General features: G+C 35.6%; 2 protein-coding genes across 2 annotated transcripts; both read left to right on the top strand.

The window, feature by feature from the left end:
• Positions 1-49,004: 49,004 nt before the first annotated feature.
• Positions 49,005-117,144, top strand: LOC138327965 (protein PIF-like). Its single transcript, XM_069274494.1, has 12 exons — positions 49,005-49,804; positions 53,800-53,886; positions 102,101-102,631; positions 103,018-103,188; positions 106,032-106,226; positions 107,226-107,414; positions 111,461-111,640; positions 113,449-113,641; positions 113,863-114,280; positions 114,925-115,015; positions 115,457-115,536; positions 115,834-117,144. The coding sequence occupies exons 2-12, from the start codon at positions 53,820-53,822 to the stop codon at positions 117,142-117,144; spliced, it is 3,426 nt and encodes a 1,141-aa protein (XP_069130595.1). The 5' UTR covers positions 49,005-49,804; positions 53,800-53,819.
• A 10,482-nt stretch (positions 117,145-127,626) lies between these two features.
• LOC138325870 (uncharacterized) lies at positions 127,627-141,853 on the top strand. Its single transcript, XM_069271891.1, has 5 exons — positions 127,627-128,005; positions 128,417-128,494; positions 128,806-128,946; positions 129,363-129,601; positions 141,698-141,853. Exons 1-5 carry the CDS (start codon positions 127,627-127,629, stop codon positions 141,851-141,853), a joined length of 993 nt encoding a protein of 330 aa, XP_069127992.1.
• Positions 141,854-144,179: the final 2,326 nt, after the last annotated feature.

Here is a 144,179-nt window from a genome sequence, read left to right as displayed (position 1 = left end):
CTTTTCACCTTTTGTATACCATAACAATGGCTCTATTATTCTTAATTATTTTTATTTGCTGATTTTCACCGCTGTGTTTCCAACTGTTTGACTTTCCTTTACAATACAACGTAAGGTCTTGACCCTAATTTAAATTGTATGTAGATTGTTAAGACGAGTGGTGTCATTGTAGCACAGCACGCTTTTTATGTCGGAACACCTGGCTCTAGGACCATGAAACAATCTTAGACTTTAGAATTTGCTCAGCCAGTCAAGAAAATGTAACGTTTTATGACGTTATCTGCGATTGGCTAAATCATAACTTCAGTCTGTTTTAAATTTAAGACTATTTCATGATCTCGGTGCCTGGTTTCATTTTACTGAGTCTTCGATCATATCAAAATAATGACTATTTTGTGTTGCCATTGTAACAGCGATTTTCACCGACTATTTACAACATGTGGAACGCAAGGCAAATGTGACGCAAAGTATGAACACTTTGAAGATAAAATGCTGTGATTTACCAAATGTTAGACATACTGGAAATGCAATAGCAACACAACCTGGAGTGACCTTTATGGCCTTAACTTAATATAACATTTCAGCCGTCTTTGATTCCATTTCGTGGCAATTTGCCTTCCTGAAATTTTTGGTAATATATGTTTTGGTACATACACATCCATGTCGCTGATTGCAGCAAAGTAAGTTAGCACGGAATTACATACAACTTTGTAGTTATCGTTTGTAAATTCAACTAGACACCGGAGTGAGTATATTCTCGCCCGTAAAAGATTCTCTGTCAGACACTATCTACGGAGTCGTGCTGTTGATGACAACTTAGATATCTTACCATATTAACCTTCCTATTTACTTACTTTGCCATTTATACTGCTACAGTTAAGTAAGATGACTCGAGGGATGGTGGCTGGCGAAGAACACATGAGGAGAGTGGTATTATTGTAAACATTGTGATCCTGGCAAATGAGAAAATACTTGCGATGATTGTCGATACGTCAGTTACAACATTGTTTGCTATTTTTAGATGAAACTGGTCTGGAGTCGAACCTGAATTACATTTGTTTGAAAATAAGCCACTTTTACACCGTTTAAGTATTAGCTTCGAATCTTATTTATTTATTTCTTTTACTAATTTGCATTGAATCTTTGTCTATATACTAATGGTTAATATGTATTATTGCTTACACTTGGTTTATTTCGAGAAATCTATATTTTGTATGCAAGTCAGTCGTACTTTGTCAGGAAAATGAAGTTAAATGATTAAAATAAGTTATTTCCCCTATCGAAATATTTCTCTCATACTCACAGATATAGATATTTGTTTATTTAGTATGTGTACATGAATAACCCAAAGGGTCCATTTTCTATTGCAGACGCCTCCGGGTCATTTCTATTCAAGGATATTCCCCTAACATACGGAAGGTAATTGGATGGGTAGACATTGGCGATCGTATCCTTGGTATTTCTTGGACCACGAGGGGTTCTTTTTGTGGTGGATTTTTGTGTCGGAAATATTTATATATGCACTATGAATGTCCCTGGTGACAGCTTTATAGCATTATGACAGACGTCTGTCCGAACAATTACAGGTCAAAATTTATGTCCAGGTACATACATGTATATAAATACTAATGGTTTGGACTGGAATCTCTTAGTGAGTCAGCTTTTGAGATGACTATCACTACAATGTAGTTGATTCTAGTTGCTATTTTTATATTGGCGTATTAACGTTGTGATTTCCATTTCAAAACAGGTTGTCAGAATATAATTTTACTAAAGGAACCTTTCAACATTATTTACACAGTTGACTTTTATCGCGAATATCAAGAAACAGAAAATTTGTATCTTTCACGAGAAATGAAAAACTTAGTTAAGACACTCTAGGTTAGGAGTTTACATGCGATATGTATACATCTGTATATGGTTTCTGATTGATTTAACTAGCAGGCATTTGTATAATCATCGACGGGTATTTGACCATTGTCATCTTGCCCTCATCTTGTAAAAGCAAATAACTCTGTGGCTGTATGATAGTTTTGTAGATAGCTCTGAATTACAGATTAGTTGTTATAGGCTTCGGTGGGGTGGAAACGTTATATAACCCAAGGAAAAAACACTGAAGGTCCGTACTTATCAATTGTTCTCCATTTGGCCGAGAACTAGAAATTTATAAAAATCATCGAAAGTTTGAAAATTATAATAAAATTAGATACAATGTATTTTATTACTTCAGGTATTTCTTTGTTATTCTTTATCATGTTATTTTTTCTTTTACTATTATCATTTATAATAATATCTGTTGTCCAAACAGTTTGTACATTTAAATAATATGCAATAGAAATCATTAAAGGGAAATGACCTACGGCACGTGTCATTCAGGTATTTGATAAACTCGTCCATCTTTGTTATTTAATGTTGTAACTTACTCAGAACAAAATGTGGAAATTCTACAGTTGCCAAGACCAACATTTACATGTATTCCGTCATGTTCATCAAGGGAGGAAACACGTAATATTATTGAATGAACAGATGAATGTGAAACAACAGTCCCAAAGGACAACATTACGTGATAAAACAGTACAAATTCTAATGATACTCACAACGCCACTGTTTTGCCAAGTTTAAGCCAAGGTCACCGTGGATCCCAAGGGAACTATTCAAAATACGAACCAACATAGAAATGAAAGAAGATGCATCTAATTTACAATATCCGCTTCCAAAGATTTGACGTTAAATTATATAATAGATCATAATGTCCGATAAAAAATATGGAAATAATAGAAAACGAAATATTATTGCGTTCGAACGAAATATTCTTGCGTGGGAACAGAATATTATTGCGTTCGAACGAAATACTATTGCGTGGGAATGTAAAAAAAACCAAACAAAAAACCATAGGATATCCAGTCCACTCGGTCAGATCAAGATATAATTGCAATATCAAAATGCTAAGTTAGAATGCTTAGTTGACAGCTTGTCTATGTATTACACGTAACAATCACACATCCGATGGAAATTAACAATTAAAGTCGATTGTACGACTTCGACTATAAAACTCCCATTTACAAAAAAAAAAAAAAAAAAAAAAAAAAAACTGCACCACAGTTTAATAAAAACTCCTCTTTTCAAATTCATTGTGACGTTTTCAAAGACGATTCGCGAAAAAAAAGCCATGTGAATAAGTTCCGAACAGTAAGTCTCAAAATTGTACCCCTAAAACCAGTTCTGTTTGCGTGACATAAGTAAATTCATTGCTCTGCCAGATTGCCACTTCCTTTGGGTGCAATAACTAAATCACAAACAGTTTGACCAAGGCAAGTATGTCGCGGTATTGCCGATATTCAAATTGACCCCCTGAGACCGCTAAACGTCTAAATTGTAAGTGATGATAACGCTGAGTGTCATATATATACGAGTGCTTTGTGGTACTGTGTAGTCACTACAGGGTCACTCAATCGAGTAACCAAAACCAGAAAATGTCAACATTTTGACGTTGTTTATTACATTATTGAATTAGTATATGCCATCAAGTAAGGATTGTGATTTTTAGTGTTTTGGATACCATTCAATATTTAGATATCCAAAATGTTGAAATATGAAAAACAGTTCTTGGAACAACATAAAGCGTACACATCATAGTTCTGTTTATATCTTTTGGAATAATGCATGAACCGAGTGTTATGATGGATTTTACCATAAGGAGTTATTTTAAAGATGTTACATATGATCAAATGTCAATGACTATTATCTAATCAGCATGTTGCGCATTAACACTTAGTATCGTCAGTAACTGAAGTTTAGGACGAAGTCCACAGACATTGTATGATGTTTCATAGGTGGATCTATTTACAAGAAGACCCTCTTTACACTTTGTGTTGGTCCCAATATGACACATTATACATACTTACGTTATAATACCCATAATATGATATAAGTGTTGATCTGGTACCATTACAGAGCTATATAGATTGATAGACATGTCTTAAGCTTCAAGAATGGAATTAAACTTTGACTGTAATTAATAGAGTTATAAAGCTATGTAAGTATCTTGTACTTGAGACTGTTGGTAGGCCTAGTATAAAGGAGATAAAAACGTTCTCCTCCCAAGGATGAGATAAAGCGCGTTGTCAAGGGCAACATAAAATCAGCACGAACTGTCGGCCATCTTTTCGTACTCACGTGGGAATTAACCTGAATCCCGCAAATCTTAGGACGTGTGATTAATATTGATTAGGTCATTTTGGAGAAAAAAACCGCTGATTTGATAAAGTCTTTAAGTAGTCTATCAAAGTAGTCCAATGCTAAGGATGTCGGAAACAAGTTAAATAGAGGATCTGCATTCGGTGAATTGTTTAAAAGACTGGATTAATCATGTAAACACCTTTGGAAGATTTAAAAAAAATTATGTTGGTCTTACCCATATGCTTGGCAAATGTTTAAACATAAATAAAAACAGGAAAGACATTACAGGTAGATTATAAATTTACCTTTTTCCTTGTGTTATAAGATTAAAGCAAAAATCATTTGTTATTTGTTAAATGTCGCCAAACTTCTGGGATGACCAAACTTCTTCATACCACTTTCATAGGATTGTTTAATTTAAATACCACATCCCTTCAGACTTCAATAATTTAGCTATATGACTAACTGAGCAGGAGTTACTGCTTACTAACATAGGTTGGGAAAATCAACTATCTCTGATATTGATTACACGTAGAAGGCGAATGATACTTCATGGCTTTAATGTGTCCACGATTAGGTCTTAATCTCTTGCCTTTGCCCTGCGGTGACGTTAAAGCCCTTACTCCTCTGCCATCTAAATGTACAATCGTCCCCATCATCAACGTTAAACGGTAACCATGGTTACTTGGGATCACTATCAACTTCTGATGGACTGCTCGTAATGCCACTTTCACCGGCTAGGGGTTACAGCAATTGATGTTTCTACATTTAATACCTGATTACTCTGCAGGTCTCTTAAATAATATGTCTAGTTTTGGTGCTCGAAGTGTTCTCAAAAATGAGTGGAATAAATAATCTCAGAAATCGTTATCAAACATTTATTTGGTTAAATTATTTACTCCTGAAATCCCGTAATGAGATTTCCTAACTTAAAGGCTAAGCATTCTGGAAGAGGACCGACTTGTTTCAAACGCTATGATTGTTATGGGGCAAAATCCAGGATAGTCAGCATTGTCCTTTAGCATTCGCTGTTACAATACCAAGGAAGGATATATTAAACAAACTCTTAACTTTATGGCTTATATAATATCCAGAAAGATGTTGCTATTGAAAACTATACTAACATCATATATATGGACATCTAGTAGGAGTGTGATAAGGAGTGTGAATAGGTGAGTAAGTAGGAGTGTGAATAGGTGAGTAAGTAGGAGTGTGAATAAGACTGTGATTAGGAGTGTGTAGTGTGAGTGAGAATAAGAGTGTAAATAAGTGAGTAAGTAGAAGTGTGATTAGGAGTGTGAATAGTGTGTGATTAGGAGTGTGAATAAGAAGTGTGATTATAAGAGTGTGAATAAGAGTGTGATTAGGAGTGTGAATAGGAGTGTGAATAGGAGTGTGAGTAGGAGTTGATAGAGTGTGAGTAGAGTGTGAGTAGGAGTGTGATAGAGTGTGAATAAGTGTGAGTAGGAGTGTGATTAGAGTGTGAATAGGAGTGTGATTAGGAGTGTGATGAGTAGGAGTGTGATTAGGAGTGTGAGTAGGAGTGTGAGTAGGAGTGTGATTAGTGTGAGTAGAGTGTGAATAAGAGTGTGATTAGAGTGTGATTAGGAGTGTGATTTAGGAGTGTGAGTAGGAGTGTGAATAAGAGTGTGTGATTAGGAGTGTGAGTAGGAGTGTGAATAAGAGTGTGATTAGGAGTGTGAGTAGGAGTGTGAATAAGAGTGTGATTGGAGTGTGAGTAGGAGTGTGATTAGGAGTGTGAGTAGGAGTGTGAGTAGGAGTGTGAATAAGAGTGTGATGGAGTGTGAGTAGGAGTGTGATAGGAGTGTGAATAAGGAGTGTGATTAGGAGTGTGAGTAGGAGTGTGAATAAGAGTGTGATTAGGAGTGTGAGTAGGAGTGTGAATAGAGTGTGTGATTAGAGATGTGTGATTGTAGGAGTGTGAGTAGGAGTGTGATAGAGTGTGAATAAGAGTGTGAGTAGGAGTGTGAGTAGGAGTGTGAATAGAGTGTGAGTAAGAGTGTGATAGGAGTGTGAGTAGGAGTGTGATAGGAGTGTGATGTGAGTGTAGGAGTGTGAATAAGAGTGTGAGTAGATGTGAGTAGGAGTGTGAGTAGGAGTGTGAGTAAGAGTGTGAGTAGGAGTGTGAATAAGAGTGTGAGTAGGAGTGTGAATAAGAGTGTGAGTAGGAGTGTGAATAAGAGTGTGATTAGGAGTGTGAGTAGGAGTGTGATTAGGAGTGTGAGTAGGAGTGTGAATAAGAGTGTGAGTAGGAGTGTGAGTAGGAGTGTGAATAAGAGTGTGAAGTAGGAGTGTGAATAGATGTGATTAGGAGTGTGAGTAGAGTGTGAATAAGAGTGTGATTAGGAGTGTGAATAAGAGTGTGATTAGGAGTGTGAGTAGGAGTGTGAATAAGAGTGTGATTAGGAGTGTGAGTAGGAGTGTGAATAAGAGTGTGAGTAGGAGGAATAAGAGTGTGAGTAGGAGTGTGAATAAGAGTGTGATTAGGAGTGTGAGTAGGAGTGTGAGTAGGAGTGTGAGTAGGAGTGTGAGTAGGAGTGTGAATAAGGAGTGTGAATAGGAGTGTGAGTAGGAGTGTGAATAAGAGTGTGAGTAGGAGTGTGAGTAGAGTGTGAATAAGAGTGTGAGTAAGGAGTGTGAGTAGGAGTGTGAATAAGAGTGTGAGTAGGAGTGTGAGTAGGAGTGTGAATAGGAGTGTGAGTAGGAGTGTGATAGGAGTGTGAGTAGGAGTGTGAATAAGAGTGTGATTAGGAGTGTGAGTAGAGTGTGAGTAGGAGTGTGATAAGGAGTGTGAGTAGGAGTGTGAATAAGAGTGTGATTAGGAGTGTGAATAAGAGTGTGTGAGTGTGATTAGGAGTGTGAGTAGGAGTGTGAAGTAAGAGTGTGATTAGGAGTGTGAGTAGGAGTGTGAATAAGAGTCGTGAGTAAGGAGTGTGAGTAGGAGTGTGAAGTAAGGAGTGTGAGTAGGAGTGTGAGTAAGAGTGTGAGTAGGAGTGTGAATAAGAGTGTGAGTAGGAGTGTGAGGAGTGTGATAGTGAGTGTGAGTAGGTGTGAATAAGAGTGTGATTAGAAGTGTGAATGAGTGTGAATTTGAGTGTGAGAGTAGGAGTGTGTGAGGAGTAGGAGTGTGAGTAGGAGTGTGAATAAGAGTGTGAATAGGAGTGTGAATAAGAGTGTGATTAGGAGTGTGATTAGGAGTGTGAATAAGAGTGTGAGTTAGGAGTTGTGAGTAGGAGTGTGAATAAAAGTGTGAGTCAGGAGTGTGAGTAGGAGTGTGAATAAGAGTGTGAGTAAGAGTGTGAGAAGAGTGTGAGGAGTGTGAATAAGAGTGTGAAGTAAGAGTGTGAATAGGAGTGTGAGTAGGAGTGTGAATAAGAGTGTGATAAGCAGTGTGAGTAGGAGTGTGAGTAGGAGTGTGAGTAGGAGTGTGAATAAGAGTGTGAGTAGGAGTGTGAGTAGGAGTGTGAAGAAGAGTGTGAGTAGGAGTGTGAGTAGGAGTGTGAGTAGGAGTGTGAGTAGGAGTGTGAATAAGAGTGTGAGTAGGAGTGTGAGTAGGAGTGTGAATAAGAGTGTGAGTAGGAGTGTGAGTAGGAGTGTGAGTAGGAGTGTGAGTAGGAGTGTGAGGGAGTGTGAGTAGGAGTGTGAATAAGGAGTGTGATTAGGAGTGTGGAGTAGGAGTGTGAGAGTAGGAGTGTGAGTAAGAGTGTGAGTAAGGAGTGTGATTGAGTAGTTAATTTGTGAATAAGAGTGTGATAGGAGTTGAGTAGGAGTGTGAATAAGAGTGTGATATATGGTGAGTGTGAGAGTAGGAGTGTGAATAAGAGTGTGAGTAGGAGTGTGATTAGGAGTGTGAATATAGGAGTGTGATAGAGTGTGAGTAGGAGTGTGAGTAGGAGTGTGAAATAAGAGTGTGATTAGGAGTGTGAGTAGGAGAGTGAATAAGTAGAATGATGAGTAGTGAGTGAGTGAATGAGAGTGTGAGTAGGAGTGTGAGTAGGAGTGTGATGAAGGTAGGGAGTGTGAGTAGAGTGTGTGAATAAGAGTGTGAGTAGGAGTGTGAATAAAGAGTAGTGAGAGTAGGAGTGTTGAGTTAGGAGTGTGAATAAGAGTGTGAATAGGAGTGTGAGTAGGATGTGTGAGTAGTGAGAGTGTGAATTTGTGAGTAAGAAGTGTGAATAGGAGTGTGATGAGTAGGAGTGTGATTTAGAGTGAGAAATAAAGAGTGTGAGTAAGGAATGTGAATTAGGAGTGTGAGTAGGATGTGTGAGTAGGAGTGTGAGTAGGAGTGTGAATAATAAAGGAGTGTGAAGTAGGAGTGTGAGAATAAGAGTGTGATTAAGGAGTGTGAGTAGGAGTGTGAGTAGGAGTGTGATTAGGAGTGTGGAGGAGTTGAGTAAGGAGTGTGAATAGGAGTGGTGAGTAGGAGTGTGAGTAGGAGTGTGAATAAGAGTGTGAGTAGGAGTGTGAGAAGGAGTGTGATTAGGAGTGTGATTAGAAGTGTGAATAAGAGTGTGAAATAAGAGTGTGATTAGGAGTGTGAATAAGATTTAGTGTGAGTAGAGTGTGGATAAGGTGTGTGAATAAGAGTACGTGAGTAGGAGTGTGAATAAGAGGTGTAGAGTAGAGGAGTGTGAGTAGGAGTGTGAGTAAGTGAGTGTGAGTAGGATTGTGAATAAGAGTGTGAGAGGAGTGTTGGAGTTAGGTGTTGTGAATAAGAGTGTGAGATTAGGATGTGAATAGGAGTTCGTGAGTAGGAGTGTGAATAAGAGTGTGATTAGGAGTGTGTGAGTAGAGTGTGATTAGAGTGTGAGTAGGTGTTGTGATAGAGTTTGATTAGGAGTGGTGAGTTAGGAGTGTGAAAGTAAGAGTGTGATTAAGGAGTGTTAGTAGGAGTGTGGATGGTAGGAGTGTGAATAAGAGTGTGAGTAGGAGTGTGAGTAGGAGTGTGAGTAGGAGTGTGAATAAGAGTGTGATTAGGAGTGTGAGTAGGAGTGTGAATAAGAGTGTGATTAGGAGTGTGAGTAGAAGTGTGAATAAGAGTGTGAGTAGGAGTGTGAATAGGAGTGTGAGTAAGAGTGTGAGTAGGAGTGTGAGTAGGAGTGGTGACTGATAGTTTTGAGTGTGACAATAAAGAGTGTGAATAAGAGTGTGAGTAGGGATAGTGTAAGGAGTTTGAAGAGTGTGATTGAGGAGTGTGAGTAGGAGTGTGAGTAGGAGTGTGAATAAGAGTGTGATAGGAGTGTGGAGTAGACAGTGTGAGTAAGATGTGAAGAAGAGTGTTTAGGAAGTTGCTGAATACGAGTTTTGCGAGTAGGAGTGTGAGTAAGAGTGTGAGTAGAGTGTGTAAGTAGGAGTGTGATTAAGAGTTTGAGTAGGAGTGTAGTAGATGTGTTAAATAGGTAGTGTGAGTTAGGAGTGTAGAATAGATGCTGTGAATAAGGAGTGTGATTAGATTGTGAGGGAGTAGTGATTAGTGTGTAAAAAGAGCGTGAGTAGAAGTGCTAGTAGTAGAGTTAGTCGGAGTGTGAATTAAGAGTGTGAATAGGAGTGTGAGTGTGAATTAAGAGTGTGTGAATAAGGGTGTGTAGAGTAGGTGAGTAGGAGTGTGATTAAAAGTGTTAGTAGGAGTGTGTGTTAAAAATATGTGAGAGTAGGAGTGATAAGTATTAGTGTGAGTTAGGAGTGTTGAATAAGAGTTGTGAAGTAGTGAGTGTGAATAGAGAGGATTGTGAAGTAGGAGGAGTGATAGGAGTTTGAGTAGGAGTGCGACTAAGAATGTGAATGAGTGTGAGGAGTGTGAATAAGAGTGTGATTAGGAGTGTGAGTAGGAGTGAGTGAGGAAGAATGTGAATAATATGTGATTAGGAGTGTGAATAAGAGTGTGATTAGTGAGTGTGATAGGAGTGTGATTAGGAGTGTGAATAAGAGTGTGAGTAGGAGTGTGAGTAGGAGTGTGATTAAGAGTGTGAGTAGGAGTGTGAATAGGAGTGTGAATAGGAGTGTGATTAGGAGTGTGAATAAGAGTGTGATTAGGAGTGTGAGTAGGAGTGTGATTAGGAGTGTGAATAGGAGTGTGAATAGGAGTGTGATTAGGAGTGTGAGTAGGAGTGTGAATAAGAGTGTGAATAAGAGTGTGATTAGGAGTGTGATTAGGAGTGTGAATTAGGAGTGTGAATAAGAGTGTGAGTAGGAGTGTGAATAGAGTTGTGTGTGATTAGGATTGTGAGTAGGAGTGTGAAATAAGAGTGTGATTATTAGGAGTGTGTGGTGTAGAAGTGTAGATTATGAGTGTGATTAGGAGGTGAATAAGAGCGTGTGAGAGAGTAGGAGTCGTGAGTAGGAGTGTGAATATGAGTGTGATTAGGAGTGTGAGTAGGAGTGTGAGTAGGAGTGGAGAATAAGAGTGTGATTAGGTGTGTGAATAGAAGTGTGAGTAGGAGTCGTGAATAAGAGTGTGAGTAGGAGTAAGAGTTGTGAGTAGAGTGTGATTAGGAGTGTGAATATAGAGGAGTGTGATAAGCAGTGTGAGTAGGAGTAGTGAGTAGGAGTGTGAGTAGGAGTGTGAACTAAGAGTGTGAGTAGGGAGTGTGAGTGGAGTGTGAATACAGAGTGTGAGTAGGAGTGTGAGTAGGAGTGTGAGGTAGGAGTGTAATTAGGAGTGTGAATAAGAGTCTGTGAGTTAGGAGTGTGAATAAAGAGTGTGAATAAAGAGTGTGAGTAGGAGTGTGAGTAGGAGTGTGAATAGATGTGAGAAGGAGTGTGAGTAGGAGTGTGAATAGAGTGTGAATAAGGAGTGGTGAGTTAGGAGGTGATATAGGATTGTGAATAGAGTGTGATTAAAGGAGTTTGAGTAGAGTGTGAGTAGAATAAGAGTGTGATTAGTGAGTGTGAATAGGAGTGTGAGTAGGAGTGTGATAAGAGTGTGATTAGGAGTGTGAAGTAAGAGTGTGAATAGGAGTGTGAGTAGGAGTGTGAATAAGAGTGTGATTAGGAGTGTGAATAATGAGTGTGAGTAGGAGTGTGAGTAGGAGTGTGAATAAGAGTGTGAGTAGGAGTGTGAGTAGGAGTGTGAGTAGGAGTGTGAGTAGGAGTGTGAATAAGAGTGTGAGTGAATAAGAGTGTGAATTAGGAGTGTGATTAGAGTGTGAGTAAGAGTGTGAGTAGGAGTGTGAATTAGGAAGTGTGAATAGAAGGAGTGTGATTAGGAGTGTGGAAGTAGGAGTGTGAGTAGGAGTGTGAATAAGGAGTGTGAGTAGGATTGTGAGTAGGAGTGTGAATAAGAGTGTGAATAGGAGTGTGAGTAGTTGTGAATGGAGTGTGAGTAGGAGTGTGAGTAGGAGTGTGAGTGTAGAGTGTGAATAGGAGTGTGAGTAGGAGTGTGAATAAGAGTGTGATATAGGTAGTGTGAATAAGAGTGTGATTAGGAGTGTGAATAAGAGTGTTGAGATAGAACGTGTGAGTAGGAGTGTGAATAAGAGTGTGATTGTGAATGAGGTGGAGTGGAGTAGGAGTTTGAGTAGGAGTGTAAAAGTAGAGTGTGAATAAGGTGAGTGTGATTTAGTGAGTGTATGAATAAGAGTGTGATGTAATAGGGTTTGAAGTAGGAGTGTGATTAGGAGTGCGTAGTTGAGATTGAGTAGAAGTGTGAATAAGGAGTGTGATTATCGAGTGTGAGTTAGGAGTGTGAATAAGAGGCGTGAGTTAGGAGTGTGAAGAGTAGGAGTGTGAATAAGAGTGTGAATAAGAGTAGTGAGTTAGAGTGTGATAGGAGTGTGAATGCGAGAGTTTGATTAGGAGTGTGAGTAGGAGTGTGAGTAGGAGTGTGAAATAAGACGTGTGAGTAAAGAGTGTGAGTAAGGAGTGTGAATAGGAGTGTGAGTAAGTGTGAGTGTGATTAAGAGTTGTGAGTTAGGAGGTGGATTAGGAGTGTGAATAAGAGTGTGATTAGGGAGTCTTGAGTAGGAGTGGTGAATAGGAGTGTGAGTAGGAGTGTGAGTAGGAGTGTGAGGTAGGAGTGTGATTAGGAGTGTGTAGAAATTGTGAATATTGAGTGTGAGTAATTTGGAGAAGAGTGTGAGTAGGGAGTGTGAATAAGAGTGTGATAAGGAGTGTGAGTTAGGAGTGTGAATAAGAGTGTGAGTAGGAGTGTGATTAGGAGTGTGAGTGGAGTGCTGAATGATATAGGAGTGTGAGTAGGAGTGTGAGATAGGAGTGTGAAGTAAGTATGAGTGTGAATAAAGAGTGTGAGTAAAGAGTGTGAGTACGGGAGTGTGAGTAGGAGTGTGATTAGGAGTGTGGGAATAAGAGTGTGAGTAGGTAGTGTGTAGTAAGAGTGTGATTAGGAGTGTGAGTAGGAGTGTGAATAGAGAGTGTGAGTAAGGAGTGTGAGTAGGAATGTGAGAAAGTGTGAATAGGAGTGTGAGTAGGATTAGGCGTGAGAATAAGAGTGTGAAAATAAGGAGTGTGAGTAGGAGTGTGAATAAAAGTGTGAGTAGGAGTGATGAATAGGAGTGTGAATAAGAGTGTGAGTAGGAGTGTGAATAAGGAGTGTGAGTAGAGTGTGAGTAGGAGTGTGAGTAGGAGTGTGAATAGAGTGTGAGTAGGAGTGTGAGTTAGGAGTGTGAATAAGAGTGTGAGTAGGAGTGTGAGTCAGGGAGTGTGAGTAGGAGTGTGAATAAGAGTGTGAGTAGGAGTGTGAATAAGAGTGTGAATTAAGAGTGTGATTAGAGTGTGAGTAGAGTGTGAGTAGGAGAGTGTGAGTAGGATGTGAGTAGGAGTGTGAATAAGAGTGTGAGTAGGAGTGTGAGTAGGAGTGTTGAAGTGAGTGTGATTAGGAGTGTGAGTGAGGAGAGGAGTGTGAATAAGAGTGTGAGTAGGAGTGTGACGTAGAGCTTGTGAGGAGTGTGAGTAGGAGTGTGACATAGGTGAGTGTGAGTAGGAGTGTGAGTAGGAGTGTGAATAAGTGTGTAAGAGTTGTGAATTAGGAGTGTGAGTAGGAGTGTGAATAAGAGTGTGAGTAGGAGTGTGGAATAGAGTGTGATTAGGAGTGTGAATAAGAGTGTGAATAGAGTGTGAGTAGGAGTGTGAATAAGAGTGTGAGTAGGAGTGTGAGTAGGAGTGTGAGGGAGTGTGAATAAGGAGTGTGAGTAGGAGTGTGAATAAGAGTGTGTGATTAGGATGTGAATAAGAGTGTGGAGTAGGAGTGTGAGTAGGAGTGTGATTAGGGAGTGTAGTGGAATGTGAGTAGGAGTAGTGTGAGTAGGAGTGTGAATAAGAGTGTGAGTAGGAGTGTGTGAATAAGAGTGTGAGAGAGTGTGATTAGGCTGAGTGAGTGTGAATAGGAGTGTGAATAAGGAGTGTGAGTGTAGGAGTGTGAGTATGGAGCAGGAGTGTGATTAAGAGTGTGAGTAAGGAGTGTGAGTAGGAGTGTGAGTAGGAGTGTGAATAAGAGTTGTGAGTAGGAGTGTGAAGAGTAAGGAGTGTGAGTGAGGAAAGTTGAATAAGAGTGTGAGTAGAGTGTGAATAAGAGTGTGAGTAGGAGTGTGAGTAATGAGTGTGAGTAGGAGTGTGAATAAGAGGTGTGATTAGGAGTGTGGTGGAGTGAATAAGAGAGTGTGAGTAGGAGTGTGAAGGTGAGTGTGATTAGGAGTGTGAGTAGGGAGTGTGAGTAGGAGTGTGAATAAGAGTGGTGTGAATAGGAGTGTGAGTAGAGTGTGAAGAATAGGAGTGTGAATAAGAGTATGAGTAGGAGTGTGATTAGGTGTGAATAAGAGTGTGATAGGAGTGTGACCTTAGGAGTGTGAGTAGAAGTGTGAATAAGAGTGTGAGTAGGAGTGTGTGAGTAGGAGTGTGAATTTAGAGTGTGAGTAGGAGTGTGAGTAGGAGTGTGATTAGGAGTGTGAGTAGGAGTGTGAATAAGAGTGTGAGTAAGGAGTGTGAGTTAGGAGTGTGATTAGGAGTGTGAATAAGAGTGTGAGTAGGAGTGTGAGTAGGAGTGTGAATAAGAGTGTGAGTAGGAGTGTGAATAAGAGTGTGATTAGGAGTGTGATAGGAGTGTGAATAAGAGTGTGATTAGGAGTGTGAATAGGAGTGTGAGATAGGAGTGTGAGTAAGTAGTGTGATTAAGTGAGTGTGAAATAGGAGTGTGAATAGGAGTGTGAGTAGGAGTGTGAATGAGAGTGTGATTAGGAGTGTGAGTAGGAGTGTGAATGGAGTGTGAATAAGGAGTGTGATTTAGAGTAGTGAGTGGCGAGGAGTGTGAGTAGGAGTGTGATAGGAGTGTGAATAAGAGTGTGAGTAGGAGTGTGAGTTAGGAGTGTGAATAAAGAGTGTGAATAAGAGTGTGAGTAGGAGTGTGAGTAAGAGTGTGAGTAGGAGTGTGATTAGGAGTGTGAATAAGAGTGTGAATAAGAGTGTGAGTAGGAGTGTGAGTAGGAGTGTGAATAAGAGTGTGATTAGGAGTGTGAGTAGGAGTGTGAATAAGAGTGTGAATAAGAGTGTGATTAGGAGTGTGAATAAGAGTGTGAATAAGAGTGTGATTAGGAGTGTGAGTAGGAGTGTGAATAAGAGTGTGATTAGGAGTGTGAGTAGGAGTGTGAATAAGAGTGTGATTAGGAGTGTGAGTAGGAGTGTGAATAAGAGTGTGAGTAGGAGTGTGAGTAGGAGTGTGAGTAGGAGTGTGAGTAAGGAGTGTGAGTAGGAGTGTGAGTAGGAGTGTGAATAAGAGTGTGAGTAGGAGTGTGAAGTAGGAGTGTGAGTAGGAGTGTGAGTAGGAGTGTGAATAAGAGTGTGAGTAGGAGTGTGAGTAAGGAGTGTGAATAAGAGTGTGAGTAGGAGTGTGAGTAGGAGTGTGAATAAGAGTGTGAGTAGGAGTGTGAATAAGAAGTGTGAATAAGAGTGTGAGTAGGAGTGTGAATAAGAGTGTGATTAGGAGTGTGAGTAGGAGTGTGAATAAGAGTGTGAGTAGGAGTGTGAGTAGGAGTGTGAATAAGAGTGTGAGTAGGAGTGTGAATAGAGTGTGAGTAGGAGTGTGAATAAGAGTGTGAGTAGGAGTGTGAATAGGAGTGTGATAAGGAGTGTGAGTAGGAGTGTGAGTAGGAGTGTGAATAAGAGTGTGAATAAGAGTGTGAGAGTAGAGTGTGAGTAGGAGTGTGAATAAGAGTGTGAGTAGGAGTGTGAGTGAGAGTGTGAGTAGGAGTGTGAATAAGAGTGTGAGTAGGAGTGTGAATAAGAGTGTGAGTAGGAGTGTGAGTAGGAGTGTGAATAAGAGTGTGAGTAGGAGTGTGAGTAGGAGTGTGAATAAGAGTGTGAGTAGGAGTGTGAGTAGGAGTGTGAATAAGAGTGTGATTAGGAGTGTGAGTAGGAGTGTGAGTAGGAGTGTGAATAAGAGTGTGAATAGGAGTGTGAGTAGGAGTGTGAATAAGAGTGTGAGTAGGAGTGTGAGTAGAGTGTGAATAGGAGTGTGAATAAGAGTGTGAGTTAGGAGTGTGAATAAGAGTGTGAGTAGGAGTGTGAGTAGGAGTGTGAGTAGGAGTGTGAATAGAAGGAGTGTGAGTAGGAGTGTGAGTAGGAGTGTGAATAAGAGTGTGATTAGGAGTGTGAGTAGGAGTGTGAATAAGAGTGTGAGTAGGAGTGTGAATAAGAGTGTGATTAGGAGTGTGAATAGGAGTGTGATAGGAGTGTGAATAGGAGTGTGAGTAGGAGTGTGAATAAGAGTGTGATTAGGAGTGTGAGTAGGAGTGTGAATAAGAGTGTGAGTAGGAGTGTGAGTAGGAGTGTGAGTGAGTAAGGAGTGTGAATAAGAGTGTGAGTAGGAGTGAGTAGAGTGTGATAGGAGTGTGAATAAAAGTTTGATTAGGAGTGTGAGTAGGAGTGTGAGTAGGAGTGTGAATAAGAGTGTGATTAGGAGTGTGAGTAGGAGTGTGAGTAGGAGTGTGAGTAGGAGTGTGAGTAGGAGTGTGAGTAGGAGTGTGATTAGGAGTGTGAGTAGGAGTGTGAATAGGAGTGTGAGTAGGAGTGTGAATAGGAGTGTGAGTAGGAGTGTGAGTAGGAGTGTGAATAAGAGTGTGATTAGGAGTGTGAGTAGGAGTGTGAGTAGGAGTGTGAAAGAGTGTGAGTAAGGAGTGTGAGTAGGAGTGTGAGTAGGAGTGTGAATAAGAGTGTGAGTAGGAGTGTGAATAGGAGTGTGATTAGGAGTGTGAATAAGAAGTGTGATTAGGAGTGTGAGTAGGAGTGTGAATGGAGTGTGAGTAGGAGTGTGAGTAGGAGTGTGATTAGGAGTGTGTAGTAGTGTGAGTAGGAGTGTGAATAAGAGTGTGAGTAGGAGTGTGAGTAGGAGTGTGATTAGGAGTGTGAATAAGAGTGTGATTAGGAGTGTGAGTAGGAGTGTGAATAAGAGTGTGATTAGGAGTGTGAGTAGGAGTGTGAATAAGAGTGTGAGTAGGAGTGTGAGTAAGAGTGTGATTAGGAGTGTGAGTAGGAGTGTGAGTAGGAGTGTGAGTAGGAGTGTGAATAAGAGTGTGAGAAGGAGTGTGAGTAGGAGTGTGATTAAGAGTGTGATTAGGAGTGTGAAATAGAAGTGTGAGTAGGAGTGTGAATAGGAGTGTGATTAGGAGTGTGAGTAGGAGTGTGAATGAGAGTGTGATTAGGAGTGTGAGTAGGAGTGTGAATAAGAGTGTGAGTAGGAGTGTGAGTAGGAGTGTGATTAGGAGTGTGAATAGGAGTGTGAGTAGGAGTGTGAGTAGGAGTGTGAATAAGAGTGTGATTAGGAGTGTGAGTAGGAGTGTGAATAAGAGTGTGAGTAGGAGTGTGAGTAGGAGTGTGAATAAGAGTGTGATTAGGAGTGTGAGTAGGAGTGTGAGTAGGAGTGTGAATAGGAGTGTGAGTAGGAGTGTGAGTAGAGTGTGATAGAGTGTGAGTAGGAGTGTGAATAGAGTGTGATAGGAGTGTGAGTAGGAGTGTGAGTAGGAGTGTGATAGAGTGTGAGTGTGAAGGAGTGTGATTAGGAGTGTGAGTAGGAGTGTGAGTAGGAGTGTAGTAGAGTGTATGGAGTGTGAATAAGAGTGTGATAGGAGTGTGAGTAGGAGTATAGTGTGAGTAGGAGTGTGAGTAAGAGTGTGAATAGGAGTGTGAGTAGGAGTGTGATAAGAGTGTGAGTAGGAGTGTGAATAAGAGTGTGATTAGGAGTGTGAATAAGAGTGTGAGTAGGAGTGTGAGTAGGAGTGTGAGTAGGAGTGTGAATAAGAGTGTGAGTAGGAGTGTGAGTAGGAGTGTGAATAAGAGTGTGAGTAGGAGTGTGAGTAGGAGTGTGAATAAGAGTGTGAATAGGAGTGTGAGTAGGAGTGTGAATAGGAGTGTGAGTAGGAGTGTGAGTAGGAGTGTGAATAAGAGTGTGAGTAGGAGTGTGAATAGGAGTGTGAGTAGGAGTGTGAATAAGAGTGTGAGTAGGAGTGTGAGTAGGAGTGTGAATAAGAGTGTGATTAGGAGTGTGAGTAGGAGTGTGAGTAGGAGTGTGAGTAGGAGTGTGAGTAGGAGTGTGAGTAGGAGTGTGAATAAGAGTGTGAGTAGGAGTGTGAATAAGAGTGTGAGTAGGAGTGTGAATAAGAGTGTGAGTAGGAGTGTGAGTAGGAGTGTGAATAAGAGTGTGAATAGGAGTGTGAATAAGAGTGTGAGTAGGAGTGTGAGTAGGAGTGTGATTAAGTGTGAGTAGGAGTGTGAGTAGGAGTGTGTGAGTAGGAGTGTGAATAAGAGTGTGATTAGGAGTGTGAGTAGGAGAGTGTGAATAAGAGTGTGATTAGGAGTGTGAATAGGAGTGTAAGTAGGAGTGTGAATAAGAGTGTGATTAGGAGTGTGAGTAGAGTGTGATAGGAGTGTGAGTAGGAGTGTGAATAAGAGTGTGATTAGGAGTGTGAGAGGAGTGTGAGTAGGAGTGTGAATAAGAGTGTGAGTAGGAGTGTGAGTAGGAGTGTGAATAAGAGTGTGAGTAGGAGTGTGAATAAGAGTGTGAGTAGGAGTGTGAGTAGGAGTGTGAATAAGAGTGTGAGTAGGAGTGTGAATAGAGTGTGAGTAGGAGTGTGAATAAGAGTGTGAGGAGTGTGAGTAGGATGTGAATAAGAGAGTGTGAGTAGGAGTGTGAATAGGAGTGTGATTAGGAGTGTGAGTAGGAGTGTGAATAAGAGTGTGAGTAGGAGTGTGAATAAGAGTGATTAGGAGTGTGAGTTAGGAGTGTGAATAAGAGTGTGAGTAGGAGTGTGATTAGGAGTGTGAATAAGAGTGTGATTAGGAGTGTGAGTAGGAGTGTGAGTAGGAGTGTGAGTAGGAGTGTGAATAAGAGTGTGAGTAGGAGTGTGAGTAGGAGTGTGAATAAGAGTGTGATTAGGAGTGTGAGTAGGAGTGTGAGTAGGAGTGTGAGTAGGAGTGTGAATAAGAGTGTGATTAGGAGTGTGAGTAGGAGTGTGAATAAGAGTGTGATTAGGAGTGTGAGTAGGAGTGTGAATAAGAGTGTGATTAGGAGTGTGAGTAGGAGTGTGAATAAGAGTGTGAGTAGGAGTGTGAGTAGGAGTGTGAATAAGAGTGTGAGTAGGAGTGTGAGTAGGAGTGTGAGTAGGAGTGTGAGTAGGAGTGTGAGTAGGAGTGTGAGTAGGAGTGTGAGTAGGAGTGTATAAGGTGTGAGTGTAGGAGTGTGAGTAGGAGTGTGAGTAGAGTGTGAATAGAGTGTGAGTAGGAGTGTGAATAGAGTGTGAGTAGGAGTGTGAGTAGGAGTGTGAATAAGAGTGTGAGTAGGAGTGTGAGTAGGAGTGTGAATAAGAAGTGTGAGTAGGAGTGTGAGTAGGAGTGTGAATAAGAGTGTGAGTAGGAGTGTGAGTAGGAGTGTGAATAAGAGTGTGAGTAGGAGTGTGAGTAGGAGTGTGAATAAGAGTGTGAATAAGAGTGTGAGTAGGAGTGTGAATAAGAGTGTGAGTAGGAGTGTGAATAAGAGTGTGATTAGGAGTGTGAGTAGGAGTGTGAGTAGGAGTGTGAATAAGAGTGTGATTAGGAGTGTGAGTAGGAGTGTGAATAAGAGTGTGAGTAGGAGTGTGAGTAGGAGTGTGAGTAGGAGTGTGAGTAGGAGTGTGAGTAGGAGTGTGAATAGGAGTGTGAGTAGGAGTGTGAATAAGAGTGTGAGTAGGAGTGTGAATAAGAGTGTGATTAGGAGTGTGAGTAGGAGTGTGAATAAGAGTGTGAGTAAGAGTGTGAGTATGAGTGTGATTAGGAGTGCGAGTAGGAGAGTGAGTAGGAGTGTGAATAAGAGTGTGATTAGGATTGGGAGTAGGGGTGTGAGTAGGAGTGTGATTAGGAGTGTGAATAAGAGTGTGATTAGGAGTGTGAATAAGAGTGTGAGTAGGAGTGTGAATAAGAGTGTGAGTAGGAGTGTGAATAAGAGTGTGAGGAGTGTGATTAGGAGTGTGAATAAGAGTGTGATTAGGAGTGTGAATAAGAGTGTGAGTAGGAGTGTGAATAAGAGTGTGAGTAGGAGTGTGAATAAGAGTGTGAGTAGGAGTGTGAATAAGAGTGTGAATAATAGTGTGAGTAGGAGTGTGAATAAGATTGTGAGTAGGAGTGTGAGCAGGAGTGTAAGTAGGAGTGTTAGAAGGTGTAAAACAGGAGTTTGATGTTAGGTTAGTAGCTAATTTGGTAAACTGTTGAGCGCCACGTGACAGACGATGATGACACACGGTAAACCTAATCTAGCAAGCTTGGCGCTTCGGAAACACAGCGAGCAATGTCGAGTTCAGCAAGTACACCAATGATTAAACAACGTAAATTGTGACAAAAACAGGACACCAGCAGACACACGGATAGCCTTGGTACGATGTTATGTAAGTACAGTACGAGATCTATAGCTAACAAATATAAGGATCTTGCCGGAGAAACAATCGACATTTAACTGTGTATTTGGGGGTCAACTAACGGTGATAAAACACGACGCTAATTAATAGTTACATCCTACTGTTAATGCGCTGCTCTGGCTTTCAATCAATGTAAAACTTTTTATTACAGTGCGTTTTTGACCGAAAGTGGTAGTTTGGCAACACTAAGAAATGAATGCCTGCTACTGTACGCCTCATTATAGCGGGAACTAATACGTCAACTGAGAACATAAAGAAAAGCCTTTGGTAGCAGGTAATTGGAGAATGGTAATATACGGTGTGATCAACGTAGTTCCGAGTTGATTAAACTTATAATGTATCACGAAAAAAACGACGCACCACAATTACAAACGCAGCGCGTGCGAAAGGTGAACACTGTCGTTACCCAAACACGATAATTGGAAATATACATAAAACGTACCTGGTTGTAATTTGCTTCCTCGTGCTATATTACCCAAACATGTTCATCTTCGTTAAAGACCTGCTGTGCTGGAAATCAAAGTAGCGAAAATTCCGCATCAGTAAACACGAATCCATGTAAATTTCAATTAAGGCGGAGACGAAATGCAAAGATCATGCAAAACATCACTGCTGAAAATGGGGCTTTAGGGAATTTATAGCTTTAAAAGAAAATGGTTGGCCTTATTGTAAATCCACATACTGTAAATCAAGTTATGTTCGTGTGCGAATAAATTTCACGGGCGATAGTTTACAGTACATGCTTAGGTATAGAATACGTAAAAAATATTAGCCAGTACGGATATTAAGATATGGTAATATTTGTTGGATCCTTTCGGGTTGTGAATCTAGTTAAAGACAATACAATATTCATTTCTGAAGTTTCTTTTGAAGTTTAGCTAACACACATGGTTAATGTGTTTTTCTGTCTTTCCATTACACTTTGAACTTTACCTCACCATTATGTGGTGCCGTAATGTCTATTTCTAAAACCTAATGCCCCGAAGACGTTTCGGCAGTTACTAACATCATAATTAGAGTAGGCGTTTTAAAAATAGCAACGATGTAACGCTTGGAACTGACTAAATGTTTAAGCTTAATTGTCATAAATAATGGAATATAGATGTTTTTTTCCCCTGGTTTAATCAATTCAGTAGTTTTTGACCATCATGTGTGTTTATTGTTTCCAATTGTGAGATTTTAAAGCCATTTTAGGTTCTATTATTATTTTTACAGGCTTTTTTACATTGTAATTAACTAGGTGAACAAATATTACACTACACCATTTTTAAACTGAAAGTTTATTTATCTAAGAACAAAGTTATTCTTGTTCGTATCATTTTAATCAAAAGAGTCTTAAATCAAAATACATATTCAGGGGACATTCCGTTATTAACCATTCTGATGGACAAACATTTTTCTTCGTCTTAATCAAAATAAATGTTTCCGGATGTTTACAAAAGTTGGCAAGATGTTTGGAGCCAAAAGTCAACGAACATTGAAACATCGCGATACATCAATATACTTTAACTGTGAATGTCAAGTGGCATACGCATGTCAGCCAATCATATATATATATTAGGCCTGCTAACATCTCGTTGTTGTCAGTTGCCTTATTCAATTCTAGAGGCTATTTGCTTAGTGTCGTAATATGACTAGCAGAAAATCTAGGTCATAATCCATTACAACAAAACGCAATACAGACTAAGATGTCGACGTCAATTTTCATTTGAAACCTCTCTATTCCAGTCCCTTCGAGTAATAAGCCCCGCAGTAAATAATGGTAGAATAATCTACTACAGAATGTCTTTGTTGGAGTCAGCCTGTATTACCCAATACGACTTGACAAATAACTGCAAGTCGGTAAAGACGTCATTACCATTGACAACGACAGTTTGAAGCAATCCAAATGGAAATGAATCGGTCTCGCGAGATTTCTACTGCTGCGAGATCTGGACGCCTTTCCGGTTCTGCCAGTGTTGCTTTATGGATTAAACATTATGTTTGTATGGTCAATCTGAATAGAGCCAAGAAACCATAAACGTATTTTATTACTTATTGGTCCATATATTGATAACACAGTTTTGATTTGCAAACTATTAGACAAAATTGTTTTGTATCAAAGCACTAACTTTTATAATCCATGAAGTTCGATGCTAACAAGTAACATAGTACATTAACTGTATACAGTCTTCTTCAAGCCTATCGTAACTGTAAATATTATGACTGATCGCTAAAAGGTGCACTTATATTGTGATGGAACAACAAGCGAGTACAACAGTTGTAATGTTATATTAAGGTGACAAATATTGAAACTGTTCCATAGAAGGAAGATATTTAAAAATGAGAAACAATTAGTTACAATAATTGAAATCATGGTAATGGCCTTGCCGCTAGTTTCAATATTGGATTTTCCATTAATGTGAGCAGTGAGATGATTATTGCTAATAAAATGCAATTGTTATCAATTTAGCATGCAGTAGTGCATTAACTGTACAGAGCATTAAAAGTTGATGAAATACAAGTAGCTGTAATTGAATCCAATATCTGTTTCAATCTCCCAACAAGTCGGTGACATTGTAAAATTGCAACTTCAGAAAGGGGTTAAAGCTTGAATTACCATTAAGAGAAATACAAATGGCACAATCGCGTTTATAACCAGGGTTACTCGGAATTCCAGTGAAAGGAACATCCCGAGTCGGCACGCCAAGTGTATGGTGAGACATGATTTATGTGACACGCGTTCAACATGGCCTATACCCTAACAACTGATGGGTGAACCAATAGCTAGACAATATCTAGTTGTTAGTCAAAATTCCGAAACAATGGAGGGTATCATTTTGCTCTTATGAGTCGTTTTGATTGTAATGTCAGCAGATTGCGTGGTAAAATATGTCTTCAACTGCATCTTTTATTTTGCGAAGTTAAAACGAGGCTTAACAATAATGCTCTTGATGGCTGCGCCAACAGAACTCCGGTTGCTAAACCTCTTCAGGAAGAACACGTTGATTTCGCCATTATTGTGGACACCTCTGTCGGATAAACTTTTATCATTTTGAAAATTATCTTACCGTCGCATTTACAAACCGATGGTTTGATCAATATCTATTCACAAAGGCAGATAACTCTGTATCCCAAAAGAAAAACGTCTCTAATGTCGAGAATATCAGCTAGACTGGATATTCCTTGATGATAATGATGTGAAACTACAATTTGTACAATCTCGTCTGCTGTTCTGTTTTCCTGGGGGATACATAGCAAACAAGGAATAAGTTTCTTGTAGTGTAGATAGGTATGGCTTTTGGCAAGCGTTGACCTTTTATTTTTCTAAATAGACCAAATGTTTTGTACTATGTTTTCGCACATTTGAGTGGATATATTTTCACTTAGCGATGGTTCTGATTAGATCAATTGTAGTTTACGAACATCTACTTGGTTTTAAATAAATCGCTTTTATATGTTTTCCAATAGATACATACGATTACAACCACGACGGCGTCAGTAAGTGCCACAAAGACATACCAAAAAGATTAGTTAAACTTGTCATTCAGTCACATGCCAGTAGTTTGGTATTGTGTCATTTTCCTAAACATATATCTTTATCAATGTCTCAGAGTGTTGATGTCCGATACCTTAATATAATACTTTCACTTTGATTTTGAAGCTAGCATGAAAATAGATTTGTCCTTCAATGAAAAAGAAATTTGCAAACAGCAATTGTCTCTTAGTTTAATGCAAGTTTCATTGGGTATCATTATGTTTGTTTAGCTAGACGCACAGTTCGATATCATGATGTCTACCTCAATATCTCATTGACATTTATTAGGAATGACAATGTCGGTAAAACCAGTGTCAACTTTCTTAATGAAAAATGACAATTTTATTCACAGCGATGTACTTCATAACTTTGATGCTGAAATTTTATCGCAATTGAAATTTACTTCGTAAACAATATACAATTAATATTCTTTGTCTTAATGAAAACTTAAGTGTTTGGTATATACTTGTAGCAACTGAATATCGAATGTCAGTACGTTATGATATATTAACTTGTATGTTAGATACGAAGTGCTGTTTGTATTGTATAAGCTTCTCAACAGTGTGTAAATATCAGATGAGCTTTGTGCAAATATAATTACTGAGTGAGACAATTACTTTAATGTATTACTGTATGCATACACTTAAAACTTTCTTTATCTCTGATGAACATGGCATTGCGCCGGAGGTTATACTGAAGGTTGTTGTCCTTTCTGCCTGGGTCTGATAAAGATCACATATTTTATGGCCGACATTAACTGGTTTTGAGGTCATTAAGAATATCAATGTATTGCATGACTTGGGATTATAAAATTGCAGTGACATTAATTATTGTGAACAACGCCCAATGCCATAATCAAATAAACAATAAGTGACCATACACGGTATATGAGAAAACAAAGGGTAGCCATACGAGTCTTGTAGTTAAGGTAATCAAGGGAACGAAAACTTACTGACATTATATCAAGGTGCACTTTTCTTGGTGTAATTTATCGACCAATACCCCAAACATAGCTCGTAGCTTTAACATTGATATCAGCTTTAGAGAAGGGAAATGTACATTATACATATGGAAATTAAAAGCAATTGCATATCCTGCTACAGTTTAACATTGTATCATTATACCAATGTATGCAATACATTATCATTATTTCCCAATGCCAGGAAAAATGCCAACCCACTTTTATAGATTAAATACTATATAATTTCAACTTTAAGAGATTAAATGAGATTAAATATAATGATTAAACTTAAATATCTATTTTATGTTATGGAGATATAACAATAAATAAATAAAAATCTTGAGTTATAGTTCTATCACAAAAAAAAACTACTTAGTATTCAACTTGATACCAGTTAGTCAATTTACCTTACAAAATCCAATTTTTTACCCCATCTTATAAGCCAATTAGATGTGTCGTTAGTTTTCAAATATATTAAATGATAATATATTTAAGCAAACGAAAATACAAGCAAGATTCAATAATTTAATTTTTATATGTTACACTTATTCTATTAGTTAGATCTTTGAGGGTTTTTTTTCCATAGATCGCGATCGAAAGAATTGTACTTCAAGTATTATGACGCCACATATACAAAACGGTTTCGCGGGGAATTTTAAAAGCGGCACAGTCATTGGCCAAACTGAATTATTGGATAAGATATCACTGCGCCAAAACTCAATTTGTTTTCTTGTAAAAGTAAGTAAAATCGCGGATGCCGAATAAGTACCCGAGTAAGTTATATGAATTAGATTATAAGCATAATTCTAATATCTTTTGGGGTTATGAAGTCATAGACAAAACACGGACGGACATTTTTTTGTCCTTCCGTTTTTTGGCTATGACTTCATTACCCCAAAATATATTGAGAATAATGCTAAAATAGTCTAACGATAATGAAAAATATTTCTTCACTCCATATTTACTGTATTTTTGGTATTTTCTTTTACAGGTCAATGTCAACTAAACACTATATTGATAAGTACATGTAACTCATATGTTTTCAACATCAGTTTAAAACGATAATGCTAATTGATTGACGGTATAAAGTGTGTAATCGATAAACGTGTCTGTCGGAATTTATTTATATATAATGCATATGCATCCATTTTATGGATAGTATCTTGAAATACCAGAAAATGGACCTCACATCATTTTGAATGCTATCAGTAATCAATGGGCTAACTCCATGTGAATAGCAGAACTATTTACGAGCTTTTTACTAGTTATTTCCATATATCCACAACCACGTGAAATTTTCAGAGACTTTGAAATTTGCAAACATGTTTGCAACCTTTGCATATTATAGTACTGGTACAGATGCATGTGCGGTACCACCCCTCTCCATTATGGTTCTAACATTAACAGAACTGAATTACCAGTATGATGATTTTGTAATCTATATTTTATACACATATTTACCTCTTTCGAGAAATATTTTGGCCGGTAATAATGAACAGCAACATATGAAGTCATTATTGCCAAAATGACCAAGCCCGTCATATTTACACCAGAGGTTCTACAAATGTTGTTTTTATTATGTGTGGCAGTAGCCATATGAGTTCATATAAATATTTAAGTTGTATGGCGTTAGATAAGCCATTCTTAGGAATAATTCAAAATATTATCCAAATTTGATAGATATGCATTTACTAAAAATAAAACAAAACGTACCGACATCTGGTGTTTGTATTGGTGATTTGTTTAGCTTCCTGCCTGATTATCCATAACATTTATATGGGTATATTTCATTTGCACATTTACAAACAATTAATGAATATAGCCAATATAAATGTTTGATGCTAAAAGGAAACAAAATTGCATATATAATTTTTCAATTAAATATTTACTGTTTCTACATTCGCTTACATCAGATAAATGATATACATATATACCTTATGATTTTTAATGTTTTACAATCCATTTACCGCTATTGTTAGCATAAATAAATCACAAACATACGACACTGGTTAATAAAACGGCAAATCAATTTTAAAATTATTTTCTTTATTATCTTATTAATAGCATCTTGTTTTGATAACTACATATGTATGTTTGTATTGATATGTGTCACAACTTAGCTATTGTTAAGTTGCTTCCATTTGAAAAGCACAGAGAATGTAAAAAGCTACGTTGGAAAATAGTCTGAATATAGCTTTAGACATTTTGACCAAAACTGTGTTTTCAGGAACCCACAGGGAAATCATTAGAAACATTTCGACTCGGCTAAAGGTACACAGTTCCGGGAGTACTGCGTTCACTATTACGTCTCTTGGCTCCGCGGTGCCTTATTCCTGGACAGATTTATCGGTCAGTTATGCTGGCGGTTGAAAGGTCAATACGGTATAAATAGTTTTGATGTATTCATAACAGACGTGTTCGGTGATCTTTCTGACCAGAAAGTTCAGAGTTATCTAATAAAGAAGGGTTCTACGTAAAGCATTTCGCAGGACCTTTGAACTTTTTTGTTATACGTATGGCCGGCACAGGGATCGATCATATACCCCCTCTAAAATAGAGATTGTAAGTAATGATGTTTTGTAAAAGTACATAGACAATGGCCCCTATTAGCTGACAAACACACTTATTTTCCAGGAAAGGTCAGACTTGGGTTGGTCATTTCAATGATCCCAATGACCAACCATCAGGTGCATAACTGTCACATATACTACCTATCGGCAAACAAGAATACCTTTCATTTCAAGAGGAATTCAACAAGGCGATACACCCTGTAAATGTTCCTTCACATCTAGTCTGCCAGTTACTGGTATAAAAAAAGCTTTCATACTCGAATACACTAGTATAACATCACAATTTGATACTGATATCTACGTCTCAGATTTGTTTGTCAATGTCGTAAACGAAGACCAATTTGCTCGCGTATTCTTTTGAATCCTGGTTTCATTGTTTTTATCCAAGAAGGAATTTTATATTTTAATATTTACATTTTGCCACTGCAACTCCCATTACTTTAATGATAATCGTGATCTGCATTATGAGCCAATAAATGCAACCTAGACTTGGTGTAGTAATATCTACATAAATGAATGTGAGTCTTGTTTACTGGCACCAAGTTAGTCCGCGTGGGAAAATTGACATTATAGTTGAATGAATCATTTTGGTTATGAAACTTATGAAAACATATTTTTAAATGTGTGGATAATTGAAAGTAAACTGAAGAGCTATCTAAAACATTGAAATTTTGTTACCTTTTCAATTTTTTAAATGGACTATTTTTATCACATTGAACTTGGCTGTTGAGGTTAAATGGCTGAAGCGGGAAATTCAAATGTTCGCCGCATCTGAATTATGTTTTACTTTAAACTAGAAAGTAAAATGTAAATATAACAATTAAAGATTTGTTAGATTGCATTTATTGGAGATATAAATGCAATCTGGGTGGCAGATACAAATTCATAGCGCCCTAACGGGCAATATATAGCTATCTATATATATCTACAATAAATGCAATCTAACAATCCTTTAATTGTTAATTAAATTGTTTTCATATCGATAATATACATAGTGTTATGATTTAGTAATATTCATCGTATCGTTATTTTTCAAATATTTTAGTAACTGTTTACCATTCGTTATTCGACTCTTAATTCTTCAACTAGTATTAACATTACATCGACTAAACAAAATCAACTCTTTGTATTGTTTTGATTCCTTTCTTCTGACTTTTTGCTGTTGTCTTTTACTTCGCCAAAAAAGTTGTACAAATGGATAACCACTGTTCAAAATGTATATCACCTTCTTTATTGACAGTTCTTTCGTCGGAGTAACCTCATAATTTTGAGGAAGCAACGCTCTTTGTCCTTGTAATTAGGCCTTCTGGACTTCTTCCTACTACTTCTTGGTTGAAGGTCATGAAAAACGAACATACTCCAAGTCTGTAAATCATGACAGCATTTTCGTCTCAGATACTGCTAGAAACAATCAAGAACATCTATCAATGTGATGGAAAGGAAAATTCGAAGTGGCCTTTCAAGATAATGAAGAAACCTACTTAAACTACTCCAAAAAGGGAATAAATCTACACTTGTAATGTTGTGTTTGACAACAGCGGTGTTGTTCATGATAAGACTACTTGTGATGGTAAAATAACACAAAGTTCATTTATTGTAGTTCGTAATGATTCCATATATGTTACCAATATAAAGTTAATTTAAGTTGGCACTCGTTCTAATCATTAGTCTGTGACTTTTGAAAGCAATTTCTTATGTTACGATAAGAAATTTTGGAAGAGATGCTCATTTGTCTGCCCAACCCAAGTCAAATAACACCTCGTTTTCTATGAGAAATGTCTTCAAAACGGATGTTGCCTAATGTACAATGCCGGTTTCTGCTCTTACCGTTTTCCTTCCTTCCATTAGGTGAGTAATATTCTATTTCAAATGTAGATCACGAAAATGGGATTACATGCGATAATGTAGATTTATTTCCTTAACTAGAAACTGTTCTTTTTCCTGTCAAGAAATAGTGACTTCAACTAGATAATTGTCGTAAGTTGAGTTGGTATTGCCGTCGAAATTTGAGATGGTATTGCCGTCGTAATTTGAGATGGTATTGCCGTCGAAATCTTTTTCTTTGTAGTCATTCATTTGACCATCATCTTCGGTAATATCCTCTTTCTCTCCATAACTGTAACTGCATGATAACATGGGTGGTATCTGCGTTAAATCTTTTATTTCATGATAATGGATTTCGCACGTTTAGAACACAGACTGTAAATTACCAATTGTATTGATTTGGATATTCTGTTCTTGACACTTTCTTATTCAGTCACATTACCCTTCACGTAACCATGCTATTAATTTGGTTCTGGTTCTGACATTGGAAGTAACACGAGATTGTGTATGGAATAATACACAAAACATAATTACTGCAACAAACAAAACTAAGACGCTTTACTTTGCTCCAAATCACAACTTTAGTTTAAAAAATGCAATGCTTGTCCGATAATTCCGGAAGTTGTGCATAGCGCAACTGTGTTAATCAATCATTTATCCCTAAGTCTTCACCTTTTTGGGATGTATTTGAAGCAGCCACTAGTTATAAGATGAAGACTTTCCCCATGTTATTCAGACAACATCCAGCTCCAAAATCTTACATGACCCAAAAATCAAAAGCTGATTACGTAGTATAAAACTAAAAAAAACATTAACCAAAACATCCATGTATTGTTTGTCATAACATAAAACGCGAAACCTATGAAAAAAACATATTTAAAATTAAAAAAAAAACCCGAATAGTCATTTAATCATTGAATTACTTTCACTTAACAATTTGGTGTAAAGAAGATAAATAGGAAAAAGCATTTAAAAACTAGCTGATTTGACATGTCATCAGAACAAAACTACAATGACGACTACTACGATGTTAACAAATCACATGAAATATTATACAAATGTATGTGTCTATAATTAACAAATAACATGTTATGCTGTTCTGTTACTAATACTGTAGGTTTTAGTAACACTGGTTTTACCATTTTATCACTCACATACGTTTTTGAGAAACCAGAGAAACTTTTGTCATTAGTGTTGTATCAGAGAAACAGTTGAAAAATTAAACTGTGTCAAGGAAAGGAGTCTCTCGCGATCGTTGGTGACAAAATTTCCGCGTGAACACCTTCACATGCAATATTGCTTTTCAATTATCATATATTAATGGCAACTTTCGCGATATGAGAGTACATGTGGTGTATGGTTTCTTGTAGAATACGAATGACGACTTTATTGTATGTTTTTTGTGTTCTAATATTATGGAGTTGGTAAATGTCGAGGTCACCTTACTCAAAACCACGTGTCTTTGTGATTCGATTTATTGTGTGGACATAGTTGGAGCATACATCCTTGTCTGAAAACCAAATCAAATTATGAGTTTATTTTTTCTTCATCTGGATAGCCACACAAAGAAAGGAAATGTTTGTTATGTATAAGTGACCTGTGAAATATCTAACTGTAGTCGGATCACGGTCATACACATGTAACAATGGCCTTGGAGAGTATCAGTCTGACTTTAAGATGGAGTAGACTGGCTTTGTTGTACTGAAAATAATACGTTCAAGGAAATACTGGTTACTGAGTGATAACGTCTGAATACAACAAAACGTCGTATGCTAAATCAGGAAAGCGATTACACCGTGTAGCCGGTTTGGCTGGACAAACCATTCGCAATTTTAACTTACAATGGAGACATCTTATTTCCATGAATTGACTTTTAGTATTCTGGATATCATAATATGCAGTTGTTGCCTGGGGTTGAGGTCAGCAGATGATTTGTTGGACCCGAAGACAAACTGTTGTCCGAGGCCGAAGGCCGAGGGCAACAGTTTGTGTGAGGGTCCAACAAATTATCTGTTGCCGAAAACCCAGTCGATAAATGTTTTGTTATACCTCATTGTGACGTCACTCCGGTCCAACAGCACATTTAAGCAGTCGATGCAGCATAATTGCACAACGTAATCTTGAATATTCCAAAACAAAAATTGATAAGCTGCTTACATCATGCCAACATTGCAGATCGCTTCGAATCTACGACGAAGAAAAGAAACATGCAGTGCAGGTAATGAAGTTCGAGATAATCTATTTCCAGTGGTTACGTTGTTTGATAGCGATGAAGAATTTTTTACTCATTAAATAAAACCTGATAATTAAATATTGATAATAGCAGGAGTTATATTGGCGAAATCAGCTGAATGAAATGTTATGTAAGATATTTCTTTTCTTGTTTACAAATTTTTGTACGTTGCAATGTCAGTAAAATTGAAATGCTGGACACCTTTCAAATATCCCGCGAGTTATTTCTTATTTACGGATTTTGACCATATTACTCTTCTTTATTTGATGAAACCATAGTGATATCACAGCATTAACATTATTAGGATTCGGATTTATAATGCATGCCATGAAATGCTTTCCTTTACTGCTCTGGACACTGGACTACTGTGTTGTTGAAAATGAAACAAACAGTTTTTACCATGTTTATATGATTCTATATAGAAAATTTTACTTTAAATTAAAACATTTCCAATTTCCATTTGGAAGGAATGCAATAATATATAATGAATTAATTAAGTGAAGTGAGTGGCATACGATGTTTTGTTTCTATAAATTCATGTAAACGACGGTACGTTTAGACACTAAATATCTGATTATTCAAAAAGATCATTGACATTTTAGTAATCAGCACAATTAGCGTGCTTTGTGCGACAGCAGCCTGATATCAATATTATTATTTTACACAAGAGATAAGCTATTATCCGTGGCTGATTCAGCAATGTCTTTCATTACCCAAAGGAATCTCCTTATTTGGTAAATAAATGTTTCTGATACCAGCCAATCTATTGTTCGTCAGTATGGTTTTCTGATAAAAAATAAATAATTCAAATAAATTTATCCCATCTTCACTTATCAACATTTGTTTGACTTATAAGCTGCTGTGTAACATTTTGTCAATATGTGCCGAGCATGTTCTTGCATCAATCGACTCCCCCGGGAAATCGGATTTCAGTAAATTTGGTTTCAGCTGCTGCCTGGCACGTAAGCGAGTTAGTTATGTCATAGTACTGAAGTGGCGCGAACAATGTACCGCCAAAGCGGGCTACTACAGCAAATACGTTTACCAAGATGGAGCTGACGCGGTATTTCATTATTTTAGACGATGAATTTGACGTTTTGGTGTAAAAATTTCAGTTTTGGAAATCAAATTCAGTGCTAAAAAGCTTTCGCCGAGACCACGTAAAATAACACATATTTGTCTTTTCTTTAAATCAAATGAATATCCACACTGCTGAAACCTAATTTTCGATGTTTGAACATTTCTAGAAATTTTATTCAATTTAGAATCAGGTTTGAGATTTGTACCCAATTACATGAAGGGTATTAAGGTTCGTTCTTGAAATATGTAGACGAAGTTTGTATGCTACTGAAAGAGCAACCTATAATTAGAAGATCAGATAATTTCGGTGTGGAATAAATACGCACATTAGCTCTCGAACTCTGCCTTAATAATAAATCCTTTTTCTACAGCTACAGTAATTTATGTCTTGAACTATTTCCATCCCATTTACAAGTCGAACAGACAAGTCAGGCACTAATAAAATAGTAAAGCCTTAGAACGATTAGGGTGTTTTTTAAGATTAACAACTACCGAGGACACATTTAGACCGACGACATTTTACATGTTGTTATCATTCTGATCTTGGTGTAAAGGTGATTCTTTAACAGCACACAAATGTCATGTGTGCTTTTGTACAAATTTACGAGATTTCTGATGGTAAACACCGTTGTTAGATTTGGAAGTTTTGTGGTATTTGGCAACTCTAACAGGTACCACAGACGTATCAACGAGACCCTCAAAGTAAAAGTTGTAATAGAATAATCCAAAAATAATTTTAAAAAAGTAGTCATTTATCGTCTTTTGATAAAGATTGGTTTCTATAAAAAAGAAAGTGAATAAATAATGAATAAAATTTACTATGCCCTTGTTGGGATATGTGTAGAAAATATTCTGTATCAAAAGATAATGAACCCGACTGAGGGGTCTCCATAATCATATTTGGTTCAATTTTTATGTAAGCATGAGATATTACAGCAGTTCTTATGTCTTGATGTATTGTTATTACTATCGACGCCTACACATGATAAAACTACTGGATTTTTTTATTATCCTCTCAGTGTAAAATGTATTTTAGTGTACAGCTATTCACGGAAATAACGAAACGATGTAGGGGTAAAACAAGCCCACACGTCCTATTTACATACAAGGCATTCTCCTGTACTATTTTTCAATTACATTTTTTTCTGGATTCTATCTTTCTATCTTGGATTTCTTTCTATAAACACTAACCAGAAAACCCGTAGGAAAAATAAACAAGTCAGACACTAGATTAAGAACCATGAAGAATATCAAATTCACTTGGAATAATATTTTATGTGTATGTATGTGTCAACGCCCTTTGAAATGGTAGCTTTTGCAGGGTTTTTATAAGATTTGCGTGCGTTTGTCGTTATGAACCTTTCGTATCTATAGTTTTATTTGTGTTCTCTTCAGTGAACATTGGAAATTAATGATGGCTGATTTCGGATACTGTGTTTGTCGCACGGCGCATTGTCGTTTTGTCACTTTGTCGCTCTTCGCTTGGCGCCTTTTTTGCATTGTCTAATTGTGCATTGTCGCACTATCGCATGGCGGGGTCGCTAATGCGACAATGAGAAATGGCCGAAATCAACCGCATGGAGCCATTTCCTCACCTTAACCCACTTCCTCCTTCAGCCTCACTCCATTATTCTTCATTAAACCCCTCATCCACTACCTTATTCCCTCACTCACTACCTTCTCTTCCCCAACTTCCCCACTACCTCACCTATATTTGGGGTGTATTTTGAAATTATCTAAAGTATTCCTTCTATTATACACACCTATCACAGTAAGAGTATCCAGATGAAATTTTTAAAAGTAGATGTAAGTTTAATATTACTACAATGTATTATCTAAATGTATATCAATGTAAGAATATGGGAAGGTCAATCAGGGTTGATGGGAGCTTTGATTACACATTGGTACATTCCACATTTGTATTTGATGAAAGAGTGTACAACGTCCCATCAAATTTTATTGTATGATAATATGAAAGAAGATCTTATGATTTAAGATTTCGATAGTTCTCCTCATAATTCTGTTTCACTCTTGATTTGATTTTAACCATTCATAAATAATAAGATATTTGAGGTTTACGTAAAATAAGGACGTTTCAGTTTTTATGTATTTCTCTGGTAGCATATGGTTGGTAGATCTGTATACTTGTATATATAAGTATTCAGAGTAAGGAGAAGAATTACAGTTAATCCGCTTATCGTTAAGTGCTGCTTTATGTTACTATAATTTTAGCATATTCTTCATTTCTTAATGACACAAGTTTAGGAAAAACACTGGCTTACATAGGAATGTTTTTCTTTCTTAAGTTACATAATAACGTGATTGAATTAAATTACGACTTAAATAACAGAAAAACGATACACAGGTACGGAGGTAACCGGTGTTTTTGTTTCGGGAAATCGGATACCTAGTGTCTAAGTGTTTTGGGTTTCATATGTTTTCATCCTTTTAGTGATATCGTGATAGGAAGAGTAGAATGTAATTTATTGGCATTTTACTAAAATCCTCTAGAGACTGATGTACTCAATGTCTAGATCGTATATAGGAAATTTTATTTTTAGGTTGTTAGTTTGACATTTTCAGATAAATGTCGAAGACATTTTTTATTGATAAATACTTTTAAAGGTCCCAAGATGTACGTTTTAAGTTTTTTCATGACTTTTTGCTGTAAAGTACGCTGTTTGATTGAAAATGTTTCATATCTTTAAAAGTGCATCGCCGTATAGCTACCATCGTGGTATGGTAACATAATCAAAATGGAGGAAATGGAAAATAGGTCAGATTTGCAATTTAATTTTATTTACTTTATAATTAAAGATGATCTATTTGTTTGGTTCAAACAATCTTATTTCAACTTTTACTTGGTCATACTTTCATCAGCTTATTTGGATGTCATTATCACAATTGTCGTGTCTGCGATCACCAAAGGTGGCTGTTGAAATGACTGTCCTGTCCTTGAAGATAGTTAACGGTTTATTCATTTTAGATGCAAAAATCTTTCTAAGAAAATGTTTTTACCAAATACAAATATAAACATTGGATAGCATTAATTCAGTTGACAAATATTGGAGAATTCAACATGAATTGCTTTGACGCTTCATTAAAATTGTCGTTGTCCGATAGTCAATCAAATTCAAACATCATTCAACAGGATGCATTTTAATATTTTAATATAGCGTTTAAACAAGGTAGAGTAAGACAGCTATTCGTTATTCCAAATAGCGAATGACGAGTTACTTTTCAACTTCACCTTGTTTAGTGTCTATATATTATCAGCTGATCTCCGCCACGTTTTTGTCTATGTGTCGAATTACCCCAATGCATGTCTATCTAAATAAAATTGAATGGACATTAAAATACATTAGCCCTCCTTTGCTAGCCATGGGTTAGGATCGAGCCCTCCTTTGCTAGCCATGGGTTAGGATCGAGCCCTCCTTTGCTAGCCATGGGTTAGGATCGAGCCCTCCTTTGCTAGCCATGGGTTAGGATCGAGCCCTCCTTTGCTAGCCATGGGTTAGTATCGAGCCCTCCTTTGCTAGCCATGGGTTAGGATCGAGCCCTCCTTTGCTAGCCATGGGTTAGGATCGAGCCCTCCTTTGCTAGCCATGGGTTAGTATCGAGCCCTCCTTTGCTAGCCATGGGTTAGGATCCGTCTGCTCCTCTTTTGCATCCCTTGTTTTGTGAATATCATTTATCCATATCTACGTGTATAAACCATTCGAGACTGTTATTTCATTCCACTCATACATGTATATTCCAGTAAGTTGACGTTATATAAAGCAGTTGTTCACTGTAGCAGGGTTGTAACAAATGGTTTCAACGTAGGCGTAGCGTTAAAGCTTAAATCGTTACAAATTGGATTTGTCTACGCGTAATCTTTTTAAGAAACGTCTAGTTCTTAATTCATTTTCAAGGCATGTCATGCCTTTTAAAAAATAAAGCTATATAATACCTATATATTCTACCACTACATAAAATTAGCATACTTCTAGACAGACAGATCGCGACGATAGAAGAATGTTTAGTTTTAAGAGGATATTTTTTATCCAATTGGATGAAGCCTGAGTTTGTAGGTACCAATTTATTTATAGACACGGATCATTGTAGGAATAGGAGATTCATCGCAGATGAACATATCTTATATGATTAAACATTTTTTGCGTATCTAGTGTGTCACCACTAAACACTTGTGGTTTCCGAAAAATGGGGTTCTATATATGCTTCTAGTATAAACGAAATCAAATATCTTCTTATGCTTTTTCAAATATTCGTATATATGATAATAAATTAAGTTTAAATTAGATCATGATGGCTTGTGAAACCAAAAGTTCCCAAAGAAAGAACACCGACAACGACCAGGTGTCGCGACTGTCCCATGATCTAGAGATCAAAGTAAGGTGTCCTATGAATTAAGGGTCACAGTGAATCTTTGTTTAAAATGTGGAAATAAAATATTTATAAATGAAGCTTTTGAGTACACTTCCTCTGAGAGATTAAAAAGAAATAAATCATTGTCTTTTCTTACTGGTCTTTCGGTGTACTTCGGTTAATCCTGATTTCCTATTTCGTTTTTGTAACTGATGCAATCGATATCTGCAGCAACACACGACGCAATTCCATGTTGTTGTGCTTTATCATTTAATAGGAAAATCGGTCCTTCGTTTGATAAGATCATGGTCATTCTAATTGGCCAAGATAAGCCTGCATGATCTGGAAGATTAAATATCGATAGCCTTTGTACACCTTAAGCTATCAGACGGTGAGAAAGAATATGTCACTGTCGCCATGGACACCGATTCTTTGTTCCTTATATAGACAATGTCTAGACAAGGTGATTATCTAAAGGGCAGAGATTGTAGCAATTACGTCATACTCAATTAGAACTTAATTATAATTAAGATATTATTGAATTGGAAGATGTTTTAATAACAAGAACAAAGTTATCTTATTCTATTTAATGCGATACATGCTGCCAGTTAGGCGTAAGGATATCTCGACATGACAAAGCTGTTATTTTCACACAGAAATATTTGCTGCAATACTATGGCATTTTACAGTGATGATATAGTATTTATTTTCTTCAGGGTATTTATTTTTGTCATCTTTTTAACTCCAAGAAGAAAATAATCAGATGTAAAATGTAGTACCATAGTCCAGAAACATTTATACAAAAAATGGTCTCTATATAATCTTTTCTTTTTCTGTTGTGTAGTAAACGCAAAGCCACTTTTTATTTTTTTGATCTTTAGTGAAGAGGGAAAAGAAAATTATAAAAGGAAGAAACCAAGCAAAATGTATAAAATAAGCATACATCCATTCAAACAATAAGGTGGAAAAACTATTAAAACTCAGCATGAAATATTTCGGAGCTTTAACTCCTAAAAGTAAAGGATGTTTCTGCTTTATGACTATCATCCTCCATCAAATCCTAGATCAACTCAGGGTCAGTCAAACTTAAAAGACAGGTCAGGATAGATAATACTTAACGTTTCAGAGATTTGTCGGGGTGGACGGCCAGTGATTGCTTCTCATCCTGCTCTCCACGAAATAGGAGTAAATGTAATTTCAATGTAGATGATGACATATTACTTTGTGTTTCTCTTCACACTGATACCAAAGTCAAACAATTCCCATTAAAAGAACTCTCTGTAAACTTTGATATTAGTGTCTAGGATACAAAAAGTAAGTGATCAATATAGTCCAAATGTACAGCTTTGTTTTAACATCCGTTGTACGTAACGATCACATTGTGAGGCGAACTAGAAAATTGGTCGTAAATTACACTATGAAACGATAAGATATAATCTACCAAGTCGTTATGTGGAGAGATGTATCGGTCTTTCTATTATACAGTACACTCGTTATTGCTGACAAAATCTACAGCTTCGTTTAAGCTGCGATGTGAAAATATTCATTATTGATCTTAAATCCATGTGTTTTTCTGAAAGAAAATAAATCATCCTGTACGTAGACTCATTTATAGAAACAAAATGGAATAAAAAATGAGTAGTTTGAAATTATTTCATATAGTCATTCCGTCATCTTAGATAAAACCCTGGATTTTTTTCCCTCTAAGAATGACTTACTTCACATTTTTGTCTCAATTTTTGAAGTGATAAACACATGATTTTCTTTTTGTTTGTATCTCAGTGGCTATATCATCATAAATATTATCCCCAGTGACATTTTCCTTTTCTCTCATCGATAAAAAGAAATATCGACAAGATGACATTTACCTATTTAACAAATATATATACATGTACCGAAAATGTCTTGTACTTTACTCTATGATTTATAGTTACTAAGAGTTTAGACATATTCGATATCAGCAGAGAGCCCATTCATTCGGAAACGTGTTCACTCAATACACTACGATATAGTGCTAGCAAACGTACTCCGGGTTTTCTCCACCAACAAACCTGGCACGTCCTTACATGACCCTGACGTTAAACTAATAAACTATAGGAGAACAGTTCCCGAGGGAAAGGGCCATAATAGAATATTAGTACATCACATGATAATTACTAGGAATGCGATTGGATAACAGCTATGGTCTATTTTGCGACAGTTCCCTGTCCTTCCTGACTACGGGAGACTATACCTGACTACGGGAACTATACCAAAGTATAGTCCCCCGGGAATGAGCACGCGACCAAATATATGACGTCATAATGAATGTCATGTGACGTCCTAAATCTATTATGGCCCTTTCCCTCGGGAACAGTTCTCCTATAGTGTTGTCTGGCGAGGTATAGTCCCCTCGTCCTCGACTCGGGGACAATACCTCGCCAGACAACACTATAAGAGAACAGTCTCCTCTGGAAAGGGCCATAACAGAATGATAAATGGAACATATAGTACTTTTACACATTTCAACGATTTTGTATATCAGGCGTTTTTGAGTTTGTGAATATCATTAACTTGCTTGGTTTTCTTTAAAATAATATAAGATATTTCTATATATATAAAACACTGATATTATAACAAAAGTCATTGTTTAAATATAACAGAATAAATGACAAGAAAATTTTGCTAAAAGAAAGAAATACAACCTGCATCATAAATTCATAGGAATTTTAACTCGTTGTACATGATTTCATACATTGTCCTTTTATTGTAATTTTCACCAATTGCACTCAGTATAATAGTCATCAATGATTCTTTGATTATTGTAACTCATCAAATATTACACTTATATCAAGGGTAGAATTAAAAAGATTTATAAAACAACGAAGATATTACAGCACTGCTCTAGTAGCATAATCTTTCAATTAACACAACGGATACGGATCGCGTGATCTATTTCAAACTTACATCCTGGTATAGATAGCATTTCATCAAAGCTTTGACATTACATACAGTGGAGGTTGGATACGTCACGCACGTGCTGCACGTAATAATCGATCAGTGATTAAATTGCACACACAAATAATAGGCGATAAAGGATATACTACCATGGAAACTACATCGGTTTTACAATAAACGAACGTTCTGTTAATTAAAATGATTGTTGTGCAAATATGTATGCATGGCTCTTAGTATACGGAACGGTTAAACACTCTATACAAAATTACGCAAACTTAACGCAATTAAAAGACATAAAAAGTGTTGTTCTCTGGGAAATGTCTACGTTGCATATGCAAGACGAATATATTTTGTAATTATCTATCAAATAAGCTACCAGGGTTAAAATACAAAGCACACTTTTCAGAGACATATATAATTTACACCGCCTTCTATTGTGACTCATTACCTGCTGTTTCACTGCGTAAAAGGTTCAATAGCCTTGTGTTGGAAATGCTTCCCATACCTGTGACAGAGTTTCAGTATAGAAAAATTAAAAGGAACCGCCATGTTACATTGAATCGACACAACGATGGTTATCTTAACAAATATGTTGCATAAAACCTTATCCTAACAAAACAAAATGATAACATAGATGGAAATGGAGCGCGATGTCTATTCTTGATATGCATTTATTCGTGTGTGCTCTTTTTTTCTTTAAACGAAGTACCATCGCAAATGAATGAAAAATTAATAAAACAGCAATCGTAAAAATGAGAAAAAAACTATTGCATATACATGCAATTAATAAACCGAAAGTTTTATAAAAAAAATCTGCTATAAATACCAGACCCATTCATTTAAGCAAGAATCACCACGTGTGAAAAAAAAATATAAATTTTATGTTCTACTTTTATGTAGACACTAAAAGACTGTGTAATTGAGAACGGATGTAATACTTTTTCTTTTACGGTTCAAAATGTATTGTCAAAGCCAGTTTGAGCATTATACATCTATATTATGCGCTGTTAAGAGAAAATAATGATCTAATTTGGCATTTACTGAATACATTGTTTTGTTGTTTTCTTTAAAATAACATGGCGATTTGATCACGGAGCTGAGAAATGATTCAAAGAAAAATAAGCTACCAACGAAAAAGTGGCAATTGTCGGCTGTCTATTGAAGATGGAAATTTAACGATTGCAAATAGGCTAGATTCATTCACCTGAGGATCGTGTACAGCCACTTGAAACCAGCGTCCACATCACATCGCATTCGGTCGGAACGTTTCAGTTAATATTTCTTAAACAAAGCTCCCCTAACCTCATAGGAAAATGCGTTCTGTTGGAGGATTGCTTTTTACATTGCAGTGGCGTAGGAAGATGAAACGTAATGGGGGGTCAAAGGTCCTCAATATTTTGTAACCCCCCCCCCCCCCCCCCGCCGCCGCCGCACCTACAGGAGGAGATTAATTCAACTCCCAACCATATATGTTTTATGTACATTTTTCATATATCAGTAAATTTAATCCTTGTACACATTTATAGACAGTGGGGTCGCTATAAAAGGATATTAACGAATACGCAAATTGGCCAGATTAGCGTGTGAGCGCCGAAGGCGCGAGATTTTAGTGTTTTAGGTGTCTGAGGGTGACCCCCGGAAAAAATATAGTAATTTAGAATGGCTGAGATGAGTTTTACAATGTATTTTGATGATTTTGCGAGCGCCCGAAAGCGCGGGATTTTGGTGTTTGGGGGGTCCGGGGCCTCCTCTAGGAAAAATATTACGATTTAGAATAGCTTAAATGAGTTTTGATGAATTTGCGAGCGCCCGAAAGCGCGAGATTTTGGTGTTTGGGGGGTCCGGGTGTCTACCCCGGAAAAAAATTACGGTTTAGAATGGCTGAGATGAGTTTTACGATGTATTTTAATGATTATAAAGCGTTCTTAACATGGTAATTTTTCTATTTAAAGCTGCTTGCATTTAGAAATGATAATTGTGTCGTCAAAACATTATGCAACCCTACTCGATCTGAATACACCGGCTTCACACCATCGGCACATGGTTGTGTAACATAAAAAATGAATTAATATTGTCTCGCTAAGACATAAACAAATTGATCTTTTAAGAGAATTTTTTTAGGTAGTACATAAAATCCTGTGTATTGAATTTTGACTAGGCCTATTTAAGGTTGGACATTATGTGCTTGAACGTTTTAGGAAATACGCCGCGCAGCAGAAAATTTTCTAGAATGAAGTACCAAAAAAGTGCAGGAGGACCCTTTTTTCTTTCAAATAAACATTTTTAGAAAATTTCAGTCGGCGAAAATGGGGGGGGGGGGCAAAAAGACATGTTTGCCCCCCGTCCTGGGGAACGGGGGGGGGGGGGGGGTTGCCCCCCCGGCCCCCCCGCTCCCCTAACCTCATAGGAATTTACATTGTGTACATTTTGAAAGAGAATGCGTGGTATATGAATGTTGTTTACGAATAACAGTGCTTAATATACCATGTAAACTAGTATAATAGGTATAAATAATATTATAAAAATATTATTGGTATGAAATGTTTGATGAAAAACCATCAAAAGAATGCTTGATCAATATATGGGAACCCGGATATTACAAAATAGTTTATGGATTTACCGCCTCGATACGCATTCCATGAACTGCTTACAAAAATAAACCAGTTATTTGCTATAGAAGGACTCTTGAGATTACGATGAAATGAGATTGTATCACAGAATATGAGTTCCAAGCCATGCAGTACATGGAGGAGTATATTGCTTCCCGTCAAAGCAATTGTCACTCGAGTTTGGTCCTGGAAATATGCCGGCAGATTACATTGTGATTGGCAATTATATACCCTATTTCTATCAAAATGCGGGACACAAGAGCTGTTCTTTGAAAATTGATACTGCAGTATTCTATTTACTTTAGGTTGGAATATATTTCTCTCTGATTTGGCGTCTGTCCTTGATTGTTTTGGTAGCATTATATTATCAGAGATATTTTACAGAATCTATGTTGTATAATGTACTGTTTGATCGGCTATGGGCTTGATAGACTGTCTGGGTATAAAACACGAAGGTTTCAATAAAACAAATTGGCATTACTATCTTTATAAAAAAATAATATGAGATGTACATAGAGCATGGAGAATATTGTTATGAAGGGAAAAATATCAGACGGCAAATGAGATATAGCGAATATGATAATGCATGTTTACTGACTGTCTGGCACGTATCGTACTTAGAAACAAAATGAAAACGTCACGATAGAAACAATGTAATGTTCAGATGCAAATGGGACATGTACTACTGTACTGAAGTTGTCTATGCAAGAAAATAAAACACTAACATTTTCCGAAAAAAACCCATAAAATTTCGCATTCATCGCTCTAAAGATAAGTTGAATACGTAAACAAATGTACAGGCTTTACTAAGGTGACCTGCAATTTAGAAATATCATTTATTTTTATTTAAGCGAAAAGGAAGCCATTGTTAGTTGTGGCAGCGTTATGCCGATACGTTCTTTAAAGAGCAGATTTTTTTCTCTAGTGACTTGTAAGTGATGATACAGATAATATGTTCTGAATCCGAAGGCGACAAAATCAGAAAACAGAAAACTCCCCAAGCAAAAATGATACAACAAGCAAAAAAAGTTGGGTTTATTTTGTATTTTTTTTGTGCTTCAAATTTATCTTTGTGTTCACATCTATATTTACATATGAAAAATATAATAGATATTGTGAAAATCAAATTAGAGAATCGTCAGATTAGAAATATATTACACAGATCTGAGACAATGAGATATGATATATATGAAAGGTAGCAGGAAGCGTGTCTCACAGTTATGGCTGTCTTGTGTTCGCTTCAATAATGAAAGACATGAAACTGTTTCTTATATAAACGAACACGTGTCACTTCATGCGTCAGTTCTCTAGACTTAAACCGAAATTACAGTTTTTATCGGCACATGTCTAGTGACCTTGAGTTTTCCTGGCCTATATATCAATATATATATTGCGTAATACATCCATCTGAAATACAGGAGAATGCTTTCTTTCGTATTCATATCACGACATCTTTCTCCCCTTTTTGATTTCAATTTTCGTAGAGATGAATATTGAATGTTTTATACTCAAAACACAAATATCAGGAATTTCGTTGCGATTTATTTCGTTTAACGTCATATAAACATCTAGGGTCTTTAATGGACTCGAAGGTTTAGAAGCCGTAAAAAGCGGTGCTACCGGAGAAAACCATCGACTTACGGTCATTACCTAGCAATTGCCATACGTAGGTTTCAAATTCGCAACAATCAGGTGATAAACTTGTGGTAACATGTCAGAACACTTTAACTACATACAGTCCCTGAAAACTGCCATGCCATTCATAAGGATCTTCCCTTTTTGTAATTTTAAGGAAAAAAGGAAAATTCTATATCAATAAGTCATATAAAAAAAGTATGGGCTTTTTACAAACGAGCTAATTGGCGCCCATTTTGGATTCGGATGCTTAATACGTTCATTTTTATGAAGTCTGTTGATGAAATAATGTAAAATTGATAATTCATTCTTTTCTCTCAATGCCATTCAAGCACTTCAAATATGGATTGAACAGTGTCTTGATTGTGTTGAAGGTGGTATGACGCAAGTGGATACAGACATATTCAATGTAGCGCGTTATCATAATTATTAGACTAATTTCTGGGATTAGGATGTTTATCTGTTTCTGACTTGGACAATGCCGTGGATTAAATGTATATAGTTAAAATCCATAGACGATATAAAAAGCAAACTAACTAGAGACATTGAATCATATTATAAACACCACGGATATACTAGGTTGTGGTTTTTTTTACCAGCAATGCTACTAAATATATCTAAATTAATATTTCAAACGGGACGCGGTGGACGATTGGTTCAGATGTCCGGACATATTATCACAAGCCTTCCGCTTCTAGATAGTGAGTTCGGTTTCTGGTTTCCCTCCACTATTAAACCTAGCTTGTCCTTATATGACCCTGTTTATCAATATGACGTGAAACTAAAATAAACAATCATGTTTGTATGGTTCATAAAAAGATGAATTAGCTTTCATAGGTACCGCTCGGCGTATTGAGTTTTGTCTAATTAAGATACTGATAATAAATTCAATATATTTAATGATAGTAACGTTAAAAGTGATAATGGAAGATGAGAAATACACATTGAATATCACATGCTAGCAAAAGACGACAATGAGGTCTGTTAAAGTACCTGGATGTTAAAATGTTGACGCAACCGTTAAACATTAGAACACAATGACCACGTCACGGCATAAAAGGGTATGGGGACGTTTCTTGAAAAGAAAAGAAGTTACATATTTGTAGCTTTCAAACGAAATTCACTTCAAAAATTGAACACTTGACATGAAAGCAGTTGATGAAATGTTGGCTGCAAATGATATATCAAGAATGAGTTGAATGCTCCAAGAATGCCTTAAACACTTTGCAAGACTTCTTACCAAATCACGCTAGTGTGAAACACAATGATTGCTTGCAAAGCTACGTCATTAATATAAACTTAAAAGATACGGGTGTGAACAATACTGGATCTTTTAACGTCATAAAGACCAATAACGAAATATGCCTCGTAAAAAGAAAATATTCTTTTGGCATTTTTGAATAACTGGTTGTACATGCACCAATTTAGCAAATAGATAATCATGCAAGTAGGCCTACTTATTATAGACAAATCTATATCATCGTCGGAGACAATTTCCGGAATTACAACTATCAGGAATACTAATGATTGTTACTGAATTTATAACGAGTAGAATCATCACCAAAGTGTTCCAATTGTTTTTAACGAATCCTCTAGATCGTCATTAATGCATCCCCATAACGCTTCGCGAAGGTCATTTGTTTGGCTGCACATCTTCAAAGTGATCTGAGCTAGTGTGTTTCGACTGTTAATGAACAGACAAATACGGTAGAGACATATAGCGATTAGATTGGCAGAACTATGGTGACACCATTATAATGAGTTGGGTTCTGAAAGAATTTGATGACGATGAGCTTCATAGACTATCTCACAAGAGTGTGTTTGGCACAAGAACAAGAAAATATGGGAATATATACATATTCTCATTAAAAAAAAACAAGAAAAAAAAATCAAATTAAAGTGGAACTTTATCCAACATTTGCTTATTTAAACAGGAATATTGACACCATATATACATTTTGTATGTACAAAGATATGATAAATACCCATAACATACTGGTTGATATAAACATTATATATCTTTACAACATGAATGTATATATGTGATAATGTGATATTATGTATTATGTTATACATTTATGTAAACTGTATGCAGATATCTGTGATTATTTATTTTGAAAAAAAACTTGAATAAAAAAATGAATTCCGTCACCCCTTAAGACACAATTATATTTTTATTTCTAAAGATGGAGCAATCTGATAGAGTTTCTTGGGACGAATGACTTAATATTTCTCATAACAAACCGAATTGTCTATTGTATATTTGAAATATTCCATATGCTAACACCGCAATCGTCTCAATTAGTAACTTTACCTTTGATGTTATCAAAAGTTGATTTACTTAAACCATGTAGAAGAAGAATTGCATCATAATTATTAAAAATGTTGTTCGATAAGGACAGGCAATTTTCTTCTATTGGTTAGCTATATTATATATTATATGTATAGCTTAAAAGGACCCGATAAATAGAATGGCTAAATTTTGGGAACTTTTCGTTGGTTAATCTTAATGTTTGAGTCGGTCGCAAATCTAAATCATCACGTTTGGTAGTTGATCGGCACTGATTTAATGCGTGAAATATGTTTTTCAGATACATCCGTATATCAGTTAAACGTATTATCATTGTACATTGTCATCCCTTCAGTGATTGAGTCGGTCGCAGTGAGAGCATACGTGATATCATAACTGAAGAATGACATTTGTGAAAATAAAAAAGGCAGCTTGTGAAGGTATTATCCATACAAAATTTACAGATGGCTTTTTATCCTAACACTCACGCTAAAAATGTTGATTCACACACGCTGATTATTTTTACTTTTCCTCATTACATACACGATATTGTGTAAACAGAGAGCAACCAACTAAATAATTTTACATAGACCATAGTGTTAAACTTTGTTAAAGTTTTGTACTGTATCATTAAAACAAAGGAATATTAGTTAGCTATTGTGTTCTATAATTAAAGTCTAGGTTCTCATATAACACTAGATAGAAAAAAAGTTAAGGTCCTTCTGCTCAAACTCCAACCAGGGTAGCTTTATTGAAATCAGGCGCATTTTGCACTAAAAAAATCCTGAATTCTAATGTTTTTACCTATTTATTATCAAAATTGATATTTTGAACCTAAATCTCAATATGAATTTCCAAATTCATATCATGGTTATCTAGGAATAATTACTTGTCAGAAATAATTTTTACTTTTGAAATTCATAATTAGCCAGCCAATCAGCGGCCGGGTTAAAATTCTATCCTGGGCTCAATCTTGTATACACAGGGGCCATTTCGAAGGTCTTTTTTTATTTAGTTGGTTGTTCCCTATAGTAACGTGCAATTTCATATTAACCATCCCTACCTATCCTTACGGCATGCTATTATATGTCCCCACTCCTCTCGTGATGCTATATATACCTTTATATAGCAATAAACCGAGCCGAAATATAGAAATATAACGAATACATATACGGATAACGAGGAGAGAACCCTAAAAGTATTCGTGTTCATATGAGTGTTGATAACGCCCAAATTTCATTGCTTACTTTACTCATGGCAATTACAGTTCGCGCCGAGATTACTGATCCGATGTCAATAGAGCGCCTAACTAAGCAGCCCTCCAGCTGTAAGCGTGTGTAGAGCCAAATTAGAGAAGAAAATCGTTCATTTAACTTTAGAATCCCTACCGCTTGTATTTGTGTTCATTACGTGCTTGTCCTACTCTTCAAATTGTATCAATTGTGTACCTTCTTGATTTGGAAATGTCAATTTTACCGGTTAGCACGCCGCACGTATCGCTGCACACACTTCAGGCGATCTGGTATTTTCAGCCCTCCCTGGTGTGTCTGCCTCTATCAGATCCACGCTTCATTAGTAATAGAATGATTCCAGAACACAACTGTACCTTAACACATGACCAGCGGCCATTTTAAACCGAAGAACACCAATAAATTCGACATAGAGACATTAATTAGGCGTTTTTTATTGTTCCCCGGAGAGTTAAACAATGCATGCAATATATTTTGTCATCAATAAACTTGTAAACAAGTCATTATTCTATTGGCTTTTAGTACACCGGTAACTGACAGTAAAACATTATTTAACAATATAAATTCATTTTAATACAAGCATAAGCAATCTAGAACTAGAATGTAAAGTATATGGGGTCTACAATCGAGTAGCTGAAATGCTATTGTATGTTTGATAAGCACTGCTGATCGCTTATGTGTGGCGTCTATAGGATAGTGGGAGACACTTAAACCCTCGGCGCTATGATGCGCTAGATATAGATAAAGATGAAATATATATTTTGTCTATTTCGTGCCATTTAAATACGGCATAACAAGAAGCAATCAATAACTACTGTTTTTCAATGGAATTTATATCAATATTCATTGGATATTTTCTAGTTATAGGTTATGCATATGAATTTTTGACAATTAATTGTTGCAGATGTAAAGTTTAATTAGTTCAGATTAAACATAAGAACATTTATGATTAACATAATGAATATACAAATGCTGATGGCCAGATATCAAGAAATTTGAGAATGTTTCACTATTTCATTGGATTATCTAATTCCAGATATCCTGATAGAACAAAGTTAACCACCACGGTTGCCAATATTATTATGGACAGAAATCGACCGACCGGACACTAGTTTGGAGTTAATCATTATTACACGATTGATATACGGGTTGTAATTACGTCCTTCTACCGCCCTATAAGGATGTGTGATGTACAATGCGGTCCTAATTGTCGGATTCATGTGATGTATGGTCTATCAGTCAGTGAAGGAACATACTACACAGAGTACTACCATGGAAAAAGGTACATTCCATGTCAGACAGTCAGCGTGAACAAACATAAAAATCCATAGGAGAAAATGGCGTACATGACTTTCAACCAAAGGTTACTACCGTGAAGTACGTGGAGGATAGTGACAGTCGTTGTGTGTGAATCCTTCTGACGCGCTGACAACGAGCAGGAAGTGTGAAGAACGCCGGGCCGCTGGGAACCTTTTGCAATAAGTGTCAGACATTATAAGTCTAAAGTATCCGAAAATGTATGGCGTGTTTCAGATGTCTTTCTCATATGTGTGAAGTTTTGTGTTTTTAAAATGGTGTATTTCATTTTATATTAACATGGAATAGCGTTTATGTTTTCTGTCGTCTGCGTTTGCGGTTTTGTAAACAAAAATATCATTCATCATCTATGAAAAAATGAATTACATTCGACAAAATTTGTGACGATGCCTTTGTTCAGAGAAATAATTTTCAGTGTTTATGACGAAAGGCATTATCAGGCTGTGATATCATAACTCTCCTATTCCCTGATAAAGCTTGCTATTGTATAATGAATGATTTATTTCCCAACGGTAATTACAACCGGGAACAGGCCTTTAACATGCCGAATACAGTCAGCTCGTACACATTTTATTCTCTCTTTCTTCACTCCAGCCCGCCCGTTAAAACCCCCTGGCCGGAACGTCAGCCAACCCTGAGAGCATCCGTATATGTGAAAACTACTGGGAAATGGTATTACTTTATGACCTTACATTTGGCAAAGACACTATATGGTCGGGCCAGCGTGGCTTTGAAGTCATACGTTAGCATTGGAACAAGAGACGTGTAGTGTGCTAGTCCTATACTTGAGAGAAGTACTCTGTCAAGCTAAACACCAGTACCTCATATCTGTGAGCTCCTATATGGAGCGTAGCCTGTCTGCTTGCTGTGTCGTGTTCAGTTTGGCGAATGCAAAGTGTCGGCAGGTATTTGGGATACTGCGTGGCCTATAGGAGCGTAATCCGTGCCATGTCGCCGCATCACTCTGCTGCTAAACCAGGGAGGAGACACCTGGCTCGGCCAGACAGTATCAGACAGGCCACACCCGACACAGGGAAGGGGCTGTGTGTCTATATATAAACGGCTCCTCTGGGTATTTAATTGTCAAAAAGGTTGTATTCAGTAACGGAACTATATACATAGAGAGGTAAGTACAAAAAAATCACTTACATAGAATAATTGTACGTCTGGAAAATGTAAACAAACCGAAACTAGGATGCACCAATTGTGTGTGTTCTTTCGTACATTTCAAGTTTTTATCGGCATTCAGGGAAAACGTGTATACACAACTGAACAAACCATGTAAGTTTTACTTGACCAAAGCAATAATGACACTTCTGGTTTTTTTTTCGTTTCGGATAAGCGATGCAAGTTCAATTGATTTTGTAGCCTACTCAGGCAATTGTATAGTGTACAAGAGTTTTGTTAACAAGCGTTATTTGTGAAGGCTCTAGTCACGGAAACTTGTCTAACGGTTCTAGTATACATTGTCACGTCCTGTTCGTGTCTAGTCGCAATAAGCGCTCAGACAACGCAGAACCATGCTTCTATTGGCAAATTCGTTCACTCTAAGATTTACGTAATTTCTTGAAAATACTTGTTTTCATAGGTAAATCAATTGACTTAATGATTCATAATTTCTCTGATCAATGTTTTTATATGCATCATGATTCATCTAGTGTAATGCATGTTGAATTGTAGGCTCGTTATCTTGGTATATTCCGCTTACGGGTTTTATTTCTCTGCTCGATGCGCTCGCTGTCTCACTGAGTCCCATGAGAATGGAAGGTGGCAGAAATGTTCATAAGCTGAATGTCATTTCCATGGCGAAAAAAATCACTTCCTGGATCGTTCCTTGTTACCATACAGCTATTTAGAGTTTACTTTCTATACTAAAATGCATGAGAGGTGTCTTTGTTCGCAATGTATTATAACGGACAATTTACGTTCTAAACGATATGATTGATAATACTCTACAATATCATTGATTAGGATTCAAACAAAACCATATGTGAAATTAACTTTATGAAGCTATTTCGGTTATCGGTGATACTAAAATGTTACTGACTCACGTAGTCTATTGATATCAAATGTTAATTACTTAATCGTTATAATATTAAGTGTATTTTCCATTTGTTAATTACTTAATTATTTAAATTCTTTCAGGCTGTAAAAGAAATATCAATTGGACTTTAACGTAGCCATGTTTGTTTCATAATACTGTAGGTAATGTATGTGCAATGATTTCTGAAAATTTATCTTTTTGTAATCTTCTAGTTCTGCTTTTGATGACATAAACAAAAAGTTAAAGTAATTGCTATCTTTTGTTTACTATGTAACTATTACATCCATCCGAAACATAAACATAAAATCTAAAATAAGATTTGAATATTGTGTGCGTAAACATTGTGTTATCTCAAACTAAGTATTATCTCATTGAAAGAATATCTTTCATATTTCGTAAGCACACATTGTGCAATTCATCATACAATTATTATAAATGTGCATTACCTTTCCGAAACGGCATTAAAATGGAATGTAAACGATAATGATAACTCTATAGAGTTTCATATATTATTAGCCTACCGTTACTGCTACACGTATCATCACCTTCTGACCAATTCCTTCAAAATAAATCAAATCATATTTTCATTGCCCTGGTCGTCTTATTATGTTTCCTTTCGTCGTCCTTATATCCACACATTAGATGACTATCACTGCGCCAGACAGCAAAACAGCTAAATGAATCGTCACTGTTAACATAGATCACACAGGGACACATAAGTATGGTGTTGTAACTTCATCATAGACCATTGATATATATTTTCTTAAGTTTTCGTTTTTAACAATCTTTTAAGATTTCTTTTAGAAATTCAGTGAACCTTTTAACATAGCAATATATGGATTATACTTTAGCAATGTACACTTTATAAATTCTTTACAAAGGATGTCACCATATTGTCTAATTTTTGTGGAAAAAAAGCATGTGCGTTGCAAACAAAATCATGTGCTTTAATTACTTTTATTTGATATTTGAACAAATTGCCAGATCTTCTATTGTGCTGTGTAAACTGACAAATGGTTTATGAAGTAGACATCGTTGTTCAATTTTGCCTTAATATCGTTTTAAGATATGTTTTGCATACACACATATAGCAACAAATGTAATGTTATGCTGATAACATGCTGCGTTATTGGATAAATTTTCAATAATAACGTTTGATCACCCGAAACATTAGAGCTCAGAGTTCGCAATCACACCACTGGTGAAGGCATGTTCGGTCATTGACCATTTAATAGCTAAAATTAAATCGTTAATGCAAAACAACACTATAAAATCACGAAATCAATATTCTGTCTCATTTGGATAATGCCATCGGTAGTAGGACCTTTCCATTCAATCTTTAAGGTTATATCTATTTTAATAATATTTTCTGAGAATATTGCGATGATGTGATACAAGAAGTACATCAATGTTAAATGATCATAACATTGGTTTCACATACAGTTGACATGATTTTATGATGAAATTAGTCTGACTAAATATAACGAATTTTTTTTAACAATTGTTTATTACATGTGGTTACATATCAATATTAAAACTAATAGACTTAAATGACCACTTGATGACCACTCTATAAAACAACATGTAAATAAAATACACTGTCAATAATTAGGCTAAACCTCCTTAATCATTGTATGTCTAAATCGTCCAATATCGAAATGTTATAAGAACTCAAAAAATTCATGCCTTGAAATCTAGTTAAGCAAGATATTTTTATGAAATGTAAATGAAATTCTCATCAAGGCTTACTTTAAAATAAAAAATAGATAAAAAAAAACGTTGCTCTGCTTTTTGATGGGACTTTGAGACGAGGCATCCAAACTTTAATGAAAAAGTAACAATACTGTTATTGCTCTTGTTTTGGAACAAGTTAAACGAGAAACAGTAAATTTATTATATATAGTAAGGCATTTGGGTCATAATTTGTATTGCCTTCACTCTACTTTTGATAACTATACCAAAACTCCCGTACGAAATAATTGAATTTTTCATTCTTTTGCTTTAAACAATCACTGCTGTGTACATTGCTTGCTCTAAAACAGAATGAATTCTCGCGTGCGGGTTTCCCAGATTTCAATTTCGAGATTTGCTTGCATTGTTTATTTGTATATTGAATTTGTAACCGGATATATATGCATTTATACTTTCTGTGTTCCGTCATGCTACGGCAATTTGTATACACGGAAAGCAATCGTACGACTTCTATAAATACAGTGCAACTTGATATAAAGCATATGATGCGGTGGTAATGCAGATGCATCGCTACCGTCCAAACAAAGTATGTATCATGATACCTATTGAGTCATAATATCACATCATTCTCGCAAACGTCATTATACAATCTAAGCCTTCCTGTCGCAAAAGACTGTGAAAAATGATGAAACAGTTCAGTTGTAAAATATGTTTATAATAATTTGGTCCTGCATATTATCCTAAAAGTTTCTCAGTAAGAGGGTTTGGTGTATTTGAACAAGTTATTGATGTGGAGCAGAAGACATGATAACAATATTAGGGTATGTATCCAGACCTAATCGGCGGAACACCAGGAGGTTTCACAGCGATGTCAATAAGTTGTTAGATGATATGATTTAGAATATCGAATTACTATTCCCATTCATTCAAGAAATGATCGGTAGCAGCAAGCGCGAGCAATATGATATGATAAATTCCGTCCATTACAGCTTTGTTGTCTGGCGATAGTCTTATATTGTTTACAAATACATTGTACATAAAGTAAATTACGACTTCTTTGTTGACCGATATTTATTGTATTATAGTGTTTACAAAGAGATGATGTAGCCATTAGTAAACATTACAGTATTAACATATGATGGAATGATATCCAAATGATATGTGTAAAATCGCAAAGGTGTCATGGACGTTAAACAAAGAATGCCAATGGATCTCAAAATGAATTAGCACCTTTCATCCAGAGAATCTTAAACCTCTTTAGGGTGTGACAGGGAAAATCTCAATCCTAGGGAAAAAATTCCTACGTCAAACACAAGGCTAACCGCATATCATCGTTACATTTCGGTCACGTGAGCTATGACGCAACTCTGTTGTTTATATTTCAGACTGAAGTGACGGACTCAACATGACCGGGCCGAAGTTGTCCGGATGCATGGCACTGTTTTTGTTCCTCGTGGAATACACTGCTGCAAGTAAGTTATCTTTACTATTATAACTGTATAGCTGCTTATTTTAGCGAAGCAAAAATTCTATAATTTTTACCTTTCAAAATTTTTACCTTTCAAAATTTTTTCTAAACTTTGGCCATTTAGAATGCTGCTTTTTAAGCTATTAAGGATAGATATCAACCATCCCTTCTCAATATTTTACTGATCAGATTTCGGCGGCATTAATGACGACCGCGATATCGAGGAAATAACTCGCAAAGATAACCGGCTCTTCGGTATCAACATTTCTTTTACCAAATTTTAGGACGACGTTCTATAACTTCTGCCTGTCTTAGTATCATATATCATGTATGTCAGTGTGAACTAGTTTATAAACAGCTAGCACGACTACAAAATACATTTATCATTGGATTTAGCTGTTATACATATTTCTTCATAACCACAAATTCAAATAAAACAGCGATTTTCAATGTTGGTTGGTTATTTTGATGACTTCTCTAGGCGTTGTCTGTTCTGTATGTCCTGTGTCTGCTCTAATCGCCTTTTGGCGCGCTATTGATGGTCTTAATTACGAATAGCAAGAAGAAGTAAAGTAAAAAAAAAAACTCAGAATGTATCAAAAGTTCGAAATAAACTGTTTCCAAATCAAGCGCTTCACCCCCTCCCAAAAGCAAATCAATGTCATTCTTTAAACGAAATTATCTCTGTAATCCGGATTTCAAAAGTATTTTTCGTATAATACAAACCAACGTTTTGCGAAAGAGAAATGGTTGACAATAAACCGTTCCGCAGCTAATAGAACGACCACTTAATACATTTATCAGAAGATCTAGAACTTTTTGCTATATTCATTATGTTTCAAGCAACAAACGCAATCGTAAGAACCACGGCGAAGTTTTAACCTGGTTGTATTTCGTCTGCGTTCGTTCCTTTGGTTCCCATTTATTCCTTCATAGAAAAACAGCACTAGCTTCTATATTGGTGTTGTAGGAATCACCATTTTGTCTTGCTCTAGTTAAATACATTGACCTTTCCTTGTCTTGTAATGAAGTCATGATTCCCACTAAAGATTAATTACATCACATCATTAAGTGCATTCGGAAGACATGTTTATGGCAGAGTGTATTTAACGACACAGTCGAATAAGGTCCTATTAATTTTTATGTCTCGTGAATTCTGAATTCCTATTAAGTGCCCACAGAAAGGAGGAGGGCATGAATCGGATGAGCAAAATGTGTCATAAAGACTTTGAAGGTTCCTACCTGTTTTCGGGGTGACCAATGACTAAATGTGTGGGTATAAAGAAGCTATAGTCGCTGTGGCAAATAACTTGTCGGAGTATACCAACGATCTCCTCCTGGATCTTAGAAGTTTTCAATCCTCTTAAGTGTAAATCGTAGCGTCCTTTTCGATTGGCTAAGCTAAAAGTAAGTCTACATTTGTAAGACCAAAGGTCTTGAGTGTACCAAGGATCTAATTAAAACATGGCACATTGGGGAATGACTTTGCATAGTATAGAGTCCATCATCATCTTCCTTAATTAAACATCATATTCTCGTTACCAGAACTAAACTGAATACCTTTATTCGATGTTAACAAATGCTGAAGTGTAAGTACTAAAGGTCAAAGTCCGAGAAACTTGGTATAGCCGTTCTTAATGCTTATGGACATCCACTATTCTATGAATAGAAAACATATTGTGGTTGTAATTTTGACTCTACCGACAGTGTCGTTAGTTCGTCTGGTCTTCGTGGGGTCAGTGTCTATATCTGAGTCCTGTTGATACCACTTACCCTGGTGCAGATCAGCCGATTATAAAAACCGTTTAAAACCCAGTATCAAAAGACTCGAGGGATGTATACAATGAGCACAATACCAAGGCATGGTATTTTGGTCTAAATAGGCAAATTGACATGGTACACCAAGACGGACATTAAGAAGCATTAGGTATAATTTCAGGAATACCAAACGACATTGAAGGCATTGGATTACTTTACTCTGAGAACCAATAAGTGTTATTCACTTACAGAGACACGCGTACTCATTGACTTTGAATGTAATATAAACGGTCTCCATTTGTCTGAAATTACGACGCTAATGTTTCTTTGTGAACTTTTTCTTGACGTTTTAAAAACTCCCGTTCACTCCCACATCGACGTTACGGTTACAGTGTCTAATATAACCGGCACCACTCCCATTTATTGACGACGGAAGGAGATCCCTTTACAGTGTTGGAATCGAAATAATGGCTATATATCTTCCATAGTACTTCAGTGATCGAGCCAATCACCATGGCGCCGTCATGAAAGTGTGCGACAGTGGAAGTAGATATTTTTTGCAATTATAAACCCGTAAGTTTTCAAAAAAAGGTTCTAAAAGCAGCCAATCGCTTTCTCGGTAACTAATCCAAGCATTTAGTTTAGAAAAATCACGTTTAAACATCACTATTATTCAAAACGAGTACATCATCTGAGAATAAAGTAATGATTCTAGATTAGTTGCTGACTTTATTAATGAAATCGTCTCCTGTTTGTCAAACATTATTTTTGGTAGGTGCACGAATCATATTGACATCGTCTATAATGTAAATGACAAAAACCCAAAAACAATTAAAATGATATTAGCAGCACTGAAATGAATGCTTACAAGAAGTAAATGTCATACAATAAAAATATCAATTATCGATTTTATGGAAGACAACATCTACTTTTGAAGAGAGGGCGTGAACAAATATTTGAATTTTTATAACCATGATATGTTTTGTGAAGTCTATTATGTGGATCCTATGCCAATTACCTACAATTTACTCAGGCACTTGAGAAATATTGATGATCTTTTGTTTGGTGGGCGATACGTATCGTATGCTAGGCATATTTATTGTTCTTTTGATTGTGGACCAACACATAGAAATGAGTTTTTAGACATGAAAGAGGTACTTTGATGAGTTGTGAAATGTGATTTCTGAACGCTGATTGAAGAATCTTTCAACTTCATAGTAAACGCAATTGTTGTGCGGTTATATCTCGAAACTAATTGGTTGAATAGAGATTGGAAGCATAATCTTCCTCATGACATGTCGGTTCTGTTTTAAATTTCAAGGACAAATACTAAATGTAAAAGATTTTTAAACAGACCTCCGTCTCGAATTTCCATTACCGCACGAAATCATTTGAAATTGAGTTCGGGCAGCTATACTAATAAGAATATTTGTATAGACGAACACAGACAGACAGATCTCGGTATTAAATAACGTATTCATAAATCAATACAAACTAAGTACATATAAGTCGTTGTGATTTATCACTTATTTCAGAGTAATCGACCTTTGATATAATCCTGACAGAGGGCGTGATTGTGTAATATCTTGAGCGATGTGTTAGAATGTCACAGAAGTCAATGACGTAGACAGTGTGGGGTGTCCACCAATTAGCAGATTGATAGAATGTTAAACACACCGTATCGATCCGAGACATCCCAAAAATCGTCCGTATCTGAGGATGATTGCAGAATTTGTACACTCTGATAGGCAGGGGAATTCTTCCTTGACACGGCTGTAGAGAATAAACCACATTACTGGCAGTAAATCCAATCCCATCCTTGGTACGTTTTATCTACACACCGGTAGAATCGGTGTGAAAACGTTACCAATCTGGCTAATACACAGACACTAGAGAACATAACAAGGCAAATTTCACATTCAAATGCACTTAAGACATATTTTACAGCCTCCTTGGGGGTTAAGTGTTGCCTAGGATCATGGGTAACTGTTTATGACACGTGTAGATGTTTTGCTCTTCAGTGAGGTACAGTTTGATAATCGCAGCAAATGTAGTGTACAATGTTATAGCTCCACAGCCAGCGATACGTGAAATTCAAAGACATTTTATTGTCATTTGCCGTTCGATTTATCGATAATTGATACATTTACGTATTGGCGGTTGAATGGATAATGGTGCGGAGGTTGGTCTGGTTGCATAAGATCGACAAAGTATGCTAGCTGTTATATCCAGAGGTATTCGATGTAACACCAATTACCAGGAGGAGAGACAGTGCCGCCTCGATAGGGACAGAAGAATTGACCTACTGGGCACAGATAGGTAGCACCAATTCCCGGTGTGGTAGACGACGTTTCCGACCTCCCATATCAATACAAACCCACGATATCTATTTATCTACACACATATACAAGGCAGCCACATGCACAGAGACAAGCCCGCCTGACGGTACCAAAACATAAAAAGCAAAAGCGCAATTGCTCAATACATACACCTACCATGGGAATACAACACACGCCGTATAAACTGTTTGAGAAAGTCGTGTATATTTTGATGCGTAGACAGATTTACCTTTGGCTTATTTGAATCTTTTCGAGCAAATTAAATTACGGTGAATTACATTAACATACCCTTTCTTCGGTTGAACTTTCATTTAAATGTAAAATGGTTATTCAACAGCGTCATATAATCTTTTAACAGATACATGGATGCCTGACATGTTTTGTCTCATATACACAGACGTGGAACATCGACGAAGGCCTACAAGGATCACTAACGCAAATCTAATCCCGAAGATTTACACATTCAAATGCTTTACCAGCGCTCTAAATTGGCCATGACCTTTAAAGAATGAGCAGTTCCATCAATTTTGTTGTATGTTGTCGGCCCATTTGGTGTATATAAGGAATTGTAAATCACGAATTATGACACGAACCTTGTACTGTTTGAGAACAAAGAGTTGTGAAAATTCAAAAATTTAGGGAAAGAATTGCGTGCCATAAGCTGCACGTTTCTAACGATGACGAATTAGAGGCGTCCTACCGACATTATAGACCAGCATGTTCGATGATCTCTGTATGCACATTTTGCTGACATTTGCATTGTGAGAGGGAAATCCTCACGGGCATGGTGTGTTTAAACTGAATGTCTCCTGCATAAACTAAGAAAACATAGCGTGTATACACTAGCGAAATCTTCATCAAAAACATTTTGATGTATGAAAGACACAAAATGCACTGCAGTGTATGTGATACCCAATTCCCTTGGTAATATTCTACACTACCATCTTGGTAGATGTTATTGTGAGACTGTTTAGAATGTTTTAAAATCTTTTCATGGACAACCGTATGGTATTCGAGTAAGGCACGAAGATGCTGCTTTATTTTAAAGGCCATGATTGTATTTGATTGTATGTCATCGGGTTTGAATATTGAATCGGTGATGTTCTTTATGGAGCCATTTTAATATCCTGGTTTAGGTGATGAGATATTGGTGGATTTCAAAGGGGGATAACAACGATTTGGAAATTATTTTGTGAAAGGAAGGTTGGGGTGGGTGGAGGGAGGGGGATGGAGCAAGCGCTTCCTATCATGAATCGCGTACTTACCCTCTTACGTTGCTTGTATATTTGCAATTAAATTTTCACTTATTTCTGCTTATATTTACATCTTTTTCCTTTGACTCATAAAATTAATACATTATTCAAAGATACATTATGTTCAATGATAGTTAACTAAGTAAAGACCTTATACATAGAATAGAATATTCCTTATGGCAAATTAGTTCTATATACTATCCAAATCCATTGATCAGTCAAAATAGAAAACGGCAAAGAATGCTAAAACTGTAGTATTTGAGTTTGATAAACGTGTTAATATTTGGCAATGACAATAATTGGATTTTAAGCATACACATACATGCAAGTAAAGAAACTGACATGTTTTCAGACAATTATCGATACAAGACTTTTCGTAAAATTTAGTTAACGTATTTTAACATATTCCAATTGGTACTTTTTCCAAGAAGTTTCTTTCTTTTCCTTTTGACATGTCTTTATTTGTTAATTCGATTAAAATACAATTCATCAAATGGACGATATTTGACTGTTCTATTTCTAAATTAAATTTTGTACCACCCAGTTAAAATATAATACATTACGATGTCAACATGGTAAGCATTTAAAATGAAGGAAACGAGGAATTTCTACTAGACGAATTTAATGCTGTTCGTCGCGCTATAACAATGATTTATATTATTTTTCCTGCAGACAAAATGGCATTGGGTAGCATATTATTTCTAAACACATGTTTAAGCAACCTTTTCACCTAATGGTAAATAAATACGGTATTATGAATATGCCTAATAATTAAATCTGGTTAGGACAATTTTCACGATATCACCATCTTGTTTGTTTCGCGTGTGTATATGAAACTAACCACAATGGTCAATATGTTTGATTTGCAAAAGTATTAATCAAAATATCACCATTTGTATTAAACAATGGTTGAACATGCTAAAATCGAAGTAAAAGTCTTTCAACAGGGATACCGAAGCATGCCATTTTTGTGGAAACTATTCATCGCTAAAGTGCAACAGGAAATTATCCATATATTACCTAATATACCTGATCCTCGGTCTGTTTAAGCCGTAAGCTTCTTGACCACCTTGACATTTTCCTCATCAATTCATTCAGGGTTGGGCATGCACAATGGTTTAAAATCTCTAAGGTCTTTAACATGGTTAAAAAGTTCCACATTATCTCATTGTAGTAGTGTATGTACAAATAAAATCACATCTTGCAAGTTCACAAGTTACTGGGGAAAAAACGGGCGGGCGACACTTCAACACACAAACAGATACGCACATCCGTGAAAAGCAATAATAAATATGATTTTCAAGGCATTTCACATCTTTGTAAACAAGCAGATACGAGGTAATTAAATGGGGTGACATACAAAGAAAATTAGCTGGGTCTTATTGTCTCCAACACAAAACAATTACTGAAGAGAAATTACAGTGAGAAACGATTACAGTTTTACTAATACATCATGCTACACACACCACTTACTAAGGCCTTGTATGGTGAAGTCAGTCGGAGCATGAGGCTGGTTTATAATAACATCAACAAATGAAGCTGTTTTGATCGTAAATATCTGAGAGAAAATGACAGTCCAACAAAAGGAAAGCATTATTACTGGCTTAGACTTTTGCTTATGAATTTGAAATGTCAAACTTTCTTAATCAAACTGGTTTCCTCCATCCAAATGAAATGTTTTGTTTTTGGAAATAAAAGTTTAAAAACAATGTTTTAAAACATAATGTTTGATTAATGAATGAAAATAAACCTCAGTCTACCAAAAACAACTGGCTACGGTGTAATCTGATATACATGAGTTTCTTTAGTGTTATCCTTTAGAATTTGCGCTATGTTATATGCCGTTAATCTATGAATGCCGTGCTGTATCCATTCACGGGATGATTTACACACGTCACACGGTATCGTAACCATCGGTACCACTATATCACTGACATTGTTCTAATCTACTCTAACGAAGCGTGTTTCGATGAAAAATCTATAAATCAAATGTGGAATAAATTGTTTACATTACGATATCGGAATCACCGTGCCGTCCTGTATCGGGTTCAGATCGAAGTTCTCAGTCAAACCAGCAATTATTGTGTGCTTCACAGCACATTGTATAACGCCTAAAACATTAAACTCTCCATACGTGAAGATGATGATCACTTTTGAACAATATCGTACTATCGCCATGACAACAAGTCATGGGTGCAGTTTGTATCCGATTGTACTTCAGTATGTACAAAGGATCTTCTTGCAGATCTAGGCTCCCATGAGTGTGTTAGTATAGTGAAATATTGTCCATCATGTCACTTTCACCGAAATATCTGTGAATATCTTTAACAATGGTTTAACTTAAAGTATAACGGTACAACGTGCATTGTGTACCGTTCCTATACATGGAGTTGTGTTTTGTTCATACAGGCTTCTATAATAGAAAACACAATATATTAAAAATCTTGAAAGTAAATAGAAATATACAAATTTTATTCTAGGATTCGACAATAATGCTATGGTTCAACACTTCTGGCAAAGAGAGGTTACTGGCACTGAAACTTCATATACATGTGTATATCCAAATAAACAACAAAATGAAAGACAATCTCTAAAAGACGGTTTAAACGCCACATACTTCATGGATTTCAAAACAATTTCTATTTAAGCATGTCTAATCTATAACTTTAAAATTGCCTATCTTAATTAAATCTGGCCTGTAACTAGTATTTGTAATGGCCTTGAACATCTTGTTACATTATTATACCTCAAGTGAGAATCCTTCATTCTGATTGGTCGAGAGACATTTGGTATTTCACACTATCACACGGCAGTTAGCATTATAACAATAGGAGACAATAGACACGTTCGTAGCAATCCCCTAGCAACGGGTGATAGTGTATTTTTGACAGTGCAAAATATTAACCGCCCGAAAAAGATGCGCACTCGTGTCTTTTTTCAACGCCATCTTTGGTTTTTTGAAGCGACGCTTCAAAATTTATCTGGAGCTATTTAGTAATAGTTTTGCCAAATTAGTCTGTTGATCATATCCTTTTTTTAAATTAAGTACGGAGCTTTCAGTTTTCTCATTTCGCTTACCGTCCAAGCGCTAAATGTTGATTTTATTAATCCCATCGGTGATTAGGTGAACGGAGGACATGCGATTACAAGCGTCTTCGTGACGTTGCTAATGTTGTACGCAGGAGACAAGACAACAAGAATATTTCGCTGAAAGCTTGTTGTGAGTATTATTTTACAATGCAATGGTAATAAGCGGTACTGAGTACAATATGGAAGCTGATATGTTATTTTACTGCCGACGGTGAGTTTTTGACTTTTGCTAAAATAAGTTAAAATTTTTGATAGATTGCAAATACTTGAAAACAAGTTTTATTACTGGACTTTTGGTATTACAAAATAAATACTACCTGCATTAAAGGGTGACAGCGCCTAGTGTCACCTCTTGGAATATCACTGTCTGTGACACTGATATCCTCGGGGTGACACTATATAAATACTACCTGCATTAGAGGGTGACAGTTCCTAGTGTCACCCCGAGGATATCACTGTCACCCGAGGCGAAGCCGAGGGTGACAGTGATATTCCGAGGGGTGACACTAGGTACTGTCACCCTCTAATGCAGGTAGTATTTATTATATTATACCAAAAGTCTAGAAACAAAACTAGTTTTCAAGTATTTGCAATATATTGAAACACTTTAACTGATTTTAGCAAAAGTCGAACAGTCACCGTCGGCAGTAGAATAGCATATCAGCTTCTACTCAGTAGCGCTAACTATCACTGCATTATAAAAAAGAATACTCACAATAAGCATTTAGTGAAAATCCTTGTTGTCTTGTCTCCTGCGTTTGTTTAAATCTTAACGTTTTTATAAATCTCAAAGAGTTTTGGTTTCGTCCCGTCGTCTGTTTACAACATTAGCAACGTAACTAAGACGCTTGAAATCGCATGTCTTCCGTTCACCTAATTACCGACGGGTTCATAAAAACCAACACATAGCGCTTTGACGGTAAGCGAAAAGACGTGAACGGAAAGCTCCGTCCTTAATATGATTTTTTTTATTGATAATATATTTGAGTAATTTGGCAAAACTATTACTAAATAGCTCCAGACAGATTTTGAAGCATCGCTTCAAAAAACAAAGATGGCGTCGAAAAAAGAAACGAGTGCGCATCTTTTTCGGGCGGTTAATATTTTGCTTTGTCAAAAATACATTATCATCCGTTGCTAGGGAGTTGCTACGAAAGTGTCTATTGTTTCCTATTGTTCTAATGTTACCTGCAGTGTGATAGTGTAAAATACCAAATATCTCTCGACCAATCAGAATGCAGGATTCTCACTTGAGGTATAATAATAGGCGCTGTCACTCTCTAAAACAGGTAGTATTTATATAATGTATCTTCTTTAAATGTACGATATTACGTCACTGTAATGACACTTCCTATTTTATTTGAACGGCGTGAGGATTTCTTGGACAAAGAGTCAGACTTTGGAAATTTAGGATTTTCATTAGAGCAGAGTTAATTGTTATATCTTTGTTAATATTTATAATACTAGCTCAATGTTTGTTTAGAACTTGTGTACATAGAACAATCCAATTTTGTTGCGTATCTCCATAGCAAATGGAATCTAAAAATAACGTTAATCCTTGAAGCAAAATTACCCTTATCATATATTATTTTAGATGTTTAAACAGCAATGCAACTGTTAATATGCTTTTCGTATGTGCATTTAAAAATTAACAGAAAATAGAAGTTCAAATGTCTCGTACCGATATCAGAGGATTTTCTGCATGTGTTCTCTTGACTATACTCATGGTTGTGAAGAAATGTATCAACACTTTGTTTGAAGTGATCGCGTAATTGAGATTCATAGTTCATTTTCCATCAAAAGAATAAACTATGTCTTGTTAATAATGATTACGTTATAATAAGCGGAGAAAGATTCGCTGCTTTTGGAGCCCAATTTTATCATTCAATGTTATATCGAGCAAAGCTGTAAGTGAGTTACATGATCATAAATTACTTACATCACCCAAATCTCGTTAGAAACGTTCAATATAGCCAACTAGTTCTTCTTAATGGCGAATCCAGTCATTCCTGTCAGGAATACATCTGTCCAATGCCTCAGCAATTTAACTTGTTTTAGCCAAGACAGGTTTATGTGGGAAATACATGTATTGCGTCGCCAAAACAACTCCATAAATCTTATTTATCACCAAACTTGTAGTTTGCTTCACTTGTTGGCTATTTTGGGGTACAGATTTAACCAAGGGCACGACGGTGACACCGAAACACATTATGACCTTGAAGCATTTTCTCTGAATTATCAGAGCAATTTCTCTGCAGCGACGTATCCCACCACATTTCTTGTCCATTCTATCAGTCAAATGTGTATATTTTATTCATCTGCAGAAGATATATATTTATTGTGAGAACCTCATATCCAGGAACGCACATAGATTCATAAAAAAATTATCCAGATTTAATGTTATAGCCACATTGTTTTGGATTGGAAACATATTCCATTTCTGAGACGATGACAATGTTAAGAATTTAGTTACTTTTTATTACAATTCTCGAAAGTAAAACGGAGACCTTCAATTCTTTTTATTTTTATTACGGTTACTATATTGTATTCAACCCCCATATTGCAATAAACAACAGAAAACATGTATGACTTGACATACAGCATTACACCATATACAATAAAATGCATAAAGCCTGGCATTACCAACTCTAAGATGAATGCATTTCTAGAAAAATACATTGACAAAATATGTACAACAGACTATTGCATCAATCCAGTTAGTCAATCAGTTTCAATGCCAGCCAACGTTGTTTCCAACTGAAATAAAAAAAACAGGATAGTTGTGTATTATTATATTTGCTGAAGCCAAAACAAATCAGTCAAATTTATCCATAGCCACAAACTCTCCTTAGTAGAACTCATAAAATATGTCTCATTCGTTTGTCCTTTTTTATCGCCAAAGAGTAATTCGTGTGACCTTGTCTTGACGACAAACACACTGTTTTGTCAAATAGATATGAAGAGAGAGGAGGTTTTCGGCGATCCATGCAAACTATCTACATTGGCAACCTTGTTATGTCACATACATAAGAAAAGCCATCGCACTGGCGAATCAGGTGCATTGTCATTGATTGGACCCAAAGGCTACACCATAAACTATAGCTATGTTTCTTCTATAAGGTAAATGACTATGTTTAATGATATCTTAAATATATCCAACCCACCTCTATTCTAAAACAGAAACACCAGACACATTATGTCGACCCCGTAAAAATGCGTTTGGTTTGGGTATTCGGTATGTTAGGTACAGTATGACGTTTTGTAATAGAGGAACTATTTTGAATGCAAACTCACTGGAGTTAAATATTGAAGACAAAGAACACCAGACCTCCAACAAACAATACAAACATACGTCTGTGTGTCCCGCGAGAAGAAAAAGTTCAGAGTCTACAATAGCGGGGAAAACGAAAGCTCAACGCAGAGCGAACAAAATTGAGAGGAAAAAATTATGTATAATACTAACACACGTGTATGTTTTGAAATGGATAAAGGCATGCTTCGATTCGAACGAAATCGGAAATAGATTTAATGTGAAATTGATGACGTCTGACCTAGAGACCCTTTGTGGGTCTATATTTCACATTTCTCGGTCTATGTAAAGACCGCACATAAAGAAATCACCAATATATTAAATGCATTGGCCTATGTATAGTTACAGTATTAAAATAGGTTTGTATGTTTGTTTGGTTTGTTTCATATTCATTAAGAAATATGCTAATGTCATTTTCCTCTTAGTCATTCCACAATTCATAATTTATCCTGATAAATACACAAAATAGAGAAAAGTTTATGGGAGAAATTGAATTGCTATATTTCCATACAGAAATATATTGGGAAATAACACACGAGTGAAAAAACAACGTGAGATTTGTGTCACCAATTCATGCAAAAAAAACCACAACCTCGACATTTTAATAAAGTGAGAAAAACATCTCCTTGTGAGATTTGACTGCAGAATCCTACTTCTCCAAGGTCATAATGACTGGCGTCGCATTATTCTGTTATTACAGATAATGCCACAATGACTCCACCTGTTATTTTCCGTCTATCGCTGAAGCTGTCCCTGGGCACCATAGAAACATCCAAAATTAAATATAAAATTGTCTTAGGGATCTGCAATAGTTTACTTGAGTTTCAAAATTAATCAAACCCGAGGCCTTTAATACTCATTTCACGACATTAATTCTGAAATACTTCTACAAAAGGAGAAAGGGTGTGACTTTGAAGAATTTAATACGAAATTTAATAACCAATTTTGCTTGTTTATTTATCATGCCAATTCTACTATGTCAGTTTAAAGTTTTTATGTCTTTAAGATCAAAAATACGAGAAATGGGTCATGCCCCTATTAATACGAAGTGGTGAATCCCCGGAGACCGGTTTGGTATAATTTTGTTAAGAGATGTGCATGATTTTTACCAACGGTGTTCCGATGCTAAATGTAATAATCATCTACCTTGATGTCTTAACGATCATATTATGATCCTAACGCACATGGCTAACGGGTACAAAAGTTTGAATATGACTAAAGAGCAATATGTGAAAAACATGCTCAAATACTTTTTTTCTATCTGGTGTTATCTTGCGCAGTTTGGAAATAGCGTACTCTTCTTATGTCCTAAAGCTTTGGGATCAGATAGCAATGCGCAGTTATGAAAGTGAAAACAAATGTTTAACGCAATAATACAACGCGCTCTGTAGTGGGGTCATGAAAAGCTAGTTTATTCTGTCTGTCCATGGAATAAAAAAAAATATCATTAGAGATTTTAGTCTGGAGGCTAGGAACAAAAGGTTATCCAATTACCTGCTACCTGTCGTCGAGGTATTTTCTTCATAGGCGGTCGTCGCCTCTCTAACCCATTACATTTATCAGTATCACCATCATTCTTCTTATTATAAAAAAAATCAAAATGGTTTCAAACATGATGTTATAACTTTTTATGTTTTCTGAAAAGTAACAAAAAGGTAAATGAACATATTGTCAAGTCGAAATTTTAAGTTGTTGATATTCTCTGAACATAACTTGAAACCATGATTGGATCAATAAATATTATGTTCGTTTGAATTTGTATTGTTTTCAGAGAGACAATATCCGCACAACATCAACATGAACAGTAACCAAACAATAAGTAAACATTATGTCCGGTTGAAGTCACATTTGCAAAGACAACATTTAGTTTCACTGCATCCTGACGACATGACCTACACCGCCATTTTATCAATATTGCACGGCAGTGTCAGGAAGTCTCCGGAAAATGTGTTCAAGTCAATGCCGATTTTATGTTTCTGTCTTAGAAGTACGTTTTATGTGTGTCGGCCCGCCGACTTTATAGTTCACAATTTGCATTGCGCATATTTTCTGTTACCATATCATTTTTACATAAAACTTTACAATGACATTATAGAAGGTACCACATAATTGGAAAACGTGTTAGTAATATGGCAGTATTGAAAGCTACTGAATCCACTGAACGCATCGGTGATGCTGCGTCCTGAAAATCAAATTTGATAAAGGTTAGTGTATAAAAATGTGTCATTACAAACTTTTGATTAAAGCAATGTAATATTTAACATCAGCACACACATATCAAGTAGTATCTATTGTATAAATACAGATATACTAAAGACTTGTTAATTTCTTAATTTTACGTCAAGTTAACCTTCGAGGGTCTGTCAGTGATAGAAAGACTAAATTGTTAATAACGGGAGAAGAGTAAAACCGAAACAGGCAAACGTGTACCAAAGTTGTAAAAATGTGAAGATATTTTTAACAGTGAAGACATTTGCCAGTGGTTTTGACGATTTTCAAAATAATTAATTTAGAAATGACAATCTTGTGGTGTGTCATGTTATACTATATCTATAACCAACAATCTGGGTCTACTCAACTGTGGTACAAACATTGTGTACTGTTATAGCTTTAAGCCCGTAAGGACAAGCTATGATATAATCAGATAATGAAGAAATACAATCTAGGAAATAAATCCATTTGACGAGAGTACGATGACAGCACATCAGGTGAATTTTATTTTCTCTGATTATTGTATTGAGATATTGTGCTATCGAACTTCATGATGCGGTTTATGCAAAACGGATGCAATCATGGGGAGAACGCTTACGTGTTCCATTGAAAGCATTATGATACGCATTCCATTGAAAAACATTTCCAACAGGAAAAATTACTGAACAATACGCTCTGCTTGTATTTTTGTGCTAACGTTATGTTTTTCCAAAGCATACGGTGAAGTATATGCACTTGCTAACACCAGTAATATTTATCGTCGAGGTATTTGAACTTGAACGCTCGCGGTTTACATTTCCATAGATGGCGGCACTGATCAATTTTCGCAGTCTGTGGAAGAAACTGAAAATAATTCCCGACAGTACAGAAATAATAGACGAACCAAGAGCCACAAAACTAATCTTGTTTTGTTTTTGTTTGCGATGCAGTGAAGATAAACATTCTTTAAGTGTTTTGCTCTAAAATGTCACATTGATCTTTCGAACTAACAGCAAACTTAAAAATTTCCTGTGCTTAGCTAAAACAAGTTTGTTCTTTCTTTTTATCTTTCAACGAGGGAAATAAAATGCTAGCCTTTATGTTTCAAGAGAATAAATTCAAACAATAGGACGCGATCGGGTAATTTATCTCCCTTTGTGGAATTCTTTGTTGTTTTTATTGGAGATATTCTACGTAGTTTCTTTAATGGAAAGTTCTTCATGTTACATTGCCTCGGTCGCATATGCAGCTGCAATTCTAAAATCGATCACTGACGCGATACGATGTTAAACAGGAGAAAAATGACGAACTACTCTAACAATAATTGATGTGTTTGATACAAGATTTCCCCGACATTGGCCGTCTGTTCTTACGTAACTGATGGCCCTATTGTTTTAAAATGTCATTTCATTGTGTTTCACTGATGGAGAGGTTTGTCATTGTCAGAATTCATCTCATTTGAGATTTTTCGGACGTAAGCAGATCAGAGCCACAATGTTTGATTATTTTTGGTCTATTCTGAATCATTTTAACGTATTCCTATGATAGCCAATTTTAATGCCAGGCTGCATACGAATTATTTTTCAAAATTTTAAATGCCCAGCATAAGGTCCTTCATTGGTTCATTGTTATCTTTTTGAAACATAAGTCAGATCGAAATAGAGCAGTCATTCAATAATAGATACCAGAAAGTGTTACTCTCAAATCGATTTATTCTATATAAAAAAATCAATCACAATTTATGTATCATAGCTCTTTTTTCAAATTTCTTAAAGAAAATTAGATTATATTACCCTTGTCACTAAAGAACGTGTGTTTGCCTTAAAATAACGTTTATTATTATAGCTATAACATATGCCGTTTTCTATGTGAATGGTCACATGAAAATCAAATATGTTATAAAATAATAATATAGTTACAATTAACAGATATCATCACCATCTTCGTGGGGTTGCTGTTATTGAAGATGTTTAAAGCAGACGCCTTCTACGCCTTCTTTTCGACACCGTTAATTATTGGTAAAATGCATAATAGAAGAAACGCATGACTAGATGAATCGGCCAGCCAACTGATTCGGGGTATTTTAGGAGATGTTTGATGAATAAAAGATGTATTTAGATAATGATATCCGTGATGGCTGATATTTATTATCTGTTTTATTACAGATATATATTTGGTGCTTTGATGTGCCTCTCTGTTTACGGGTAAACGATAGTAAGCCTACACACGCGACAGCATGATATTATAATAAACTAAACTAACTAATTTTCAACTAAAGAACATTACCTCGACATGAACGTAAAGGATGACCAAACCAAGTATGGGGACGTTGGGGTATGGGGGTGGTGTTGGGATGGGTTTTTTTTTTTTTTTTTGTTTTTTTTTATATTTTTTTTTTTTTTTTGTTTTTTTTTATATATACATCGCTGTATTATTATTTTTAAAACTATGCTCCAGATAAATACACTACTTTACTCTTTTTGAAGAAAGCTGCTGCTGTAAACAACTTTTCTTTTGTGTTTACGGAATTTCACATTATTTTATTTTTAAACAAATTCATTGAAATAAACTTTCGCGTATGGATTAAATATCTTTAAATGTAGGTAAGTTAGATATTAATTTGCGGCTACTTACTTTAGCGATTTGCGTTTGAATGCAAAAAAATCGCACATGAAAGAATGCTGGTGAACAGTATAATTCTAGATAATAACAACCATCATATGACTCTGACCGTCTGATAATGATCGCATTTAAAGTTAAGACAATGTTTTCATACGACATATATCCGATTTAATCATGGTGAAGTGACAGTATTGTATTACCACTTCCACTGTTCGATAACAAATATAATAATTTAACAAAATCTTCCCAGCATTACAATCAATTACATCGTTTGCATGAAATTGTGAGCTTTAAAAAAGGAATTTCTTACAAGAACAATTTTAACGTTGTCTTATATAACATCCATCGATAACTCTTTCCCCACAAAACCTCATATCGTTAAACACATTACAAGCCCTTATCGAAAAGAGATTAAACTTTTATCGAAAACTTCCAGATAAATTGAGATATTTGCAATTCGGTCACATAAACTGTGGACGAAAGTAGCTGAATTACAAATTTCGATTTAAATTGCTGGTAGAAAATGAGAAACCCCTGTAATCAATGTGAGATCATGCTTCTTAATGCATGGATAATGTCTGATAATGCAATAGTCCCTTGAATTGAGAGCACCACTAATATGTGTTCAAGTTGTGAAATAAGAGCTAAACTATCAATTTGATTGCCTGTTACGGTATCAAGAAATTAGTATACAAACCAGACTATTACTTCCGTAAAGCTACGTTGTATACCAGGCTTTGTGAAATGAAATTCCTGGTAGGAATCAATCCCGTATATATCAGTGGAGCTGTGAAACGTGTTCCTAATTGGATTTGTCCTCGGCACACTATTGTGGTATTCTTCTCGTGTCCCACCCCATGAACTTTCTAGGTTAAGGATGCCGTGGAACACTCCACACTATCTATCAGAGACTTACAGGTCAGGGCAATGATGTACACAGACGCTGAGTAATCGTTTTATTGAATTAATTACAGTTTTGTATAGAACTCGACCTATACAAGTAAAGGAAAGACGTTACGAAGTAAGCGATAACTAACACTGAAGTTTATTCTATCGTTGTGGAATGAAACCTTCTATGGGAGTTGTCTTCGCCACTGGGAGACATTTCGAAACATTCGGCGTAGATTAGTTTAAGCCTAGAAAAGTAAATGAAAACGCATACATGGTACAGATAGAAACTATAAAACTGTAAAATGTAAAATTAAATTTTTGAATTATATAGTACCTTTACCATTTGATGTACATGCACAAATAAAAATGTTCCAGAAATTACATAAAGTTGATGGAAAAGCAATATTTGCCACGACCCTTATTTGATATTAACAGCAATATCATCAAAACAAATGGTTCAACATTACATACATATATCGAATATAATTGATGAATTCTCAATATTTTTTATCCTTGTGCTGTTTTTCATCTTTCTACGTCAAATAATGGTAGATATTGAACTTTATTAAGACGTATTGACTTAAACTGACTATTTCCCGGCTCCTTAGGGAATTGGTTCCTATTCACGGAGAAAATGATTGTATTCTAATTGCAGAAAAGAGTTTGTCTCTCCTTCATTTGCACAAATATTAGAGAAAAACATGAGGTTTTGCGAAAGAGTGATTCCTTAATTGGGTCATTAATCATTTCATACAATCGGTTTACGACGTGAGAAAAGTTCTCCTGTTCTGCTCAAAATTGATTTTAGTATTTAAGTAATAAAATTTTCACCCTCTGCGTTGTATGAGACCTGCTGACCCTTCCAGCTCAGAGACAAATTACAGTTTTTAAAATACAATAATACCTCAGAAATGCATGTTGGGAATACTGAATCATGCTCTTAGCCAAAAAGGAAATGGGGTGCTTAACAGCTCGCTTTGTCGTTATACTATCACATTCCTAGTTATTAGAAAATGATAATACCTCGTAATAGGGCATTTCGTCCTGAGGAACTATTCAGATTATAGGTTTTAAAGTGCGGATTTCGGGTTAGCATGTGCATATGTACTATTAAATACGGTGTTTTGTATCATTTTCTTCTCGTGAACTCTTGCGATATTTGGTCCTGGTCGATAAAATGGTTTATGTAACCAGAGTGGAACCCTTTCGTGCAGGCTGTCTTAAGAGTGTAGAGCATAGAAATCACAAAACGGTTAAGTATATCGTGAGGTCTAGATTGAATATACAATATGTCCGCCTATTCGTCTGTCTGCCTATATGTAGTGCGCACTGAGAGTGTAAATCATTTTTGAAAAGTCTTTACGGATTTGCATATTTTAACACGCTGGTAGATGTAAGTTTTTTCGTATACACGTCGCAGGCACCACTATAATCACGATTCTGTACACTCCCAAGAAATCTTATAATTGGGCCTTTCAACATGCATGTCAGATTGTATGGAAAGTACACATAGATATAATTCAAGTTGTGTACCTTCGAATTGTGTCCAATGTGACTAATTATCACTATAAAGATTGTCCATGCGGGCCATGGCGGAAATGTCATTACTTTGCTATTATATAAAGGGTTCGTGTAGCGTAATTGGTTATCCGATTTGTGCGCAGTGTGATACAGTTCCGCATTGGTTAAGTCAAAATTGAATATGAAGTGCGTTAAAGTGCTGATTTTTTTTAAAAAGTATGTATTTATAAAATCGTCGACCATGTTGTCTTACGGCAATCAGTACCAGGTGTAATTTCCATTTTCGTGTTATGCTAAATTAATGAATACGGTAACTGTTTGGCCTCTGAACAGGCAACGTGACAGCAGAGCGGCTTGTCACACTGCGTAATTGTAAATAGTAAAACGCATGAAATTGAAAGCAATATGATATGCACTTTCGAAAAAAAAACAAGCCATCAGAATGCCAGCGTTTTCCAGAAAGAATTGTTCAGGTTAATTTCAGAGATAGATTATCGTTTCTTAGTTTAAAAATTAGGTCATATATATCAAAGAGATCAAATTATAAACACTAATATTATACTGAGAGTAATAATAATATTTATTATACCTCAAGTGAAAATCCTGCATTCTGATTGGTCGAGAGATATTTGGCATTTTACACTATCACACGGCAGGTAACATAAGAACAATAGGAAACAATGGACACATTCGTAGCAACTCCCTAGCAACGGGTGATAGTGTATTTTTGACAGTGCAAAATATTAACCGCCCAAAAAAGATGCGCACTCGTTTCTTTTTTCGACGCCATCTTTGTTTTTTGAAGCGACGCTTCAAAATTTATCTGGAGCTATTTAGTAAAAGTTTTGCCAAATTAATCTGTTGATCAATATATTTTTTTCAATTAAAGGACGGAGCTTTCCGTTTACGCCTTTTCGCTTACCGTCCAAGCGCTATATGTTGGTTTTTATGAACCCGTCGGTGATTAGGTGAACGGAAGTCATGCGATTTCAAGCGTCTTCGTGACGTTGCTAATGTTGTAAACAGACGATGGGACGAAACCAAAATTCATTGAGATTTACAAAAACGTAAGATTTTAACAAACGCATAAGACAAGACAACAAGAATTTTCACTAAATGGTTATTGTGAGTATTCTTTTTAATAATGCAATGATAGTTAGCGCTACTGAGTAGAAGCTGATATGCTATTCTACTGCCGACGGTGACTGTTCGACTTTTGTTAAAATCAGTAAAAATGTTTCAATTGATTGCAAATACTTGAAAACTATTTTCGTTTCAAGACTTTTGGTATAATAAAATAAATACTACCTGCATTAGAGGGTGACAGTGCCTAGTGTCACCCCTCGGAATATCACTGTCACCCTCGGCTTCGCCTCGGGTGACAGTGATATCCTCGGGGTGACACTAGGCACTGTCACCCTCTAATGCAGGTAGTATTTATATAATGTTTGAGCAATGTATGCGGTTGTGATGTATTTTATCGGGTACGATACGACAAACACATTAAAATATTAAAAGTAACGCAATAGATTTTTAACATGCAACCTGGAATAACTTGGTTTTGCTTGCGGAACGGTTGACCTCTACGGTCGTATAATTGGATCGATCATATCCTATCACCATTTGCAGTAAAATAAGTCAATTCGTTTTGGTTAAGGATTGATACTCGTTATCTTCAAAGAATAATAATTAACGTCCGGTAATCATCGGCGGTTTTTATGATTTCTAGGAATCGTGTTTGTAATCATTCGATGGCTAGTTCAGACCCCTACACCTAGCAACCATCGACTGGATATTTTGTTCGACAGTCAATAGTGAGAGTATTGCTGTCGAGCCCAAAATGATGAAACAAAGATATTTCCTTTGTCAAAGATAAGTTATAATTACAGTATTAACAAAGCCGATATCACTACAGGAGAATTATTCTTCACATAGCCCACAAAGAAACACTTTTATTAGCAACTTGAGGTCCATGCCAGGCAAAAAGGAAGTCGGTGTCATTAACAATTGGGATAAAGATATGTACAACGCATTTTGGTGACTTCAAACAACAATGCATGTCATTGTAAGGTCTAGTCTTAAAGTATAACGATTTAATTCGTTCTCGCTTTCTCTACAAAAATGGATAGAAAAAATTCATACTTATTTTGGATTTGAGACTAAATCTAAGATGAGCGTGTCTTGCAAGATAAGACCCACAACTCTACAGAAATCGAAACAAAATATATGTATACGAAAATCCTCATTTATAGTCTTTACAGTTTCAGATTCGTATATAATCGAAAAGATGAGTTACTCTTGAAAAATGAACCAACTTAACTATACAACAAGTACATTGTTATTCCAAAAACGAACAAGAAATCAAACAAATGGCCTTAAGTATTAAAACGAAAAATGAAACAATACTCGAACGAAATTTTAAGAGTATTGATTTGAAGGTAGAAATGACCCGTAGTTAAAGACGTTGATGGATAACAAGTGTGGTAATGGTACATCTGTGTTGTACCCAACACAATAGGAATTCTAACAAAGGGTACGTAATAAAAAGGTTTGGTGTGGTAATTATACCGAAAACGAACATCATTAGCAAACTATTCTATAGGAAGATGTTAAATACATCATAGAATATCATCAAAGATGTTTAAAGACGAAACAAAGATAAAAGTCGATGTCAATGACATAATAGCTTTGCAGTTGCGAACTTGATTAGGTTAGCAACCGAACGAGTATTGACCTTTATCTTGTCCTCCTACAGTGCAATCAATTAAAGCAGACGTTTAAAACATTGCATTATAGACGACACTCCAAGTGCTCCCTGCTATTACCATACGTTACTATGCGTAGTGACATTTTGCGAAATATTTGTCAGTCCTTTCATCATCTAGCTTGCCATCTCTCATTGGGAAATCAGCATAACCATCTTGTCTAGATTTTATAAATTTCAAATATGAAATGGAAATTATTTGTCGGAAAGATGTCTAGACCAAAAGATATGATAAAACATCAGAGTCAAAAAGATTTATTTAGTGTAATTTTTCCCACGTATTTATAGATACGATAGGACAATGTTCTGGCCGCGGAGAGAGCCGCTTTTTCTGCTGCTAATGATAGTATATGTGTCTGGATATTACAGTGATGTGTGGAATACTCCGTGAAATCTTTTCTAATTTACACGAGGGCGTAGTATGGAGACGGATTCCACCTATAAAAATACGTAGGAACCTTTGGTATCTCACCTTGTCTGCCCTTTCCCTCATGAGTCCATAGAGTTGTGCCTAATGTGTCTCCCAAAGACCGGTCCCGGCCGTGTATAAAGCTGACGGTCACGTGACCTTTGCAATCCTCTACTATAGCTTTACGGCCCTCAACGATTAGCAGAAGTCAGCGGAAGTGTATAAAATATACGGAAACACTGGAGAAGTTTTTGTTGTGATGGACTTTCAGCGGTCTGGTACTTAAGTTAGGAAAACTCTTAAGAGACAGTATGACATTAACTCTTGAACTTGAAGAGTATACGTGCGGACCATCTCAGATATGAATATATTGTGCAACGGGGGATATTATTATCTTTCGTAACTCGTAACATTTTTAGGTCATCTGACCGAAGGTCAGGATGACCTATTGTCATCATGTTTCGTCCGTCGTCGTGCGCCGTCCGCCGTGCGCCGTGCGCCGTGCGCCGTGCGTAAGACTATTTATACAAAAGCCTACTCCTCCTTAACCCTTGAGCGGATTACATCCATATTTGGTGTGAAACATCATTGGGGAAGGACAATCATATTTTATATAAATGAGCCTGGTCCAACCCCTAGGGGCTGAGGGGTGGGGCCCCAAAAGGGCAAATTTTCTTAATTTAAGCTTTAAAATCCTACTCCTCCTTCATCCTTGGATGGATTTCATCCATATTTGGTGTGAAACATCATTGAGGAAGGACAATCATATTTTATATAAATGAGCCTGGTCCGACCCCTAGGGGCTGAGGGATGGGGCCCAAAAAAGGTCAAATTTTCTTAATTTTAGCTTTAAAATCCTACTCCTCCTTCATCCTTGAATGGATTTCATATATATGTGGTGTAATATATCATTGGTGAAGGACAATCATATTTTATATAAATGAGCCTGGTCCGACCCCTAGGGGCTAAGGGGTGGGGCCCCAAAAGGGCAAATTTTCTTAATTTACGCTTTTAAATCCTACTCCTCCTTCATCCTTGGACAGATTACATCCATGTTTGGTGTAAAATATCATTGGTGAAGGACAATCATTTTTTATATAAATGAGCCTGGTCCGACCCCTAGGGGCTGAGGGGTGGGGCCCCAAAAGGGCAAATTTTCTAATTTAAGCTTTAAAATCCTACTCCTCTTTCATCTTTGGATGGATTTCATCCATATTTGGTGTGAAACATCATTGGGGATGGACAATCATATTTTATATAAATGAGCCTGGTCCAACCCCTAGGGGCTGAGGGGTTGGGCCCCAAAAGGCAAATTTTCTTAACTTTAGCTTTAAAATCATACTCCTCCTTCATCCTTGAATGGATTTCATCTATATTCGGTGTAAAATATCATTGGGGAAGGACAATAATATATTATATCAATGAGATAGGTCCGACCCCTAGAGGCAGAGGGGCGGGGCCCCAAAAGGGGAAATTTTCTTAATTTAAGCTTTTAAATCCTACTCCTCCTTCATCCTTGGATGAAATTAATCCATATTTGGTGTGAAACATCATTTGGGAAAGACAATCATATTTTATATAAATGTGTCTGGTCCGACCCCGAGGGGCTGAGGGGTGAGGCCCCAAAAGGGCAAATTTTCTTAATTTTAGCTGGCTCACTTCCTGTTTTCAGGTTTCGGTCTCTGTTCTCAATGAAAATTGGTCTATAGGGGTTTTAATTGATGCCGAACAACATGCAAACATTTTCGTAAAGATTTTGGTATTCCAAGATGGCCGCTGGCCCACTTCCTGTTTTCAGGTTTCAGTCTCCGATCTCAAGGAAAATTGGTCTATAGGGGTTTTAATTGATTCAGAAGGGGGAACTTTAGGTGAGGACAATCATATTTTATAAAGGACCGAGCTAAGACCCATGGGGATAGTACGGCGGATGTCCAAAATGGAAGCTTTGCTGAAATTTGGCTTTAAAATCTGACTCCTCCTTATATTAATCCATGAATGGGTTACAACCATATATGGATGAAGGGCTACCAAGTTTGTTCAACAAATGACATTTACCTATTTCAGAAACTTACATATTCAACTAAGGAGTTCCTCGTATTGTTTATATTAATCGTTAACCAATACTTTATACTGTGACTTTGTTGTTTTGTGCAATGAGTCAGATGACCGTTAAGGCCCATGGGCCTCTTGTTAATGTTTAATGTTATATTCTTGTTTGACTCTTATGATTTTTTGTCGTCTTCCAGATAAATGTATCCTTTTTTCATTCTTTTCTTCATTTTTTTCTGTTCCATTATTTAATGACACGATTGGAGTTACGACTTTACCTTGAAACTAAGGTTGGGTGTGTTAATGTTGAAGAATACCAAACTAAAGCAAGATTTATAACAGAAAAAAAAGTTTTACCTCTTTCTGTCCTGGTGGGTTTTTCAAGGACGAATTTTTGGCGCCTTGCAGTGGTATTATCCTATCGTGAAAAAAAGCAATAATTATTTTTAGTTGATAAGCATTTATATATATGTAATTAGAGTAAAAACTCATAATAGCATTATACAAAACCCCATAAAATTTGTGATTAAGAATGTAATCAGCGTAAAGCAACATTTACAATGGTTTGTCTTCATATCAATGTGGGTTGATATAGTCATTGAAAAATTAAAACGTTTGAAATGTCTTGTCGCTTCAACGTAACCGTCGACTGCTGATGTGGTAGAAGAATTTGGTGCTTATCTACATAAATGACAAACCTAATGCTCTGCCTGTAAGCAATTATATGTCATCATGTGTTTTTATTCAGAGAAATTTAAAATATCACAAAATAATCTAATTCTGTAATGATTATTGACAGAAAGGTATAGAGGTACAGAATTTTATTACTTTAGTCAGAAGAAAAGATTATCTTAGACAGCATCCTCGATTTATCAACCAATACGACAAAAGCTGGTGATTAAACTGGCCACGCAGATCACGTGATCAATTGTATTACGTATCGGGGATACTACGACACAAACGGGAGACAAATGGACCGGCAAACACTCTCCAAAGTCCATAATCTCCATCCTCCACAAAAAAGTGTCATTTTCTAACGATTCTTGTTGTTGATATAATAGGTTTTCTGGCAGCGCCAACACCTCCTTATTTCATTACAGCCTAATCGGGATTTTCACCACTTCTGATCGGATGGATATCAAAATCTATTTGTTCGCCATAATTGTATAAAAAGTTAATGACAGGCAGGAGATTAATGTAACATGAAATAGCTTTTCCTTTTAAGGTAAAGACATGAAGAAGTTTCCTACGAGAAGGTAGCATGCTTGATGAATAACGCAAGAGTGATGATGAAAAATAGCCCCGGTTCGTGTGAGCCAAGTCTCAATTTTGTGCGAAGGCGTCTTGCTTTACGTAAGTCATCAACGCAGAAGTCCGTTAAATTACTGGGATAACAAGTTTTCCCAAGAACACTTATGATTTCGGCTCCGTCTGTATACGTTTCTGAATTCTCTGACCCTTTCGATCGAAGATCAATAGATTTTAATCACAAATCGGATGGCCAGACGTACTGATTGTCTCTAATTATCACGCGGAAGATTTGATGTATTATGACATGGTATTTAAATTATCTTCTAACTCAATAAAAAAAATCAACAATAACTCCGAGATGTTGAAAAAGACGGCTTTCAGAGGTTAATAAAACTTAATCTTTACCCAGAACCTATACACAGTCTGGCAGGTTGACATGAAAGGTAACATTGGTTTTCCAGACGCTTTTCAAAGAAATTGATCTCAGAAGAAACGGTTGCCATGATAACGGATATTGAGAGCCATTTTCGTGAGAAATCTGATACAGATTACATTGTAGCATATAGAACTGTAATTTTCAACAGTGCTTTGGTGAAAGTTGTTCACTTATTTGACTGATAAAAAGAACCGTTCCCATACCCAACACGCCTTTCGCCGCTAATTGTTAAACTTAATGTCCTAATAAAAGTAGCAAGTTGTACTGAACGTGTTTTATATTTAGGATAGTGTCTCTTGGTAGCAATTAGCTCTTGGCTCTGACAGTCGCACCAATGGTATAAAAGCATGCTGAGGTAGGCAGACATCGTTGGTATTACATATTACCACGCTTCTTTATTTGTAGAAGTATATAGAGACTAACACTCAATTTGATTACTCTCACCACCAATAGCAATAATGTGTTTGCTTTTTCACCTCTCCGAGCAATTGCAGAAAAATTGAATTAGGAATATCGTTGTGACGTGCAAAGCATTCTCTCTATAAACCTTGACTATCCAAGTCGACATGCTTAGCTTCCTGTGTGTACATATGTAAGAAAAGCATTGTATATTGTATCGATGATATGATTTGCACTTAGCCTCCCAGACCCCACCTATCGGATCAACGTGTCTGGGAACCGATAAGAGGTCGTGAGAGGGCGCTACGACGTGCTGATATAAGCTACGAGAGGGCGCTACTGCATACTGGCATTTGGAATGAGATAGACACAGAGGTCTCTAAGAGTTATCACCTATTCTCATTTTCGTCCGCCAATTAATGAGGACATGTACAAACCGCCGATGCTCTTTGTCATGAGCTTCCTGACCACTACCCATAATTCCTCGTTAACTTCACCATTTTGACACAAAGCATATGGGCTACATCCGCTCAGGCAACACGTTACATCTCGTTAAATCTCGAATATATAAGATAAACAAAGATATTAATGTCAATCCATTAAATTTAACATCCGGGGATCTGACAATATCCCCATTGTTAGCGGTAGCATTGTCTTTTGCATAAATAAATATGAGGTGTCTAGAACGAAAGAATGACAAAAGACTATTTGTTCTAGTTTCATAAAAACGCCAAAGTCGTCTGGTCGTCATGCCTATAATAAACGAGCTATTGCCATGTAGACGGTTCCAAATATACCAAAGTCTCATTATAACTATGTCAACTATCAGATATAAAGAATGGCGACATGCAATGTGACTTGTGTGGATTAATTTAGCTCACGAATCTGCAACAAATTATATTCGATTCGTCTTGGAAAATCACAGTTTGTAATTTTGCTATCGTAATCAAAATGTTAGATCGTAAATAGACACGTGCTCTGACAATAATGTCATACACATTTTAGATTAAGAATTAGATTTGGTTAGAGCAAGCAGGACCATCTTAAATATGGCTGAAAGTCATAACATTAAAGTCGAAAAAATGTACATTATTTATCACTTATTGAATGTGTATTTGTTTCATTAATCATGCATAACATCCAATTATTAGTTAGGGTACAGAAGGTGCATTGTGGATGATTCTTGGTGTTTTGGGAGACTGCGGAATGTTGGTGTTCTGTGTCCATGTAATTGCTGACACGTTTGAACATCTTATAGTGCTATCTTACTGAAATATACTGCCAGAGACACGAACCACTCAATATTTACTGACCGCTAAATATGAGGAGAACCTTTTTTAATTGATAGTGGAATGCCATTCTCATCAAAAAAGAACGGATGACGTCACTTAAAAAACAAAAACAATATTCCAAAATTAGTCGCCATTTATCAAATAAAAATATCATTAATACAAAAAGATTTTTATCAATCAGTTTAAATACTGCCTAATGAATCTATTCTTCTTCTGAAATTAATCTTTGTTGCAGCAAGGAAAAAAACCTTATTCCATGTATATTTGAAATTATTTATAAAATTATAAACGTTTTATATGTTCCTTGTTTTTCCTGATATTACATACTTTTACTATCACCTAGCATCGGTATCTTCTTGCACATGTCATCATTAGATAAATTATTACATTAAATACAGTTTATATTGACACTAACTCATTTTTAAAGCAACGATGAAATATTTCCAATAAACATGTAAAATGCTCATTAATTCTTATCATAGTGAATTCTGTATAAATCTTTTCCATAATTTTTTCTGACATATGCTTTTATATTGCATCAGATGTGTGAATAGAGATATCATTAAAGTAAAACGTGCCAAATAGAAATGAATCAAATGTTTTTATTGCTATACTTTATTCTAACAGTACATCAGACCCAATGTAATCAAGTGCGTTTTAACAATTTTGGGGAAAATATTATTGCTATTTTGATATCGAAATCAAAGGAGCGTTGTTTTATCGAGATTCTTTTGTCTAAATATGCGTTATTGGAATGAATGCTTTTCACTTAAAGTTTGTATACATAAAACTCCATGGTTCGATAAGAGGTATGGTTGTAGTTAACAGCGATTAGGAGAGTTATTGATATAGCCTAGTTATTTTACACGGACTGTCTGGGATTAAGCGTCTGTCTCCTATCCACGCACGGCTTCTGTACGCCAAATCCCTGGAGAAATGGACCAAGTACCAACTTTGATGGAGAGAGGATGTCAAGGTGGCTCCGATAGGGCTCAGAAGCCTGAGAAACTCTAACAGACTTATAATTCAGTGATTTACACGTAATCAATACAGAGGTTATCATATTCTGAGGTGTCTTTGATGAAATGTTTCCGTTTAAGTTCATGCTCATTCTTCTCATCACCATAAATTGAATAAATCGTGACTATTTTTGGAAGTGTCATAACTGATCAATTCAAGTCTGTACTATAGCCTGCTATTATAATGAATGACGATAAAATACAATTTTAATGAAAGGATTTGATTTTGATTTTATGACGGAAAATTGTACACATTGATTAAATGTTTTTTAGTACTTCCCATTTCTAAATAGAAATACATTGTACTTACATACATCCTATTCTAGGTCATATGAGTCATAATATACTTTTTGGTTTATCATTACGGTCGCTTTTAATAAGTATGGATTTCAAAAGAAAAAAAAATTATTTTGTTCTTGACTTAATTACGCCTGAATGTACATTTCAAATACACTGGGATTACGTCAGTGATGAACTGGACTGATCATTAACCAATGATTCAGAATGAATGACTTTGGCTTCTTATCAAAGATGAATGATTGAACTTTCGATAACCACTATTACAACTAAATGCAAAAAGTATGGAACATGATCAAAATAATTGCAAGCATGCTTAGTAAAGGAAGAATACGATTATAGAAGTTTGGAATCTCAAACGGCAAATTTTGTCAAAGCGATATTTGTTGTTTTGATCGACCGAATATTTGTATTTTTGCACTTTCTCATTTAGATGTTAAATTGCTAGTCTCTTTGGGGTTTCTTTCATTTCTCTTACCTAGGTTTTTCTACTAAATATTAATTTGTTAATTTTTCTTTCAAAACAACTGTTAACTAATTCAACTAAAGTAAAAATATGATACTTTAACCGTTCCATCATTCAGGATAGAAACTTTGAGTTGTGGCTTCAAAGATGTAAAAACAAGTACATGTAGAGTAAGGCTACCTTGTAAATGCATAAGATTCTGCCTGAAGCCATATCCGCCCACCTCACTATTCACAAATGTTCAATATTTATTACAAGACAAAGAGTAGAAATATAGCAGTTGTGCCCAGGTGGGTGTGCTATTGACGAAATAATAAAAGAGTAAAAAAAATATCATTCAAAACAGAAAGTGCCGGTGTAACAACGGGTTTGAAATTCATACTAACGCTAAATTATTAGAATCGAATTTCGCATCAAAGAATTTAAGAGTACTGAGTTATGTAACCACGATGCCCTTTTTTGTGTGATGCAACACATGAAGATACAAGTGCATGAAGATATCACAGAAAATTGTCGCCGTTTACCGAGTTAATTAGCTGTAATCTGTTTAACAACATTCCACAATGTCTTAAAGGGAACGCAAGTTCGTCTGGTACATTTGTGACTCCAATTAGGCTTTGTGTTGAATTAAAAGCGTGAGAATGTGGCACATTGTTGCTGAAATGCGAGTTGTTTATGATTTGTACTTAGAAATTGTCTGAGAAGATATCAAATCGTGATCACTTTAATGTTCAATTAAATGGTAAAAATATATGAAGATGTTGTAGAGGTATGAACGTTTTAAGCATTTAAACGAAGTTGCTCTATATTGCATGAAAATTAATGTAGTTGGCACAGAGCAGGGAATCAAATTAAAATTAATAAATCATACGTAAAATGCATATCTTGCATTTAAGTGTTATTTGTAAAGATGATAAATAATACTTCTAAACAAACACATGTACGACAGAATAAGATGTGCTGAGAGATTCATGAATATTCATTGATTTTTAATAATTTTTAATTTAATATTTTCTTCGAGGGAAAGCAATCTTTAAAATGACTCGTCCAGTTAGATAGGTATATTTTGAACTACGTGTATGATGTTATGGATTTTAAATTTTGACTTGGGTTGGTTGGTTAGCCTACACACACAAGCGAAACCTGGAGATTTCCCTAGTTATAAATACAACTGAAAAAAAAAAATAAAAATAAAAAAAAAATAAGAAGAAGAAAAAAAGAAACTCAAGAAATGCACATAATTCCAACAAGTGGTACCAACAGCATTCCGACATCAATTACGTGTTTTACCTTTCGATTTACTCCAAAAGAATAATAAATACCACCACTTGGTCTTTCGTTTTTATTAAGCGCTTAGTGAAGGTTCGGAAGGGAATATTCTTATACATTCAATAACAGTTCCATCAATGGAAAGGTCATGGATGTATGAGGTTTGCCGCGCTTCGATGTATCGATATTGGTGGACTAGACGACACGTTCTATAATTCGAAAGGTCATGAGTGCCAACTTCCGGTCATTCCGTTGGCTTTTTCTATAAATACCGTCCAGAATTGATCTTTTGTTTATTTTCATTGCTGCCATTATTTAGACATTGTTATTATAGCTGGCACTATCTGTCATTCGAAAAGCCAGCCGTACTTACTTCCGGTCAGGCTCTCGTCTTCCACGTACATTTGTATATCCCGTTCCGAATGGCTTTCCCTCTGACGTGATAATCGGTCTGTTCCAAAGATCCATTTCCTTATTAATTTAACTATACTTCCGGTTATTCATATTGGATGCCGTTCGGGATTTGTCAAGCTTTATTTCCGGTTGGTCTGTCAACGTCCTTCCCTTAATCTTATTTGGAATATGTCTTACTTTGGTACTTTTATCAAGGTTTTTTCCATATATTTCTGTTTGCATAACGACTACGTTTTAGTCGTTGGCCAAGCGACTATTTGGTGCCGACTATCTGCCTCCGCAGCTTTTTCGACATGGGTACAAATGTATTTGTCGCTGATCTATGATCGATTGTGATATGTGTATCAAGCATTCTATAGCACTTAGGTGATCTAGCTCGGGACGAGAGGGGGGCGATTGTATAACCTCTATCAGTATATTTAATGTTGTACAATAAGTGGTTAGAGTTATCATGTATCGTTATCCAGCCAGACGTATAAACAACATTACCGCTAATGTGCTGACGTACTCGCTATTTAGCGTTATATGCAATCCTAATCTAAATTGATCCTTGCGCCGGAGGTGACATCATAATCAAGATCTTAGGGGAGATTACTCTCATGGGCCTTATCTTCATTGTTGTAATTGGTACGGAGAGCGACGTTCTATCTTCTCGGTATCAGCTCCTATTTATGACCTTCAAAATCGTGCGATAAGGAAAAGAATGGTTCAGAGATAATCCTTTTAAGGATATAAAAGAAAGAGAAAAGCGTCAGAGATGTGTTTTTGTAATGTTTTACTTCGCTTTGAGCTGCTTTCGTAAATTGATGAAATAAATGTGTCTGCTCAATTGCACAAACAGAAAACTGATTTTATGATGATTATTCTAAGTTGTTAACGATAGTGTTTAGTAGAATGAACGGTTTCTCAGACCGCCGCGATGGACCGTCAGATTAACACATTAGTTTATGATCGACTATCATGCAATGTCGTCCTGCCATCACATTGAGGGTAAACATTCAGTAAAAGGCGAATGGTCCTCACACGTTACTGGGAGTAACATTGTATTGGCGATAAGTGTATTACGCTATCACGTTTTCTTGTGCCATGAGATGACGTTCCCTAGCTAACAAGATATTTGTATATCGATCCATCATAAATAAATTGTAGGTATTTGTGCAGTGATGTTACTGTAATACCAATATATAAAATCACCGTGGTATAATAAAAAAAAAGTATATTCCATGGAATTTCAAGATAAATCAATAATGATCAAAATGTATAAATGGACGTTTAGAAACAATTATGGACCACACAATGGTTTGAATATTATCAGCGGTTAGACACTAATTAAGTGATGTTAAATGATAAGTTTCGAACATATCTTCCGTATATTCTGATAGAATGCACATAATTAAAATAAACAAGTATATATTTCTGATATTTTGTATATCATTGTAAGATATACTATCCACAGCTTAGCAAAGGACAGGTGTCTATATTCTTATTTTAACCGTGAGCATTTTGTTTTTAAGAATATTCAAAATTACGTGATACAATAGCAGGTTGAAGCTGTAAATTTCAATCAGCCTGTTATCTTTGTTTGTAGTTCAATGTTGAATTTGCTTGTGTGAATATTTTTTCTACAACTATAAACTACAGCAAATCCAAAAAAGTATGTTATATTGGGCAGTGGAACCCAGTAAATCATTTACACGCACATCGTCTGCCGACATTTTCGAATATCTTTTTTCCTTATTTATGTGTTGCTACATGCAGCTCGCACATGAATTATTGAAAATTGATTATGTTTTTTTGTAATTAAGAAGACACGGGTTCTATTCCAATATTGACATAACCAAGTCTCTAATTGACATTGAATTGTATATCACCTGAAACGGATTACATTCCGTCAGCTCGTCAATTTGCCTTTCGACTAAAACTTTAAAAAATGAACAGTCACGTGACCAGCATCAATGGAGACATGAAGGAGAAAAAAGTCAGTTACAGAAAGAAGAAAAAAACATATTCCAAATTTACTCGCCTTTATGTTTATGACCATGCAATGGGGAGCAGCAGGTACAATGCTAACGCCATCTCTGCATGGCTGCTGCTTGTATGAATAAAAAAGGTGACAACGTGGCTTCTCTAAACCATTGAATTCAACAAAAGCTACAACTGTACCAAGTGTTATCGCAAAGCTCTGTGTGATACACCTGCTCAGGATGTATAATGAACAATACAGCAACTGACATGCAAAAAAAAAAGAAATTGTGACCCACTTCACAGAATTTTATAAAAGACACTAGTTGCATATATAAACCAATTCGTATATGAAGTTCATTGAACAATATTGATTTGTCTCGAAAAGCATCGAAATCAGACGTATGATAGTATATAATTAGTAAATAAGTAGGCTGGTGGTGTACCAACATATACTCAGTATTGTCAGCACGTCTTAAACACAAGGTGCAGATAGTGATTATGTAAATATGCAATTCTAGTCAAGCAATATGGGGTGCATTGAAGTTTATATTGATTTCGTAAAGAAACGCATCCTTTTCTGGGCATGAGGCAAATTCAGCGAACGCCAACATTATAATTGAACAGTTATTCAAAATAAAAGTCGATCAAAACCAGAACCAGAACACTATAATCAACAATTGATAAGCAGTGTATGCATGTTTTATAGATTCATGAAAAGAGAAAATATTAGAACCATACGCTCCGGAAGGGGGTTACAAATTTTGCTACACAGATCTGAACTTACGTTCCCCGTGCGCAATTCAGTTCTTCTTTTCAAATGCACTACCAGAACATTTTTTACGAAAGTTAAATGGAGAAAATAAAATAAAATATATATATATATTAAATCATAGTATATTGCACAAAACAAAAGTTTGATTTTATAAAAAAAACACTTTACTCCAACGAATATTTTGAAAAAAGAACGATCAATTCTACTTTCATTATACCAGTATTATTTCGAAATCCAGATCCTGCAATGCACGCATAAATTTTAAGTTGTGACCGGGCCGCGTAATTCCGGATGCGTGTCACTGTAAATACGGGACGAATACAAGTAATGATAGAAAAGAAGTATATGCTGGAATTTAGTCTTACCGTGCTTATATGTCTCTGACGTGTACAGAACGCAAGAACGCAAGTGAAGCATGTATAATGGTCTTTACTTCATCAGGGAACATAAAGTATGTAGAAGTCAGTTAAATAATTTGTCTGTTTCACGCAGTGTAATGTTTAACATGAAATCGAAAGTAAATGTTTCAAGGTCATTGTTAAACGTATCTTAAACTTACAATGGTATACAGCGTGGACACGCGCACTCCCAACACTGTCAGATAGAACAGTGTATTGTCTCCGATAAGCTTTAATATCAAAATCCTGTGATGATTTCTTCATTTAATACCAAGCTCTTGCTGTCGAATTGTATTGAAGTTGTTCATCTCAAGGCTGGACCGAGAGGAGACGGCAATACGAACGTAAGGAAGGGTCAGATTGGATAAAGAATCAATATAGTTCTCAAATTCCACCGCTTTTTACGACCATACGATGTGACAAACATGGAGATACCTTCCTTTATTTATCTTGAATGTCAATGGGACGTTTATGAGTACCCATCATCCACCCTATTTAAACCCATTTTTTTGCAGCAAAAATTCATAAGTTTTAACCATGTTTATCGTTTGTGACATGCGGATTTGTTCTTAATTTACATACGGTATCTTCAATGGAACAAAGAGCAATCACTGTTCTCGATTATCTTATTCTATTTTCCCGATACTTAACAAAGACAATTTTATCTGTGCTTCATTAAAGACCATGAATGCGCTCTGTTTGTGTAATGGAAAAACTCAACAAAAACTCCACATTCCTAAAGTGAATGGTGTCATTTATTATCATTATCCATACAAGCAAAAATCGTTACTTATTATTTTTGGAAATACGACTTAGTATTTTGTAGATAGTTAATGCCAGAGAAGCCAATATGAAAATAAATTCAAAGATGAAATGAATTTATTAGAAAATACTTTAAAAAGTAGACACCGTTAGACGACAACCAAATAACAGTTTAAAAGTGAAAATTTATATTGAAATAGTATCTCACTTGATGTTCCCACCTCATGTCTAAAGGCATGACAACAACGGTAAACGGCAAAGCTTTCAGGTCGTATTCCGATGTTTGGAGAACTCAAGCTGAAGGGTTCCGTTAAAAAAAACTGTTAATCAGAGCCATTTTACGATGATAGGTGACATGCTGCTACGTATTTCCTCCTGAGTCACAAGACATTAACTTATGCCCGCCATCTTACCGGTAACAGTTTGCTTTACAGCCAAATGGTGCCTATCACTGGAACTAGATTCAAACAAAATCAGTGTGGGAGTTTCGAGCTCCACAACAAAATTAGCTACAATATTGTAGCTCAAAAGACTTGTAGACAGATAATGGTGTTGTCTTCAGAAACATCGTTGAGCGGGTACGTACAGTCGTTCAGCATGGTTTCTCCGTACCTTACTTTTTTGCTAATTTCGATATAAATATCATCAACTTTTTTTTTTGCAATAACAAAAGCAGTTGTGCATGAAATAATACAGTTTAACAGAAAACTTATTTTGCTGAGGTCGCATATTGATTTTTTTGTTGACGAAGCAGAAAATGTTTTCTACCCTGGAGCTCATGGTACCTTTAACCTTATACAAGCATGTAACCACAGTCGTTTGATATTTGGCTGCACTGTTTAAGTCGCTTTCAAATATTGATCATTTTGACCGTAACTGTCACTGAAGAATCCTAGACATGGAACAGCTGTATTGTGAAGGTTTTTTTTTTATATGTAATTTGTATTCTGTGTATATAATTGTATGTTTGTACTTACAGTAATATACCGATCGGATTTGTGTGTGTGTGCGTATGTGTCTACAAAACTACTTTAGATGTGATTTTTTAAAGTCAGTATTTCTTTTCGGTCAAAACATCATTGACTCAGAACCTTTTTCGTTTGGAAACACCCTTAGGTTGGGACCTGGGTTTTATTTCCTAACAAATCTTGTCCTCACACTGGGGATTTTTTCCACCGTGCCTCTGTCATCATCGTTATAACTTAAGTCATTACTTATTCAGAAGGTATTGATATCAGGTCATCAGTTTTCATATTTAACAGAAAATAATCAATAAATATGATGCATTTTACTCGATACACGTTATCCAGATAGATACTTCCTGTTGACCTTTGTTAAATCCCTGTCCAGGACGCCCGGATATTCACCATTCATGGACTTGCAATCAGATCTGGAGTACATCTTGTTGGATTAAATTAGGTTCATTTATTTACAGCTGACATGTCTGTAAGTGAGAAATGTCTGCTTCATCAATGATAGGGTATACATGTTGGAAACTGTGATATTACAGTCTGGGTGGCTATTTGATGTTAGATATATGTATGTATATCCATTCATTTATGGGTTTAAAATATTACAACCATATTCAATCTATTATGATAAAAAAATAATAAGTGCTTGATTCATATCCCGATATACTCTCTGTATTTTTTTATTATTTATTTGCATAATGAAAAATGGTAAGGCTGATGTGATATATTCAAACTTTCGTGCATCATTTATGTACCATTCGGGATATCCGCATGATGGAACCACTATAGGTACGTAGTATTTCAATGATATAACACAATCCACAATACCATCAAATTCACTGCCGATATATCTTACAAGTACTGACTTGTATTCCAAACCTACTGATTCTCATCTATACCTCCGTCCCACCAGTTGTCATCCCTCGCATACCACCAGAAGCATTCCCTATTCACAAGCTTTACGAATCCGTCGAATAGTGTCCGACAATACCACCTTCGAACGCCGGTGCGAAGAGATGAAATGCCACCTTCTCTCTAGAGGATACAAATCGCATCTGATCGACCAAGAAAACGACAAGGTCCGCGCCCTAGATAGAGCCAATCTTCTCATATACCATACTAGAACTGCCACTCAACGTGTTCCATGTGTAGTAACATTCCATCCACATCTACCACATCTCCCTTCTATCCTTAGGAAACACTGAAAAATCATTGAGTCATCAACAAAAAGTGTATTTTCCCAGAGCCACCACTACTAGCCTACCACAGACCAAAAAATGTAAAAGACCTTGTAGTGAGCAGCAAACTTCGTCCTCTTGCTCCTGCTGCACAAACGGGTTCATTCCAGACATGCAACAATAAACGGTGCATGTTGTGTCCATACACAGCATCCACAGACACATTTGAATGTGCTATCAACAACAGAGCATACAACATCCGACAGAATCTGACGTGCAAATCCAGCAATGTCATCTACCTCCTCTCGTGTAGGAAATGCACAATGCAATACGTTGGGGAAACCGGTGGTCCAATCAACGTCAGAATCAACAATCACCGCTGGTCTATCAAACAGAACAAACCTGACTATCCGGTTGCCAGACATTTCAGCTTACCTATCCATAGTTGGAACGACATGCAGGTGATTGCAATTGAGCACTGTTCCTATTGGACTCAAACCAAGCGTTGATCGAGAGAGAGATTCTGGATTACCTATCTACAGACCCGCTATCCCCAAGGCATTAAGGAACGTTAAATATACTAATTGACATCAATTGATCACTTGTTTTTCAATTAATTGTCCCTACTTCCAGCATTCCCGTTCTGTTCTACGCTTTTTTCATCCTTTACATATGCTGCCCAGCAAAAGGCGACTAAATTTGGGACTTTGCTTCTTTGCCCACACACCGAAAAGATAGGCGACCAAATTTGCATGCTATACCAATGAGCACTATATATAAATTTCGCCACACATTTGACGTCGCACTTGGCACGTTTTCCAGTCATCGCTCATATTTTAGCGTTCTGCCGAACAGCATGGATACATTTTTGTAGATCCGGCCATTGGCTGCCACTTGCCGAAGGGTAAATTGCGCTGCATTGTGCTGTATAGTTTATATTTGTCTACTTTGTCCAGCATTACTGTTCGTATCCTATAATGTAACCGTTTTCGTTTTGTATGTCTTGATAAAGGGGGTAGATCGCCTCCAAAATTTGACAATTTTGTTTTGTACACACGGTTGGAATTACTTCCTTGTCCCAATGATATAACATTGAGGTGCCAAGAGAGGATTGCGAGTCGGTATCCTAAGTGTGTCAGTTACTGACAAATGGTAGGTGACCAGGGATATATGGTCTTTGTCTTAATTTGTATGGCGAGTGTCAGTGTCAGACATATTGGAGCGTACATTTCTGATATTATTGTTAAATTTAAGATATCAAATGTTTCAATGATACTAATTACTATAAGAATAGATACTATATCCATGTAAGGTCCTAAATATTTTATAATCATGTCATTACCATCATATTTCTTTGTTTGGTATAGCATTATGCATATGTAAGTCGTTTAATTCACAAGCATTACTTTTACTGAATAGATATTGATATTACAAAATTCGTAGTATTTTATTTGTACATCATATTAATTACCTTAATATTAATGTTTAGTTTCAAGGTGACGTAGAAAAATGAGTTTCTTTAACTTCAATTGCAAGTGATTCGCATTTAGATTACGACCGTAATAGTTAGTAACCCGAGACTCCATGTCTGTTAAATGCAATGTAATGGTTGATGTTCATTAACTTAAAAATATTATCTCAAAAATTAATTACGGCATGTCATAATTATGTTGTGAAACGTCCAAAAGGTTTTAGTTTTGTTAATTTTTATATGCTTGTGGAAACAGAGGTAATGTCGGCTCTGTCACCTAGTATGTTATTACGAAAGTCTTTAAAACCATTAACGTCAGATCTGATATTAGTTAATGTCTCCGAATTTGGAAATAATACAGGAATATTTTTAGGAATTATGTCCAATAAACTCCAGTTAACTTCTCTTGCTTTCAAATTATCCCAGCTCAAGTCATTAAGATATCGCTCCCAGGGATTATTGAATAGTTTAGGGGTAAAAGTTTCAACCGAATAAAGTCGGTGAAAAGGGTTAGGCTATATAACTATTTTCTCACAATAATGAATTAAATTTGCAATAAATTAGTTGGCTCTTAAATTGATTCAGTTCAAATTAATTTCGAGAAAGAAAATAAAAAAAATCTTAGAGCGCAAGAAAAACAAATATCCGCAAGAATTAAGCCTCCACCATCGCGACTTTCAGCGAAGATGGATGGATTTAATTCAGCTGATATTAATCAAAAGAAAGGAAAGAGGTCGATAGCTTGATATTTTTTTCGGAATTTTCTTTGTCTGTGTTGTAGTCTCCTCCTGAGAATACAGGTCCAAGTTATGTATCAACAAGATGTCTAACTGTTATGTACAACAGGTTGTGTATTTATGGAAAATTCATAAGTTTAATCTGTGAACAAATAAATACTGTATGTCAGTTGAGGTGTGTTATTTATGCAGTAGCTGATGGCTGAATCACCAGCATTCGGTTGTCCTTTTTTATGGGTTTATACCTTTATGATAAATTAGTGTAGAACACTGATATGACAGCGTTAACCGTTCCTTTTCATCTCGCCTTCGGCGATAGTCGAGTAAAGCAGGACTAAGGTGTTGCTTTGCGATGTTGAAAACCAGATTTGACTACGTTAACAGCATGGTGAGATATATTAATAAGATCTCAAGAATTTAAATATAGTCAAGTTACTCTTGGCATATGTATAAATATTGAAAATTTCTTTAATGCCATTTTCTGATCTTTTCGAGATGAAACTGATAATTTAAGTTGAATTTAAGATTTTGTGTTTATCTAGCCTATTCCATTTGTCCTGAAACTAGGTAAAATCACGAGTTGTATCTATCTCATCACACCAGAGAGGAATGAGGAAGATATTGCACCAGTTTCCAATATTTTGGGGCGAATAATAAGAATTGTCGTTGATTTTGATAATCTGCCTTCATTGATTCCATTCCACTGAAACTAAGCCAGTTTACTATTCGCGTCCACTAGAACACACGGAAAAAGACAGATATTTACCAGATTTTTATCTCGCCTTCGACGATAGTCGATGATGACAAAAGTAATGTATTTTCTGGTGGTCGCGGCGTCAGCGTCAAAATGAACTAAAGTCCACTTTTGATAAAGTTAATCAAATTCGAGTGAACTAAAAAAAGGTCAAGTTCATTCTTTGCAACAGTCACACTGCATGGGGAAAGATTGAGAAATATCCTTAATTCCAGTACTTTGAAGTTAAAACCCCAGATGTTTTGGGAATACGTGTTATTGTTCACTTTCACCAAAAGTTTCTCTTTGTATCAGACATGGTATTTTGGGAGCTAAAACTAGTGATTTTTAAATTAATGGATTTTAATAATTGTTGTTGATCAATTCAAATATTTCAACAAGTGATACTTTTGCATTAATTAGAACACAATAGAAAAATAATTGAAACTATATTTTACTTGGTGTAGTACTTTTGGTGAGAATTGGTGTGAAAGTCTATTACTTCAGTTATCTTACCGAGATAAACAAAAAACTTTAAGGGTAACATTTGCTGGAAAAACAACGTTCTGTCATACAAAGACGTTGAATGCTATATTAAAAATGTCAGTAAGATTAAATTACCTATTAGTTAAATAAAAATACATAAAGATATAGGCTAATTGAACATGTGTATAACTCTGGGACGTGGCTGTGTTATGTAGCGATAAAATAAGTACAATGCACATTGTGAATGTAATTGTCTGTCTTTTTGCAACTGGGCGATGGGAAATAGTTCTATATAATGTACATCAATATTGTGTCGAAAATACCTGTTTTTATATTAACATCCATTTAAAACAATAGCTGTGATACAATGTTATCTGAATGTGTTCCAAGTCCTTTGAAATACGTTTTTTATGAGTCAGTGTTCACAAGAAATAACAGCTCACGATTCTTAATGGCTACATTCAATTTGCAATAAATTCTAAAAAGCCGAAACTCTTAGACTGACATCATTGGAATCCTTTTAAGAAATTCCTAGATTTTTAACCCAGTATCTCCCAAAGAAATGAGACTGCTCTCTGTAACGCCTTGATAATTGATGTCCTCTTGTTCGGCTACCAATGTCTCCTGCTTCTGAATGTGATACGTTTTCTCGCTCTTTGACAGGAGATGGAGTAGCTCGATGTTTAGGAGATTTTTCTCGCCACATGATAAAATGAATGGGACGTTTTGTGAGACTTTGTCGATTTGTCTTCCATCTATCACGTGGTTTATCCGGATGTGGTAGATAGAGGAAGCCTGAAAGACGACTTCCTTAACCGGATATACACATTGCTGGGGTCTCTTAGACTGACGTCACGGCCTAATACGGACCTGTCATGGTAACGCTGTTTGATGGTATAAACAAGCTGCTTTTAGGTATCCGGTAAACAGGAAATCTCGCCTTGCTGCCTTTATCTACAAACACAGAACTAATCACGATGGACTTTGTCGAGCAACAAAACCTGAAATTGAACGATTCTCTTGTTACGGAATCGAATCAAACCCACTGTGAAACACATTTACTTAACCACAGGATATATGCACTTGAAATTATGCAATTCTGTTTTCAATGGATTTTCCATCTGAGCAGACGACAGCTACTGCGTTTTTGCGAAGAGGACGTCTTTACGCATATATATCAATTTGAAATCAATGCCCAAAGAAATTTCTTTGGACCATTAACATTTATTGTATGGGAATAATTAGGAAATCAATGTAAACACTGGAAAATGTAGTTAGAGTAATTGGCGATGTCTGGAAAGTACAAAGTATAGAGTCTAAAATCGATGCATTTCAAGAAAGCTGAATAGTTTAATTTGTATTATTTGCTTTCGTTTAACGCACACATGTCTGAAGGCGTTATTTGTATTAATTGTGTGAACTCCAACCCGAGTGAATGTTTGATTTTGAATCACAACAACAATCCAACAACAGGTGATGTTTAAAATCCTAAGCTTTGGTGAAAAAACGACTGTAATTTCTACCATCGTGGTAAATCAAATGTGTGCAATTTGTTCATCATGTAAAAGGAGTAGATTTTTTTTAAAGAAATTTCAAGCTTAATTATGTTAATGTTAGTAATGCCATAAAAAATATTTATACTTGCGTATCAAAGAGGTATAAGCATAGCATTTATATATGTTGAAGGTCATAAAACCACCATGCTTTATTTGTGCATGCATCTGCAAATTTTTGATACCACAGTTGATATAGTACTATTATATATGACATGTGCTGGAGATAGTGATTTGCTCGCTTAAGAGTTCAGATTACTCACCAAGTAGTCGGTTAATGTGTAGGTTTTTTTCTGTTTCTAGATTCGTTTACAACATATAATGGTGAAATGTTGTTCGACGCTTTATAAGTCCGTCAATGCTAGACGCCACCATACGATGACGCAAGCATGCTGGAATGTATTTTTATTTTGTATATTTCTTTTCTCGGGTTGAGAAATACATTTGGCGTTCTGTAATGTATTTCTTTGTGATTAACGTTTCTTAATTTCCTGTTTCCCTCTCCCCAGACCGTGTGGAATCGACAGTTGCACTCGGCGACATTCGTCTTGTCCAACACTGCTGGGGGATTACACGTTAACATGTGCGACTGATTTACAATTGAATAACGACATGTTTGTAATGACGGATTCGATATTGGGAAATATTCCGACGGAAACATTCTTCCAGCATGTTGGGATCGCGGATGTGTCATAACGCTCACCCGCTACTCCAGTTATACGGGCGCATTACTGTCGAGGATTTTATGTTGGTAATATATCAGAAAATTATAAGTCTGAAACCCGTTACCTACGGATAGAGCTCCAAGGGATATTCTCTTTTACACCTGATGCCATTGCTAATTCTCTCGTTTAATTTGACATTTTAGAAGACGCAAAAAAAATATAAAATAAAGATTCTGCACCTTTGACTCTCATATAAACCGTATGATCAATTGCAGCAAGGCGAACGTACGGCTTGGCAGTTTACCCACGTTTTTAAGGAAATCTTTCCCTCGGATTGTTAGTAAAATACAAGAAATTAAGCTAGCCATCTCTTTATATCCTGGATTTTTTCGGCGAGTTTAGGTTAAACCTCAATCACGATAGCGCTCTTGTTTTTTTAGTCACACGCCAGCTATTATTACAATAACAGAAGCAATAAACATCCACTAGATGTAAACTTGTAACGAGATCCTTCTCTCACTCGTACGCGTTTTGGATATCCTGATGGCTCTCTGTTTTTGTCTCTAGGCATAAAACTATAGTCAGAGTTTGTTAATTACAGAGTACACAAAAACAAATTATTTCTATTTTTGCTGAAAAGTACAAAGCCTTGGCTTAACCGTCACACCTCCGTATAACAAGTCTGAACCGCCTTGGCATTCCTCCAGAACAGTTCTGCATTATTTATTGTGAAAACTGGAGTATTAGCGTATTACATTTAATTGAGACATGATAGACTAATCTCGGAGTTTTATATGGATTTCCCTGGAAACTTTTACGGGTTTTTAGATCTATTCCTTGGTGATTTGTTTCCGAGGTCTAATGGGAGAAGTGTGATTAATTGTTGAGAGAAGACTGTATATATGCCTCCACAACTAAAGAAATCACCTTGGTACACATTTGCGCTTGTTTATCAAGTCTCGCGTTTTCCCGCGTGGCGTGGTTTGTGCCATAAGTCACAGTAATAATCACCATGTGACGGTGGTGGGATTCCTGATTTAGAGTTTATTTTCGTATTAGCGTTGACTATCACTTGAAGGTCATCAGGAACCTGACAAAAACAGTCGCACTTTCGTAATTCTACAAGGACCTTTGTAGAATGAGTCTTCTACTTCAGTGAAATTTCGAAGTAATTTTTTACCAGTGTTTTTGTATAATTTATTTTAGCATTTTTATTCAATCTCCTCAGTAAATAAGCACTTTGGTTTACTATACAGTACTACAAGTTCTAAAGAAACGGAAAGATTTCATAAACACTTTTTTCAAACTTGTTCATTACTTATTCCATATACACTGCAGACAATTGTGAAATAAAAAAGTTTTCGTTCAAAATCATTACCGTTACAAATAATTTACCAAAATACGAGTGCAACGCACAAAAGAAAAAAAAATCCCGCTTTTTAGGTAGAATTCCCTATGATCAGTTAGCAACACTGACAGTTATATTTCGGCCAGGCGGTTTTCCCCAGACATAATCCCAATTGAGTAAGAGGCACATGGACAGTGTCACTGATGCCCGTATTGATTGAACTCGTTTGACCCAGACCAAAGAACTATTGTTATTGGAAGTAGAACAAAGCTGAAGGGTTGGACCACTAATTTGAGAGCGTTCCATAACAACAAACTATAGACTTTGTGTTTTGCTTCAATAGCCATCATTGTGGTCGAAATGGCTTTGTAGACACAGCCGAAGAGACTATATACTGTATGACGTATTTCTACGATGTTCCGCTCATAGAGACGTCCAGTCGTTAGCTATGATTGTAAAGCAAAGATGAGGCGGTGGAATGAAGATGTATCGGGCCTATGTATAATGCTAGTTCGTTTAAACATGGACACGAAAAGCATTTTACAGCAATTAGGTAAGACTTAATGGTAACGTTCTCCTTTCTGTTCTGGATGCTCTACTGGTCTCCGTAACAATGTCTATATATAGATGAGTGTCTAGGGAGACAGCGTCTGACAAAATGTATAGGAAGAGAGGAAGATGTGTCTGATAGCAATGTGATGGACGAATACGTCATTTTGTGGTGGGCAAGAAGCATCGGGAGTTAATATCAAAACAATTGGACAACCCTTTTGATCGATAAGATTATAATACATATCTATCGGAAGCATTAATTTCAAGATTATCGTGGTATGACTAAAAGACATGATTGACATGATAACACATTAGTCGTGGTGACCACCAAATGATAGTGGTCCCCTCCCAGCCGACCGGAATCTGCCGGCCAGCCGTAACACGAGACACGCTAGATAGTTATGACACCGGGGGGACCAACTACACATCACTGACTTAAAATCTAGCAATGAACTTGGGAGACATGATCAATATGAGACCTGTCAATCAATTTGTCGGTTGCATTTTGTCAGCGTCCCTGATCACAAATGATGGCCGTCTAGCCAAAACAAGCCTTATGGTGTGTCCGAAGGAGTCACGCTGGCAGTTAGCGGCGATCTGTGATTGGCATTATTCGGCACCTAGTGGATAGTTGTGGAGATTAATGACGGCATCTGCACGTTACATACATAATGGACCGGCAGTTAACGTTATTTCTCCTGTGACGTTTCCAGACAAAACCGACAGTTCACAGGACTATCGGATATGGCCTCATGCTAAAAACTGCCATTCATTTGTAACAATGAATCATACAGTAGGCCGGCTTCCGTAGCCTGTGGTTTTACCCTCCGATATAAACTGCAATGTCTGATATTTCTATAATTGGAGACTGTATATATAGGGCGATACAGATAAACTGATATTCTCTGATAACTTGATATACTTAAATCTTGAAATAAATTTTAAAAGATAATGAAGAGTAAATGTTATCACTTTGAGAAAATTTCTAGTGTAATTTTTGCGTGTAATACTTTTGATAAGATTTCTGTCATCAGGATATACATATATTCTATGTCCCACTTTCTGTTATTCCGGGCTCTTACCTTCACATACGGTATGAACTGTAGAACCTATGGTGATTCCAGTTCACTGCCATACCACCACCCAAGGCGTCTCAAGTCGTGTCTTGTAATTCTGTACCGAGACGTAATTGCAGGGGAGAGTATGCGACATGGCTATTCTTCCACTTCTAAGAAATGTTCACTCGAATATAATCAAAGATAATGACCAGAGAACCGAAATAGGGAAAATTGCAATAGATTAAGATTAATTCAGATCGCATGAAAGTAGAATTATTGTAGTTGTACTAACATGAGAAAACTCATTTTTGTTCCATAAAACCAAAAAACGAATGAATTCCTCAGGCGTCTCAGTAATTCATTCAAATTAGGCCTACCGAGATTGATATCTTGGCAGATTTACATCCTAAGGAAAATATGGCTAATTTTCAATGACAAGATTTAAATAATGATTTATGCTTGCTGGATATAACAAAAAGCACGCTAAAATGAGTTCGTCCTGATGAATTCAAGACCAGTTTTGGTGATGTTGTCTGAATCCAGAAAGCGGACTGGCCCAGTATCTGCTCTCTCTGGTATGCTGACTAGATCGTCTACTGACTTTCAGATGTTAGTTTATCTGTGCCTAAGCGACATGAACCAATTGTTTTATCTTAGCCTAAGCGACATGACAGCGTGTCGTGAGTTTTAGATTTCATGTATCTCACTTCCCATTAGAGTTTGATTCATTTAGTGTAAACAGACGCCGTCTACTAATACCCAGTAGAGTTTCAGCTTGTCAACTCAAGTTAACCTCTTCCAAATTTCTCTGTCCATCCGAAGATGCAGATTGCAGATTAGCTGCCTGGGTATTGATCTGATATGCGTTCCATTGTCTCTGTGATATGGAATACATTTAACTTTGGAAATATGACCGAACGTTTTGTTGCTTTTTTCTGCGTATAATGGAACTCTTTCATGTTCAATTATAAACGATGGTTACAAATCGTCCTTGAACATTCAATGACGGTACATCGTATTTCTATTTTGACTTAATGTTTTTTCACGTTTTACATTTTTATTCTTTTTTTCTATGTTTTTATTGGTAACATAATTACTTTCTAATCTGACCCTTTAATCTGCAAACGCTTTACATCCCTTTAATGTGCACAGATTCGAAAAGGACTGGATATGGATTGTGATGTTCTTTTATCCGCCGCAGTAATTTTCAAATTATAACTAATCATATAATGTATTATTGATTTGTAAAAAAACATTTAAAATAGCGTATAAAAATGCAACCATTGGTACAACCCACTTTGAAAAATTAGCGCACTCTGAAAAATTATTTCAAATTCCGTTAAATACGGTACAAGTCAACGCAGTTTGAATTATTTTTAAGTTCGTTGAACCTGCACAATATTTAACTCACTTTGAAATTTTTTTTCAAAGTCCGTTATTTTTTCAAGGTTGGTTGTAACAAACCATGCTGATCGGGTTTTCCGTTTTAAATGGTGGTGGGGATATAGGCAGTTTTTGATGGATAGAACTTACGTTTTATAGAAGTCTTTTTGTCTTCGTTAATAATTTCTTTCCCAAAGGAAATTATCGTAAACAGCTCACGAACTTCAATATGTTAACACCAATGATTAAATGTATAATGCGGATAAATCGATATTAATTTTAATATATATATATATCTTAATATATATAAATATTTGATGTAAGCACCAGACCACAATAAAACAATGCATGTACCACGTAAGCTGACATTCTATTGTTAATATTAAAGTAGGATCATAACAGTTATACCGTCGTTTAGGATCCCTTAATCCAGCCCAGTATTGTCTTCACTCATAATTCGTACATGTTGTACATGTTTTAAACTTATTTTCTATAAATATGCTGTTGAAAATCATTTAACATAACATCGAGAAATCTGGGTTAGGCATGACGTCAGTTTTGCACCAGTGGTATCCTCTGATGTGATTATTTCCATGCGATCAAAGAATTAAAAACTAGTCCGCCTTTGGAACTTAACGTACATACAAAAGGAATTCTACATGCTTCTGACATAACAAACCGGTAGCATAACTTACTCATTTTAGTGCCCCAGAGGAACCTTCAAGGTTAAAACAACTTTAAACAAATATTGTGTATTCAAAATTGATAATAGGATGGAATCATAAATAGACGCTTTAACATTTGGGATAAAAGTCTTTGTCACTCGTTATATATTCTTTGCCAACCTCAAATCGAGTGTGTGATTTAGTTTTTATCAAACGAATCAAAACTCGAGAAGATCAACATCATAACTTTAAGTTAATTTAAGACTGAAACTGTATAATTTAGGAAGAGCGACTTAGATATAATTGTTTTAATGATCATTCTTCCTTCTGTTGTCTTCTTCTTGACCTTCTTCTTGTCTTGTTATTGTTGTTGTTGTGTTGTTGTTGTTGTTGTTGTTCTTCTTCTTCTTCTTCTTCTTCTTAAATTCCATATTTTTATATTTTGTCACAGCATTATAAGAGATTTTTTTTATATTTTGCAGATTGCGCCCTCAAACTTGATCTGGTTTTCATCATTGATGGTACCAGTACTGTACCACCTCATGACTTCTCTAAACTCAAACAGGCAGTGCTCGCGCTTCTACGGTGCATGCACGAGCGGGACCAGGTCCATGCCGGCGTTGTTGTTTATGGATCTACATTAGCCAAACCAATACCCCTCTCCGGCGACAGGGACAAGCTGGTGGAGTTGGAAAAGGTCAGCCCACCGATGGGACAACCTCAAACTCACATCGCATTGTTAAACGGAAGATCTTTGTTTCGAAAACGAGGCAGGCCGCAAGTCAAGAAAGTGGCAGTATTTCTTACTAGTGGTTTAGGAACTTTTGTACAGGAGACAGTTTATCAGGCAGAGCGGGCACGTGAAGAGGGGTATAGATTAATTGTGGTTACCCTGTCGAACAACGTAGAGAGCGCTGATCAGTTACCTTGGCGACCAGAGGATTTATTCAAGTTAAAGAATACCAACGAAATGGTAGAAGAACTTGGGAAAATAGCAAGGAAAATTTGTTCTGGTAGGCAATACATGTCGTTTTAGTTTTGCTGTTTCGATGCTACATTTTAGCAATAATGTTTTAGCTGATGTTTATCTTATATTTTTATTAACAATGCTTAGTTTGTTGACATTGATATCAATTTTTCAATAAACTATAGGTCTTGTATGAACTGTGAAAAGTTGTAAAGGGGATTTATAAAAAAAACCAAAAAAAAACAGGAAAATGTATGTAAAAGTACGTCAAATTAATTCTTTTGTAGAAGATTTGTAAAGATCACCTAGAATGTCTTGCTTTAGATATAGACTGAAATAAAAAAAAGATCCAATGCATTGAAAACGAATAAAAGAAATGTAACAATTTCATCGATTCGAATAAAATTAACATGAACTTTAGTATTGTTTCAGTTGCCCATGCAGAGCCTATCAAGCCCCTTGTTCGCCAAAGCAGCACATCATCATTTACAAGGAAACTAACCGACGATCAGAAAGAGACGTCCCAGGCCAAGAAACAGCCAATGGAGGATATTGGAGAAATCGCCGCGGCACTTAGAGGGAAGCCGGATGTTGAAGAACCAGGTTTGTCGTTATAGCTTACTCTTAGTGTTCAGTCTTACATTAGTTTTAACATCAAGTATATAATGGATATTTCTGTACATCAAATTCTTTTTCGCCCCGATTAAGGATATTATAAGGGATATGATCGGATATTAAATCCAAGAAAACCATAGAGGTGTTTGTTTATCTGATACAAGTTCTACTATATCATCGTCATTAAAATGTTGTATGAAAACGCTTGCAGTCCCGACGAAAGTAAATAATTAACAAAATTCCTAACATTACTTATATGTCTGAATCTGTATTATGCATCAGGAAAAAAAATCATATCCGAGGATGCAGTAAAGGCCATGACAGAGATAATGTTTCATATTTATATTTTCTGGTTCATAATCTAAGTCCATTTGTAGGGAACAAAATTATTCATGGAAATATCTGTATAGTGAAAATATCTGTATAGTGAAAATATCTGTATAGTGAAAATATTTGTATAGTAAAAATATCTGTATAGTGAAAATATCTGTATAGTGAAAATATCTGTATAGTGAAAATATCTGTATATTGAAAATATCTGTATAATGAAAATATCTGTATAATGAAAAATGCTGACTAATAACACAAACAAAACTATTCGTAATAGAAAAAAAATCTTGAAATCAAATTTGTCACCTCCTACAAGAGGTATCGGTGAATGGAGTGATCAAAAGATAGATAGAAGATAGTTTTATATAGCATAATATGACTTTTTAAAAATTGATAGTTGTATCTGAAATAAAATTATGTTACAAACATTATTTCTCTATCAACGAATTTTAACACTCCAGATTTATTGGAAACAGAAACTCTACCATATCAGACTCACAAAAGAGCATTGTGTGTGCTTAAGAAATGTCTTTTGTTTTAATCGTTCCACAGGAACAATAAAATGACGTCAGTTATCGCGTAGCTTACGCGGCTGTTCACACGGTTGGTATGTAGGAATGGCCAAGTACAATCACGTTAGGTGAACAGAAAGTCAAGTTGACGTCAATACAGTATAAGAAGCTGCATTATATCTAAAGGGTTGGGGCGGAATCGGGTATACTCTCGTGTTCTTTGAAGGATATTTAGTGTACAAAATACAGAGTGTTAGTCCCTCAATGACATAGGTTGAAATAACAAAAACAATACATGTATTAATCTAAGTAAATGCCTCTCCTCTAAAGTGCACCAATGTCTCTTTCTATTTCAACATGTATCTTTTAGCTGTTGAATTTAATCACATTTTTCGTTCACAAACACTTTAGAGAATACCTGCTGGGTGATTTCACTCTAATTATGACCTATACTACATACGAGTATAGACCTGACTGTGTTGGGATGCCCGTACTAAACAACACGCTCTTTTCACAGATTTGATGATAGCTAGTTCCTTGTGTTCTTTATCCTACACCCCAAGTATCAGAAGTGAAATTGCGTCGTATCTCAAGATAACGTTCCGTCCTAATGCAGGTCTCAGATTCCAAGACTATTCCCACAAGTAGAAGGGTTTGTTTCTGTGTCTACTTAGTATTTCAATGTAATCTTGCAGTATTGTAAATGGACATTCCCTACTATAACACTTCACTTAATGAATGTGGGCCTTAACCCCCAGTTTGTGTAGATTGTGTGGAATCATCACTCTCTTCTCCTTCTAGTGGTATTATCTACTGTAACTTGTCAGAACACTAGAGGAGGTATTAAATCTCGGTTAACAGATCACAGTTTACCTCTCCCGTTTGAACAGTCATTGTCAGTATAGTTATCACTGGCCTGTAAGAAGTTCGGATCGTCGAGAGTTAAATAACTGTTTTAAAAAGTTTATTAACAGCAAATGCAAAATTAAACTAGACATCTGTGAAAGATTCTTTTTTGTTCAAGAAATATCAAATATGGTTTTTTTATTTATCGTCCGGAATTTCCTACAATGACTATTTGAGATAAAACAAAAACCGGTATATTTTTGTTACCAACTCACGTAATTACCTTTCTTCAAAATAAAAAAAAAATATACGAATTTGTCAACACTGACAAAATACTGCGATTGCATTTGTCACTGGCCAGAGATTGCGAATAAGTTTCCTATCACGTGCTGTATATCAAAGAAAGAAAAACCAATATTTATTTATTTTTATGAAAGATTTACAGAATTGGTTATGCTTTCATTCATGTAAATAGGAAACATGAAAAGAACTTGTATATCATTGAGGGAATTACCAATTAAACAAATTCTAAAACAGATTGCCAGATTTAGATTTTTTTGTTATAATGTCAAAGTAATTAATGAGTAAATTCATACAGAATAATAATAATATTTTGATTTTAATTTCCAAATATTTTACTGGCAAAAATGCTTAATGTCAATAGGTTATCAAGCATCAACCCATCGTCATCCTCAACTGTTATGTATCATTCAATAATCAGGTATACGTATGATATTGTCTGTGCGAACTTGCCATACAAAGGGAATTCTTCGCTCTTGAAAAGGCTAATAAACAATTGTTTGTCTCGATGATCTACACTTGTTAGGATTCATCAAGTTCGCTTCCGAACATTCACGTTAGATTCCTACCACATTTCGAGAGCTAATCTACTCTGAGAAGCAAAGGAATCAAAGCAAGTTAAATATACTCTTTGCTTCTATCCGTTATTACTGTTCTTCAACTAAATACTTCACACAATTGTTGAACATGGCATATCTTTTTGTAACTTGTACCACTCTGTTGTTCTGTAGTGAGATGAGCTATGTAGGCAATACCAGCTGTCTGATCTTAATGACTTCTTTTTTGTCAATAAAGTTGTTTGAAATTAAGCATGACATTTTATTTTCCTCGATTTAATTTCAGATGTTTGCTCTACGAGCATTATGGTACAGGGCGTTGGGTACGTCAGGCATCCGACAGAATGTCAGAAGTTTATACAGTGCTTTCTGAAACAAAATGGCGCCTGGTATCCCGTGATACAGTCTTGTGACATAGGAGAATTCTGGGACCATGACCTCTTGGCATGCCGGATTGCAGAGGTGGTAGACTGCCCAAACGGTATGTATGGCATTTATACAATGGTGGCTGTAATGTTCCACAATATTTGATCTTATTTTAAAAAAAAAACATTTGAAGAGGTAATGTTTGCATTCTTTGACTAGGGGGATAATATCTTTTGTTTTATCATATTACTGAGCAGTATTAGCAATCATTGTCGACTTGAATGCCAAGAACACAACGAGAAACTACCATTGGGTCGTATTGAAGCAAATTGTCAGATTTTATAATTATGTCAATAATTACACTGAAAACGACTGAATAAGAACAATATCATTACTGCTTCTAAACAGTGTATTAATTCATTTTCAATTACATTTCAGTATGGTTAATAAAGTTATTTTCGTACAAACATATATCTTATTTCCATATCATAAGAGCCTCATTTTAATTGAATTGTAACACAATATATAGTTTTAATATGCCTGTATTAAGTTTGTCTCCATCTGCAGCTTTATTGAGTTGGAGCGTGGAGACAATATTAAAGTGTGTTTAGCTGTTAGTGAAACAGATTTATAATATTGACGCTGAGAAAATTTGATACAGATAGGAATTATAAAATTTCGTTTTCAGCTAAGGAAAATTGATATTGAAAATATTTTAATGAGTTTGAAGATTTAAATTACTTGTGAATGGCCAAGAAGACACAGTCTGCGTTGAAAATGGTTGACAGTGGCAGTATTTTACGACAATCTCTTTGTCAAAACTGTCTTTTTGGTTTTGTTATTAATTAAGAATGCCGGTTCCGGAATACAAGATAGTACGTCATAAAACATGTCGGTTTTGACTATTACAAGAGTATAACTGCTGGGAATTGTAATGGGACTCAAGTAATTAGTATTATTTAGTATTATCACGCACGATGACTCGAAGTGGCTGATATCTCTTTCAAGTGGTCTGGTATATTTTCCAGATTTTGCGTAAATTTTATTGTTCCTTGTGAAATATTACACTACTCCATTTTTCTGTGTTATCAATAAAAAAATACGTTCATTTTAGACAGGTGTAAGGATATGTCTGTGACGTCATTGCCTCACTCTGACAACTGCAGAGCATTCTACAACTGTGAAAAAGGTCGCTCAGTGGGTCAGTGTTGCCCGGATGGATCATCCTTCGAGTCAGAACGAGGCTGTGTAAACCATACCACGTGTTTTCAAGAATGTGTGCCGAAGGAGCGTCCAAAATCTGGTAAATTTGTTTGGCTCTGTGATAAAGTGCAATCTTTGTTTTATCATGTTGATACATATTAGCATTTACTTGTACTTACAAAATCAGTCATCGTTTAAAATCAGTTTGCCTTTATTAATAATTAGTTGATTTAATTTCGTTCTACCATGATAAATAAGATCATTCCATAGTCTCCAAAAATTACTCCGTAACAGAACACGGCCATGCTTTTGTCACACGGGGCATGTAGTGCCTATAATAACCAGGGCTGTTAATAAAAAATGTCCATCTTAAATAGTTTCGATGAAGTCTTGGAAAGCCTTTGAATGCAGATGATGCCGGTTTGGAAATTACATTTGATATCTCGTAACTTTAAGTAATTAGGGCGCATCTTTCCTCGCTTAATCATCATGACCGAATGACTGTCAGATTAAACGGATGGGTACCGGCATGACAGAGGCCAAAATAGATCTATTAAGGGTTCTCTTATTCATCTGATCCATCAGGTCGCACCCGCCCGTGACATCCGTCTCCCTGGCGCAGGTGTCTCTAGACAAATCTCTGAGATATTTTACACGGTCGGAATACGCAATGTTACCAGATGTTTCCTCTGTGGCAGAAACGGTGATCGGGTGTGGCCCTGGAGAATCATGTCCGGCTACTCGTTCCGAGGCTGAGACAGTTTATGACAGCAGGTTGCTCACAAATCAGGGAGACTGCTTCACTATAGACACATTGCCAACTTCGCTTCATCACAACTATGTCAGCACGATCTCAGGTGGCGAAAAAACGTCAACTCTGAACAATTACTGTATATGACAGTTGGGATACCGAATCTTGCATAGACATTTTATAGCTGTATTTATCAGTCGTAAAACAGATAAGATTATCTCCAGACATGGAATAATTCATCACTATCTGATGTTGCTATGGACATAGCTATAATAGTTTTATTTGAAGTTTTCAATTTTTCAACTCAAAGAAAGAATTTCATTCAAACATAATTTTGGCTGGACACAAATCACATTTATAAGCTCTTTGAAGTAAATTTTTAAATATATTTTTATTTAATATATAATTCTCAAGCATGCAGCACAACAAACAATAAACGGAAAAACCACGGAACTCACACACATAAGGGCAATACGGAGTTAACAAGAATTTCCAAAGCCATTAAAAAATAGCACCGCGATATTTTTTTGGATTTGAAAGTAAACACCATAGTTGCTGTTGAACATATTCATAGCATTAGCTTGTACAGCGTTACAGAATACTGGCGCTTTGACGGCAATAAAAGACTAGTTTTAGAAGTATAAGCTATCTTTGCGTAAAAATATGTGGCTTTTATGTGTTGAGGAGTGTAAAGATGTAACTTCGAATGAACATCCCATGCCTGCCATGGGTCCTATAAAATACCTTGACCTAGATTGTAAAAGTATTTAAGCACTTAAATGTTAAAGATTTGGCATAGAATGCTAACTTTTGATCACCGATTATCTTACTTATTATACCGTGGTATTTGTATGTGTGTATGTGTGTGTATTTAGCAATCCGATGCACTTTATATTAGCCCATCTTTGTATCTGATACCATCCGCAACTGAACATATCGTGCACTTAATGTCATTTGTCATGTTAATAATACATGTATTTGATGCGCTATTGACCATGGAAGGAGTATGTTATGTAACTAATAACTACAGAATAGTTGATGTCATTGACCATATAAGGCTATTTAATGTCATTTACCATAAAAGGAATACTTGATGTCATTGGCCACAATAGGAATATGCTTGATGTCATTTATTGTCCCTGATGTCATATAATAAATTATTTATATCAATAATGTCGTGTGTGCTTGATGACCTTGTTATGAATAATATATACCAGCACTTTAAATATAACACCCTGAAAACATATTGCCATTTAGAGGTCTTGTGTATTCGGTGACATTGACCCTGTCAGGTGTACAATATAATGTACTTTTTTGATTTTGTCACGTGCATGTCATTGGTTTATCACGTACTCCGACCATTTTAGATCTCTGTTTCTTTCATCCTTTTCTCTTTGCTTTAAGTGGAACAAACCAGCTCTGTGTATCCTGAATTTGGGGTCATTCGTCAAATATCTCGTTAAGATATATTTAAACTCTAATTTATCTGATTCCTTTGGCTGTATGTTTTGTGAAACTTTGTCATTTTGTTATAACGCTGAAGCCTGCTGATGTTTGATCAAACAAATCAACCGTGTTTAAGTAAACTAGTCAGCTAAACACATCAGGCATCCCTAGTTCAACTTATCAAGTCATAGGAGGAAAGGGTGTCGTTGACGAGATTCAACATTTCCTAAAAGGTTTCCTATTGACAAAATACCACGTATTTACGAGACAGAAACTGATGCTGAACCTAACTGTTAGCAAATGTCATTTACTGCCTTATAAGTCGACATGCTGGATTAGTTGATAATTTTATGTTCCCAAGATATCATGTGTTGAATAGGGGGCTCGATTTTACAAAACAAAATCAATATATATGCATACAATGAAACAAAAGTAAAAGATAGAGCTTCAAGACCCATGTGGACTTCAAGATAGTACCACGTTATGAGTACGACAGTGTCATAAAAAGAACGATTCACTATGCATTTTTCCAAATTTAAATTAATTTACATGAATTTCAATGTAATAATCAATAGGTTGTACACTGTAACTATAAAGAATAGAAGCTCTTGAAGCGGAAATTTAAAACTTTTCCTCTGCGAGATCTGGCTGTTAAGCATTTTAAGTATCTGGCACGGCTTGTTAATCCCAGAAAATGGAGTGTGCTCATTATCCGGTGTCAGGTCGTTAAGAACACCATGCCATCTCGTACCAATCTCTTCAACTCGACAACTACAAGGAGTCTCTGTTGTACCGCTACGAACCAAAAACCTTCAAGGCTGCAAAAATTCCTGTTTTGGTTTTGATTGATTGATTTAACGAATTATTAACAGTAAGGGTCATTTAACGAGCTAACAGGTGAAGGAGGTGGAGGAAAGAGTCAAAGAAACCGGAGAAAAACCACCGGCCTACGGTTCGTACCTGGCAACTGCATCACATGGTTTTCCAATTCGCGACCCAGAAATTAAATGTCGAGGCATCTGAATCACTCGGAAAACGCTGCCCCGAGTCTTTTTGTACTCTTAATAAATGCAATTTTGGCTTACTGGAATTCAAATGTATTCTCTACCTGCTTGTTTAGTTTTTGCTTTATATTTAGCATAATACGGGCGTTTTATAAAATACGAATAACCGTTTTCTAAAGCAAAATGGAACTCGTTTCTACACAGTTTATTACACGAACCAAGTGATAGAGTAGAACCATGTAGATAATTATTTTATGATGTCATCAAGGTATAAGGTAGTGTAACGTACTCATTTGCGATACCGTTCAAGGTGACTTACTACTCAATTCATTACATGTGGGTTTATTATCAAACGTAACTTATGATTATGATACCGGTCTTATGGATATTAGATATTTGAGCTAAAATCTTCCTGTCGTCGTTTTATGTTATATTTTCAGAGCAAACATGTATTACATTCAGTTTTCCACATGTTAAATGGTTTTAAAAATTAATTAACCTGTTCTAAACTAGTATGTGCGTATAATTAACCTGTTCTAAACTAGTATGTGCGTATAAATTTTGCTTTACACGGTTTGTGATGTAGTTTAGAAAATCAGATCAATCAGAAAGCCCTTTTAATTTAAGTATTTGAAACAACTGATTGATAACCTCGAAACCATAAACTTATTTTTTTTACTTATTTTTTTTTAATTTTCTTGAAATAATTTATTCTTGTCATTGCAAATATTTCCCAATTACATCTTGTCATTTCATCATTTATTTCTATGACAGCAGCTTTTATCCTTACAATTCGTACAATTTATGGTATTATTGATTAAAGCTCAACTCTTTATCAAATGGTATGCGATGCTATCGGAAGTCATATTATGAAACTGATTTTTAGATGAATATATATTATGAACCTTACAACTTTAATAAGCCAAAGAATGTTGTTCAATGCAGGCCTTTGTGACAGAGCTGCTGTATTTGGCAGACCGGAAGTATACAGCCAATTTGTCAGCTCAGGGTCGTTTTGGATTGAGATGCTCTGCGCAAACGGAAGTTGGTACAACGACCGGAAATGTGGCTGTTCTGAGAAGATAATGAAGCCTTGGGATACAGATTCTGATGGCGCAAACACTGGTGAGGAGCTCATACGTCTAGTTAGACAAAAATTCTTCATCAAGTACAGAAATATTACCCTAATTTAGCTGTGAAACCCCATAAACAGCCAATTATTATGATTGAATTTACTTGTTTGGATTCTGTGTCATTCCAGAGCAAATGTCAATACGTGAACTGTTAAACCATAGCTATCTTTTAAGAATACTCAAAAGATTCATTCTAAATATCTTAATCATTTTTAAACGAGGAGCTGCTTGGAGAATTCTGATTTAATTGAATTTACACGAAATTTTCTCTCGAGTTCTGGGCTTTGCAGCCGTAAAGAAATAGCCTTTAATTTTTAACTTTTTCATTCATTGTCAAAACGAGAAATTTTCTATCGATTCCCGCTGTGTTTGCGCGTCTTCTCAGGTGATAAATTCAACTTTTCGAAACGCTGGCTAATTGTTACAGTGCACCATTGGCAACACTAATGGTAAAATCGAACATGTTTTATTCTTACTTTATCATAATTTGCATTAGACCTATAAAGTACAAAATAATGTCGAAATAATGGAAACACTTTCATGCTAACACAATTACAAGAACGACAATTTGGGCTTGTAAAATACTTGCTGCGGAAGCTTTTCGTATGTAAATAACTCTTAAGTATTGTAAACATGTTTCCCGTCAACAATAGGAATTCGAACGAATTCAATCTCCCACTCTCTTACTATAATAGTTCATTCTTTTGTTTATCTCATCCCAGGAGATAAAATCTCATTACTACACAGAGAAAAAAGTTCGACTTGTGGAGCTCAGGCACAGGAGAGTTTAGATATATTCATGCTAAATAAAACGACATCAGTATTAACAAGATTTAAGAAATCGTATATTTGTTTAACTGCGCGTGTTAAGCTCGTGCCATATTCTAAATGTTCATTGTTACGAGGACATTTTCGATTACGAGTAATTCACAAAGTTCTGTTAATGCCATCAACGACATACTTTGAATGCTGATATGGGAATGTTTCTTCGATCGAAATCAATTAACGTAAAAATTATTTCAATTAAAATGGATATAGTTTTATGATAAAATTGTTTGTCTCCGCTAGAAGTGCTGTAGGTATATAACTATTCATGAGTGTTTTAATTAAAGTGAGAGCCTCAGTCTCATCATATGTGCGATTTTCTTTTGATGTCGGTACTTTATACTGTAATAAAAGATCATTCATCTACCTGGACTTTGAGAATAAAGAGATAAATGATAGTTATACTACCTAGTAGACTTTATACAACTTTGAATTACTAAGCAAGGGATCCCAACACATGATCAAAAGGTATTGATTAAACATTGCGATATTCTCGTACTTATTTGTGAAAACAATGTACTGTATGTTCCGAAGTTTGCCTATGCGCAATAATAATTCAATGTGAGAACATTTTATTGTCGATTATGACTCAAAGACTATTGCACAAGTCTTGAACAATTTTAATTTCAACTTCAACAATTTTTGTTATTTCAATTGAATTGAAAAGGAATAGAAGAAAAGGCAATGGCTCTCTCCCGCAACAAGTCTTGAACAATAATGCTTATACCGTTAGTACAAAAATTAAAGTGACTTCTGTGTCGATTTAACTGTCCCTTCGTTACTTGTTTGGTGTTGTCTTTTTTCCTCAATGATCTTAAAAAAATTCTATATATCGCCCTTGTCAAGGATTGAAAATCGAAACTTGTCTTCAATGAATAAAAATAAAATGTCAAAAGGTCACTTATTTTTTTTATTTATTGTTGGATAGAAGGTTAAGAATGAGTTAAATATTAATACATTACATTTATTTTTTAGTCTGCAAACCGGAAGTCTACTTGCCTTTCTGTGGTGGTATATTAGATCATTCCGGCCATGGCAACGTTGTCGAGAACGAGGGCGACCGAGTATTTGTGATTGATGGGAAGGCTTACTTTAATGGCCATTCTACGCTCTACCTTCCAAGTTTCTCCAATGCTCACTATGGCGATTCGGTGGTCATTAAGCTCAAGTTAGTATTGTATTATATTTTATTTAAAATTCATATTGTAAGACGATGAAGTCCACAGACTTATAACATCGGTTTGAAACATTTTAACAATTATCAAATGCAATAATTAGTTTTCAAAGTATGCAATATTGGTCCGAATCGTTCGATCATAGATGTGAAGCAAATCGACGGTCTGGCTTTTTCCCTATGCTTCAGTATTATTGTTTCAAATCTATTTTCAGGTACAAGATGGCAAATAGTGCGGCAGATAGTGATCACTCCGACGAATACAATGACTTTGGCTATTACAATGCAGATGATGACAGCTTCGATTTTAACGATGACTACGACGAGGAAGAGGACGATAGGCTATATAATACAATGGCACTAGTTTCCAATGGTGATTGTGACAACGATTACACGTGGTCTGGCTCTTGCTACGAGAACCCGACCATCACCATAGCAACGAACAGACGATCGACTATCTTCGATGTCCACATGTCCGAGGCGGAGCATGAAACACAGCTGGTGGTGCACAAGAAGGTGGACGAGAAATCTCACGATGATTTGGGTGTAGATTATTACGATGACGAATATTACTCCTACTTGTTTGAGCACGAATTTCACGACGACTCTAACAACTGTACTAACGATACATGGGTACGTGAATCGGTTTATTGCAGGGACATTCGGAAAAAGAGTTCAATTGATGGTTTCCAAAATTATTGTCCTTTAGATAAAATTATGTATTTCTCTTTTGGGACTTTTTCTTTTGCTTAAAAATGAAATTCACGCCTGCTCTCCTGATTTCAATTTTACATTCAATAAATCAAAAACCTTTTTTATGTAAATATTGTTTTCTCTTTGTTATTGAAATGAAAAAAAAAGATATGTAAACAGTTGTCATAAGATAACTCGTATGTCTTTTTTCGTATGTCGCGATTTTTAAGTATTCTTTCGTTTTCCCTTTCAACGTTTTGACAGTTCATCATAGAGGAGTTTAGTAATCGTTAAAGACGAAAACGCTATAACATATTCTTTTATGGTATGTAAGGAAAATGGTTTAAAATCCCAAAACCGTTTTAAATATGAAAATCGTTTCTTTATGATGATTTTACTTGTATTGCATATCGTTTATATCTTTCTACGGAACACGTTTTAGTGTATTGAGATTTGGATTTTTTGCCACGAAAACATCATTTACATGATTCTTATTCCTGTATAGCATACTCTAAATCATTGATAACTCTTTAGTATTATTTAACTATAGTCAGATTTGTATTTGGTTTTCATTTGGCTTACAGGACGACGAATGGCAAACAGTCATGTTTTTGGTCCATAACAGTTCATTCACTGTTTACGAAAATAGTTTGCATGAACAAATTCCAGTTTCTGGTAAGGATACCTATTTGAATATTCTAAAGTTGTTTTTTTCGTAAAACGTTGACTGTGATTAACGTTATTTCACCAAAGAGTTAATATTTGCCAGACATCCTTCGCCTTTTTTCGGGGTGGGAATTTCATAATTAGAAAATGATTCAATATCATTTTGTGTGTTTAAAAACAAAAAACGAGTTATATTATATTTAGTGTCAGGGAATACGGAGGAAGGGTTCATTACTGAAATTAAAACATTCTGTTCCCGCTCCTGTTTTTCCCATTTTATTTCAACTGACTGATTTTTTTATTGTTTTTAGTTTGCAGACTGAGGTTTATACGTTTAGATTAAATAAATAAAAATTATGAAATAGGTCTTATTGATTTATTGTTTTCTCTTGTTTTGTTATCAAAAGTATACAAACTCCTCTTTAATGATAACTTTACGTTGGCTGACAGGCTATGTGAGAACTACTGCTGCAGGACTCCAGTTTGGCCAGGGTTCGGGCTTCAGAAATTTCAAAGGGTACATGGACGAGGTAAACTACCTGTTGAATGTTTTCATAAAGTTGCATTTTAATTAGTGTAATTATCGTATGATTAAGGTGTATTTTAATATGATTTTGTTTTATGTCTATTTCCATTATGAATGTTATCAAAGAGCCGAATAAAGTCATTATCAACATTTGGCTTTAGAATAAAAAAAAAAGAGTAAGAAATTGAATGTTGAAAAATGAATAAGTTGTAGCTCATCCGATTGAGTCGCCGAACATAGCTTGAAGTTTCATAGTTCAATTAACCACTTTTACTTTTTGATTAATCTGTTTCTTCTTTAGATCTACGTATATCTATGCAGACCAAAAGATGGTGTCCTTTTTAGCGACGACAATATGGCTGTATCTGTATCTACATATACCGACGAAGAAACTATGGAAAAAACTACCGAGTACGAAGTCCCCGATGTAACAACACAACATGCCTCTTCGAAAACATTTTTCGAAACGACGGAAGTTGGGACTTCTAGTAATGTCACAAGTGGAAGTACAATGACGACAGATTCAGCAATGACGGAACTTGACTATGCGTATCTAACACGTATTATAACGGAGGCGTTGAACTCGGAACTTTCCACGGCAACGGCAACAAGTAATTTACCGGAAGTGACGTCACTCGGTGAACACGAATCAACCTTTAGAAATTCAATAACATCACAATCAGTAACAACCGTGTCGGAAATGGAAACGACTTTGAATCATATTGCATCAACATTTAATCTTACGTCATTGTCATCGTTACTCATGGAAACCACGTCATCACCAATTACTGCAACATCATCTGATTCCTTAATTGCTTCTCCATCTGTATTAATTGATACAACACAATCGGTGATAAAAGAAACAGAGAAAATCATCGACGCCTCATCGAATAGTTCACATACTAGTTCTTCACAATCAACTTTTCAAACAATTTTTGAAGCTATTCAAAAAGAACACACTACCGGAAGTGAATTTTCTTCGAGTGACGGAGAATTACAAAATGATGTCACTTCCGTTTCAAATATTCTTGGAGGAAGTGATTCGCAAAATAATTTCATTTTATATAATAGTTCTACACAATCGCATGAAAAGAACAATGCTGATGAGTTAATATTTCTTAATACTACAACAGGAAATATCACCCTTAGAAATAATTCATTAATATCAATAATAAAAAGTAAAAATATTTATCTAAATACAACAAAATATGTTTCTAGCTTAGATCTCGAAAATGACACTTTACAGTTAGTTAATTATAGTGAAACTAATAGAAATCAGTGTTGTATTGATTCTCAAATACATGGTGCTAGCAGAGAGCACAACCATTCTGCTCAAAGAATTATAAAGGCAATTGGTGCTATTGTCCACAACGAAAATGATAAATCTATCGAAAAAGAAAGTATAAATGAGAACAGTATTCTTACAACAACTAAACAAACTATATACAACACCTCTCCCAGGGATGCTACATCACCTAGGGATGCCGTGACAAATTCTGATAAATTTTCAAAATGGCTTTTTGCGAAATTCGATAGTGTTTATCACAGCAAAAATAGACAAGATGAACAAGGACAAGTAAGTGAAACAAACATTACGACATGGAGACCATAACACTGATTATAATGTAATAAAAATATTTTATTATCAATATATTTCTAGAGTTGTCTTTCTTCTGTTCTATTAATGCATTTGAAAAATAACATAGCATGATTTGTTTAGTGATCTATCAATTTTATGTTCAGGGGTCAATTTTGGAGGACATACATGCAATATAACCCACAAGCATTGTAAAGACATTGAGTAAAACATTTGAAATAGCACATACAGAACGGTATAGAATTATGTTCAAAATTCTGTGGTGTAATTGAAAAATTCAATCTTATTTGACATAGTATAAAAGCAATCGAGTGTTGTTGTTTTTTTCTTTTTTTTTTTTTTTTGACACATACAAGCAGTACTGGATAAATCATTAAGGCTAGGAGGTTATGTATATAGGGACCACCAAATGCGTCGGAGTCTGTTTTTAGGAATAGCAGAATCAATTTCCTGTAGACAATAATGATAATGTTTATCACTGTCCAGGTAAAATGAAGTATTTAAGACTGGTTCAATAACGCTAATTGGAACAAGACACATGAGACACAACTTGTTTAATAAACAAACGCAATATTTCACAACATATTGCATAATTAATTAAAACGAAATTTGATTTTTTTTTAATAATTTTAATGCATTTTAGATCCTACTATACTACCACACCTACGCATTAAAACCTCTGAAACGTAGGTAACCTTACTTACATTGCTTTTAGAGTTTGTACTATGGCCAATAATGCCATATTTGGCCTAGAAGAATAAACACACGTAAATATGCAATTGGGTGTCGTTGCTGATGCCTCAAACATTCACTACTACTGGTATTGTATTCCTATTCCTTGGTTTTTACATCTCCCTTCTCCCCTTATAATGTCTTGATATCAAATTGATACGTCCCGAAATGCAATTAATTAAAAATAGTATTTTGAGTAATTCTGATATATAATCTTTACAAGCTTTACATACATGTAATTGTTTTATTGGCACATTCATGTAAGACGAAAGTATTATCGACCCAAAGGTTCAATAATTACCACAACAATCTATGAAAGTTTTGCTTACGTAACGTCCATTTTCCGCAGTAATGGATAATGATGTTGCATTTTTACCTATAATACTTCTACAATTAATGGTTTGTTTAGAATATCAACAATTTTCTAATTTCCAAACGAAGGATTTTTTCCCGATGAATTTTTTGAAACCATGTATACCAAAATTTATTCGAAAAACAATCACCGTTTTTTGTTTTGTTTTTTGTTTTTGTAATATTATTTTATTTCTGAGACCAACGGGAGGTAATATTCAATGTAAGATTTGATAAGTGAAAAGATATCATAGCAAGTACATATCACTTTCAAATGCACCGAAAGAAGATATCTGGTCATGTTTAAAAACGAAAGAAGTTTATTGTCAGCCTTCTTAACAACTTTTAAAATAAACGCTTTCCAATTTGGCTTTAAATTGTCATATCACTTTTTAGGCAAAGTGAACTTCAGTAAATTGCTTCCTTTTAATTTGAAATCTGTCCAACATTCAAACTATTCCATTACATTATGACAAAATTGTGAAATTCAAATATTTGTTTTAAAGAAAACGCACAACCATACTCAATCTTCACCTTTCAAACACATCTCAATCGACTAAACCTGAAACCCTAAAAGTACGTAGTAAGAAGTTGACAAGTACTCTAGAGTTAGGTGTTGGTTGTAGAGACGAGTAATATCATTAAAGCTCTGATTCAGATGTTAGAAACAGGTTACATGACAGTCTATATGTTGCACCAATCTGATATGTCAGTGATGGTAGACACTTTAATCCATAGCGACACAAAACCTACAGTTTCTGAAAACCATCCATTAGACACCAAATATAACAGTTACAATAGAAACATAAAATAGTTCATTCGACAATTAATCGTACTAATGTTTATCATTATATTTTCATCGTTGAGGATTATTATTGAAATACGAGATGATACCTTAGAAAAAGACATATGTCCGTAGATGATACTTTTTCTAAAGGGACATTAAACAAATTAAACTCTTTTGTTTCCTTTTTTCTATGTGTTACGCAAGTTATTTCTGAAAAAAAAATCATTACATCAAAGTCTTGTATACCGATAAACTACAAAATAAATAAAATATGCAGAAACCAAGTATTCGGGAATGTTTTATGTGTTTTAAAACATCATCTTTCAAAAATGTCAGGAGTTTAGTCACAATATCAAATGGGAATGGTGAGACTGCAAAAAACAAATTAAGTTTTATGCTAACAGGCAAGGTGACATTTCTATGATTTACTGGAAGTTTTAAAAACACAGTAACTGTTAAAACATATAAAGGGGAACTGTTGTAGAGCTTTCTTGACTATGGTAATTATGCAGAAATCAAAGCTGGCGACGAAAACAAAAATAAGAATTCAAACTTGCTTTTATAAAAACGCCGCATTGCCGTATTTTAATTCATTGCACAACGGTTTCTTCACGGAATCCTCATTAGGACTGGCATAGGGTTCAGGCAACCTAGTTAAGTAGTCGATAAAAAAGTTATAACATCACTTCCGTTTCCTCAACTCTGTCTTCCGTTTTACTAGGTCATCGATTACGAACAACCTGCCAATATCAATTAAGCATAGTTAAATGGAACGAGGGCGTCACGAAATTCTTGTCACTTGAAGTGAAATTCGAAGTCAGAACCAATTTTAGCTATTCTAAATTTATAACTCCAATCTGTTCATTTTTTTCAAAACTATATTCAGACAAATTAGTGTCGCGTGTTACATCATAAAGAATGTCCTATTAGGAGGATTTCATACACAGACGATGTCACTGTCCCCTCTATACATTCACGTGACAGCCGACAAATATTTTTTTAAACTGATGTACTTTGAACAACATAACATAATCATTTGTCATACTATGGTACTAAACAATTGAGTAAGGCGTAGGGTAATATAATTTTGCGTCAAAGCGAATAGCTCTGGTTGTCATATTTGATTAAATTTTATATAAAAAATATTTTTCATTTCGAAATTTAATGTCAGAGTAACATTCCACAGTATACAATCTGTTTAAGTTTTCGTGAAGAACGGAAATCTAATTCATTAATTGCTTCTCCATCTGTGTTTATTGATACTACACAACACGCTAAACCTTTTGAGTAAACAACACAAAGAACAATTCAATGAAAAAATATCCTAACAACCATTGTAAGACCATGCTTAAAGTAACCAGCATTATTGCAAAGTTCTTTCATCCAGCTGTGATGCAGATGAATCAGAACAAATATCAAGGTGACGCTGAGTTTGTACATGAATATTATTGCCACGGAAATCATTTGTTGATCATAAGAACTGGTCACTCTATTCAGTATTTAATAGCATAAAGTTATACGACTTTGTGTGTAGGTATTAATTGTGATGTAATTTGTTTGTGAACGTAAAGCCATACGTTTCAGAGAAAACGATGTGAATTTCGTTCACAAAATAATGACGTCACAATTGATATCTTTCCCCGAAGGGATTTAACTCTATAACATGCATAGCAGAAATACAATACCTCAGAAATATGTTATTTAGGCTGTACATACGTATTCCGTTTTTGTATCAATATAAAACAGACAGCTAGTATTTCAGAATGGGGTTGGTGCGTATTTTCAGCGAATACAGGAGAGTCAGCGAATACGATGTATGTAAATGTTCTCAATTATATAGAACACGCAACCGTTATCAATAACTAGAAAATGTATCAGAACTATCCCACGACACAAAGGCATACGCTTGAGGTATTTGTTAGAAAAATGCGTTACCACCTTTCTCAACATGTACTAATAGTCTCACCATAGATCAACTGACACGTAAGGAAATGACTATGTATAGTAAAATGCCAATGATATATGCAGTATTTAATTACATTACAGTTTACCGAAACAATTAGTTTTGTGACTAATAACTGTTATTTTTAATTGAAATATAGTTTATGCATCTGAAACTTTCAATCGAGAGCTACGAGTTTGATTGATGTACAAAATGTATCGGTTATCATACAATTTATCATTTCCTAATTTTTAACGGTTTTCCTTTTTTCGATTTTATTTCAGTTTTCAAATCAATGTAAGTAAATAACGTTGATTAAGTAGTTTTTGAAAAGTAAACTGTAACCATTGTGTTTTTAATGCAATTAATTATCTCGAGTTGGGTTTTTCCTAATTTTCCGAAATGTAGTCACCGTTTGAAAATGTTCAACTAATTGTGCATCGATTACAGTTATTAAAATATTACTGTAAATCGAAGATGAAATACTGTTAATAGCCGTTTGGAATGAAATAAATGAAATAAGTCGCAACAAGAACACGAAGAATATGTTTTATCCTAGATAATTGCTCAAGAAAGTATATGCTTATATGAGGAAAATGGAATCTTGCACCTATTAAAATGTAAACGGACAAAAGCTTTTGTCGTTGTCCGAAAGAATAACTTTTAGAAGCTATGAATAATTGATTCATTGTTTTTTTTTGTATGTTAATGACTAATTTGTGGGTTAATGACTTATTTGTGGTAGTCTTACTGGTATTGGGATGTCACCATGTATTGTCACCACCACCAACAACAACTACAACAAATAAAAAAAAAACACTAACAGTTAAACTTGATTATTATGAACAAACTTTCAGGGTACATTTGGACACCCGGGTCAGCCTATACTCTTTTACGTAATACCAATTACATGTGTTATCGATGTCAAAATTGGAAATAGAATTCGATAAAATGTTACGTACTCGTGTATGTAAAATGCAAAAGTGTATTAAAATAAGGGTAAACGTTTTTAAGACATACTAAAGAGTATGCAACTGGCATTTTATGAAGCTGCTATACAATCTACCGCCAACAATGATGGTAATTTAAAGATCTACTCCCAACATCAGTATAGTTCTATTACATCGAATGACATTTTTGAAAATAAATCATGATTTTAGAGAGAGAAAAAAAGTTAAACTACCACTCATGCTATTGTTTCTTACACGAATACACGAATACCTAAGGAAAAGCTAGGTTAATGTGTTAAATCGCATTGGAATGTTTGTGGCATCTGATGTTTTAGCAACAAAGTTTGGCAATCAAGTCTTATTAAACACATTTCAGGGTGATGGCTCCATAAACGGATACGGAAAAATACATAGAAAATATTGAAAAGTGTGGTGTCATAGCATAAAGTCACGTGTGCATATACCTTGCATTTTCTTGGTCTCGTACCGAAATTAACTACACGTTTTATGAAAATCTGTCTTAAGGCATGCTGTTGCTAAAGATCTTTGAATTATGAAACACAAGAATACATGTATATCAATGATCATTAGGGTTTACGCAACAGTGGAGAAGGTCCAGAAACAATTGTTGTTTTTACTTTGGCATGGAGTCAACAAATTAGTTTATTTAGATCTTGTTGTTGGACGCAACGCCCCTGTCGTTTGCAGAAACATATATCCCCCTACATATTGTGTACCAAAATAACTAGATCAGAATTCATTATCCATGTTCCAATACTATTAAAGTCGACGATTGAATCCCTAAATTAACTCATTATAAAACAAAACATCTTAAATATGTTTATTTATATAATATTGAATACTTTATGGATCATTATTATGATCTGTCATTGATATGCATCATTTAAGGCGATGTCATGTGCATTTCAGGAATGTAAACATATGATAAGGTGAGTATAACAGATGTTAGTAAATATGTACTTTATAATACTGATTATTGTAATAAGGACGGTTCATCAGGTATAGCGTCATTATAAGCTATAAATATGTCAGGACGAGGTGTATACCGTGACGTCAAATTCTATTGTTTATAAAGTATAGTCCCCTTAACACACGAAACTACCGCACTGACAGGTCGACATGTTACGGACGAGACACAATGCACTCAGACAGCAAGTCTAAGTGTTTTTGGTAGTTTTAACATAACCTAATGATAAATGGGTACATTTTTATTGCACGTAACTATTAAAAACAGCAATGTATGTCGCCTTCACTTTAAATATAAAGCAAGAGATACGCTTTCTTGATAAATGAAGAACATAAAGTATTCCACTATGAATGATAGTCCTGAAATCCCCTGTGACAGCATAAGCAATTCATATGTTAATTCATACAGTTGTTTCTCCACCTTCTTCCAATTGGCACTGTGTTTACGATTCGACAAGGTTATACGTATACGATGCGGTTGTATATTTCATCAACTTTCACACCGCTAAAATTTTGTTCATTTTAAATGAAGAAGAAAGACGGACATCAGAGGTAGGATTTTTTTTTAGCTCATAATAGGTTCTTCGTGTCGTTTGTATATATGTGTGTGTGAATAACGTATTACAGGATGTTGTGATGCATCATTATCATTCTATTTATACTATCATTAATATTTACATTAGGGATTAAGACTATGCAGGACGTGTGTGGTCATACATGTAAAATATGGGCGTATTCCCTGACAAATAGGTCTCTAAATTTCTGTCTGCCTTAAGCAGCTCTTTCTCGTCTTTTCTTGTGACGATATGTATTTAATGTTTCAGATATATTTTAAATTCGTAGAAATTACATGATCAGTGTCTTGAAATATACGCTGTATTTCAATGAGAGTTAAAAAAAGACGAAAGACTTCGGAGAGTTATTTTTTCTTCCAGACTCGAGTCGAGTTTATATTTCAAGACATATACATATTTATGCTGGTTAACACCAACAATATTATAAATATGTCCATTTTGAAAAATGGTTCGTCTAGGAAGTAGGCCAGTCGAATTGCCACACGTGCTGAAATTTTAAAATACAGTTGGTTTCAGGATAAAAAATTATTCAAATTTGCTTTTCAGTGTTTATTTCGCTGATGGCACCAACCAAGGACATGGTCTATTTACTTGAAGGCGTAACAATCCTTGGAGGGATGCTCATTTGTTCTATTGCATGGGCAGCTATTATTACAGGGCCAACCAAAGGTAAAACCTACGATAATAATAATTACAGAAGATGCATATAAAGTACGTTTTTCAACTAACCTTATTTGCATTTATAGCTTTTTTCCGAGAACGAGTTTTTTATATTAATTCATAAATATGGTTTCACCTAACAATATCATTTAACACCTCAATGACATGTATAAAAGTGATTCAATATCAATTTCTATAATCCAATTTATTCATAGTTTTGTTCGCCACGTACTCAATGCCTTTCCCCACATCAGCTGACACACAGCTGTGACCTTCATATTCCGTAATGCGTAAAGCCATAACCTCTACTGTGTAATTTTTTACGCCGAATTAGATACAGTTGATAGCTTAAAAGACAAAGTCTAACATTTTCGATTTGTCATTAGCGAAAACGGTTTCGACATTTCTATAGCCAAATACGAAAGCTAATTTTTCACAGCTTTTCGTGACCTTGGTGTTTTATAGTTGGCAGTTTCAGCACGTTATAAAATTAACTGAAAGTAGTGTCGGGAGACAAAGCCAGTGTCCCATGGTTCAAAATATTTGCCGAAGACTTGTTCCTGCCCGATGGCGGTTTAAGTTAATTCGATAATTTCGAGCTAACTTTAAAAATTATATCCAATCCGATTGCCACATTAAAAATTGAATTAGATGTCTTTTTGAAAATGGCTAGTCGAAGGTAAAACACTATTGGCTACGGATAAACAATTTGCAAATTTGGATATGCTGAATCCATGCTAAATAACACTCAATTTGTGGAATTTAAATAAAGATTTTTTTTTAATTGTTATTTTCATTTATATGCAGTTATACAACAAGAATGTTCTAGATCAGATCCCTTATCTTTTTGCAATGCATTTCATTATTCTACATAAAGAAAAAAATACCTATTTTTTTATTTACATCTACAGGTACCGGCCATTATTATATTTTTGTGTGCCAGGCATTTTTTGTTCATCATGTATTGTTAAATATACCCTCCTGTGTGAGGATTGTCATTTTACTATTCCGTCTATTAAAGAGTTACATTAATGTCATTGTTTTGTGAGGGAAACTCACGTCGTTTTACCCTGAAAGGCATGAATTTATGCCCGCAAACATATGACGTTACAATCAAGAACAGATAACTGTCTATTATGCAACTACACAATAATCATTGTGTCGTTTGTAGTATACGAAACAGGAAATTCGTTATATGTACAAAATGTAAGTATCACTGAGCTTATCACTCCTACCACAAAACACTCCCCAATCACATTGATCGGTATTGTCTTTGTTGATTTAATTTTACACAAGGTTTTAAAAGGAACTTTGAGACTTGAGTGCTTTGCTTTCATTAACAGGGCTCTACCGTATAGTCAAGTTCGATTCTCGTCCATGTTAATTACGGATAAATCTCATGGGCTTTGATAAAGATATTTCCGTGATCAATCACAAAGCGCGTTAAGAACAGTAAAAACCGCTCTTCTCGCACTTCAGAAAGAACGCCAATTTATTCGCATTTTTTTTTTTTTTTTTTTTTTTGGGGTTGGTTTTCTGTTTTATGCTTTGAATGGATTGCTTTTCAAGACTACTCGTCGTTTTTATTCTACATATTAAACCCTTAGTTAGTTGGTTATCTAATTTCTTTGTTAATTTGATGTTCCGCGTTGCATCAGCTTTGTTTTTGTTTTATTTTAAGGAACGTGTAATCCCAAAGCTGACATGTTGTTTGTTCTGAATGGAAATACGTCCATCTCAAATGAGAACTTCGAAACACAGAAGGAGTTTGTTCGGGACGTGATTGCTAATCATAGCTCACCGCCAGGAGCTGTGCATGTAAGACAAAACTTAACCTGTATGCGAAGAATATGTTAACCGTATTTTAGTGCATGTCGTAGGAGTTATTGGATTTTTTAACACAATGTTTAAATATTTACACATTGCTGAAAAAATTTGTTCGTCTCTTAGAAAATGCAAAAAATTATAACAGATCTCCTTAATTCATCACAGTAATTAACTGCTGGAAGCGTTCTTTGTGTTCTTGGCACTCGTCCTCAAAGTAGTGTTCTTTGTGTTCTTGGCACTCGTCCTCAAAGTTGTGTTCTTCGTGTTCTAGACACTCGTCATCAAAGTAGTGTTCTTTGTGTTCTAGGCACTCGTCATCAAAGTAGTGTTCTTTGTGTTCTAGGCACTCGTCATCAAAGTAGTGTTCTTTGTGTTCTAGGCACTCGTCATCAAAGTAGTGTTCTTTGTGTTCTAGGCACTCGTCATCAAAATAGTGTTCTTTGTGTTCTAGGCACTCGTCATCAAAATAGTGTTCTTTGTGTTCTAGGCACTCGTCATCAGACGATTACTTCTATCTCGATAAACTGACACTGTAATCATAAGGACTCTGCAATTTAAAGTAGTTAAGTTGATGAAGGTTTACGAGCCTGTCTAAACTAGAGATTTTTGTATGCCTTATATCACTTCTTTGGTAGACTTGAACATAACTGATATAAAGTGTCTATGCATCCGTCTTTACCTTTGATATTGCTGTTAATTGTTGTGTTTTTTGTCAAAATATGCCAGAAATTGTACATTTCAGTTCTGCAAGTCCACATGGTTCAGTACATATTTCTGACACCAAATAACCATGCCATTATGTTTCCTTGTGTTTATAGCATGTAGTAGGAGCGATGGTTTGAGCGGATTATACTTTACATAGGCATTCACACCGACTCCTTTTTGACATTGTCAGGAAAATGGCGCTGTAGGTTAAAACATGCAAAAATGATATATATTGGACGCCCTAATTGATACCAATGTACATATTCAATACCATAATGTCATCTAAACATAGTGGGAATAATATTATTTAGAATAAAATGTTTAATTCAAGAGTTTAAGTGTGATTTCCACAAATCTGCATGTTTTGCCCAGAATACAGCGGTTAAACATTTTTTTCTCAAAGCTCATCTTTAGTGTTCCTAAAAGTATTTGAGGTGATTGCAATGCCTATATGTTATATCTATTTGTTTCATATAATCTACGGACTCCATTTTCCTGATAGGGTCAAAAGGTAATCGATGTGTAAGCCTTCATAAAGTCGAATCCAGTCAAATCATCGCTTCTACTACATGTTATAAACAGTAGTAAACATAATGGCGTTGTTATTTTAGTCACAGAAATTTTACTTGCTATTTTTTGTTATTTACAAACAAGATAACAATGTTCAAATCAACAGTAATATCTCAGGTTAGGACGGACGCATAGACACTTTTTAGGAGCTCAACTACACCTAAGAAGTGGTATATAAGCATGCAAAAATCACTAGTTAAAACAGGGTCTTAAAGCTTAATATGTAAACATTTAGACTTTTGAATAGATTAGTAAAACACTCTGCATGTTATTAAGGTATTCTTTACACAAAATGTTTCATGTTTCAACTGACCTTACAAATGTATGTAAGTCTAGCGTAAAGCAATATTTTTTTAATTACAGGTAGGAATAATTGTTTGCAGCGATGGCAATATAACAGAATTGGATTTCATGATTTCTAAAATGGAAATATTAACTTCATTAAAAAGACTGCGAAAACCGGAACCTAATCCAAGAAAAAACAAGAAAAGTGATTGCATTTCAAGTCTAAAAGGAATTTTCTCCACCAGGGAGCGCCAACATACTGCTCGAACGGCCTTAATTGTCATTGGTGAGGAAGGACAATGGAGTAAAGAGGATACCAGATTGTTAGATACGGAAACCCAAGAAGAACGGATATCGCTTCTTATTGTTGGTGTAGGAATACAAAGCTTTTCCGCACTAAATGCAATCCAGACAATTGCCTCAGAGAACCGGAAGTTTTATGTTTTACCGTCGTATCGAAGCCTTAAGCGACTGTCTGAGGAGCTCACCACAGGACCATGTTTACGTGAGTCGGAACACTGAGATTGTGTACATCTTCATAAAATTGAATTTCTATTCAGGGTCTTTTTGCTGAGAAGTTTTCTTTCTTATAGACTTTTGGAAATAGAATTTCACCTAAAATGAAAAAAGGATCAAAAACCATATGGTAGTGTGCTTAATTTTAAATTAATGTTAATCAAATATGTGTTACTGCTTTGACCATGCATACCAGAAGCTAAAGCATTATCTTCAAAATTAGTTGTCTGATTAGTATGAGTATTTGCATAATTGACAAAACCATTGTTTTCTTTACATTTTATCCCTACCGCCCGCCTTAATTTTGCACAACGAATTAAAATAGTCAGTACTGTCCATGGCTCAAATGATCTAAAATAAGTATTAATACATTTTACTTGCTTGTTACTTTGTTTTGTAGCTATGTCTTTAGAAACGTCTGGGTCGGAGATTGAACAGCCAGCTACACACGCGCCCCTCCCTAAGCTCAAATTTTACAGTAAGGTCTCGTGTAAGAAATAGATTTCCATTGTGTCATTTCTCAATTATTCGTTATATGCACAAAATTCAAATGTGATACATGTATCTGTTTGTGTTTACGAAAAACACTTCGAACAGCTTTTGGCATTTAATGTTTAGGTATTTAGTTAGTTATGACAAAGGTGATTAGTTTTGCTGTCTTGAAAGAACCGTAATTTTTATTAGAAATACTTTTAAGTAATCAAGGAAATTGTGTTACAAATATTTTGCTCTTCATTAGCTTAATGATTTGGAAAATATAAGAAATCTGCCTTTACCTTTTAATTTTAGAGGGATGTCGTGAATTGGCGGACGGGAAAACATATATTCGAGAAATTCCTTTCCTAGGATGGCAGCAACTGACATGTCCAGAGGGTACCCGAATAGACACTAGTGACTGTAAATGTCGGTTATCGACGGAGCCAATAAAATGTAAGAACTCGTAATAACATATTATCAATCACTAGTTTTGCCCCCAACCGGTTGTCGTAGTTACCTACCACAACCCTTCCTGACCTCCATACATTTACTTAACAAAAGCGTCCTATTTATTCTATAGTTGTTTTTATTCGCGGTCACAATTAGAAATTGACAAATGTGCCACATTTTCTCTGTGTATATCATAGACGAGGTTGCAAAATTTTCTTCCAACGCATTAAAACATTATATAATAAACAATATGATTACCTACCATCTTTAATAGCCCCCCTTACCACGATTCATTTGCCTTACCTCATAGGTTTACATATCCACAATAGTCTTATCTGACCTCATTAACATGACTTTTTAATCAACAGCAAGTATAATAAAGAATACAGATTTCATTATTGCCATTTTGGTTTTTATAGGGAAACCGGAAGTGACGTCGATCGCGACAATAAATGTATTGACTCCGGCACCCAAAACTCACGTTCCGGTACCAACAACACCAATGTCATCAACAGTTCAAGATCTCTTTGCAAATACAGCAAAGATGACATCCAAAAACCCACGTCCACTTCAGGGAAATTGTCAGGATACATCACCGAAATCAATGCGAGTTCAAACAACCACTCAGAAAACAACGTTAAAATCAAATCCAGTTTCGGTAACCTCTCAAACCTCTACGCCAAAATCAAATCCAGTTTGGGGTTCTTCTCAAAAAACTACTCCAAAATCAAATCTAGTTTTGACAGAGTCTCAAAATACGACTTCAAAATCAACTTTAGTTAAAACAATTTCTCAAATCGGAATCGAGAAATCAATACTCGTTAAGACAGTCTCTCCAAAATCCACTCCAAAGTCACAAAGACTTCGGACAACTATCCCTACATTTATTATCAAACATGGAAAATTGATCCCTGTTATGTTGTCTAGCGTTGAAAATAATGTCATGAATGATGAAATATCCGACAAAAGTGGCAACTTTAACTTTCATTCATCAACAACTGTTCAAGTTCCTTCATCAACAAGACAGTCTCCAACTGTTAAAATGTTCACACATGTCACATTAAGACGAGGGTCAACAAAAGTAATATACCCTCTGAAATCCTCTATATTGAATGATTTATAGCAAACGGGACTTCATCATAATCTCTGCAAATTTTTATGATGGGTGATGTTTATTGCATGGTTAGAATACAAACACCAGACAGAATCTGACGCGTACCAGTTGCAAGAAAGACAACTCTTGCGTATCTGTGAAACGTCAACAGTAAATATCGGTACACGTAAAAGTACTTCAACATGGCAGTGTGACTTTGCAAAAAGTGACTTTGAATTTGGAATCAGCTGATACCATAAGAGAATTAAATTTATTGGTATCTTAAGGATTCCATTAACTGTATCAGATCGTTAATAATGATTCACTATTGATTGTACTGAACAGTGGTTTAAAGTTATATATTTACATTTACTTGTCATTTTTACTGTATAAACTAAACAAGGCAAAGTGAAGTATATGACGGTATGACTGACACCCAACAAATGACCATTATGACATCACTAATGTTGACGTGGTGACGTCAACTGAACACCGTCAAAATGGCTGTTCCATCTTGTGGATTAAATCGTCGTTGATAAACGGCTTTCCTGGTCTAGCCTAAACAATGTTATAGCAGAGACCCTAAAATGAGTTTGTAATTTAAATCTAAGCATTAAACTATCTTCCTACGACATCTATGGTCTATATATAGATGCCAGAGTTTTGCAGACAATCATTTCATAATAGAGTGTCTGCAAAGCTCTGGCATCTATATAAACCATAGATGCCATAGGAAGATGGTTTAATGCTGAAATGATAATCACCTACAAAGTATATAATCGTAAAAGTGATATAGTTGTAACATCGTCTCTGATTGCGTGATACAACGCGTAATGGTTGTTTAAAGAGACATTATTTCAATGTTGAATTTCAAATGAACAGCATAAGCTCGGGTGACAAATGTATTGTGACAAGTTATTCAAGAAAGATCAGCGAGTGACAAGGAGAGAGACACCATGGGCACGGCATGTGATAGACATTAGATCAGTGTATGGCATGACATGAGGATTAGTATTACAGATGTGATTGTCACCTGAGCTGGAAAAGACCCATTATTCTAGTATTTATATTATATGTTTGTATATTTTATATCAAAATACTGATAATCTCTCTCCCCTTCTCTCTCTCTCCCTCCCTCCCCTTCTCTCTCTCTCCCTCCCTTCCCTTCTCTCTCTATCCCTTCCTCCCCTTCTCTCTGTCTCTCTCTCTTTCTTATATTTACATATGCCTCTATATAGTCAACGGGAGGGGAGTTGCGTTCAAATTAGCGTAAACGCAACGACGTATGAATACAAAGTAGGATCGGACTATTTCTAGTTCACGCTTCGGTAAGATTTTGCGTCATATGATAATCTAAATAAACTATAATTACTTAATTAACATTTTACCTTTTCACAGATGACAGATTTGCTTTGAATTAATGATAAACTAAAAAACGATTTCGGTCTTCTATTTGTCTCAAGACTGATCCTTAGGCGGCACAGACAATAACATGCTCGTCATTAGCCTACTCGGTTGGCCTACTGTATGAAATGTAAACAAAGTTTCATCGTTATCGGATTCAAAATAATAATAAAGAGTTGTTATTAGATCCAATTAAAATGTATTTGACATCAAAACAGAATATGTGTTCAAGCATTGTAACGGTAATAAACAACAAAAAGAATCGCTGGTCGGGTCTACAACCGGGGGCTTTCCTCAGGAATGTTCAAGGAATTCCATAGTTAAGTCAGTCACACACCATGCAAACACTTGTCTATCATCCGTACAATAAAATAAAAGTCGTGACTATGAAGAATTTAGCTATATCGCGTACGTAGACCGATACATACATTAGAAACATTCAGCAGCTCAACAGTCATACCATTTGATCAACAGACTATTTCACAGTTACTTTCCTCGGTTGAAAATCAAATATGGCGGCTCGCTCCACTTCGGACCGCATCACTACCCTGGCAACGATACCGGTAGTCGCTCCGCCTCGGTTATCGCAATTTTTATTCGAAATGGACATTATTGATACATTATCAAATTGGAGAAAAATATAATTTAAAAATAATTAAAGGTGTCATTGTTATATTTCAAATCAAACTGTAGCTATAACATTCAACAATCGGAACTATATCTTCGGTCATCCTGACTACCGTAGTTACCCAACTTAGCAACCATCACCGTTTTAAATTTGACGTAAAAGTATACTTTTTTATGTAAATATAAAGATTGAACAGTGTTTTGATTGCGTTAAAGGTGGTATGAACGCAATGGGATACAGACATATTCTACATGTAGCGCTAACGCGCTACATTGAATATGTCTGTATCCCATTGCGTTCATACCACCTTTAACGCAATCCAAACAGTGTTCAATCTCTATATAAAGTTTATCTGCATATAACTTAGGTCATCCATTTGCTTGTATACGTTAAAAAATAACTGGAACGGGCTTGATGTAAGTTTTTTAACTTGTGCCCAATCATTTTTGTATTGTAAAAATTGCAAATAAAATAAGTTTAAATCAGCATAAGCTTCTTTTTTAAATTTCATACTAAGCAGATATAGCATACAATTAGCGCGTACTTCGTATTTTATTTGGAGTCCATTTTCATGTTTTGCGTTAGAACATACAAAATATATCAAACTTTATGTTTTTTCGTGAAAGGTAATCTTACCAATGAATGATATTCGTTAGGAAGCTTTAAAAGTAAAGACCACCTATTGTTATCACTCAGTAGGCTTAGGTATTTAGAATACCGAAGTCTCAAAGTATTTTACTTTAAAATATTGCATGTATGCTTATATGACGTTTTGTCTCATATTCATTAATATATGCAAGCCCTTATAAGCCTGGTCAATTTCTGCCATATCATTATATTGTTACATGTTTGCTAATCATTTCCTGTATACTTTTTCTTTGTGTATATCATTAGTCAGACATCTAATGGAAACAAAAACTAAAGTGACATATCTTTTCCTAGTGTTCAAAATGTGTAATAAAAGCATGACAAAATCCTAATGACTTGCGGAAGGTCAATTTACCTACATCAAATTATTCATGTTGTATTATGCATGATGCCGGCAAAAAGTCAGCCACAAATGCCGGTCATTACAACACTTACGGTAATTAACATAAATAATGCATTTATAAATATGTGATGGATATCTACACACAGCGCATCCTATAGTCACGGTTGACTAGGCGACTGGTCGGTCAATTATGTTTTTGTAGACAATATCAAATGATAGTCACATTTCACTTAGCCTTTTAGTCCTCTATTGGGCAAGTGTTATTACAATCGCAAAATCATTCTGGAATTCTGTTTGATTGATAGGTGTCTCTACTATCAGGTGCTTTCACTCGAGCTCCATGTCTGATTACGACAACATAAAACTAATGCCATGTAGTCCAAACTTATTCTTTGACCTAGATGTGACAAACATCTGTCTTCAATGAGGCATTGAACGCTTGCTCTTTTGGGGCACATGTTTCTATTGTCCAATCAATATCTTTAATCTATATTTCACATGCCGTTTAGTGAATTTTTAGTTTCGATTAAACAAATATGATGAACATCATCCGTAATAAGAAAGAATATTTCATTAATTAAACTATTTTCGTCTGGTTTTGAAATGGTAATAATAATTTTCAGTCTCGGACAAACAAACAAAATGGTTTCCTTTGAATTCCACGGATTTTGTTCAATATTGCTTCGCAGCGTGATGTAATTAGGCAAAACTTCGATAAATATAAGGTTAAAAAATAACAATTCATATGAAGTGAGGGTTTTCAATTGGTTTTTTACATTGGAAATAGGAGAAGACATTTTGTCTATGTACAAAAGTGATTGAGCAATAAACAAAGCCTATGACAATCCTCAGTCCTTAACAGTACGTGTTCATTATTTTAGCTATCGACAATAAACCTTACAGGGGAGGTGTCATCACCTAGAGATATCAAAGAAAATTAAATCGGAGATAGTAAATAATTATTTTAACAGATATCATAAATAGCAATAACGTCTGGCCATAAGGACTAGAAAGATACATACTTAAAACAAAATGCATATGTAATATTGAAATAACTACAGACAGTTAAGTTATTTTCATAGATTTTTTGCTGTTACCATAAGAAGAAGAATAAAATTTACCTTTTCAATTACACGTGACATAAAAATGGAAATAAATGACCAGATTAATTCTCCTTTTTATTTGGATAAAGTTCAAATCGACGTACGTCAACAAAACCTGTTTGAAATTTAAAATGATAAAATACAACAGGATTATCGTCACATTATTTACGTCCGTTTTAACGTTTCAAAATTCAAATCCACATCATCTAATTTATAAACTACCTGCCAAATGGGCGTGCATCAAATCCAATTAGCAACACGCCCTAAATCCGATGGCATTGGCACGTGTTGGCATTGATTATTATTATATATACAACGCATCACGTTTAAAACACATCCATATCATGTTTCAAACCGTACTTATAATTTTTGGTTTATCTTATTGTTACCATTTGAACATTTTAGGTTCTATGATTTAACAATAAACCATGGTTTCAACCGACACTACATATACTTCCACATGTAATAGTTTCCAGACTTCCTTTGTATGTCAATAAGTATGTATCTAAATCTATCTCTTCAGTCCGACAATGTCTATCACATACCTCTGATATTGACAGTTTCATGTCAGAGTGACAAGCATATCTCCAGAGAAGATTTGTTCAGTTGGTACTGTCTTTAAATTCAGAGTTATCCCTCTTTAAACGTTATTCACGGAACATCAACACAATGAAACCGAAGTTTGACGACACTATGTTGACGTTCTCTAAAAGCAACTTTAATCTCCTTAAGGTCTAGTTGACAACTGCTTTCTCAGGTTGAAAGGTAACATTCTTCATGTCAAATGCACAAAAAATCTCCAAAATTCTCTTCATGGTGAGAATACCAGGGGCGTAGGAAGCGGGGGGGCAGGGGGGGCAACTGCCCCCCCGTTCCCCAGGACGGGGGGGCAAACATGTCTTTTTGCCCCCCCATTTTCGCCGACTGAAATTTTCTAAAAATGCTTATTTGAAAGAAAAAAGTGTCCTCCTACACATTTTTCGTACTTCATTCCAGAAAATTTTCCGCTGCGCGGCGCATTTCCTAAAACGTTCAAGCACATAATGTCAAACCTTAAATAGTGAAAATTCAATACACACAAACTAGACTAAAAATGTCCATCAAGGGATTCTATGTGCTATTTAAAAAAATGTCTCTTAAAAGATCAATTTGTTTATATGTCTTAGCGAGACAATTAATTCATTTTTTATGTTACACAACAATGTGCCGATGGTGTGAAGCCGGTATATTCAGATCGAGTAGGGTTGCATAATGTTATGACGACACAATTATCATTTCTAAATGCAGGTAGCTTTAAATCGAAAAATTACCATGTTAAGAACGCTTTATAATCATTAAACTTTATCGTAAAACTCATCTCAGCCATTCTAAATCGTAATTTTTTCCCCGGGGGAGACCCCCGGACCCCACTAACACCAAATTCTCGCGCCTTTGGGCGCTCGCAAATTCATCAAAATGCATCGTAAAACTCATCTCAGCCATTCTAAATCGTAATTTTTTTCCCGGGGGAGACCCCCGGACCCCTCTAACACCAAATTCTCACGCCTTTGGGCGCTCGCAAATTCATCAAAATGCATCGTAAAAATCATCTAAGCCATTCTAAATCGTAATTTTTTCCCGGGGGAGACCCCCGGACCCCCCAAACACCAAAATCTCGCGCTGTCGGGCGATCGCAAAATCATCAAAATACATAAAACTAATCCCGGGGGTCACCGTCAGACCCTAATAAAACACCAAAATCTCGCGCCTTCGACGCTCACACGCTAATTCGGCCAATTTGCGTATTCGTTAATTTCCTTTTAGCGACCCCACTGTCTATAAATGTGTACAAGGATTAAATTTAGTGATATATGAAAAATGAACATAAAGCATACATTATATGGTTGGGAGTTGAATTAATCTCCTCCTGTAGGTGTGGCGGGGGGGGGGGGGGTTACAAAATATTGAGGACCTTTGCCCCCCCATGACGTTTCATCTTCCTACGCCACTGAATACACTCCGATTTTTTTTTTGTTATATCTTCATCACATTAAAATCTTTCAAAATGAATCCTTATAATTCTATCCACTTAAGAGAATTTTTTTCTATAAAAGGATTACTCCGTTATCTCGGGCATCAGAATCGACGTTATAAATGGCGATGCTATTTTTTTCCTTTATGGACTATGAAAGTAAGTTTTAAGCCAATGAAAAAGATCGTTATGTACAAGCAAAATTAAATTAAATGGTAATATCTTGACTTCATTTCCTGTTTTCTGAAGAATTTACCCGAACATTTTACTTATCTGCCGTTGTAATTACTACTCAAACAAGAATACATAATACATGATGGATACGACTGGTGAAAATTTGAAATTAGTTTGAATAAAAATTGGTAATAAATTTATGTTCGGTTGTATTTTCGCCATGCTACTATATCGGTCTTTTAATAAAGATGTCGGTAAAAATGTCCTTCGTGGGTTTTTTATGAATTATACATGGACATGTATGATAAATATAGCAAATGCTGAGACGACAGACTACAGTAGTCAATACTCTCTGACTGGAACACACTTTGTAAAACCTCATCAGTTCATATGGGACTAATAGGCCCACTGCAATATCATCATATATTAAATGCATGATTGTGTGGATGATTGCTCGACATGTAAGCTGTCGTTTTTGACTGATAAACACCAGTTCAGTGAGGCGGTCGTGTCATAGCCTTGTGTAACAGTTCCCAGGAAGGGAACGATACAGGTCGTTTACCCCGGAAATTACCCCGTGCATAAGGTTATAGCAGATACATAATGTAAATGTACATGACAAGGTTTTCGTGAATCCCAATGAGAGAAATATATGTTCTGGAACTGGTTTTGTCTGATTTAAAACCACAAAAATAAATGGCGTTTTCTCTTGGAGAACATAAACGGTGGATGAGCATTATTAATTTCAAATAAAAAGTTAGATGACAAATAATGAATAATTTATGAAAACAGAAGTCTAAATGTTTTTAAGTCACTGATGAAACTAAAAATCCATAACATTGTCCTTGATGCTGATGCATATTTAACAAGTAAAATATTCTATGACCTTGGAAGTGTTTTATTGGCTATGGCTGACAGAAATACATTCTGATCAGTGTTATAATGTAGACAATAACGTTGTATTTATGGCTTCGAAATATAATGTAGGGATACCCGAGCCTCTGCCTCATAACTATATATATATGCATATCCTACTTAGACGTTCAGTCTATTCTCAAAATGAAGATCATGTTATTATGACTTGCTTTAAGGCCGTAAAGTGTTCATTTGATATTCGGAAATTTCATGAAAATCGTTTCGAAGATATTGTTTTTCCTTACCAAGGTTCACATCTTATATCTAGCGTCATTTATTTATACTCTTTTTCAATCAGCTTTTTTAGAGAAATTTTTAATCTCTAAAATTGTCATCAAGAACTCTTAAGTGAACTTAATTCGAAGTCCATCAATTTCATATTTTTAACGTGCATTGCATACAGAAAACAGATCTATCTTGCAACAAAACTATCACTATCAGTATTGCAAGGTAAAGCTTGTGTAAATGGAGTAGGAAAGACAAAAGTAAGTTTCGGTCACTACTTCTCAGACATTGTTTTCAGTCCAAGCGAATACAATACCCTTTATGGACAAACTGCTGAACCTTCTGATATTTTTAACTTAATTTATATTTCTGATTCTAAATTTCAATTTAATTTACTAAACCATTATCAGAAGATGATTACCTTTTAGACAAAATTTCTATTTTCAAAACAGTTACTACAACCAATTAGTCACGCCAACAATATTACCACCTTTTCTAAATATAAATACGCAATCAGAACATTTCTTTACTCATACGAAAACTAAATAATGTATTTGTACTGCTGTAGATCAACTCGTTTTAAGGTGCAATGTAATTTATCGCCTGATTAGTGGGCGGATAAACATCGTGAAAATGATGCTACATAAAAACGATATTACTCAATCGCAAATTAAATCACTAAAAAAGACGAAAATTAAGTTGCCTTGAAAATTAGTTCCTTAACAGTATTCCGAGATATAACTAGGTACACTGTGAGGTAAACATGAAGGTATTCAGTACATTCTATGTATAGACATTGTTATAATTCATCCCTAGAAAATGTCTATCATGTTTTATTGTAACATCAATATTTTGTGAAGCTACACAAAACCATCGTGTCTGATATACCTACATGCAAAGTTCATAACAGTTTTGATATAGCGATATTGCTTATATTGAAGTTAACTTCAACAAACAAATTGACAAATCGATAGGATGTTTCATCGTTTTGTGCATGTATTCCATTGATGCCATCATGTACCCTGTACATTATACGCTGTAGACTATCATATTTACGACGCATTAAAATGTCGATAATGCTCGAGTGTCAGTTGTTAGGTTTCGCAAATTGGAATTTCGGAACTGGGCGTTTTGTTTGTCGAACGGAATCTGAATATGATGCGAAAAAAACTTTAATGCATAATCTGTATAGATTGATAACACAAGGAGATCTATTGTATTACACATTTACTGAACAACGACCTTTTGTTATTTAAGGTGTTCATCTAAAACAGCTAGCTTCCATTATGATCTATATCATGTCAAATACTTTATTATCTGTGAAATATCACATAGCAATTCATGTCATTTATATCACCTTTTTCCTTATTTCTGTTCTTATTGTTATTTTTCTCATCTTTTAGAATTGTTGTGTAATAATGATATACGTCTTTTCATTCTATCGATCTCTCTAATTCCATACATAATTCCTTGTAAAAATGAACAGAGGATGAAATTCATGTGAGCATTCTAATTACTGAATGACAGATTCTTCATGAAACAGCGCAAATGTGTGATGCGAGTTGTGTATTATTTATAAATACCAAAATACCCCCATATGGTTCCGTTGTCGCCATCTAGTTTTTTTAATTGAGAGGAAAGCTTGACCTTGCTTTAATCTGTACTAAAGGTGCCGCCGTCAATTTCAGGACGCTTACTCCTGCGGAGCCTACGATTAGGTTATCCTGATAGACTTCAGCGAACACATTAAAATATTGTTTTATAGATTTGTTTTGTCTTATCGATTTAAATGTAAATTTCGTTTAGGTTTAACCGTTTAACCGAATATTTTCTCAGGAATTATAGTATTTTCACGATTAATTGGGACACTGGTGTTGACGCAAAATTTTATCCATGGAATAGTAGAAAAGCGGCTATGGGGTACGTTTTCTTTAAACCGAATAGCGAACTTTAAATATATTGAGAGTTACTTCTTTATGCGTTAAAAAAAAACGTTGTAATTATCCACAATAATATCTATGTGATGATGTGTCTGTTTTTAACCCACGTATATATCATCTGCCTTTCCTACATTTCCCCGTCTCCTTCATAGTCCACTTTCCTATCTCCTTTCCTTATTCTGTCACTTAACGATGGTGACATGTACCTATACAAGACATTAAGTTAAGTCACATCTGCTAACATCTCCTTACAAGCGTATTAACATCTATTTCCCGTTTTAATTTCGCCAGGCCGTCTAGACTGTGGCTTTTGACCTTACACCATCACGTGTATATATATTTAGAATCTTGCAAGCAAAGAACATGTCTTCGATTCATGTCGTTGCACATTAAACTATTTTAGGAAGCTGAACGGTTGACAAATCGAGGACGGCACCGGAAACACCCACGTGTTAATGTTCGGCGTTAAACATCGCCCCTGGGTGACGATTCCGTCCCACTTACGTCCCAATCATCTTTATCGGTAACAGATACACAAACAAACAGCTATAGACTGTCAAGTCGTCACGGATAAATGGTTTCAGTAAGAGTCGGCCGACACAAAACACATCAATACAAACAAACATTAAGCTGCCAGCTAGATTCTCCAACGAATCGGTGGTAAAATGGCAAGCTCTGTGGAATACAATTGGATAATAAAAAGGGGATATATTTTAGGACTTACTTAGAATAAAAACTGTGCACAATTATGTGAGAAATATACACCTGAAGACTGATTGCTGCTGCTAAATTCCTTATGGACACATAGTCATACAAGTGTTGATGCAGTTGGATTGGAAAATAGTTGATTCTTGGAAGGACATATGTTATCAAAATATTCATATAGAGAAAAAAAGACTTAAATACATTTCCAAAATGTGATAATGAAAATTGTAGATTAGTGGCATATACACAATCAACGTTTTTACGTAACAGAGAGATAGTTTAGTGTCTATATTTTAGTGTAAATATATTGTATTATTATTTGATTCTCAGAATAAAATCATTAAACTGCGTACAATGATATACTTTCTGGATTTACCTGAAGAATTACAATATTTCGTAGCAAATAAGTCGTGATATACAATTTGAGTGTAAAATGAACACCAATTATGGCTATATCTACCATTTAAATTTAAACGCTAGAATTTACACTCCCACTGCAATCTCTATAATACCATCAAAACATATCTAGTAAAATGATAAACAACCTATTGATTTAATTCGTTTGACACATGATTACAGTAAATAATTTACATTTTAAAGATAGTGCTGTGTCCATTTTATCTGATTTTTGATTATTTTTATTTCAAAAGTAAAATTTAAAGCACTTCATTTCGTAAATAAAAACTTTGAGGCTGGTAAGTTCGGATAACGATAGGTGAAAAAGGAAGACTACGGGAAGGTTTTAAGGTCGATATCGATATCTTGCTATGAATTCTGCATAGTTCTTCAATTGACTTCGACGAGGGATTGATAAGATTCACCCTTTTAGATTTTGTATTCATGATCTGTTTGTATGTTTGATAAGTTACACATATTTATGTCTGGGAAATTTGTCATTTGTGCTGTAAATGTTCCGTCTTGCCACTAATCGAACACTGGTTGTATGTATATGACAGACTACGAACACGTATTCCTTTACACTGAGATACATGTAGGAACGATAAATTGAGAAATCATTATTCGCCACAGGATCTGGCTTGTTTTCCTGTCTAGCCAGTCGGAACAGTCTATATCCTGTTCGGCGTAGAAATATGCATAAAACGTTGATAATCTGAGCTTAATGATCCGCAATTACCTTAAAGTTACATAAACATTTACAGAGCACTTTATGAAATTCAAAAGAACACCATGTCAACTCAAAAAAAGAAGACAAAAATGTGAACTTTACAAAATAAAATACAAAAAAATATCCACAAAGATCAATTGAATTTCCTTAAAGGTCAAATTAACCTAATACGCAAAATAGACAAAAATAACCAAATCCAAACAGATATAATTATCGCCCTTGAAGAAAAAAAATCAACAACACCAAAGGTCAAGACTATAAAAAAGCCATATTTACAAAGGTCAACGACTCATTTTAAACAGCCCCTAACTTCCAAATCGAAAATACAAAATCACAGAATCTGACTAGTTACATAACCCAATATAAAACAGTCATCAACTTCCAATCACCGTAGGCCATGACCATAATTACAGAAGTTGTTTTTATTCTTCACCTACAGAGAAGGTCACATCACAATAACCCCGACATCTTCCCACATCAGTGTCCATTTCTGTTTCGATTTGCCATCAGTCGGGAATCCGCTTTAGGAGAGGGCGATAGAAGGTCGCTAATAAATCGCATCGACCAACGTCATAAATCCACGCTGTTTTCCTGAAAGCAACTATAATCGGTTTTCTGTATGCCTTTAGATAATGTCGACTCTAGTCGTCAAGGTTATCACCACATGTAAACAAAATAATTAAATACAGTGATGATAATAGCCGACCGATCGCTTCTCAATGTGTCCTTTGATTTAACCTGGGTTCCGCACACAGGTTTTCACATGGTCTCCTATCGGTCTGAACATACAGATTGCCAAGATGAAAATTGGCTGGAAATACGTCAGCCATCAGCCGGAGATGTACAGGGTCGCGTTATGGTCATTGTTGACCATTGTAAACAAGTGCGGGGTCGTGTGGTGTCAGCGTAATTACGATATAAGTGCGTATATGCTGCTGACACGTAGTAGAATAAAACGCTCGAAGAAAACATCGTTTTCTCATGTACGATAGAGAAGAATTATAGGCTTGCTGGAAGATTTTTGATGATTGCTTTAGACCTTCTGGTTGGTAAACACAAGTCTTCCTTTCTTCCTTCCTTTCCTTGTATGCTCATGTGTCCGTTAGTAGTGTTTTCAATGTATTGGAATCTTGTTGAATATTGTTGCTGTTGTTGTTATAGTCCATTAGGTAACCAATTCACTGTACAAAAGATTGTCTCATTTTCAGCAAAATAGCTTTTTTTCTATTGTTTTCTTCTTTTTTTTTCTATTTGAAAGTCAATCATGGAATGTGAAACATAAGGAATGTTATTCTGTTCTTATTATGGAAGCATGTATTTTCTCTATATTAAACCAATTTCCAATAAAAGACTTAAATGTTTCAATAAACGTGAAAGTTGGATACAACATACAGATTGTGTTACTTTGGTGCCACTGTTTTGTCCTTGGAAAAGAAAAAAAAACTTAGTCATTGGAGACGCCAGCGGCGACTTGTAAATGAGACAAGAAGTGAACATTTGTCGCGCTACCAATAAAAGGTATCAAACAGATAATTTGCTCACGTTGGGATTGATTTTCTGCAGACGCCGTCAGTATGAGCTCCAAATTGGTCACTTCGTTAGACTGGGTAACAGACTAATTAAATGATGCCATTGTCTGTATCAATTTCGATTGTTGGGGAGTAGAAGAAATTCAGAGGTGTTCGAGGTGTTTACGCAACATTAAGATAAGAAACATATGTTGAATATCACAGGTTTTGTTATTATTTGGATTCATTATGGTGCCGGATACTCATTTGAGGTACATATACTCTGTGTAGCAGGATTTTTTTTTTTTTATTATTTATTTTTTTTTTTTTGCGATTTTGTACTTTCTAATTATTTCATGGATAGAAAAGTTCGTGGTTAGAACAATGGTCTTGGTGAGTAAAAGTAAAGAATGTTAAGCAATAAATCATTCGTCCTCCATGTCCTTGCAAATCATAACTGCATATCTATACCGCTATAACATACACTAAAACTACAACATTTGCCTAAACCTGGTAATTACTGATGTGACATAAGGTCAACAAAGTAATAGTTACATAATTATGGATATTATTTCTTACCTATGATGGGATTTAAAATAATCCAATCAAATGATCCTATCTGCTGATATTTTTGGTGGCGAAAACGTATAATTTGTTATCAGACATGGAAATGACATTATACAAATATTGACTTTTTGTAGGTTAATACGAGGAATTGTTAAACCTGAGAAAGGTGATATTCCCCAAGGCCGAAGGCCGAGGGAAATATCACCTTTCAAGGGTTTAACAATCCTCGTATTAACCTACAAAAAGTCAATAATTGTTTTGTTATATGAAACGATAACAAGTTACAATGATACAAAATTTGCCACTTAGAACATTTTGAAGCAAGGATAGCAATGACTAATTAAACAAAAAATTTTAAAATAAATCTTCATCCATGTATCCTCAGTAGGTACTTTTAGTACATGTACTTCTGCTTTAATTCTTCACAATGTAACTTTCGAACATATAGCTACATTTGAAATGTGTTAAAACATCTTTCCTAATCCTACCTCACTGTAGTCTGCCATGTTGTATTTGGCTGATGCCCGATGATTGGCAATGCTCTATTGTGATTTGTCAAAAATGTGGAAGAGACAGGGAATTTCCTGTGTCTATTTATAGCCAGGTTACCGGATTTGCAATGTCAACCTCTGAACAGGTGTTCGTCAGTCTCAGGTTGACATTGCATTTTGTCAAGACCTGACCGAGCGGTCTAGACCAATCAGAAAACGGCAAAACTCACAGTCATATAACAAAATGGATTTAAATGAATCAAGAGGTTTAGCTTGGTAAACACAACACACATTTTCCGTTAAACCATTTTATTATTTTCATAGAGACATTATAGTCAAAGTACACTGTGATTTC

Source organism: Argopecten irradians, chromosome 1 (assembly GCF_041381155.1).
Source record: "Argopecten irradians isolate NY chromosome 1, Ai_NY, whole genome shotgun sequence".
NCBI lineage: Eukaryota > Metazoa > Mollusca > Bivalvia > Pectinida > Pectinidae > Argopecten > Argopecten irradians.
Note: the sequence above shows the minus strand (reverse complement) of the source record. Positions and strands in the feature narration are given on the sequence as shown.

What these genes read in the sequence shown, in the direction of transcription:
- LOC138325870 (XM_069271891.1), top strand. Translation starts at nt 127,627, where the DNA reads ATGATTTCTAAAATGGAAATATTAACTTCATTAAAAAGACTGCGAAAA. An exon ending in CACCACAGGACCATGTTTAC is followed by an intron (nt 128,006 to 128,416) that starts GTGAGTCGGAAC and finishes TTTGTTTTGTAG; the next exon opens with CTATGTCTTTAGAAACGTCT. An exon ending in TAAAATCAAATCCAGTTTCG is followed by an intron (nt 129,602 to 141,697) that starts GTAACCTCTCAA and finishes CTTCACCTACAG; the next exon opens with AGAAGGTCACATCACAATAA.
- LOC138327965 (XM_069274494.1), top strand. Translation starts at nt 53,820, where the DNA reads ATGACCGGGCCGAAGTTGTCCGGATGCATGGCACTGTTTTTGTTCCTC. An exon ending in AGCAAGGAAAATTTGTTCTG is followed by an intron (nt 102,632 to 103,017) that starts GTAGGCAATACA and finishes GTATTGTTTCAG; the next exon opens with TTGCCCATGCAGAGCCTATC. An exon ending in ACTGTACTAACGATACATGG is followed by an intron (nt 114,281 to 114,924) that starts GTACGTGAATCG and finishes TTTGGCTTACAG; the next exon opens with GACGACGAATGGCAAACAGT.